Source organism: Schistocerca serialis, chromosome 6 (assembly GCF_023864345.2).
Source record: "Schistocerca serialis cubense isolate TAMUIC-IGC-003099 chromosome 6, iqSchSeri2.2, whole genome shotgun sequence".
NCBI classification, from domain to species: Eukaryota; Metazoa; Arthropoda; class Insecta; order Orthoptera; family Acrididae; genus Schistocerca; species Schistocerca serialis.
Genome location: NC_064643.1, coordinates 146,290,544 through 146,432,416, shown reverse-complemented (window position 1 = coordinate 146,432,416; position 141,873 = coordinate 146,290,544). Strand labels below are relative to the sequence as shown.

Sequence of the window (141,873 nt, the reverse complement as noted above, 5' to 3'; positions counted from 1 at the left end):
AGGAATATGACATCCGTCTGATACCCTTCATCCATGGTTCGCAAGATATCATATGAAAAAAGGGCGAGTTGCGTTTCGCAGGAGCGATGCTTTCTAAAGCCATGCTGATGCATGGACAGCAACTTCTCTGTCTCAAGGAAATTCATTATATTCGAACTGAGAATATGTTCGAGAATCCTGCAACAAACCGATGTTAAGGATATTGGTCTGTAATTTTGAGGATCCGTTCTGCGCTTTTTTCCAGTCGCTTGGGCTTTACGTCACTCTTAATAATAAATAACTGTAGGAGTCATGTCAGCTGGCGCCATACTGAAAACTGTGCCGCAGCGTAGAATTTGAGGCGTTCTATGTGAACGGTATAGCTCACCGTATCACTGCGGAAGGCTACGACGTGCGGCGCCACTTCAGTAGCGTTTGTAATCGTTGGTATGTACCGGCTGCAAGCTGCACCCGCCGCGAAGCGAACACGGGACCGCAGAGAGCGGGTCTAAATGCAGCGTTTCTGGCGCCGGCCGAGCGGCCGGGCTAACGACAGCGTTCCTTACCCCTCGAGGACAATTGCGGCGCACGAGAGGCCGGGCCGTGACGTCGGCGCGCACTCGTGCCGCGGCGCGCTCCTATTGGAGGGCTCATTAGCCCCCTCAGCCGCGCGCCTTGCGCCGGCACGCCCGCCCCGCCGGCTCTGCCCTCTAGGGCCCTCGCGCTCCCCCACTGTTCCTTTAATACCCAAACACAGCGCACCGCATGACCGCGACTAATTTTCTACTCTTAACGAGCAGTCTTTGCTTCCCTTCGCTTACCTCCCTTTCCAGTGGATAATAAAGGTAAACGTCTTACCTCCGTGACGCACTTGGGCGTATCTCTAAATTTCTTATTCCTCTCCTCTTTGGCTTTAGAGCGTTCGGGGATTTTAGTTTATTTCAACCACACCGCACACTGATATGCAGGCGAGGCTCTTTGTAGTAAGGTCAGCATGCTACTCTATCCTGTGCAAGCTTCTTCATCTCGCAGTACGTACTGCAGCCTACATCCTTCTCAATCTGTTTTGTGTATTCACCTCTTGGTCTCCCTCTACGATTTTTACCCTCCATGCTGCCCTCCAATGCTAAATTTGTGATCCCTTGATGCCTCAGAACATGTCCTACCAACCGGTCCCTTCTTCTTGTCAAGTTGTGCCACAAACTCCTCTTCTCCCCAATTCTATTCAATACCTCCTCATTAGATATGTGATCTACCCATCTAATCTTCAGCATTCTTCTGTAGCACCACATTTCGAAAGCTTCTATTCCCTTCTTGTCCGAACTATTTATCGTCCATGTTTCACTTCCATACATGGCTACACTCCATACAAATACTTTCAGAAACGACTTCCTGAAACTTAAATCTATACTCGATGTTAACAAATTTCTCTTCTTCAGAAACGCTTTCCTTGCCATTGCCAGTCTACATTTTATATCCTCTCTACTTCGACCATCATCAGTTATTTTGCTCCCCAAATACCAAAACTCCTTTACTACTTTAAGTGTCTCATTTCCTAATCTAATTCCCTCAGCATCACCCGATATAATTCGACTACATTCCATTATCCTCGTTTTGCTGTTGTTGGTGTTCATCTTATACCCTCCTTTCAAGACACCGTCCATTCTGTTCAACTGCTCTTCCAAGTCCTTTGCTGTCTCTGACAGAATTACAATGTCATCGGCGAACCTCAATGTTTATATTTCTTCTCCATTGATTTTAATACCTACTCCGAATTTTTCTTTTGTTTCCTTCATTGCTTGCTCAATATAGAGATTGAATAACATCGGGGAGAGTCTGCAACCCTGTCTCACTTCCTTCCCAACCACTGCTTCCCTTTCATACCCCTCGACTCTTATAACTGCCATCTGCTTTCTGTCAGCATTACATATAGAAAAAAAAGTTACGTAATTTTTTTGGTTAGTTTGCAGGTACACATGTACAGTTCTAACCATCACTGACACCCCCTCGCTGCAGGACCGTAGCACAGTGCTAGAACATATTGAGTCTTGTACCATAGGAAACAAGGGAGAGGTTGTTGTTTGGTGGCCGGTATCGTCTTTCTACAACACAACTGCACACATGTGTTAACAGGATTCCTTATTTACATGAACAGGAAGCTACTTATTTTTAAGAGAGTCCATGTGTTGTGGCACAAACTCTTCAAATAACAGTACAGATTAGCCTCACTGCTGGTGAAGTGCAAGTCCCGCTATAAACATTACCCGATCGCTTATATACTCTTGTAGCCGATGATGTGAACTGACAGATGCCATCTAGGATAGTGACTAACCTAGTGGTTGCTAGTGGTTGAGAGACTGAGCTAATGACTGGGACTGAGACCGAGACCCTCCGGTCAGTGGCGGCGGCCTAAATACTTGTGGTCGAAAGGGCGTTGGAGGTGTGTTGCTTGCGAGTTTGTCTTTGGCCTCTCTTCTGATACACGCACTTGATCCAGTGCCTGCTATCGATCTTCTCGCTACATCTTTGCTGTCCGGTGTGCTGGCGACAGCTTATGCCAGCACAGAACACACAAAGAAATAAGACAGTAACTGTCAGTGAGCACTAACTAAGCGAGTCTGTCTCTGGCCTCTCTATTGATACGTGCTCTTGATCCAGCGCCTACTATAGATCTTCTCGCTACATCTTTGCCAGCCGGTGTGCTGGCGACACCTTTCGCCAGCACAGAACACACTAAGAAATAAGACAGTAGCTGTCAGTGAGCACTAATTTATGTTCGTGGGGCAGGTTGAAAATTTGAAACTTTATGCTGGAACAGGATTCGAACCTGGGCCTCCTGCTTAATATTGACCACTACGCCAACTGGACACAGTGGTCACCACAGCTGCACGGACTACCCTAGCACGCCTCCCGTCATACTCCAAATTCTCAACTTACACCACACACTATTGATATAATTCCCTGCTCATTAGCCTCATTATTCCTGACATCTCACCAATTCCCGTAAGAGTTCGAGTTTGGTGAGCATCTGTACTGAAAGGATCAATGGCCTTAATCGCCTTAATTAAATCTGTAGTGTCTTTTCTTTTGGACACATACCACATAACAAAGTGGCGCAGCTGGAATGACGGAAAAGTTATCGATATTATATCTTCGCCTGAAGACGCTGAGTGGGAAACTTGTCGAAACGTGGGAACAACGCGATGCCACGACTCGGCTGATAACACGAGAAGATTTCGTCAACCAAAAATTCAATTATGTAATTTTGCTTTTTCGAGGTTATGGTTAAAATCCTATGACTACCCCTACTAGTTCGTCTCCTCCTTCTCCCTCTCTCTCTCTCTCTCGATCTCCTCCCCTCCTTTATCAGTCCACCTCCTCCACTCTCCTCCCTCTGTCCATTTCCTCCAGACCCTCCCTCTGTCCATCTTGTCCTACCCCTGTCTCTACCCATATGCTACTCCTCCCTCCCTCTGTCCATCTCCTCCTCTTTCCTTTCTCTGCCCATTCCCCCCTCCCACTTTCTCTGTCCATTTCCCCTCCCCTCTCCGTCTGTCCATCTACTTCTTCCCCATATTTGTCCTCCTCCTACCCCTTCTCTCTTCAAGTTATCTTCCCCACAGTATTTCTTTCCGGATCGTAACGAATATGAGTACCAAGTTGGTTGAAATAGATCCAGGGATTTGTTCTCATATTTCACCTGTATCTCGAGGAAATTTCGCCCTGCAATTTCATTTTCACACAGCTCAATGTTTATGATGTTCTATATCCTGAACGACGTGTTGTACAGCGATATATTTTTCTAGGTAAACTCAAAGGCATATTGGATACTGTCTTCAAAATGTGTTGCGAACAGAGTTAGCAGTAAAGAAGTAATAAGCTAAAATGTAATGCAAGATCTCAGTATTTATGACATCATATCTCCTAAATTATGTGTCGTGCAATGATATAATTTTGCTGTTACACTCAGTGATATATGTGATTACTAGTGCAAGGATTTTAAGGAGCAAATTGTGGTCAGGAAAGGGAGGGGAGAAGGTTCTGAAAATACTTACAAAAAGGTGCTGATGAAATTGTTTTATTTTGATTTAAACCAGCTAAATTAACTTTCTATACCCCATTTACAGGCTTCTGTTATATTGAGTTCCACACACCATTTCAATGTTTCTGACACTAATTCGCTGCCGCTATAAGTTCTGTAGCTCATTATATACAGAGAAACTCCGCTCGACATCTATAGAAAGCAGTGGAGCATGTCTTGTCAGCGTCCGCAAAGAAAGTTCAGTCAGAGTTGCAAAAGTTTCCACATATGAATTTTTACCAAATTTAATTCGAATTTATCGTATGAAAATCCATCAAGGACGTCCAGATCTCTCATCAACATCTTCTGCTGTTCCTCCTCCCGTACCTTCTTGTTCCAAACTCTGAATCACACCAGGCAAATACTTGTAGCAATACACTACAAAAAGTTCCAAATCTAGGTCTTTCTTGTTGACTAATTGTTGGGCCTGCTTGGGTGATGGCTGCTGCGACCATTGAGCCTAGGGCACATATGAGGTGTTTGATATTATCAAACTTTTCGCGCAAGAAAACTGCGAATCTTAGCCAAGCGTCCCATCTTGTGGTGACAGGAAACTGTGGGAGGTGGAGCCCTCTCATTTTTTATACAAAGCATGACGACTGGGAGCCTTTACCAGAATCTTCTTCAGATCTGTGATGAAATCATTTACATGCAGTAATTCTCCCTGGTACTTTCGCAAGCACAGTGTAGACCATGTGCAGTACATGTCACCTGGCTGAGAGATTAGAGTGCATGTCCTTCAATTGTTGGAAAGCCGAAAGCATATAGCGTGCTTGGTTAGCCACCACAAGCCAGACTTATTCCTATTGTATGTCCCCTGGCCACAAGTTCACATGTGAGTCTTTGAATGATAGCTTTATGGTGCAGGAATTTGTCTTCTCTCAAGTTGATACAGTATAAAAAGCGTAATTTTCAGAAGACAATGAAAAATCAACAGATTCAAAGTATAATTTCGCAGCTAATCAATAGTTTCAGCTTGCGAACCGCCTCTTTTACTTTCTTTAAAACGTTCTCGTAAGTTGGCTGTGTGGAACTTTCAGAGTGCTTTCATCCGGTACTGCCCTTTGTGTGTTCTTCTCAACAAATGATCTGAATGCAGGATTGCTTACCTTGTGAATTGTAGTTCCTGACAGGATTAATGCCATTGCAAGATCCGCACTAAACTCAGCTAGTGACTGCTGCTTCTCAGATCCTGAAGTGTAGGTGTGTATCAGAGTAGTGAGCTTAGGTTTCGAGTTAGGAAGCTCAGTGTTTCTTAAATTTCTTAAAGTGTACACAACTTCTCCTTCTTAAACTTCGGCATGATTTGACTGTGAAAAATCCATTCTGGTAAAACACTGCCGCAGTTAAAGAGACAACGCACAGTCGATAGACAGGAACCGTTAAATGCATGCCAATACTAACGGAATTTAAGCTCTACTGTTACAGCATCGTTGTTTAAATTTTATTTGATTTCACAGCTACAAGTTGAACATTGTTAATGAGGTTGACTATTGTTGCTGAGGTTAACCATTCTCGCTGGTGGTTTCCATAAATATTTTAAATATATTTATTGTTCACTTTTTAACTTCTGGTCAAACAAAATCTTAAAATTCTGTTCAAGAAGAGAAAAAATCTGTCTAAGCTATTAAATTCGCAATCAAAAATGGCCTGGGGGGGGGGGGGGGGTGGGAGTGCTTAAGCATACAAGGTGCGACAATAAAGTAATGAGACGGATTTTCTTTTCAAGATGTGACAACCCTGCAGGCTTGCGACGGCACAATATCTTTGACCTTGGTCTATAAGCTGCTTCTAGTCCAAGCGGCACGTCGATGCAACTCCTCAGTCGTAACTTGTATGACCTGATCGAAGATTACCCGTGAAAATGCAGAAGAACCGATCATCAATCGAGAAACGGTTCGTCTAATAGTAAGTGAAGACCTTGGTATGAGAAAGATTTGTGCAAAAATGGTCCCCAAAAATCTCACACCACAACAGAGAGAAACACGATCTATTAGAGCAAAACGGAAATCAATCCAGAATTGTTGAGTCGTGTTATTGCGGGTGATGAAAGTTGGTTTTTTCAATATGATCCAGAGACAAAACGCCAAAGTTTGCAGTGGTGCTCAAAGGGATCACCCAGACCAAAAAGAAAAGCTCGCATGTCAAAGTCAGAAGTGAAATTCATGCTTGTGTGCTTCTTTGATTCCAAGGGAATTGTTCATAAAGAGTGGGTGCCTCCTGGACAAACAGTTAACCAATATTACTACAAAGAAATTTTAGAAAGACTTCGTGAAGGAATTCTTCGTGTCCGTGCCAACATTGCTGATAATTGGATTCTGCATCACGATAATGTGCCATCCCATACTGCTCTGTCAGTGCAGCAATTTTTAACCTCAAAACAAATTTCAGTACTACCATAGCCATCTTATTCACCAGATATCGCTCCGTGCGACTTTTTTCTATTTCCAAGAGTCAAAGCGGCGGTCAAGGGACACCATTTTCAAACAACACAAGATGTCCAAAAAGCTGTGACGAGGGTCTTCGAGTATATTACATGGCATAAGCGCTGGAAATAGTGTGTGCAATCAGAAGGGAACTACTTTGAAGGAGACAACACAGAACTTGACTAAGACGGTAAGCAACATTTTTTTCACATCAGTGTCATTACTTTGTTGTTGCACCTCTTAGAATAGAATGGAAATATGCAAAGTTTAGTAGTTTCACAGAAAACTGCAACAAACTGGGCTAATTTTGATGCATTTCATGTCCCCAAGTGCATATACTGATCAGCCTGTGTGAATTTTTTTTTTTTTATGTGCTGCAGCTTAAAATCCTTTTCTTTAGTTATTACTGTCTGCAAAATATGTCGTGAATACACTTAGTACTAAAGAAGTAATAAACTAAAACATCATGCTTCATACGGCAGTTTTACTGCATTAACAGCGAAAACTTTTTTTCCGTTTGTCATTTTGTGGAGGTTGTAAGCAGACAAAAGTTTCGTAATGGTTTGAAATCATGCGTAAAGTTTGTTGCAACTCACTAAGCAGTCTCATTCTAAAATACTGGATGAATTACGTATGGATATTCGCGCGTCGTGGGCTACACTGCTCTTTGATCCCCACCCATTTGATAGGTGGGTGGTTGTTTCGTCCAAAGCGATTTTTTCCAGACAGTAAGTGAAATGTGTAGTGTACCAAGTTTAGCTTAAATCGGTCCAGTGGTTCAAGAGGTGGTGTGGAACATACGTACATCCATTTTTATAATATGTCTGGATATCTGCAGTACCGTTGTAACTAGAACGCAAAGAGGAAGCGTGTGCATCGCGCGTGGTCGCAACCACGACCGTGCGGATGGCGGGAAACTCGTCTGTGGAAACACGCGGCGCACAAGCGTGAAGAACTCGTGTCTCGGTTCTACAGCAAGCTGTCCCCGTAACGGCGGCACTCTGCGGAAAGTCTTGCGACGAAACACGCGCCTCAGTTGGGCCCGGCAGGCCCTGCGTGTCAGGTGCTCGGCGTTTTTCCCATCTGTGGCGGAGCGGTGCGGCGCGCCGGCGTCCAATTTGGCGCGAGGCCGCTATTTGGGTGGCGGTGTGCTAAGCTGGGCTTTCAGCGCGGGATTGCCTGCGACACACGTGCCGGGCTGCGGAAGGCGCGCACACGTGTGCTGGAGTGGCTGTCCTACTGGGGACCGGGCGCTATCTCCACCAGTGGCGCCAACATTCCGGCAATTGCGACACTTCTCGGCGCCAACTGTCGCTCCGAACGAATATCGGCCGCTGCTCCGCCTCCTTGTTATTGGCCGCAAAAAGACTGCGTCTGTATGGCCAGTTCGAATAAATAACGAAAGACCGTCGCGAGACTGATGACATTTGACGATTCGTCCACATTATTCGACTGTAAATATCACACTAAAATTAGTTTCTCTTCGAATGCAAGATGGAAATCGCACTAAAATTACCCTATTTCTTTCCGAATATTTGCTAAAAAGCAAATAAAGCGGGCAGAAACATGTTTTATAGCGTTCTCTCTGGAATAACTAGAAACCGGTGTCGAGTTCTGAAATGACAGTCTGCCGCACTACGACCAACACAGAGAAGAGACAAAGCTGCCTGTTTTCGACAGCGCATGCTCTGATGATGTGACGTCCTGCTTGCAGGCACTGAGGGTGCTACGCTGCTCACACCACCAGGCCATTACTTTTCTTCGAAATTACGTGTAAAGTATTGTGTGAGGAGCATGGCGAATTCTGTGCACGATGTGCTAAGGAGGCCCTTTCCAAGTAGAACTTGGAGGAGAAAATGAGAGTTAAAGAGTTTGGTAGACCTCCTCCACATTTAAATCCAACAAACAACGTGACTCACCGATCTGGCTTAGACTGTGTGTAGAAGAAGGCAGATGCCCGTTTCGGGTTCCCAGAGTATTTCGCTTGAGTGGATCGTGGCAAAAGTTAAAATACTCTCTAAAGATTTACGAGAAGAGTACGAGGGATTCTTGAGCAATGCTCTCTGTGTTGGTGCCGTGGTCCAGTAATCAAGTACACTGACTGTCAATTCGCCGGTTTGGAGTCGATCTTTGCTGCTACCATAACTTTTTTATTCCTCATAATGTTAAACTGTTAATTATAAAATTTAAATATATTTAAATATTTCAATTTACACATTTTATAAAATTAATACATTCAGTTCAGTTATGGTTACTTCTGTTATAAGTCAAAAGGCTATACGTCACTGGTTCCCAACCTTTCTTAGATCATTACCCCTGAGTGCAATCAGACATTAGCTAGTACCACCCCGTCCCCTCCCCCTCATATTCACCAAGTTTAGTACCTAACTAAGCTGTAGAATGAAAGACTTTTCTTTTTAAAATGATGTAAGATGAATGACATTTAGTTTGTGTGTGTGTGTGTGTTTGTCGAGAGCGGGGGGAGGGGGGAGGGGTGTTAGAATGAATGACGAAGGAATTCGTGGTGCATCGTAAGTGCTACCCACAACTTCTTCTCAGCTAAGAAAGCTAACTATCCACAGTGAATGTAGATATTTGGTACAAAACGAGGTTCCATTGCATTACTCCTCTCCATTGCGCCATTTGCTTCACCTGCCCACTGCAACCCTATTTAAAATCAAACAAGTTGAGGTACTTGAATTGTAGTTACTGCTTGTGAATCCTGCGATTGCTGGGCTCCTTACTTCTGATCTGGCACAAGTTGGACGACTTCAGGCTGCTAATGCTTTGTGTCTGACCATTCTAATAATAATACTTTGTCCAGTAGTCCGCAGCTCGTGGTCGTGCGGTAGCGTTCTCGCTCCCCGCGCTCGGTTTGCCGGGTTCGATTCCCGGCGGGGTCAGGGATTTTCTCTGCCTCGTGATGACCGGGTGTTGTGTGCTGTCCTTAGGTTAGTTAGGTTTGAAGTAGTTCTAAGTTCTAGGGGACTGATGACCATAGCTGTTAAGTCCCATAGTGCTCAGAGCCATTTGAACCATTTTTTTGTACAGTCTTCTGTGGTTACTGCTGTGTCGTACTGTCACATCGTTCATTTATCTGTTTCGAAGGGAGTAATGAAACAGTCTCTGGACGACTGCAGATACTATCTACACCATGGAGAAGACATTTTCTTGAAATATTTGGCATTTGTTACCAGTATGTCTCACTTTTATCATCTGTAATGTACGGGACAAAGCACGACATGGGTGTGTAATGGATGAACTATATGAGGAACTTGTAACCTCCACCAGATTAATGCTATTAATTGATAAAAAATAATTATTGATAACTTATGTAAACAATATTAGGGTCTTACAAAATTGTGATAGTAGTAATCATCTTTTCAAAATAATTTAGTTTTGTGACAGAAACAGAATCGAAGAGTTTAGTTTTTATCCCTCAGAAAATTTCATTTTACCCGTCAGGTGGTAACTATCCCCAGGTTGTGAACCACTGCTATAGGTGGCGATAAAAGAAGCGAGTATAGAAGTGTAGAAAGAGGGTTGCATCTGTGGGTGTGATGTTTGTAATGCACTTTTTGCTTTCCATGTTTGTTATTCATGAAGTGTGATACGTGTCGTATGGAAGGAGTGAAAGAGCTGTTACATATTAATGCATTAATAAAAAAATATAGCGGAAATCATAAACATACAAACAAAGTACTTGTTAGTGCCTTAGGTAAAGCTAATATCAGAACGATATTAAGTCTCGCCTATCATGACTATATAGTGAAACCCAATCTGTTTATTTTTGTAATACTGCAGCACACTTGTAAAATTTTGTATTAGCCACCGCTCACAGTTGGCGACGTGGGTCTACGGTTATGACGTTGAGACGAAGGTTCAGTCTTCGCAGTGGATTGGGAAAGGTTCTCCAAGATCAAAAACGTTCGTTACCTCAGGTCAAGTGTCAAAGCCATATTTATAATTTTCTTTGGCTTTGTAGGTTTAGTTATTCATGAGTTTGTGCCACAGGGACAAACTGTTAATGTATGGTACTATAATCGGCACGTGTTGGCGACGTCTGCGAGAAAATATGAAAAGGAAACGGTCCGAAATGTGGCGAGACAGTTCATGACCCTTGCGTAACGATAATGCACCCGCACATTGATCCCTGTTGGTGCGTGACTATTTCACAAAAACGAAATCACTGTGCTGCCCCACCCTCCGTACTCTCCATACCTGTATCCTGTGGACTTCTTTTATTTCCAAATTTGAAAACCCGATAGAAAGGACGAAGATTTGCAACGATGGATAAGAGAAAATAAAATTCGTAGACGGCGCTTCGCGCGAACCAGCAAGAGGCGTACCAAGACCGATTCCGGAATTGGAAACGCGTAGGGAGCGGTGTATCAGTTGAGGTGTTTCGGAGGAGACCATGCACAATAAGTAAAATGTAAGCGTAGAAAAATTTTGTGTACGAAGTTCCGGAATTTTTTGGACAGATCTCATATGCAATACATGTGCGTAGAAATGCAGTCTTGTTTCACAGGCTACAGTTACTGGCGTACGGCAAATGGCCGACTCTTTAATAACTTACAGCGCGTTGAATAGGGGTTTTTCGCACACTGAGGGAAGAACGCAGTTACCGCAGCACGGCGACCTTAAATGGTCATGGCTTGCCACTGCTCATGCCGTCGTCCATAAGGACTCCCGAGATTGCCCGTGTTATGCCAGTGAAAGTAAGGTTCGCAGGAGAGCTTCTGTTAAGTTTGGAAGGTAGGAGACGAGGTACTGGCAGAAGTAAAGGTGTGAGGACGGGGCGTGAGTCGTGCTTGGGTAGCTCAGATGCTGCCGGCACAGTAGCTCAGCGTGTTCGGTCAGAGGGCTGTTCGCCCTCTTTAATAAAAAAACTGAGTAAAGGAATCAACGATCAACTTGTGACGTCCGCCCAGTTAAAAAACGCAACGAACAATACCGAACAGAAACAAAAAGAAGATGGTAGAGCACTTGCCTGCGAAAGGCAAAGGTCCCGAGTTCGAGTCTCGATCCAGCACACAGTTTTAATCTGCCAGGAAGTTTCAAAGTAACGACTGATTGTGAACCATATAGATTCGGTGTTGTCGAGACACATACTCGTTACAATATATTCGTTACTCATTGCTTTCGTTATTGAGCATCATTACGTATTTGCAAATTTGTGTTAAGGTCTTATGGAACCAACCTGCTGAGGTCATCGGGCCCTAAGCTTACACACTATTTAATATAACTTAAACTAACTTACGCTAAGGACAACACATACGCCCATGCCCGAGGGAGGACTCGTACCTCCGATGGGGGAGCCGCACGGACCGTGCGCCTCAAACCGCGCGGCTACCTCGAGCGGCTCACCATTACGTTACCGTGGATCAAACAGCGGACTAGTGTTTGTTGACAAATAATGGTGTGACTGGTAACAGAGCGGGAAGTGAAGAATTAGTAGATATGAGGGCACATTTCATTTTGAGATATTAGACATCGCGGTTAAAGATATTTTCTATGACAGATTTGATTTCCATGTTCTGCAGGTAAAGTGCATTCGACGTGATTCTTGTATTATAGCTTGGGTGACGAAAGAAATGCTGTTTCTGGCGGTAGTGGTAATTGTAATGGTAATGTAGATACCTGTTGTAGATATTTCAACTCTGGTGGAAATGGAACTGACATAGGTTGATCGATGTTTCGTTAAGAACCCTTTTTTTTCTAATTTGTTGTTGACTTCCTTGACTGTCGACATCAATAAAATTTTACTTGATTTCCTGGCGCTTCGAAAACTCCCACAGGTTGATTCTTTTCCGTCCCTTGATCGTCTTACTGCATGGTGATAAACTGTACTGAATTACTGTTAATGTGAATTCAATACAGATATTATAACGAATTGTTGTAAACACCTACACCTACATCTGTATGTACACAACTACCCTGCAACCCACATTTAAGTGCTTGGTAAAGGGCACTTTCAACCACCTCCAGTCTCTTTCTCTACCGTTCCATTCTCTAACAGCGCGTGGGGAAAATGAGCACTTCGGTCTTTCTGTACAAGCTCTGATTTGTCTTGTTTTATTAGGATGATCATTCCTCCCTATGCTGGGTGGTGACAGTAAAATGTATTCGCGTTTAGAGGAGAAAGTTAGAGATTGAAATTTCGTGACAAGATCTCGCCGCAACGACAAACGCCTTTGTTTTAATGATTGTCATCCGCAACTCGCTTATCATACCCGTGACAGTATCTCCTATATTTTGCGATAATACAAAACGAGGTGCACATCTTAGGACCTTTTCGATGTCCACAGTCAATCCTATCTAACTAGGATCCCCATACGGCACACCAGCCGCTGTGGCCGAGCGGTTGTAGGGGCTTCAGTCCGGAAACACGCTGCTGCTACGGTCGCAGGTTCGAATCCTGCCTCGGGCATGGATGTGTGTGAAGTCCTTAGGTTAGTTAGGTTTAAGTAGTTCTAAGTCTAGGGGACTGACGACCTCAGATGTTAAGTCCCATAGCGCTTAGAGCCATTTTGAGCCATGCTGCGCAACAGACAACAGAGAACGGACAAGCTTAGAGTCTCTTTAGCAGACCAGTTATATCTTCTAAGTGTTCTGCCAATAAAACGCAATTTGTGGTTTGCCTTCCCTGCAACATTATCTGTGTTATCGTTCCAATTTAACCTGTTCTCAATTGTAATTCTTAGGTATTTAGCTGAAGTAGCAGCGTTTAAATTCGTGTAATGTACCGTGTAATGTAAATTTAAAGGATTTCTTTTTGTACCCAAGTGGATGACCTCACACTTTTCTTTATTCAGAGACAATTGCCACTTTTCGCACCACACAGATACCGTATCTAAGTCACTTTCCAATTGGCTTTGATCTTCTCATGAGTGTGCTAGACGATAAACAACAGTATCATCTGCAAACATTCCAAAGGGCAACATCAGATTGCTTCCTTGAGGAACACAAGGAATCACTTCCGTGTAACTCGGCGATTTTCCGTCGATTAATACTGCAGGGTCTCTTCATGAGCTTCTTGCTGATTTTGCCACACCACACAGCTTCATTTGTTTACCTCAATTGAGGGTGCAAACGGTCCATTACCCTAGATGTAAAGAAGAAAAGGGAAACGATAGTGCAGCTGAGTGTGTGTGTGTGTGTGGTGGCCACAGTATACTATCCATATTTCGTTCTAACATTTCATTAGGTTATTGGTACTTGTTGGAGCCCCATACGCGTGTCTGATACAATTAAGTGCCATATTTCAATGCCTCTATTCTTTCCTCTTCTTGTCCGATGAGTTGAATGTATGAATGAGAGTGTGAAAGGTTTTCAGTGTGTAGATCCGTGGGAGTGTAATAGTCTGCCACTGTGCCAGAAAAGCCAACTGTAAGAAACACGAACCAGGCAGCAAAGAGGTTTCTGTTTCTCTTGGACGAACCTTTTGTATAGGTTGGCACCACAATAGGGGTTCCTCTGTCCACTTCCGTAAGTACGGGGTGCGGTTTGGGCTGGAGTGCGAATGCTCGTGGAGTGTTCAGGGGGTCGTGAGACGGGTGAGACCCACTGGCGCTAAGTGTGCCTTTTCGATGCGAACTTAATGTTGTGTTTAATGTTACTTTTTGAAAGCTAGTCAAAGTAAATGATCCCTTTCATCGGTCATATTTTATTATCGTGTGTAACAAATTTTACTTGCTAATTCGCGAGTGTTAAATGCGATAAAATCCAGGAACGGTGTAGGCTATTGTTCACTTGAACTTTTAATAAAACACGTGGAGCAGTCTTGAGTTTATTGTAATTCAGTTCACTTTGTTTAGTATCCCTTTCGCGAGAGCATGTGTATTGCGTATGGTTTCCGTGAGTTTATGACTGAATTTTGTGCAATTCGTCTCGCTTGATAACTTTCTTTGTGCACGCTTTTGTTTGTGATGACCACGTGGTCGGGATCTAATGAGAAAGTCTACAGTGCCAGGGCTACAGTGATCTTCCGCTTTAGAATATTAGAATTAATTGTGATTCTTATTTATGCTTCATTTTTATAGTAATTCACTTTAATAGAAATTGATTAATTTATCCAGCTTGTTAAAAAGAAGGGAACAGTCCCTCTTGCTACCCACGTGTGCTGTGGTGAAGGTTTTCAGTTCTTTTCTTTCCTGTTACTCTCACAAGTGCGTGTGATGTAAGTGTTCGAGATCAAACCGTCCTTTGATCATTCCCTTTCCATAGATCATAGGCCTTGCAGGGGACTCCGAAATAAAGTTCCAGGTTTAATTAATACGCGGCGTAATAGATTGCAGGCAACAGCAGCCATCACGTTACTCTCTACACATATTCATGTGTGCAATTAATTTTACTGATCTAATAGATGTTCTTTTGCCAGACTTTTTGTTTACGCTCTCACTGCTAAAATTCCACTCCATGCTTCATCCAGCTCTGATGTACGGCACATCCTACTTCATTCCGTTTGCGCGACAGTTGCATTGAAGCCATACTTTATCCCCCTCCCCCCATATTCAGATTAATTGTAAAGATACCCCTTAATTGTAAAGATACCTTTCACTTCTACTGTGACCTTTTTGACAGGAAGTCACAAATCGAGTCACACAACTGAGAGGCACAATCAGGCACAATCAGATTAGAAGTCTCTTGATGGGAACGGTGTCAAAAGTCTTTTGGAAATCTAGAAATATGGAATGAGTTTGAGATGCCTTGTCGATAGTAATCATTACTTCTTGCGAATGAAGAGTTAATTGTGTTTCAGAAAGATATTTTGTGAATCCGTGCTCACTAAGTGTCAGTATATCGTTCTCCTCGTGGCAGTTCATAACATTCGAACACAATATGTGTTCCGAAATCCTAGTAAAGTAGAACTAACCTTTCTACTCACCGCACGTCATAATGTAATTTTATAATCGAACTGAAACGTACGCCGGTCGAACTAAACGATGCTGGAGACACAGTTCCCGCACAGGTCACTCACGCCATCTACTGGACGCGCGTAACGCATCAGGGAGTGAGAAATTGAGGTTTACAGGGAAGGAAAGCATGGCGCTCAACAAAATATTTTCGTTATTCCGTGTTACCGACGACTCCGGAGAACAAGAGTTGGGAGGATTACGAAAGCTACCGAGCCGGCACGAAGCGTGCTGGACATAGGACAGGCTAGTGAGGGAACGGTTCCATTACTCTGAATCTGCTGAGGACAACGAATCGGAGGAATCCGGGACCTGCAGACTCCAGCCGAGTCGGGCACGAACTGCGTGCGGGGAAAAGAACCATACGATAACGATATGTTTCGGGCAGTAACGAAGCGATACGGCGAGTTTCGTGCAAGATTCGTTACTGAGTGACGAATATGTACGATTTGCAGTAGCCGTAGCCCGTAGTGTCTAAGTAAGTTAGTTGCGTTCTTTGGATTAATCTGCTAGGTGCCGGGGTGGAGAAGAGTTTGTACCTCTTTAATTCAGACTAATTTTGCATGAGAACGAGAACATGCACTCGACCCCCTCCTTATCTACCAACTAATTAATTATGCGCACAACGGTAACGGAAGGAAATGATGGTGGCCCCTGCTGGTTGGTAAAATAAGGAGTGTGTTGTGGATTGGCAAGACAGCCAACCCACTATGAGAGGAAGCCGAAAGGCACGCGTTTTAGCTCACGCAGGCTGGCGTGATGTCTGGAACAGGTCAAGGAAATGAGACTAGCAAAAAACGTACGTAGCTGCTGGAATACTTAACTTTAATCCATAATTGGTGAACATCGCTCTTGACGGTACATGCTTTACAGCATCCGTAGTAACTGGTAATGGCACCTTGCTAGGTCGTAGCAAATGGCGTAGCTGAAGGCTATGCTAACTATCGTCTCGGCAAATGAGAGCGTATTTTGTCAGTGAACCATCGCTAGCAAAGTCGGCTGTACAACTGGGGCAAATGCTAGGAAGTCTCTCTAGACCTGCCGTGTGGCGGCGCTCGGTCTGCAATCACTGATAGTGGCGACACGCGGGTCCGACGTATACTACCGGACCGCAGCCGATTTAAAGGCTACCACCTAGCAAGTGTGGTGTCTGGCGGTGACACCACAGAGTACACACTCACAATAATGTAATAAAAATCGTAATCTAATCACAGGGTGTATACGACTCTGGACAACCGGGAGATCCGGGAAAAACCCGGGAATTTTTTCATCCGGGAGAAAACCGGGAAAAACCCGGGAATTGTTTACAATTCCGGGAGTTTTTCATTGTTTTAATTTTCAGTTAAATTTTTGTGATTTTGAGTGGTAAGAACCAATACTCTAACAAAGGACATTACTGTACCCTGCTACTGCAGAATAACACTGCAGCAGCGAAACGTGAACGAGAGAGAGAGAGAGAGAGAGAGAGAGAGAGAGAGAGAGAGAGAGAGAGAAAGAACAAACAAACTGAAGTTGCAAAGGAAATGCGCCGTATACAGCTAACAAACACAGCGCTCATACAAGCGTCTGCAAACAGCAAAATGTGTCAAAGGCTTTTGGAAGACTATGCAATGCTTCATAACAACAAATTGCCTCCGATGAGCGTGGCGTGACAACTGTTTAAATTAGATTCCTTTGAGCAGTTGCGGGCGGGCTCTTGTGCATGCGTAGTTGAGTCGCGTATGAGTAGTACCTTCTCCCGCTTCTTGTTACAGAAGTGTGGCTTGGCGCCACTACCCAATATTTCCCCGATTCGGAAATATAGTAAATCCGGGCCTGATGCACAGGGCAGTCTGAGTTGTGTGGGGAGGTGGGTCGTCTCCACGTGACCTGTGTTTACGTTCAATGATTTTGTCGTTTCCTCTTCTTTTATTGCTCTCACGTTAAATGATAAAACGGATTTTTGTAACCGGGAGATATCAAATGAATTAAAATTACGGATGGCTAAAATATGTCATTAGTTTCAGATTTTATTTCCACCTTTCTGACAATCAAACATGAATCGCCTTGCAGAACAATGAAGTTATCTTTGTCGGTTTGCTAAAGAGATTTGGCTTTTATTAATCTTTTCTGCTGAGGCAGTCAGTTTATATGAAACGAACTGTTTAATTTCACACTGTTGGCTGGTTTCAGCTGTTCGCTGATTTCAAGTGCAGGTAAGACATTATGCCATAATAAAGAACCAAACAGGAGATAATACAACACTGGTACTCCAAGAAAATTTACATCCGAATCTGGACATACGAATGTGCACGTTAAGCCGAAGTATCCTTTGATGTCTTGGTTCTTTTATGACATAATGTTAAGATCTTTTAATGTTTTACACGTACGAACATATGGCCTCCCTGCGTCATCGCGCGGTGACGACTGTTATCTGGCGCTCTCTTGCAACTACTGAAACTAACCTATTTCTAACAGGTAGCGGGAAAATATTGCGAACGGTGATTTGAAAAGCGTTACATACATTAAAAGCAAATTTCCTTTTACGCAAGATGAACTATGTGCGAGAATGTACGATGAATTTCTTAAATAACAAAGCGTTTAACTCTCATTTAAAAATCAACTCTTTGAGGACGGCCATTTAGAAGAATTTCGAGCTCAGAAGATCACTCATTTACGTCGTTGTTAAAAATTTTACTGGCACATTTGTGTGATGTATCTTAAAGTGTCACACGCAGAAAAGATCAACATTATATGTGGAAGCTTAGCTTCTCTTCCAGCTTATTAATCTTGGAGACCAATATTATATGTGAATGCTTTGTATATTAATTTAAACCATTAACTTTTCTTATTTGTGTTTCGCTACTTAAGAGTTATCTTGCTATTGGTTGACTACATCACGTGTCCTATGCTGTCATCAGCTGGCGAGATCACGTGACATGAGTTATGAGTGGCTTACAACAGCGCATCGAAATCTCGATTTCAATGCTTCGGAAAGTAACATGCGGTACTTGGTGGAATTTGAATTTATACCTTCTTAATACGAAAATATGCAGCGTACATAATCAAAGGTGTTTCTAAACGTGTCCCGTCCCCCCCCCCCCCCCCCCCCGAGTTTCGTTTTCTAAAGTGGCGGGAAATTTTACATCAGTATAAAAAAATGGTTCAAATGGTTCTGAGCACTATGCGACTTAACTTCTGAGGTCATCAGTCGCCTAGAACTTAGAACTAATTAAACCTAACTAACCTAAGGACATCACACACATCCATGCCCGAGGCAGGATTCGAACCTGCGACCGTAGCAGTCACGCGGTTCCAGACTGAAGCGCCTTTAACCGCACGGCCACACCGGCCGGCTACATCAGTATATAAACCCATAAACATTCTAAGGATTGATGAGTTTTACAGTGCCAAGGAATAGTATACGGTCACCTAACACGGAAAAAGTGTATTTTCGCCCTGGAGAAAGTGTATTTTTAACCGGGAAATCCGGGAATTTTTTTTCCTTGTCCATGTAGACACTCTGACTCAGAGAAAAAGAGAACTTTATCGTAATAAACAACAGGAAATGGGATTCTGCCTATATCTACAAACTGATATGCTGATTAAATATTACAATGAGATTTATTATGCATCAGAACATAAATGCACATGATTGTCGACACACACAGTCTACTGAAATATTATGAGAATAAGAGTTGGCTGGAGAACAAGGGGGTTCTACTCTCTGTGATGCAATAGATTGACGATAATGACTGGAGGTCCTAATGAATCAACTATTAATCTCCCGACTATATAGCAGTATCGCAATTAGTAGTGAGAGCTCAAATGGGGTCACATGGAGAAACAAGCAAGATGGACTTGTAGGCCAGCCGAAGTGGCCGTGCGGTTAAAGGCGCTGCAGTCTGGAACCGCATGCCGCTACGGTCGCAGGTTCGAATCCTGCCTCGGGCATGGATGTTTGTGATGTCCTTTGGTTAGTTAGGTTTAACTAGTTCTAAGTTCTAGGGGGCTAATGACCTCAGTAGTTGAGTCCCATAGTGCTCAGAGCCATTTGAACCATTTGGACTTGTAGCAAAGCGAGCGCGCGTGGTGCTGAGGGATTCAGTATAAAATTGATAAGGTCCTACAATGCTGGAGCCGCGAAATACTGTACCAGTACTGAAATCTGCAGCACGTCGTCGGGAGGTAGCGTCCTGATGATGTAGGCGCTGACGTCTGCCATGCAGCAACTCTGTGTCAACCCCTGGCCGCGAAGGCTGTCCGAGAATTCTAAGTTCTTCCGAAAATGAGCGACCAAGTCCCAAGACTGTCCGACTTCGAGGAAGATCAGATCCCGAATCTACTGCCCACGCAACGCAAGAGCGAAGCCAACATTACTCTACTCCTTACTCTCCTCGAAAACTGCGAATCAGCATTCAGTTCAGATTCCAAAATTCCCCCCACACTGTCTCAGCACGTCATTCGCGCCAAAAATGCTAGGTGGTAGCTTAAATCGGCCGCGGTCCATTTAGTACATGTTGGACCCGCGTGTCGCCACTGTGTGATCGCAGACCGAGCGCCACCACAAGGCAGCTCGCGAGATGCGGAAGAGCACTCGCCCCAGTTGTACGACGACTTTGCTAGCGACTACACTGACGAAGCCTTTCTCTCATTTGCCGAGAGACAGTTAGAATAGCCTTCAGCTAAGTCCATGGCTACGACCTAGCAAGGCGCCATTAGCCTTACATAGTTTGATAGTTATCGTATGAAATGTCTCATCAAGAATGCTGTATTCCCAACAAGGATAAATAAAAGTTAAGTATTCGAGGAGCTGCATACTTTTCTTATTAGCTTTCACTACTTATCCTGTTCCAGAATTCACGCCCGTCTGCGTTAGATAGCGTGCATTTCGGCCTCCTCTATCTACAAGGTGTTGGCACATTTGCCAACACATCAGTTTAAGTTGACCGATCATGCCTCTACTATTCAACTGAGGGCACTGAACTTACCGTTTGACCGGCTACGAAAACAACCTGCCTAGACCACCGACCATCCGGCGACAGACAGTCGCACACACCAGGGCACAGTCCACAAGTATTCTCAGAATCAAGAGTCAGTCGGTGCCAGGAATCTTCATTCCGGACGCGCCAGAACGGTAAACACATAAACTGCGGCGACTCTCAGATGTCTCGCAGGTCGTTTCGCCCTGCATGCAATAGGCGAAACTCGACCGACGTCAGTCGTTCCGCCACGCGCTTAGCCTATTGTACGAACCCCTCAGAATTCAGAGAATTGCAGCCCCCAACCGGAAACGCAGTGCGCCGCGTCCTCTGATGCTCGCCTCGCGCAGGCCACCCAGGGAAGTAAAACATGTTTAGGAATCAAGTGAAAAGTATTTTTTGAGCTCTTAGTACAAATACTCATTACAATAATCTTATTCGTTCTCTTTTTTACCGTGCAATAACATAGAACATTAATAAAAATGATGAAAATGGAGAGGAGACATGCAAAAGAGGGCATGGAAGCTCTCAAATCCTATGAAACCAGAGGATTATTTGGCAATGTTGACACCGATAAAAATGAATAAAAAGTAAATGCTTGCGGTTCATCTTCGTTGAAAGTTCAGCCACGGTTATCGCTATAAGTGGGTGTGGAGAGCCGAAACCGACAACTGTTCTGAAGCTGAGGCTGTCTGCCACCCGACCTGAACAGCGCGGTGTTAACGCCTTTACATGACGTCCCCTTGGTCATGAACGGAGATCTATATTAGTTTCTTCCGAAGATTATAAAAGATCGAACGTTGAGGTACAGTGTATGGCGTAAAACGAAGCGATCGCTAAGTTACACGCTTTTGAATACAATTTTTGTGGATGAAGTGCACGTGATGACCAATGCTGAGCTTTCACAGAAAACAGTGAGGAAAACTTGTAATGCTATGGGTTTATCCCGAAGCTAAGGTGTTAGCCTATCACATATAAAAAACAATCAGATATTTTAGCAACCTTCTTTTCCAAAATCGAGCGAGGAATTTGTGGTGCCAAAAATCACGCGACATGTGTTTTTCTTTTTTTCATATGAAAAGTTATACTGGAAATGGAAATGAGCGTTTGGCGTCATTAGCCGGGAAGCCCAACAGCAACCGCGACACAGAAACAGTTCGACGCAAGGCGACAAAGTGTAGCGTGTGGAAGAAGAGGCTGACGGGCCGCACTTGTTGCTGGGCTGCTGGGACTGCGCCAGCGCAGCGGGGTGAGGGAGAAGCGGCCGGTTCGCCGCAGAGGCCCACCTTCACCTTTTAATGGCTCCCCGACAGCTGCCGGCAATGTTCTCCGTATAGTAGCAGCGCCTCTAGTGTCGACTTTCAGTTAGTATTCACGGTTCCTTTAGTTCCTCCTGCAGCTCTCGCGACAGCTCGTATTTATGCAAAAAATAACCTTCTCAGTTTTGCGCAATGAATCGCACAGGCGTCTATTCCAGATTACAACTAGCATCTTATACTAAATTAATTGTGTCATGCTAGATGTACAATCTCTACAGAATCTTCCTCTTGAAAAACGTTTCAACATACAATATCCCATTTCTCTATTCAATTTTTTTTTCTTTTTTTTTCCATCGGTTTTCTGACTGGTTCGAGCGGCCGCCACAAATTCTTCTCTTGAGCCAACCTCTTCATCTCAGAGTGTCCTTTGCCCTTACACTCAGCATCCTCAATCATTTGTGGATATATTCCATCTGGCGGCTCTTGACAACAGCCTCCCACTGCAAAAGATTGAGACGAGCTAAGTGAAGAATGCGATACACATGTTTAGTTTACTACCCGATCCAACAGTTACTTCGTACGAAAATATGCAATATTAACCCACTTCATTTTTTCTAATGTCAATTAGACGTCATTGTATTAATTAAAACCATAAGCGATGTCACTATTAATCATTTATGTGAATGATTTATTTGTTTCACACATAAACATGGTAGTATTTCTGGCAATCTTCGTAATTTCCAACAGAAGCTAGAACATTACATGAATCTATACAATATGAAGTTCAGACGCTAATGTTAGTAATATAACTGAAAAAGATATTTTGTATGTAATTAATATGGTAAACAATAATTTACATATTAATATAATTTTTATAAAACTGAAACTAAAATGATTTATGTTTCCTATTTCCGTGTAGAAAAAAATGTTTACTGTTTATTAAGTTCGCCATGTTGCATCACAATACCTTTCTAATTCTTTTTTGTAATAGTAGTAACAGTACTGACCTTTTTCTGAATTGGCAGACGCGTCTAGACCAGTCCATGAGTCACGAAATCACGGTTTGACATGAGTAAAACAAGACCAATGCAGTACACGATGATGATTGTACGCATCTATAAAAAATTGTATTAGTTTTGTGAATGGAGAAGTGTTGTGGATCATTAAATGGAGCATATCAGTTTTGCTTGCTCGTTTTTATTCCGCAGTACCATAAATGTTAAACTGCCATACCCAGAACTTGGATAATGCAGCGAGTAGATGCAAGTAATTACTGTCATCAGATAGCACATATAAGATAAGTAAGTTATTAAATGGTGTTTCATTCTCCTGCCATACTATACTCAATTCGTGGCATGCTTCGTGATTTCGTTGATGCAAACAGAATGCCGACAAGTATTTATTTGAATTATTGGCCGTGGAATGTTACAAGCTCTTTATTTGTTACTTCGCTAGGGTATTGTAGAACATCAGAGGTCGGCGAGCGGGTGCTGAAGCCAATACGCTATTTGCCCTAAGGCTTGGATTTCTGCTGTCGCTGGACTGGAACGAAACGCGACGATGTAGGAACCAAGCAAAACGAAAGGAGCTGAAGTGATATTTAATGTAATTTACTAGCCCCTCCAGTCAGTACTTTTGTAGTCCTAAGTTTCGGTTGGTACGATCCGCTACGTAAAAAAAAGAATTCGGGATGCGATATCTGTAGTGCTTGTAGCTCGTCGTGCCTATAGACTAGTAAACTCTGTGTATACAGGGTGGTCCATTGATCGTGACCGAGCCAAGTATCTCACGAAATAAGCGTCAAACGAAAAAGCTACAAAGAACGAAACTTGTCTAGCTTGAAGGGGGAAACCAGATGGCGCTTATGTTGGCCCGCTAGATGGCGCTGCCATAGGTCAAACGGATATCAACTGCGTTTTTTTAAACAGGAACCCCCATTTTTCATTACATATTCGTGTAGTACGTAAAGAAATATGAATGTTTCAGTTGGACCACTTTTTTCGCTTTGTGATGGATGGCGCTGTAATAGTCACAAACATATCGCTCACAATTTTAGACGAACGGTTGGTAACAGATAGGTTTTTTAAATTAAAATACAGAATGTAGGTATGTTCGAACGTTCTGTTTCGGTTGTTCCATTGTGACACATGACCTTTGTGAACTTATCATTTCTGAGAACGCATGCTGTTACAGCGAGATTGCCTGTAAAAACCACATCAATGCATTAATGCTCAAAATGATGTCCGTCAACCTCAATGCATTTGGCAATACGTGTAACGACATTCCTCGCAAAAGCGAATATTTCGCGTTCCGTAATGTTCGCACATGCATCGACAATGCGCTGACAACAAAAAGAAATCCGGGACGTCAGATCCGGTGAACGTGCGGGCCATGGTGCTTCGACGACCAATCCACCGGTCATGAAATATGCTATTGAATCCCGCTTCAACCGCACGCGAGCGATGTGCCGGACATCCATCATGTTGGAAGTACATCGCCATTCCGTCATGCAGTGAAACATCTTGTAGTAACATCGGTAGAACATTACGTAGGAAATCAGCATACATTGCACCATTTAGATTGCCATCGATAAAATGGCGGCCAATTATCCTTCCTCCCATAATGCCACACCATACATTAACCCACCAAGGTCGGTGATGTTCCACTTGTTGCAACCATCGTGGATTTTCCGTTGCCCAATAGTACATATTATGCCGGTTTACGTTAACGCTGTTGGTGAATGACGCTTCGTCGCTAAATAGAACGCGTGCAAAAAATCTGTCATCGTCCCGTAATTTCTCTTGTGTCCAGTGGCAGAACTGTACACGACGTTCAAAGTCGTTACCATGCAATTCCTGGTGCATAGAAATATGGTACGGGTGCAATCGATGTTGATGTAGCATTCTCAACACTGACGTTTTTCAGATTCCCGATTGTCGCGCAATTTGTCTGCTACTGATGTGCGGATTAGCCGCGACATCAGCTAAAACGCCTACTTGGGCATCATCATTTGTTGCAGGTCGTGGTTGACGTTTCACATGTGGCTGAAGACTTCCTGTTTCCTTAAATAACGTAACTATCCGGCGAACGGTCCGGACACTTGGATGATGTCGTCCAGGATACAGAGCAGCATACATAGTACACGCACGTTGGGCATTTTTATCACAATAGCCGTAAATCAACACCATATCGACCTATTCCGCAGTTGGCAAGCGGTCCATTTTAACGCGGGTAATGTATCACGAAGCAAATACCGTCCGCACTGGCGGAATGTTACGTGATACCACATACTTATACGTTTGTGACTATTACAGCGCCATCTATCACAAAGCGAAAAAAGTGGTCCAACTAAAACATTCATATTTCTTTACTTACTACACGAATATGTAATGAAAAATAGGGGTTTCTATTTTTAAAAACGTTTGGCCTATGGCAGCGCCATCTAGTGGGCCAGCCATAGCGCCATCTGGTTTCTCCCTTCAAACTAGACGAGTTTCGTTCTTTGTAGTTTTTTCGTTTGACGCTTATTTTGTGAGATATTTGACCCGGTCACTATCAATGGACCACCACCGTTTTATGCACAAGTTTATGATATGGCACTCATCATTACCTACATTACTCATGCGTCTGGTGTGAGACCACTGCAGATATTTCTCCCTTTTGTGTTAAGTAGTTTTTGTGATTTGAGCTCTGTTGAAACTCTGAGCAGCGAAAGTCATAAAGTTCTTTGCTGTCACCGTGGTAAACATTTAAGACATGTACAATCGGATTGACTGTACCTGCCACCCGTGTCGATAAAGACCAATTTACAGTAGGTGCTATAATCAGTGAGATATAGATTTTGTTTATGTTCAAGTTTTTCATAAAGTTCATACAATATAGATTTTCTTAGGACAGTGATACATTTAATTTGTTCTGTGCAATATTTTTCATTAGTATAGTTTATTTACCACACATCCTTTAGTAATTCTTCACTTTCATTCAACCTACTTGCAAAATTTGCTAACTGTGTAGAAAACATTGCTGAAAGATAATATTTGGGGGAAAGGGACGGGGGAGGATTCACAACTTTCGGATGGGCACAGGATCATCTTGGTATGGCTCTGATTATACCACTGTAAGAATTTTGTCACTATCTGGTAGAGCTGTACCAGACCTAAATGGTGGGCGAAACGTATGTAGCTAGAATAATAATAATCCTCACACCAATCAGCATGTGAAAGTGTCCTAATGCGATACACGGTTCGAAAAATCCTTAAAGAGGAGTTGTAATTTCGCTCGTGGAAGTGGCATTAAAGCCAGGAAGTGCAGATGATTGCGACTGTCGCATGGAGTATCATGAGGGATCATGCTAGACGGGATAAGAAACTGCCCCCAGTTGTTTTCAAACACAATCTGGATCGAGCTGTGTTTCACATGGGAGGTTTGTGAACCTCATAATTTCCATTTATGAACGAAAGATTTTCTACATGCCTCCGTTGAGAAACTACATCACCCCTAGGTAATGGTTCAAACGGCTTTAAGCACTATGGGTCTTAACATCTGAGGTCATTAGTCCCCTAGACTTAAAACTAATTAAACCTAACTAACCTAAGAACATCACACACATCCATGCCCGAGGCAGGATTTGAACCTGCGACCGTAGCAGCGGCGCCCTAGGTAATGGTGTGGTCCATTGTAACATCAAAACAACTTATTGGTCCGTTCCTTCTTCGCAATACAGTGAGCTCAGACCAGGGGACCGGCTGATGTGGCCGTGCAGTTGTAGGCACTACAGTCTGGAACCGGGCGACCGCTACGGTCGCAGGTTCGAATCCTGCCTCGGGCATGGATGTCCTTAGGTTGATGATGATGATGAGTCCCATACTTCTTTACAGAGCGTAGGGGAGCGACGCGGGAGACCCGCGCTGCCTTACTAGGCAAGGTCCTAGTGGAGGTGGTTTGCCATTGCCTTTGACATCCGGCCGTAATGGGGATGAATGATAATGATGAATACGACACAACAACGGCCAGTCATCTCGAGGCAGGAAAAATCCCTCACCCCACTGGGAATCGAACCCGGGACCCTGTGCTCGGGAAGCGAGAACGCTACCGCGAGACCACAAGCTAGGTTAGTTACGCTTAATTAGTTCTAAGTTCTAGCCGACTGATGACCTCAGAAGTTAAGTCGCATAGTGCTCGCAGCCATTTGAACCATTCAGACCAGGGCCTAGTCGTGTTGGAAGATCAAGTTTGGCCAATTGTGTCCACGTACGACAAAATCTACAACCTCATAGTTATGCTAGTTGATGCCGTGCCACAGATTGCAACAAGTGTAAGCAAATGGCTGGTTGCGTCACCACAGTCCTCAGACTGCTCAGTGCGTGGCCCTGATCTACACTGTGTGCATTCTTATTGTAGGTCTAGACAAAGGAGTATGCTAGATGATTTCGAAGTTCGTACCCTGCATGTTGTCACTAATGTACTACAAGCGTTCTTGCTGAAATCGACTAAGGAGATTGGCAAACGATTGAAGAAACTGGTGAAAAATCCTTGCGCCTATGTGGAAACCAGTATGTAGCATTCCGCTGATCGCAGTAAAACTTGTTTGAGTAAAATAGATCAGTTGTGTAGGTAAACAGGTACTTGCTGTAGTTGTAGAGCCTCGCATGCCAGTCGGTGCCTGTCGCGTTCTCAGCCCCGCGTGTGTGTTCCTTGTTGCCCGCAGGATGGTGGCGGCGCCGGGGCAGAGCCCGCAGCCCACGACGGCGGCGCCGCCGGACCGCGAGCGCCAGCAGGACGCGTGCCGCGGCTTCGACTTCCTGGCGGGGCCGCAGCGGGACATCTGCAGCAGCCGGCGCGGCGTCATGCCCGTGAGTAGCGCCATCTGTGGGGCTTCTGGCCGGGGGCCTGCAAGCTTAGTAACGTGCCGCCAACGTGCTATTACACGCATGGGTTGCCTGCATGCCGGGGCACGGGTTGCGGCGAGGACAACAGCGGGATGCTTCGTCACAATTCCCAAAACCCACAGACTTTGGTCGACACACACAGGCACACGCGCGCGCACACAAACACACACACACACACACACACACACACACACACACACACACACACACAATTGCTCTCCCAATATATTTCATCGCTTCCTAAGCTGAGTTTTCATCTCCGTCCAGTGGTGATCGAAAGTGAATAGTTGTCCACCTTGCAGGTTCGAACAGACATCATACTACAGTAGTAGATAAAATATCGATATATCGATAATACGCCAATAAAATATCGATACGTGCCAGTCCTTTCGCAATACAGATTCGTCGATGTATCTATATAGAAATGGCAATATCGAATGGCGACATTTTTATTTTATATTTTTTTTCGCAATTTTGATAAATATTTGAAGTTGTTATTTTAAAAATGTAGTAGAAGATACTTTTACTTTCTCTGTGTGAAGGAGCCTTACTACTTGTTGTGCTTTCATCACGTCCCGTCTTTCTCTTCGACTGTGTGAATCAAGTATAGATGGCACAAAGAAGAAGTCCGACTGCACTGGGGAGTGGCGGTGTGATTCCAATAACATGATACCAGTGAGAAGAAATAACATTAGCATCTGCCAAACACTTCATGACTACCATAATTATCACATAAACTCGAAGGTACGACAATATATTAGCTGCACTTCCATTATACAATATTAAGCACAGAACGTGGTTGCATCGCTAACTGCTGACAGTCTTGGTCGGTGGTCTGAACCTTTTGCCACTCATATACAGAAGTACCTACACTTTCTGGCCGAGCGGTTCTAGGCGCTTCAGTCTGGATCCACGCGACCGCTACGGTCGTAGGTTCGAATCCTGCCTCGGGCATGGACGTGTGTGATGTCCTTAGGTTATTTAGGTTTAAGTAGTTCTAAGTTCTACGGGACTGATGACCTCCGATGTTAAGTCCCATAGTGCTCAGAGCCATTTGAACCTACACGGTCTACTGCACATATCTTGCGACTTGATCCACTGGCACTGACACATGTTTTCTCCGGATGTGTACTTCTTCAAAGTCAAACTCAGTGACCTGTAAAGCTCTTCGGTCAGATCTTTAAGGCTTATCAGGCATTTTAATGCTGTATAATCTTTTATGACCTTGAAACGCCTAACACATAGGTAGCAATGGAAACATATACCATAAACCAGGCTGAGCATCTCCTTCTCTGCAGCAGAATTTTTTCCGCCTTATATACCTGCCTAGGAGCATGTGGTATTGGGAGTTCTGCCCCATCTGTTTCCCGGCTTAATGTGCTCTCTGAAGCATGGTTGTTGGTATCGCCATGAAAGTATAAGCTGCTTTTGGTAATCTCGGAAATTGAGGACAGGACAAGAGGTCAATTTTTTTTTTGGTAATCAGTCTACTGACTGGTTTGATGCGGCCCGCCACGAATTCCTTTCCTGTGCTTCTTCATCTCAGAGTAGCACTTGCAACCTACGTCCTCAATTATTTGCTTGACGTATTCCAATCTCTGTCTTCCTCTACAGTTTTTGCCCTCTACAGCTCCCTCTAGTACCATGGAAGTCATTCCCTCATGTCTTAGCAGATGTCCTATCATCCTGTCCCTTCTCCTTATCAGTTGTTTTCCACATATTCCTTTCCTCTCCGATTCTGCGTAGAACCTCTTCATTCCTTACCTTATCAGTCCACCTAATTTTCAACATTCGTGTATAGCACCACATCTCAAATGCTTCGATTCTCTTCTGTTCCGGTTTTCCCACAGTCCATGTTTCACTACCATACAATGCTGTACTCCAGACGTACATCCTCAGAAATTTCTTCCTCAAATTAAGGCCGGTATGTGATATTAGTAGACTTCTCTTGGCCAGAAATGCCTTTTTTGCCATAGCGAGTCTGCTTTTGATGTCCTCCTTGCTCCGTCCGTCATTGGTTATTTTACTGCCTAGGTAGCAGAATTCCTTAATTTCATTGACTTCGTGACCATCAATCCTGATGTTAAGTTTCTCGCTGTTCTCATTCCTACTACTTCTCATTACCTTCGTCTTTCTCCGATTTACTCTCAAACCATACTGTGTACTGTTCATTCCGTTCAGCAGATCATTTAATTCTTCTTCACTTTCACTCAGGATAGCAATGTCATCAGCGAATCGTATCATTGATATCCTTTCACCTTGTATTTTAATTCCACTCCTGAACCTTTCTTTTATTTCCATCATTGCTTTCTCGATGTACAGATTGAAGAGTAGGGGCGAAAGGCTACAGCTTTGTCTTACACCCGTCTTCATACGAGCACTTCGTTCTTGATCGTCCACTCTTCTTATTCCCTCTTGGTTGTTGTACGTATTGTATATGACCCGTCTCTCCCTATAGCTTACCCCTACTTTTTTCAGAATCTCGAACAGCTTGCACCATTTTATATTGTCGAACGCTTTTTCCAGGTCGACAAATCCTATGAAAGTGTCTTGATTTTTCTTTAGCCTTGCTTCCATTATTAGCCGTAACGTCAGAATTGCCTCTCTCGTCCTTTACTTTTCCTAAAGCCAAACTGATCGTCACCTAGCGCATTCTCAATTTTCTTTTCCATTCTTCTGTATATTATTCTTGTAAGCAGCTTCGATGCATGAGCTGTTAAGCTGATTGTGCGATAATTCTCGCACTTGTCAGCTCTTGCCGTCTTCGGAATTGTGTGGATGATGCTTTTCCGAAAGGCAGATGGTATATCGCCAGACTCATATATTCTATACACCAACGTGAATTGTCGTTTTGTTGCCACTTCCCCCAATGATTTTAGAAATTCTGATGGAATGTTATCTATCCCTTCTGCCTTATTTGACCGTAAGTCCTCCAAAGCTCTTTTAAATTCCGATTCTAATACTGGATCCCCTATCTCTTCTAAATCGACTCCTGTTTCTTCTTCTATCACATCAGACAAATCTTTACCCTCATAGAGGCTTTCAATGTATTCTTTCCACCTATCTGCTCTCTCCTCTGCATTTAACAGTGGAATTCCCGTTGCACTCTTAATGTTACCACCGTTGCTTTTAATGTCACCAAAGGTTGTTTTGACTTTCCTGTATGCTGAGTCTGTCCTTCCGACAATCATATCTTTTTCGATGTCTACAACCAGCATTTCCCAGGGACTGGTCCTTCAATTATCCTGTCATGGAGTTGCAGGTTTAGAAATTCCTCCATCGTCGATTATAGGTGATGTGGAACCTGGTATGGCTTCCTATACTGCCAACGGTTCGTTCTCAGTGGTAATCCTATGTTACGTTATTGATGTAGCTGGCAGTGGTCTAGCAGGATTAAATAACTCTGTTCTTTTCGTGAAAATGCAACACTTTTCCTCACAACATGACTAAATCAGCTAACTGACCCAGTTTCAAAGACTTTACACTGTTCAGTTCTTCTTTCTCTACCACTTCCAGATTGGCTGTCAGTGTATGACATCATAGCTCCACTACCGTTGATCCAAAATTACCTACACTGGTGGGCATAACCCAGCTACCAGCAACTACTTGCACGTATGACAAACCAAGGCATATAAAGCACTATGCTATGTCCAGTTCTTCATTTTCTGCCAAAGGTTCAACTATACATAACACATTAATTGATAGATCTACTCCTGCATCCACACAGACTAGATGCCTTGCGCCTTGGTACTTTATCCCATGAGTACTTCCGCACTTGCCCGGAAGTCTTCCTTTTCCACTCAGAAGTTCATCCATGCTAAACTGAGAAAACTACCGCCTCCACCTACACCACTGAATATACGATGAAATGCGTTCAACTTCTTCGCACCAAATGCACCTTTACTTGAAACAGATACATGTTACCCTGTATCCAATAAAAATATATGTTCGTCCTCCAACAAACACGGTTAAGTCTGCCGCTGATTCAGCTTTTCTTTTAATACCAGAGTGTTAGCTGTATCCTGCATCCACATTGTGCCTTTGGGAACCAGTGCGGACATAACCATTCAAAATCTCCAAATGTCTTAACACATACGGCACTTAGGTCCCCTATAATTCCGCGTAATGTGACCACGTTGAGAAGAACGGTAACATACGATTTCGGCACTAAAGACCAATTTCTTTTCCCATGTCTTGGTCACTGCATCCATCTGTGCTAACACTGTCGCAGCCGTTACGGTTTCGTTTAAGGCTTTTGGGAATTGTAGTCATGTTGTTGTTGTTGTTGTTGTGGTCTTCAGTCCTGAGACTGGTTTGATGCAGCTCTCCATGCTACCCTATCCTGTGCAAGCTCCTTCATCTCCCAGTACTTACTGCAACCTACATCCTTCTGAATCTGCTTAGAGTATTCATCTCTTGTTCTCCCGCTACGATTTTTACCCTTCACACTACCCTCCAATGCTAAATTTGTGATCCCTTGATGCCTCAGAACATGTCCTACCAACCGGTCCCTCCTTCTTGTCAAGTTGTGCCACAAACTCCTCTTCTCCCCAATTCTATTCAATACCTCCTCATTAGTTATGTGATCTACCCATCTAATCTTCAGCATCATATCTCGCATGAAATTTCAGCTGGAAAACCCCGCAAAAATGCGTCTAGCGCCCTTTTGTTTTGCTTCTTGCGGAATGGCCCTGTTAGCATTGTCGTCATCCGTTAACTCATAACTGATTTTCAGTTTTCTAATTCGATAAAAAAAGCAGTCCGCACACTCTCTGTCTTTGTACTATGTCATTGAGCTGCTCACGATAAAAACTGCCTAAAAAGATTGAACATTAAGCAACTTCTCACGGCACTCAACATATGCCCTAACCCTGTAAACTTTAATCGATCCATACTTACGAGGGAACCTCCACATCGCACCCCCCTCAGATTTAGTTATAAGTTGCACAGTGGATAGGCCTTGAAAAACTGAACACAGATCAATCGAGAAAACAGGAAGAAGTTGTGTGGAACTATGAAAAAAATAAGCAAAATATGCAAACTGAGTAGTCCATGCGCAAGATAGGCAACATCAAGGAAAGGGTGAGCTCAGGACCGCCGTGGTCCCGTGGTTAGCGTGAGCAGCTGCGGAACGAGAGGTCCTTGGTTCAAGTTTTCCTTCAAGTGTAAAGTTTACTTTCTTTATTTTCGCAAAGTTATGATCTGTCCGTTCATTCATTGACGCCTCTGTTCACTGTAATAAGTTTATGTTTTGTCTGTGTTTTGCGACCGCACCGCAAAACTGTGCAATTAGTAGACGAAAGGACGTGCCTCTCCAATGCGAACCGAAAACATTTTATCGCAAGGTCATAGGTCAACCGATTCCTCCACAGGAAAACACGTCTTATAAATTCTGTACGACACTGGTGACGGCATGTGCGTCACATGCAGGAATATGTTGTCGACCCACCTAACTTGTACACATGGCGAATGGGTAAAAAGATTCTTCTACCTTCCCCGATTTAGGTTTTCTTGTGGATGTGATAATCACTCCCAAAAAAGTGATGAAAACTTAAGAGTTCGTCACATAACCTGCAACAAATGAATGCAACAGTTTAGGTGTAGCGTCCCCATACTACGGCGCAGTTAACTCGCATCGGACGGACGGACAGGTAATAATTGTCTGAAAATAAAAAATTGAACTTTTCACTCGAGGTAAGACTTGAACCAAGGACCTCTCGTTCCGCAGCTGCTCACGCTAGCCACTGGACCACGGCACTCCTGATCTCATACTGTCCTTGAAGTTTCCTATCTTGTGCATGGACTGCTCAGTTTGTTTATTTTGCTTATTTTTTCATAGTTCCACACAACTTCTTCCTGTTTTCTCGATTGATCTGTGTTCAGTTTTTCAAGGCCTATCCACTGTGCCAACTTATAACTAAATCTGAGGGGGGTTGGATGGGGAGGTTCTCTTGTTAGTAACCATTCCTCATTCCATCCCTCAGTTTTACAGCTGTTAGTAAATGATCTATAAATGGAAAAATATCTTCCCCTGGCCTCCTTACTGGTGAGATATTACTGTTACGAAGACGTAGAGACACGTTAGGAGACCACTGTTCCCTTCTCTTCTTCCCTGCCAGACTATAAAGCTCCTTAAATAATTCTAAATTATTAGCTTGCCTTTGAGCAACCTAACCCAACATGTCACGTTGAATTGCTTCCTGAGCTAAAACCTATTCACCTGGTGCCATTTTGATTACTATAATTACTACCATAAGTTCCTCCTCCATAGCTGAGTGTTCAGTGCAGCAGAACATCATGTGAGGGGCCAGGGTTCGATTCCTGGCCTGGCCAGAAAGTTTCTCTGATCGGGGACTGGGTATTGTGTTGTCTTAAACAGCATTTCATCTTCATCGACACGCAAGTCGCCGAAGAGGCGTTAACTAAAAAAGACTTGCACCAGGCGACCGGTCTACCTGGTGGGACGCCCTAGCCGCAGGCACACTACCAAAAGGACAAAGTAAGAATATTACTGAGTTCAAAGGAAGAAGAAGTAAATAATCATACACGAACACACAGTTCATTACGTCGACACTAAAGTGTTCTTCTTCTGTTGCTGCAGACATAGAACTACCATTTCAACCTGCAAAAAATGGTTCAAATGGCTCTAAGCACTATGGGACTTTGCGTCTGAGGTCATCAGTCCCCTAGACTTAAAACTACTTAAACCTAACTAACCTAAGGACATCACACACATCCATGCCCGAGGCAGGATTCGAACCTGCGAGCGTAGTAGCAGCGCGGTTCCGGACTGAAGCGCCTAGAACCGTTCGGCCACAGCGGCCGGCTTTCAGCCTGCACCAGTACTTCTGTTGCCACTTGTAGAGGGCATGGATTTTCTCTGGTTGAGGATGGTGGATCAGGATGAGTCTAAACGCACTCAAAAGCGGTGCTATTCGTTTATTACTCCAATAGTTCGTAGTACAAGCTCAAACTCAAATCAGGCAGTGCTGGAAGGCAATCCCTGATTCATGGACCTGGTGGGGAAGTGTTGTGGCAGGTCACCAATGGCTGCTATCTTCAATGTGGCCCAAGAATAGTGCGACCTTGCATAGTAAACATTACTGGTCTGGCAGCTGAATTTTGTCAGGGCTGATATGATAGGCTGATATGGCCTGCTAAGACACATCCACGAATTGCAAGTGACTTGCATAGACATCCAGGGAGCGAAACCTGGACCAGCAGCTGGCTCGCAGCAACTGTCGCTGGCAGGCTCGATAAATGGCTACGAGGACCTCAGTCCGACCCTCAGACCATCACGCGATGGCTCGAACCCCTAGCAGAAAGTTCTAGCAACATGACAGTTGATCAGAGTGGCCTTAGCAGAAGCCGACACTGTGACAGGTGTTGACTCGATAACTCGCCGATACGATGGACAATCAGTGGCCAGTACCCTCTGCACACGATGTTCGGAAATTCCCGTTAGAAACTTGTAGAACCTGTAGAGGGAAATGAATACATAATATGTTGAATAGGAACAGATGTCCAGAAACGTACCATTTCCATTCTACGACAGCTTCGATTCAGATGTCTAACGAGTTCATGTCTGCTGAGGGGAAAAAGAAAAGTTTCGGAGTTGCTTGTCCTGGTACGCAATAGGGTAGACAGGATGATGTGTACTACATCAGACGGTCACCTGATGCCACTTAATGCCTGACTTGCTGCGAGACCTATTCAAGACTACGCGTCTCGAGTTCAAAAACATGGTTCAGTACATGTTTTCCGAATACACAGACATACTTCTTGTGTATGGCAAAGATCGAGGTAGTTGAAAAGACACTGGTCGGCTGTATCACGAACTTTTTCCGCAACGTAGCACGCCATCGCACAAATTTCTTGCCCAAGTTACGCAGTGGCTCTGATAAACAGGTACCTTCACCTTGAAGAGGTGGGACTGCGGTGCTCCACAACAACTCCGCGCGCCCTTATTTGAAGAAAATGTACTACATTACGTTGAAGAGAACCCCGCAACAAATACTCGAACAGCTGCGTGTGCAATGGATGTTATCACAATATCACGTAAGCCACAGATACATCCTATCACTTACAAAGGGTACACACTATGGCTCCAGCCGATTTTCGACAACGTGCTGCGTACTGACGTGGTTCCTGCACCACTGCATCGACGCACGCGTGTTTCCATATCGAGTTCTGTTCACAGATGGATGTAAGATCGCTAGGGACTGTGTTCTGAATTCGCGAAACAGCCATGTTTGGGCAGAAGAAAACCGTCGTGCCACGCACGTGCATGGATTTCAGCACCAGTTTGGTATTAACGCGTGGGCAACTATTCTGGTGGGTCATGCGATTGGGTCATACCTTTTTCCACTCAAGCTAACTGGACCCATGAACTTCATTTGCCTACAAAACGTGTGGAGCCTTGGTTTCAGCATCATGATGTACCACCTCACTTCTCGCTTGCGGTTCAGAGACATCTCAACAGACGATATGGTGGTCCAACCGGCATGGCTGCATGATCACCGGATTTAACTCGTATGGACTACTTCTTGTGGGGTCTTATGAAAAGATTAATTTACGAGACGCCTGTAGAGACAGAGGAAGATCTGCTGGTACGAGGTCTGGCCGCTGCACTAGACATTGAAGAGACATCAGGTGGGACGGAAAGTGTGTGCCAGAACATGCTTCGTAGGAACAAGGCATATAACAACGTTTGTGATCGCCACATCGAGCTGCTGTTGTAATTCATCAGCACTGTTCTGAGTTAAACATATGAATTCAAACCGTTGTAGAATGGAAATTGGCCCGCATCTCGTGGTCGTGCGGTAGCGTTCTCGCTTCCCACGCCCGGGTTCCCGGGTTCGATTCCCGGCGGGGTCAGGGATTTTCTCTGCCTCGTGATGGCTGGGTGTTGTGTGCTGTCCTTAGGTTAGTTAGGTTTAAGTAGTTCTAAGTTCTAGGGGACTGATGACCATAGATGTTAAGTCCCATAGTGCTCAGAGCCATTTGAATGGAAATTATACGTTTCTGGACATGAGTTCCTGTTCAAAATATTATGTACTCTCTCCACTGTACAAGTCCTAGGAGTTTGTAACATGAATTTCCGAACACCCTGTATATGCACCAAACTGAGTTCGCTGTGATATTGCCGCTGGAAATTTTGCGTCTCCCACATGTTGAAGTCTTTCTGGTTTCAGTACTCGATTGGCCACTGATTAGCAGGTGCAGTGCCATGGCAGCATATTACTCCAAGTGGCTTGCTTTACGGCAACGAACTCTGTTGCCTAGGCCCATGTAGTTTGCAAATGGGTTAGTCAAAGTGCGTTTTTCATCTTAAAGACGGAGTCCACACAGCATACTTATCAAGAAGATGTAAAAGAAAGTCACAACACTTGGTCACTGGGAATGTGGAAATAAATACTTCGGTTCATGTTCACGTTACTCTGAATGAATGATCCCAATTCATTGTACGAAAACGGTTCAAAAACGTCACATGACCACCTCCGTCTTGATCACCAACCACTAACTGTGGGTTGAACGTCTTATTGGGCTGCCGGTACACCCGACGCCTTGCGTGATCTGGAAAGAGGCGAAATTGCCAAAGAAATGTTCAAATGTGTGTGAATTCCTATGGGACTTAACTGCTAAGGTCATCAGTCCCTAAGCTTACACACTACTTAACCTAAATTATCCTAATGACAAACAAACACACACACACACACACACACACACACACACACACACACACACACCCATGCCCGAGGGACGACTCGAACCTCCGCTGGGACCAGCCGCACAGTCCATTACTGCAGCGTCTCCAACCGCTCGGCTAATCCCGTGCGGCGCAAAATTGCTATTCGCTGGACCGCATTACATGCCCACAGTCAGTTATTGTCCAGTTTCGCCCACTGAAAACGTGAAGTTTTATGAGCTGTGCTGTTAGGTGGTGTGCTTCTGGTAGGTATCCTGCTCCAGTTGAGTACTATATGCAGGTCTCACCGCAATGTTTGATAGGAAACTTCTTGAGGTTGTTCTGCTTTCACTAACAGAAGCAATTTCTGTTGAAACCATTGTTACTGACACGGCGTGTCACGCATGTCCGATTCCTGTCCGTTAGGATCTTGTCCCGATTGCTGGTCATGAGCAGTCTTACAGTGCTGTGAGAGCTACAGCAACCTTGTAGATACCTTGGTCAGGCCTTGGCGATCCAGCAACAAACTGAGCAACTTCATTCACCGTGCGGTCTTGAGATTGTCCAAACGGGATGACTCCTTTCTGTCATTCTCTTACGTCTTAACTCTGACCCATCTTTATTGCGCTGATTCCGTACAATAAACTGCCATGTACATACCACTTCACTCCCATGACTTTACCAACGTTGGAGGGTCCCATGACTGCCTGTTGCCAGTTGATCGGCGTCTACAGCTCTTCTAAACGATCAGTGTGCTCTTTTAAGGGGCTCATTAATATTTTGACCGGTAAGTGAAAGAAAGCTCCCCACAAACTGGTAACTTAGTGGTTTGTGAGTTGCATACTCCCTACTGATTTATTCATGATCCGATGAGTGAGATTTAAGTTTTGCACTGATAGTGTTCTAACAATATAATTAGCTAAATCAAAGCGCAGATTTATACTGCATAGTACAAGGTGGACATAAAGTCTTTCCCTGATCACAAAAATTTATTTCTAAGGAACTGTGGTATTTAAGACTATGAGAATTGTTGCCACTCGTTAAGTTTTCTGACTACACTTCTGCATGTGCTGTGATGGTATCCGGTTTTGTTTCTCTCTCTCTCTCTCTCTCTCTCTCTCTCTCTCTCTCTTTCTCTCTCTCTCTGTCACTCTCTCATTTGTAACATGTAGTGAATCTTAGGAGTCTCCTGTCGCAATGGCGTCTACGCAGGAGGAAGTGGTGTGTTTTTTGTGGTTTCGTGAAACACGATTGCTTACTATAGTTGATCGACAGCTCCGAAGTGCTTATCATCGCGATGCTCCTGGTGTGAAGAACATCAAAAGATCGTACGAAAAGTTTAAAGCGGCTAGCTTTGTTGGTGAAAAGGCCAGAAGCGGTAGAAGAGGAGAGAGTGACAAAATTGTTGATACCGTGTGACAGCATTTCAGTGCAATCTGTGAAAATCGACCCATTATGTTCTCAGAGAAACAGACGTACCTAAGAGCACTGTGGTGAAGATGTTACAGAAATGGCTGCATTTCCATGCATACAAAGTGCGGCTCTTGCAAGCTTCGCAGCCAGAAGGTAGGCCCAAATGTGCTGAGTCTGCTAGAGACCTGAAGGAGGAATCGATGCATTACAGGAATTGTTTACTGGACATGTTGGAACTTTACCGTGAACCTCAGTTGCAGGAGTTTCAACCACGAGCAGCGTTTCAACAAGATAGTGCCACACAGAGTTATTTGCTCGCCAGTTCTCTGGTGAAACCTTTTTGGACAGATGGATCGGTAGAGACGATGCAACATCATGGTCACCATATTCACCAGACATAGACCTCATGACTTGTTTGTGGGTTTACGTTAAGGATAAGCTGTTTAGTTCGTCATTTCTTGATATGAAAACTCTGACGGCATGAATACGACTTGATGGAGAGGCGGTCCGGCAAGAGATGTTGGCAAACACATGCTAAGAAACTGAGTATCGCCTAGACGTTTTCCGGGCAAAAAATGGAACACAAGTGGAAGTATATTCATAAAAAAACTTTTGAGTTGGGTTACTATTTGCAACAAACGGCGTAACTGTTCAGATGGCTCTGAGCACTATGGGACTTAACTTCTGAGGTCAACAGTCCCCTAGAACTTAGAGCTACTTAAACCTAACTAACGTATGTTGTTGTTGTTTTGATCTTCAGTCCTGAGACTTGTTTGATGCAGCTCTCCATGCTACTCTATCCTGCGCAAGCTTCTTCATCTCCCAGTACTTACTGTAATCTACATCCTTCTGAATCTGCTTGGTGTATTCATCTCTTGGTCTCCCTCCACGCTGCCCTCCAATGCTAAATTTGTGATCCCCTGATGCCTCAGAACATGTCCTACCAACCGGTCCCTTCTTCTTGTCAAGTTGTGCCACAAACTCCTCCCCAATTCTATTCAATACCTCCACATTAGTTATGTGATCTACCCATCTAATCTTCAGCATTCTTCTGTAGCACCACATTTCGAAAGCTTCTGTTCTCTTCTTGTCCAAACTATTTATCGTCCATGTTTCACTTCCACACATCGATACACTCCATACAAATAGTTTCAGAAACGACTTAAATATATAATCGATGTTAACAAATTTCTCTCCTTCAGAAACGCTTTCCTTGCCATTGCGTCTACATTTTATATCCTCTCTACTTCGACCATCATCAGTTATTTTGCTCCCCAAATAGCAAAACTCTTTTACTACTTTAAGTATCTCATTCCCTAATCTAATTCCCTCACCATCACCAGACTTAATTTGACTATATTCCATTATCCTCATTTTGCTTTTGTGGTGTTCATCTTATAGCCTCCTTTAAATACACTGTCTATTCCGTTCAATTAACCTAAGGACATCACAAACCTCCATGCCCGAGGCAGGATTCGAACCTGCGACCGTAGCGGCCGCGCGGTTCCAGACTGTAGCGCCTAGAACCGCTCGGCCAACCCGTCCGGCCGCGTAAGTGTATGTAGTGCAGTTCCTTAGAAACAAATCTTCGTAATCAGGGAAGAGTTAATAGTGTATCTGTACTCTTTTTGGTGTGGTATCACTCCCATGTAAGAATTAAAAAATTGTTCACGTGGCTCTGAGCACTATGGGACGTAACAGCTGTGGTCATCAGTCCCCTAGAACTTAGAACTACTTAAACCTAACTAACCTAAGGACATCACTCACATCCATGCCCGAGGCAGGATTCGAACCTGCGACTGTAAGAATTCACCTTTAGACAGTGTAGCTTTGTAATTGTTTACTTTAAATTCTGATTGCAGTGTTATCTTTTCACGACCTTACGGCGAGTATGCACTATACGATTAATGTGTGCGGCGAAAATGATGTTGTTCCTGGTTGCAGGCAGTCGGCGTGGGCATGAAGACTGCTCTGGAGGAGTGCCAGTTCCAGTTTCGCATGAGCAGGTGGAACTGCTCCACCGTGCCCGGCAGCGGCACGCTTTTCGGCAACGTCATGACCATCAGTAAGTCTTACAATTACCGTACAGTAGACTTTGTGATAATGATGCTGCAGATCTCGCACCCATTCTGTATCCACCACTGAACAGGGAGAGTAGCTCTAAATTTGTTCTGCAACTATGCTCCGGTCACCACCATCGCACCATAATTACATACTCACCTTCAAAGTGTGCTGTATACAAACTAGTTTGATTTCTTGAAAAAGTAATGTATTGTACTGTAGCTTCACACCTTTGTAAAAATAAAGTTTTAACAAAATGTCAGTTTGGTTTGCAGAAAGGTTTTGCAACGGAAAACGCTATATATATTTTAACTAATGAAATATTAAATGCTCTGAGTAACCGGAACTCACCCGTTGGGATTTTTTGTGATCTCTCAAAGGTTTTTGATTATGTAAATGATGGAATACTTCTAGATAAGCTCAAGTACTGTGTTATAAATGAGACAGCGCTCAACTGATTTAAATCATACCTAACTTGAAGAGTGCAGAAAGTTGAAATAAGCAGTTCACGTAATATGCAAAAAACTGGTGATTTCTCAAACTGGGAACAATCAAGAATGAGGTGCCGCAAGGTTCGGTCTTGGGTCCTCTGCTGTTCTTAATATATATTAATGACTTGCCATTCTTTATTCACGAAGATGTAAAGCTGGTACTTTTTGGCGATGATACAAGTATAGCTATCACACCCAACAGACAAGAATTAACTGATGAAATTGTAAACGATGTTTTTCAGAAAATCCGTAAGTGCTTCTCTGCCAATGGGCTCTCATTAAACTTAGACAAAACACAATATATACAGTTCCACACAGTAAATGGAACGACACCATTAATAAATATAGACTTCGATCAGGAATCGGTAGCTAAGGTAGATCATACAAAATTTCTAGGTGTATGCATTGATGAGGGGTTGAGCTGGAAAAAACACACTGAAGATCTGCTGAAACGTTTGAGGTCACCTACTTATGCTATTAGGGTCATTGCAAATTTTAGCGATATACATCTGAGTAAATTAGCTTACCACGCCTATTTTCATTCTCTGCTTTCGTATGGCATCATATTCTGGGGTAACTTATCATTGAGTAAAAGAGTGTTCATTGCACAAAAGTTTGTAATCAGAATAATTGCTGGAGCTCATCCGAGATCATCCTGCAGACACTTATTTAAGGAGCTAGGGATCTTCACTGTAGCCTCACAAAAAAAAAAAAAAAAATATATATATATATATATATATATATATATATATATATTCACTTATGAATTTTTTATTAACAATCCGAACGAATTCAAAAGTAATAGCAGTGTACATGGCTACAACACTACGAGAAAGGATGATGTTCACTACTCAACGTTAAATCTAACTTTGTCTCAGAAGGGGGTAAATTATGCTGCCACCAAAGTCTTTGGTCACTTACCTAACAGCATCAAAAGTCTGACAGGTAGGCATATAGCATTTAAAAGGAAATTAAAAGAATTTCTGAGTGGCAACTCCTTCTACTCATTAGGTGAATTTTTGGATATAGTAAGTGGGTAATTTCCCTCTCCCGCACAAAAAAAAATTATTGTCATGTAAATATTAAGTGTCATGTAATATTTTGTGTAATGTAATATCTTGTATAGACATCTTTTATTAACATGACATGTTCCACATCAGTACTAAGTGTCGTATTCATGATCTATGGAACAAGTACTTAAAAAAAATTCTACTCCCACTGGGCTGCTTGATTAGAGACTAGTCAATAAATAAATTGTGTTATAAAGCACCTTCTTAACTGACACGTGTACAGGTTGGACAAAATAAAACTGTCGCAGAAAACGTTCCAATCACCTTGAACATGCAACCCAACTTACATTGTCCTTACTGGGGAAAACGGTGTAAGTTGGGTTGCCTCTCTTAAAGTGCATGAATTATTTTTGGGGCCTGTTTTATTTTGCCCAACCTGAATTCCTTTTTAAAGTTCTGTCTATTCACCTTCAGGTCTCCTGTCATGGAGTTACAGTCTGCAGACCTTTTTAGCATTCTGTGAAAGAACAAAGTTGTTCAGATGATCATATGTGGCAAGTTAAAAACTTGCTGTGGTGTCACCGCCAAACACCATACTTGCTAGGTGGTAGCCTTTAAATCGGCCGCGGTCCGGTAGTATACGTCGGACCCGCGTGTCGCCACTATCAGTGATTGCAGACCGAGCGGCGCCACACGGCAGGTCTAGAGAGACGTCCTAGCACTCGCCCCAGTTGTACAGCAGACTTTGCTAGCGATGGTTCACTGACAAATTACGCTCTCATTTGCCGAGACGATAGTTAGCATAGCCTTCAGCTACGTCATTTGCTACGACCTAGCAAGGCGCCATTATCATTTGCTATTTATCTTGTGATACATGTACCGTCAGACCGATGTTCACCAATTATGAATTAAAGTTAAGTATTCCAGTAGTTACTTACGTTCTTTGCTACTATAAATTCTCTTACCTGTTCCAGACCTCACGCCAGCCTGCGTGAGCTTAAAAGAGTGCCCTTTCGGCTACCTCACAGTGGCTTGGCTGTCTTGCCAAGTCACAACACTTGCCAAGATTCAAACCCTCATCCCCAACTTTCACGGGCAGTGCGCTACCATCCGATCTCACCTCCCAAAGATTCTCATAGTGTGAGCTCGCCACAAGTTTCTCTCCTTTCACATACAATCATAGCAGCACGCACTCTTCATTGTCACTGTTATCGTTGACTTCCCGAGTGAGAGTGATGCTAGTCTATCCTGTGCGATTTTTTCCATCTCTGCTCAACTACAGCAACGTACATCCATTTGAATCTCTATTCAAACCGTGATCTCCCTCTACAGTTTTAACCCCTCCACATTACCCTCCATTACCGAATTCACAATTGCGCGGTGCCTCAGGACGTGTCCTCCCACCCGAGCCTTTCAGTCAGCCACGTTGTGCCACAAAATTTCATTTCTCCCAATTCGTTTCACTACTTGTTTATTAATTATCCGATCTACCTATCTAATCATCAGCATTCGCCTGTAGCGCCACATTTCAAAAGCTTCTGTTCATTTCTTGTCTCTGCTGTTTGCTGTTCACGTTGCACTGATGCTGGTCCTCGCTACACCGGAGTATATTTAAAATACACTGTCGTCGCTACTTAATATGACGGAAGTCGGTCATCAGAGCGAATGCTTTGGCGATTACCATCTCTGTGTCAGCGCAGACGGCACCTAACTGTCTCCATTTGCACTGGAGGTGTGGGACGTATGAGGAGCTTACTTATGTTTGCAACAGCAAAGCAGAACCCAAAATTTCTGTTGTGGTTGGCAGGAGAGCCAACACCGTGTTACTAGAGGAGGCCGAAAGGCACGCGTTTTAGCTCACGCAGGCTGGCGTGAGGTCTGGAACAGGACAAGGAAATTAGAATTTAGAAAAAACGGACGTAGCTGGTGGAATACTTAACTTTAATCCATTAATGATGAACGTCGGTCTTGACGGAACGTGATTCACAATATCAATAGTAACTGATAATGGCGCCTTGCTAGGTCGTAGCAAATGACGTAGCTGAAGGCTATGCTAAACTATCGTCTCGGCAAACGAGAACGTAAGTAGGCAGTGAACCATCGCTAGCAAAGTCGGCTGTACAACTGGGGCGAGTGCTAGGAATTCTCTCGACCTGCCGTGTGGCAGCGCTCGGTCTGCAATCACTGACAGTGGCGACACGCGGGTCCGACGTATACTAACGGATCGCGGCCGATTTAAAGGCTACCACCTAGCAAGTGTGGTGTCTGGTGTTGACACCACAATTTCTATACAAAAAAAAAAGCCTAATGTGTTCTCGTCCCAGCAGAGAGGTAGCACGTAGAGCTGAAGTCCGCTGCTCTTGCTGTAAGACTGTGGTGGAACTACTAATATAAAAAACAGAAAACTGATCACAGAAATTGAGCGGTAAAAAAACGTGCGCCTACGAGAGTCATACGTTTTATTGCGAATCATCCTAATTATTGACAAATATTAATCCTTGCTCATTGTTAAACATGGTAGAAAATATATAAATGTTTCACAATAAAATTACGTTTCCTAAGCACAGTTTTAGTCTGCCGCGCTCACAGAGATGCGATCTTGGTCGCACAGCATTTCGTAGTATTAGGAGCTTACTTTCCAGCTAAAGGCTATACTGTGTGGTGCGGTAACTAAAAGCTGTATTGTTCGGCCCTTCTGCTAAGAGCTGAACTGTCTGCTGCTAAGAGTTGAACTGTCTGGCATCAATCGCTTTGCTAGGCGGTCAATCGGTACGAAACCGATGGCGCTCGAAGTTCTTGGGCTCTTTCTCATTACTCAAACATTCCTCAAAAATTGACACTAAAACAAAGTTTAGACTCTGTTGTGATAGCTTAGTATTAAGAGGTTCTCCCCTATTATTATAAACAGTGATAATTGTACTTTAGCTATAATTAATAAATGATACTCTGGTCCAAGGCTAATCCTTCCATCTTCTATCACAGCAGCATATCAGATCACTAGAGCACTCTTTTTCAGTTGGTGCAATTTCTTACGATTTCTCACGATATATCCATTTGTAGTAGAGTCTGTTTTTATACCTAACTCTATTTTATGACCTCTGTGTCAGCTAATGCATCGTCGCTCAACTGAGATGTGAAATGTGGGAATAAAGTTTGTGGCTCCCGTAGCCAGAAATGTTGCGCATCCCCTCCTATGTGAGATTTCTAAAATTTGAATGTTCTCATAGATATATGACATTTCAGAAATAAGTTATTCTTAGTGCCTTTTGGATGAGAACGTAAAAAGCAGAGACTTCTCAGTAGTAGTGCTATCATATTAAACTTCGATTCCCAAATGATTCCCACGATTAAATTTTACAAACATTGAATTCAATAAGCAAAATAAGACAACATTAATTTCCAATTCCAAGACAGCTAATCAGTATTTACCAAAGAAACAGATATTACTAGTTAATTAGCTAATATATCACGACATTGTTGATGCTGCAGGCCAAATTACTCACTCAGTTCACCTACTCAATCATTAGTAGATGAAATTATTCCTTATTTAATTACACTTTTAAGTATAATGACAAACATAAAGTACACTACTGACCATTAAAATTACTACACCACGAAGATGACGTGCTACAGACGCGAAATTTAACCGACAGGAAGAAGATTCTGTGATATGCAAATGATTAGCTTTTCAGAGCATTCACACAAGGTTGGCTCCGGTGGCGACACCTACAACGTGCTGACATGAGGAAAGTTTCAGACCGTACCATGACGTTTCCGACTTTGATAAAGGTCGGATTGTAGCCTATCGCGATTGCGGTTTATCTTATTGCGACATTGCTGCTCGCGTTGGTCGAGATCCAATGTCTGTTAGCAGAATATGGAATCGGTGGGTTCAGGAGGGTAATATGGAACGCCGTGATGGATCCCAACGGCCTCGTATCACTAGCAGTCGAGATGACAGGCATCTTATCCGCATGGCTGTAACGGGTCGTGCAGCCACGTCTCAATCCCTGAGTCAACAGATGGGGACGTTTGCAAGACAACAACCATCTGCACGAACAGTTCGACGACGTTTGCAGCAGCACGGACTATCAGCTAGGAGACCATGGCTGCGGTTACCCTTGACGCTGCATCACAGACAGGAGCGCCTGCGTTGGTGTACTCAACGACGAAACTGGGTGCACGAGTGGCAAAACGTCATTTTTTCGGATGAATTCAGGTTCTGTTTACAGTGTTTGGCGACATCGCGGTGAACGCACACTGGAGGCGTGTATTCGTCATAGCCATACTGGCATATCATCCGGCGTGATGGTATGAGGTGCCATTGGTTACACGTCTCGGTCACCTCTTGTTCGCATAGACGGCACTTTGAACATAGGACGTTACATTTCAGATGTGTTACGACCCGTGGCTCTACCCTTCATTCGATCCCTGCGAAGCCCTACATTTCAGCAGGATAATTCACGACCGCATGTTGCAGGTCCTGTACGGGCCTTTCTGGATACAGAAAATGTTCGACTGCTGCCCTGGCCAGCACATTCTCCAGATGTCTCATCAACTGAAAACGTCTGGTCAACGGTGGCCGAGCGACTGGTTCGTCACAATAAGCCAGTCACTACTGTCGAACTGTGGTATCGTGTTGAAGCTGCATGGGCAGCTGTATCTGTACACGCCATCCAAGCTCTGTTTGACTCAATGCCCAGGTGTATGAAGGCCGTTATTACGGCCAGAGGTGGTTGTTCTGTGTACTAATTTCTCAGTATCTATACACCCAAACTGCGTGAAAATGTAATCAAATGTCAATTTTGTCAATATTTGTCCAATGAATACCCGTTTATCATCTGCATTTCTTCTTGGTGTAGCAATTTTAATGGTCAGAAGTGTAATTCATTCAGTGTTATATGAAAGCAATTATCAGAGAATTGCTATTTGTAGCACACAACATGCGATGTGAAGAAATAAGTAACCAATATAAAGCTGGTTTCATTTATAAGCTAGTCCAAAATTACTTAATCTTGATCATAATATTTAGTGACTAATTGAAAATGCCATAAAGGCTGGAATTGTTCATCAGTCAGCCCTGAAATTACGAGGGCGTGCTGGAAAGTAGTGCCTCCGAATTTTTTTGTGAAAACTCTTAAAGTTTTTTATATAAAAGAAACTTTATTAACATTCTACATCTTTGTTCTTCATGTCTACATATTTACTGCTCAACATAGTCATCCTGCAACGAACACATTTCTCCCAACTACAGACTAGTTTGTTGATTTCTCATTGTAGAATGCTTGACTTTGTTGATGGAGCCACAATCTCACCTCTGCTTGCACCGCTTCATCTCTATTAAAGTGTTGTCGACAAAGGTGTTCTTTAAGTTTTGGAAGCAGATAAAAATTAAATGGGCCAATTAGGGACTGTATGGAGTATGGTGGATGGCAGTGAACTCAAGGTGACGGACTGCTACAGATGTCGCAGCGCTCGAATGTGGTCTGGGATTGTCATGCTGAAGGGGAGGATGCTCCATGTGTGGACGAACTCTTCGAATTCGTGTTTTTATTTTTCTGAGGGTTTCACATACCTTGAAGAGTTCATGGTGGTGCCTCTAGGCATCAATTCCAAATTCCACCACACCTTCAACATCTCAGAACGCTGTGGTTATGACTTTGCCTACTGATTGGTTGGTCTTGATCTTTTTTGGTGTCCATGATCCTTTGCAGTGGAACTACATTGATGCTCTCTCGTTTTCGGAGTCAAAATGGTGAACCCAGCTTTAATCGCCTGTCACAATGTTGTGAAGGAACCCATCACCCTCACGCTCAAAACAAAAAAAAAAAAAAAGGTTGACAGATGTCCAACCTCCTCTATTTCATGAGAGGATTGAGTATTCGGGGTACCAGCTGTGCACACAGTTTTCTTTACCGTAGTTCTGCAATGATGGCCTTTATACGCTCTCGTGCTATGCGGCACTTACCTGAGAGGTTTGTCTGTGTCATCCGACGATTTTTTTTTTCCTTTGTAGTTATTTTATCCCCCTCGCCCCTTACTGGTGGCGGATGGGCTGTCAGTAGTACAATTTCGCTCTTCAGCCAAGCAAATTAAAGCAATTTTACAGTGAGAAAAACAAAGAAATTTTGGGGTTCTTTTCTATTTTAAATTAAAATTCAAAGACGGACAGTTAAAAAAAAAAAAAACAGAAATATATATTTTTTTAAAATCACTGAAGACATGTTTTAGATTACGCTCATCTTGCTTAAAGAGAACAATAACGTTAGCATTGTCTCTGATTAACTGTTTAGGAATTTTGCTGTATGTCTGTCACAAATAGAAACTGTCTATACCGTAATGGCGACCCATCGAAAAGTAAGCTTTCATGTGATCTTGTTTGTCACAGGCAATGTCATCGAAAATAAAAATTTAAAGTGGTCAGGCTTGATCTGGTGGTATTACATATTTCTTACTGGAAAATGTAAAGTAGCCAATATCATGTAGGTTTCTAAAAATTTTTTCCAAATATTTATATTTGTGTTGTAGCGATTTGGAAAATATGTAGACGTTTTTAAATTTGAGACCATTTACGTGAATTAGGTGATTAACAATCACATTTGTTTTTCCACAATTGGAAGGACCTGTAATAAAACATCTAATCGTATCAGGAAATAGATCACCGTGCCTACGATCTTGCCTTTGTAGTTCATTTCTGTGTTTAGCAATAGGTTTGATAGGAAGTTGAAGTGCATGTTTCCTGAATTGCATCTTTAACTACACTAAGGACAGTAGTACAATTCTTCGCTCTTCAGCCAAGCGAATTAAAGAAATTTTACAGTGAGAAATAAAAACAAATTTTGGGGTTGTTTTCTATTTTAAATTAAAATTCAAAGACGGACAGTTAAAAAAAAGAACAGAAATATATATATTTTAAAAACACACCGCAGGAAGGTGAAATTCTTCTTATGAAAACACCGAAGCACTACTCTTTCACTTAAAAATTGAAGGACCTGCACTAGGTGAGAGATATTGCTGGAGGAGAGAGTCTGATCCGTAGGACTGAGGGGTGTGGGTAGAAAGATAATGCTCTGTTAGATAGGAAAACTACGGAGATGACAGGTAGACGCTGAGGTGTATAGTGGGAAATACATTCGGTGGGAAAGACAGAGGTTGGGGAGTAGTGCGTCATGTGGGTAGGGCAGCAGTTACAAGAGGAAATGAATGGGGATGGAGATGGAGAGGGAAAGGAGAGCTGGAGCTGGTTTGTTTGAGGTCTGCCTGAGTGCAGTTAAAAACGGACAGGCCAACAGGATGTGGACCAGTGTCAACTTTGATCCACAGCGGCAGAGAGGTGGGTCGCCACGGCGCAAGAGATGACCGTGCGTCAGCCAGGTGTGGCCAATGCGGAGCCGGCAGAGACCAACTGAGTCGTTGCAGCAGGCTCGTAAGGAGGAGCGCCACACACCAGCAGTCTCCTTGACGGCCCAGAGTTTGTTGGGTGAAGGCAGAGTGCGCCATTCTTCACCCCAGGTGCGAAGTACCCTCTGCCGCAAAACTGACCTGAGGTCACTCACTGAAAGCCCAATCTCCAAGGCTGGTGCACCGACAGCCTGTTTGGCCAGCGTATCAACACGTTCATTTCCCGGGTGCCGACATGACCCGGGGTCCACACAAAGACCACAGAGCGGCCGCAACGGGCAAGAGTATGGAGGGACTCCTGGATAGCCATCACCAGACGACAGCAAGGGAAACACTGGTAGATAGCTCGTAAACCGCTCAGGGAGTCACTACAGATAACGAAGGACTCACCTGATCAAAAAGTCAGTAGAAATTTGAAAACTGAATAAATCACGGAATAATGTAGATAGAGAGGTACAAATTGACACACATGCATGGAATGACATGGAGTTTTATTAGAAACAAAAAAATACAAAAGTTCAAAAAATGTCCAACAGATGGCGCTTCATCTGATCAGAATAGCAATAATTAGCATAACAAAGTAAGACAAAGCAAAGATGATGTTCTTTACAGGAAATGCTCATATGTCCACCATTTTCCTCAACAATAGCTGTAGTCAAGGAATAATTTTGTGAACAGCACTGTAAAGCATGTCCGGAGTTATGATGAGGCATTGGCGTCGGATGTTGTCTTTCAGCATCCCTAGAGATGTCGGTCGATCACGATACACTTGCGACTTCAGGTAACCCCAAAGCCAATAATCGCACGGACTGAGGTCTGGGGACCTGGGAGGCCAAGCATGACGAAAGTGGCGGCTGAGCACACGATCATCACCAAACGACGCGCGCAAGAGATCTTTCACGCGTCTAGCAATATGGGGTGGAGCGCCATCCTGCATAAACATCGTACGTTCCAGCAGGTGGGGATGATGCGATTCTGTAACATATCGGCGCACCTCTCACCCGTCACGGTAACAGTTACAAAACCAGAACACGCATTTTCTCGAAGAAAAAAGGCCCGATAACGGTAGATGTGGTTAATCCAACCAATACCGTGACTTCCTCGTCGTGCAATGGAGTTTCCACGACAGTTCTAGGATTTTCGGTTGCCCACATTCTGCAGTTGTGGGTGTTGACAGACCCTCGGAGCGTGAAATGAGCTTCGTCGGTCCTCAACACGTTACTCAACCAATCGTCATCTTCCGCCATCTTTTGAAGCGCCCACACCGCAAATGCCCTACGCTTCACTAAATCGCCAGGTAACAGTTCATGATGCCGATGGATTTTGTACGGATAGCATCGGAGGGTACGCCTCAGTGCCAACCAAACAGTAGTGTATGGAATGCCGGTGCGACGTGCGACTGCATAGACGAATCCGCTACAGTCTCCATTTCTTCCTGAACTGTCTCAGCAGCATTACACCTTGTGCTCGGTCGGACACTACGTGGTCTATCGTCCAAACAACCCGTGGCTTCGAACTTCGAAATCATTCTCGCCACAGCTGCATTTGTCAACGGACCTTTACTCGTTCGAATCCCCTTCCTATGGCGATAGGATCGTAACGCGGAACTAGCACATTCCCCATTCTGATAATAAGGCTTCACTAAAAGCGCCTTTTCAGGTAACGTCAACATGCTGCGACTGCTGGCGCATCTGATTCTCTCTCTCATTACAGCTGCTTTTATACACGAGTGTCATGCGCAGTCACTCCCGTTTTGCTGCGCAGCGCCATCTGTCGGACATTTTGTGAACTTTGTTTTTTTTTTCTAATGAAACCCCATGTCATTCCAAGCATGTGTGTCAATTTTTACCTCTCTATCTACATTATTCCGTGGTTTATTAAGTTTTCAAATTTATACTGACTTTTTGATCACCCGGTACTCTACGGCGCGAGAGATGGCGACCAGCTCGGCAGTGAAAACACTGGAGCCAGCCGGCGAAGAGTGTTGTTCATAATGATCCTATAGAATAAGAGCACATAACCGACACGACCAGCAACCATCGAACCGTCAGCATATACAACGTCAGAGCCTTGAAACGCGGCAAGGATTGAAAGAAAGCGGCGGCGGAGGGCCTCAGGAGGGACTGAGTCCTTCGGGCCCTGTGTCAAATCGAGCAGAAGGTATGGGCGGGGCACACACCACGGGGTAGACGTATATGGGCCCGGAAAACAGGAGTACGTTACATACGGCATGTTACACGCTAGAATTCGAAGTCCTCGAGAGGCGGAGGGTTGAACTTGGGTCAGCGAAGCGGGAAAGTCGACCGTGAAATATGTATATGTGTGCCTCAACCAATATTGAGAACAGAATAAAAAATTTGGAGGCCCTACTGTTCAGTACGTCCTCGCACATTGGAGAACCTTAAAACTAACATTTCTTTAATTGCACAATCTCTTTCTTACAACAAAGTGTCATCCTATAACATTACCACGCCTATTTCTCATTACACTGACGTTGTTTCTTAAAATTAAATGCTTCACATCTATGTTTTTCCGAGACGTGGAGACGAAGGATTCCCTTAACTTGTGCAAGGCGACATCGAGACGTCTGACTCTCACACGTTGCAACCGGAATGGTACTCTTCCTCTCTCTCTCCTCTCGTCACCATCGTATTCATACAGGACAGGTACATATTCACATGATACAAAAAATGTCTTCAATTAACAAGCCTTTATAAGTTACAAAAATCTGAAATAAGTCGCAAAATCATTACCACACCACGTTGTGTGGCAGCTCTCAGGTAGTGTGTTATTTTTATCATTGGTTGTGTAAAACATGACAGTCTTTCATTTGTTTTGTTTTGTTCTGTTCGGACGTACAATGTGAAATCGTGTTGCGCTGAAGAAAGTTGCTCTGTCTTTAATATTACCTGTGTCGTTATTTTGCGCATAGTTCAGTAGTTCAGGTCACAGCTGACGCTAATGGCCATATACCGCTTCTGAGTCTCGCAGGCACAGTATAAAGTCCAAAGAGTCTCTGACCTTGGCACAGGTGGCTTCCATAGAATAGGTAACTAAGCAAATGTTGCTTTGTTATATTGACTTAGTGTATGGAAGTCAGTTGCTCCATAGAAAGACAGTTTAGAGACATAGCAATACTTTTCTGTATTACAATGGAATTGACCAGTACAAACCAAGACTTTTTTCTTCTTTTTTTTTAAACGTAGCTGACAAGTTGCATCGTCACTTCATCCACTTGTCCAAATACATCCTCTTGTCCTAATACCTTTTGGGTATGACCAAATTCTAGTACTCGTCTTCTGCTCTAGAGTGAAGACGGCGTAGCTGAATTAACTGAAATTAAGTTTTGACGGTAGTCTCCCAGACTGCTGCTTCTTCTTCTTGTGCAAGCTTGTAAAAATAGGTTCTGGTAGCAGGTTTAACTTGACGTAGCTGAATTAATAGTCTTGGCCATGATGCCATTTTCCACCTGATGGCTTAACTGTAGATTCTGGTAAACTTTCACAACTGATTACAATATTCGCATATATTAGCAATGATAATAGTTCATAGAGCAACCATCAGCACAAATACGCTTCGTAGCACCCCTGAAAGCCAAGTGCGTCTTCTGCATTGATGCGACAAAGACCTCGTAAAATCTCCAGGTTCTGGCTGGAGTTGTTATTCCGGTTTTTGTTTACACACTTCTGGCACAGGTTAATACCGTTACAAAAACTAGAAAAATGTGAAAGATATAGGTACAGAATAACGCTTACGGTAAGTATTGGTAATTGTTTAAGGGAACATGATGTCTACATTGCAATGACAATGGTATACTTAATTTGATTTGGGCGTGTATTCTACTCTGATCGTCAAACAGGTTTTTTGCAGTTTTGTGTTTTTCTATGAATAGGTTACATCTGTTTTATGTTCCCTATCAGGATGTACAAATAATGAAAGTAATTTTGGTGTGAACAATTTTGTGAATCAGCCATGCTTTTGAATTCAGAATTATGACTTAGTTTCCATATTTTAAATTTGGCAATTTCTCATTTGGTGTATAACTGACAAAAACTAGGAAGCATTTCACTGTCTCTGTCTCCAGAGTTTCCGCATGAGACAAAGTTCCAAAAGAGAATTTAATCAATAATTTAACATCATTGCACAATTCGTAATTTTCGTCTTTTGGTTTGTTACTAAAATTATCACGGCTATTTCTATGATGTTGGTGCTCAGAGGTTTGTTTACATGTAATATGCATTTCGTTTATTTCAAAATTGATGATTTCTAGATAACTGTGTAGTTGTAAATTTGGTCGTAAGCTTACATTGAAGATAATTTTCGATAAGCTGTAAAATCCGTATTATATTTCTTGTCTATAGAACTTATGGCATGTCTACAGATGTTATATATCGAAATATTGTGTGAACAGTTTCAACAGATTGTAAGGATGAACTAGAAAGTTTTACTTATCCATAATATTGTAAGCGCGCAGAAAAAAATTAATAAAACAAAGCTGAAAAGGGGACCGCACCTACTCATCATGACGAATTTCCTCCTATTTATGGTGTATGCTGGTTTGGGCCAGAAATGTTGGTGATAGAAATGGGAGCTCGAGAACGAAGCATGAATCATTTATGTTGTCAAGAGTTCTCAGGCAGCGGTTGGTGCATTGGAAATAGTACAGAACTCTATTCCAAAGGTCTTTGGGTCCGAGTCCCTGCACGGAATTTTTTTATTCTTTAAATTTTTACGTTACTTACAGTGCAGATAAATCGAAATAATGATCAATATAATATATTTATTAATTTTTTCATAAAAGGCATAAAAAGAGAAGGCAAGGGAAAAAGTTTGGACGGAGGATTCAAAAAACGGTGGATAAGTTCTTGGCAAAATATAGGAATGTCGATATTATTTCGTCAGAATGTGGAGAAACAGCCTTGCACAATCTTTTTTTGACTGGTTTCATGGATGTCCTATGTGCAGGAGGACAGATTTAGTATGTCACTGACTTGTGGCGAGCTCAAACATGTCCACAGTTATACGACGAGGATTTTCAAAATGGAGATCGATTGCCGTCGTGCAGTATTAAAGTGATTTTCCTCAAGCGCAGTCCGGTAGTGTACCCCTGCGATGTCTAGTTTTATCGTCAGTTAATGAGTTTTATCAAAAAGTTTCAAAACGGCTCTTATCTCATACAGAGAGAAAAAGAAATCATACCCAGAGAAGACTGCACCAAAAGATTTTCATTGTAGATCACCAACTACCATCGCCAATATTTGACGAAATGACTCATTACACGCTGTGTTCTGCCAAAGTGTGCGATGAGAGAGAACCTTTCGTGACTGTAAACTAAATTTTTCTATAGAAACATTAAAACAACCATGTAATTATAAAATGCGGCGTTTATAACGTGTGCAATATGTCGAGAAAATAATTGCTTCCACTGTTTTACGATGAGTATCACCCCAGAAAGTGTAAACAATCAACTCTAACATAATAAAAGTATCTAATTTTGTATACGAAGTTCTCGTGTACGCCTTTACAGTGTCTTCTTGCAAATTTAGTTGTAATCCCAAACTTCCGTTTGCCTTCCCTTTTTACGCTTTTTATGAAAATGTTAATAAGTACAATATATTGAGAATTATTTTGGTTTGTTTAAACTGTAAGTAACGTAAACATTGAAAATAAAAAACTTACCGCGAGACGGTCGACCTAACAACCATCGAATTACCGTTCTGTACTTATTCCACTGCACCAGTCGCTGCCTGCAGGCTACAGTAACGAAAAAATCTCACGCCTCGCCCGGCATGAAGTTTCGCGTCGAGACGTTATACAGGGTGGTCCATTGATAGTGACCGGGTCAAATATCTCACGAAATAAGCATCAAACGAAAAAACTACTAAGAACGAAACTCGTCTAGTTTGAAGGGGGAAACCAAATGGCGCTATGGGTGGCCCGCTAGATGGCGCTGCCATAGGTCAAACGGATATCAACTGCGTTTTTTTAAATAGGAACCCCCATTTTTATTACATATTTCTGTAGTACGTAAAGAAATATGAATGTTTTAGTTGGACCACTTTTTTCGCTTTGTGATAGATGGCGCTGTAATAGTCACAAACGTATAAGTACGTGATATCACGTAACATTCCGCCAGTGCGGACGTTATTTGCTTCGTGATACATTACCCGCGTTAAAATGGACCGTTTACCAATTGCGGGAAAGGTCGATATCGTGTTTATATATGCCTATTGTGATCAAAATTCCCAACGGGCGTGTGCTATGTATGCTACACGGTATCCTGGACGACATCATCCAAGTGTCCGGACCGTTCGCCAGATAGTTACGTTACTTAAGGAAACAGGAAGTGTTCAGCCACATGTGAAACGTCAACCACGACCTGCAACAAATGATGATGCCCAAGTAGGTGTTTTAGCTGCTGTCGCGGCTAATCCGCATATCAGTAGCAGACAAACTGCGCAAGAATCGGGAATCTCAAAAACATCGGTGTTGAGAATGCTACATCCACATCGATTGCACCCGTGCCATATTTATATGCACCAGGAATTGCATGCTGACGACTCTAAACGTCTTGTACAGTTCTGCCACTGGGAGTAAGAGAAATTACGGGTGGATGACAGATTTTTTGCACGCGTTCCATTTAGCGACGAAGCGTCATTCACCAACAGCGGTAATATGCATTATTGTGCAACGGAAATCCACGATGGCTACGACAAGTGGTTTATGTATGGTGCGCCATTATGGGAGGAAGGATAATTCGCCCCCATTTTATCGATGGCAATCTAAATGGTGCAATGTATTGCTGATTTCCTACGTAGTGTTCTACCGATGTTACTAGAAGATGTTTCACTGCATGACAGAATGGCGATGTACTTGCAACATGATGGATGTCCGGCACATAGCTCACATGCGGTTGAAGCGGTATTGAATAGCATATTTCATGACAGGTGGATTGGTCGCCGAAGCACCATACCATGGCCCGCACGTTCACCGGATATGACGTCCCCAGGTTTCTTTGTGTGGGGAAAGTTGAAGGATATTTGCTATCGTGATCCACCGACAACGCCTGACAACATTCGTCAGCGCATTGTCAATGCATACGCGAACATTACGGAAGGCGAACTACTCGCTTTTGAGAGGAATGTCGTTACACGTATTGCAAAATGCATTGAGATTGACGGACATCATTTTGAGCATTTATTGCATTAATGTGGTATTTACAGGTAATCACGCTGTATCAGCATGGGTTCTCAGAAATGATTAATTCACAAAGGTACATGTATCACGTTGGAACATCCTAAATAAAATGATCAAACGTACCTACGTTCTGTGTTTTAATTTTAAAAACCTACCTGTTACCAACTGTTGGTCTAAAATTGTGAGCCATATGTTTGTGACTATTACAGCGCCATCTATCAAAAAAGCGACAAAAATGGTCCAACTAAAACATTCATATTTCTTTACGTACTACACGAATATGTAAAGCTAGACAAGTATGGTGTGCGTATTGTAAGACCTTCAGTACACACACCATCAGATTATTTGACTTGTCGCTCTAACGAAGTAGGCGAGTGTCAGCAATGTGTCTCGTGGTCTTATCGTGGCGTGTTTATCTTCTGCTGTTAGGTCAGACGATAGAAATGGCACTTGCACGCTTAGAGTAGCAGATTGACGGTGACCAACTTTAAACAGAACTTGATTAATTTTCACACACATTTATTAAAACAATAACAAGCATAAAAATTACTTAACTTTTTTGGATACTATTTACAATTGACAATCTGAAGTTCCTTTGGTATTGGTATGTTGATCTTATTCTCACATACATCTCTGATACTTGACAAAAGTGTCTATACATTTATCTTCATGGCTATGTACAGGAATATGGTAATCTTATTAGGCGCAGACTGAAACTTGACTACAGGCTGGTACAGACAAATGTAGAGTGGTACAGACTAGTGCTGACAAATGCAGACCGACTAATCGGAGGTCTGTACACTCATTATACTACATCGCGCGTTCATGTATCACTGCGCGAGTGTGATCTGCGAGGAGAAAAGGTTCTACGTTAGCAGCAATCTCATTGGCTGCGTTACATATTAATACGCGGATCGGCGGAAGCAGAATTTGGTCCGTCTCTATGGCAGCGCCATCTCGCAGTGCGGAGACGGACGAGCGCTGCGCCTGCACTGTTGTGCTTAGCGGGGCGCGCTCTAATGGGAAAGCTGTGTACGCGCTGACTACGCGGAACTATGTACACAACAACAAGTTTCGTTCTTTGTTGTTTTTTCGTTTGATGCTTATTTCGTGAGATATTTGGCCCGGTCGCGATCAATGGACCACCCTGTAGAATGGTTGTACGGTTTTTCACTTTTGTTAGTTATGTGACGTCTGCTATCTCACAACAGTAAAAACCTGTCACAATTTCGAGTTGCTCATAAATTTATATTTTCTTTTTCTTGTAATCCACTATAAGGTTTGTCTGTACTTCCTGCGTTCCCGGGATTAAACTTGTGACTACCAAGTGATCTAGGAGAGCTTATCCTCAGAGGGAGGCGCACGACAATAAAGTTGTGTTTCTCCTGTACGGTTGTACTGTGCTGCAGTAACGAGCACTTTTTAGTCCGTGGAACGTGATTGCTGTCTTCGTTTGCAGAGAGCCGCGAGAAGGCGTTCGTGTACGCGATATCAGCTGCCGGCGTAGCGTACAGCGTGACGAGGGCGTGCGCCCGCGGAGACCTGAACGAGTGCAACTGCGACAGCAGGGTGCGACAGCGGAAGGCCAAGAGCTGGCAGTGGGGCGGCTGCTCAGAGGTAAGTCCCGGCTCCGGCTGTCTGCGTCCGCTTCCTCTCACCCCAACTAGGACCTCCCAGTGTGCTAACCACTGGACTCCGTGGAGGTTGTGCCACCCATGGAGGTAGAGTAAGGGGAGATGGCACTACAGACTTACGCTGTGCGTTGTTTTGAAGCCAGTGGGCGGGACCTGCCGCCATATTGGATCCCCCAAAACATAAGCAGACGAGTGTTTACAAATGCTTCTTGTTCGTTATTTCTGTCGTATGCACGCGACATTTGTTTTATATAGTAATTGTTAGACTGTTTTACTGAACAACACAGCATAAGGAGCGCAACTTCAAACATTTTTCTGGTCTTAAATGCGTATTCGATACAGTAATACGACACGAAAATATGACGCTTCTGGCCTCAGTACTGTAATTCCTTTTTGTTTATACACTTTGAGTAACCGAGAAGAGAAGTATGTGCTATGAAAAGCGTGCTTTCGTAATCCATTTCTATTCACTTTCATTGTGTTTGTGTCGATAAATGATAAAGCCAGAACTCCAAAAGCAATGATTGACAGTTTAGAGGCACCGATTTGTATTCTTTGCATTTTCAAGGCAAATTCAAATTTTAAATGTTCAAGTTTGCAAGCAACTTACCTTATTTCCTTTGGTGTCCCATAGATGTATGCAGGGATGATATAAACAAGCCAGCTGTCATGTCAACAAAGTGAAAGATTCGTTAAATTACGAAGGAAAAGAACTGAATTTGCGATTGTCAGGCCCACTGTAGTTTACACATCTGCTTTGTTTTTAAATTGTACCTGCCAAGTGACATTCAGTGCGGCAAATAACAGCAATTTACAGGGTAACACGGCAACACAGTCATTAATGTAATGATCTAAATAGCTTGGACTTAGGTAGGGAACTTTCCTTTAACAAATATTAACCCTTTAAGTATTTATAATTTAACCACTGTAACAGGTGCTACACACATTTTACTGGAGATTTAATTAACTAAATGTAGTTACATTATTTTTATATTAAATTACTGCATTTTAAAACATTAGTCCCCATTTGCAGGATATTTCTTGCCAGGATTTTTCAGTTACTTGGGAATAACCAAACAATGAAAACCAAGTGTATTGCTCACCTCCAGAGAGCTCTTCGCTTTGGATTGATAAGAAATCTAAAGTCAAATCACAGAAATAAAACCATACTATATATATATATATATATATATATATATATATATATATATATATATATATCAGAAAATAGCTGTTAAATAAATCCACCTACGAATGAAATGTGATTTGTTTAAACTTTAGACTACAATCAGAACGATTAGTACACCCGTAAGCGACGCAAGCCGACATTTTTTATCAAAACACTTCACGACTAAACGGAATCAAACCACCAGAAGCGAATGTTTTGGGGTAGCTAACATGGCGGATCTTCACTTGGGTCGGCTTCAAATTTGTGACGTCATGACAACTCCTTATTTTTACCTCCATGGTGCCACCAAAGGTGCGGGGTGGGGATAGATGTTAGTGGCGGTCCTGCGCCCATCTTGTACCTCTGTATAAGTAATCTACGAGGGTCACGCCATAAGAAATGCACACTACTTTTGTAAAAATATAGTTTTCATTCTGCATGTGTGAATGTTTTACAGTGTGTAGATACATCCTTCCCGCTTGTTTTCAACCTTAGTTCAACCTGTTCCCCTGAGTGGCGCCGTCACAGCATGCCTTCAAGATGGCTCTGCACTTGACGTTCGTCAGAAACAACCTTCGACCATAGATACTAGTAGACTGGTCTTGCTGTGCGGAAGCTATAGGGCTGGTGTGGCTCCAACATAAACCAAGTGACTGTTGGCAAAACGTGGCGGGATTTGAAATCAGCGGTCTGCCATCCTATGTTTGTATCGTATTTTCCCCACATTTCTCAATTGATTGCCAAACGCTTCCAACAAAAATTACTTTTTTATTTGTGAAAAATTATGCCAGAACTACATTTGACCTGGATTTTTTCACAGTACCATTTATAAAATCTAACAAATACATCGAACGCCACTCTAGTGTGCAGCGGGACGAAATTACTATAAACTATCAATTACAGTAAAATGTCGTTAAAATTCTTTTAAACAGTAAGAGTGGGCTCGTGTCAAAACTTTAAACATTGGATTCGCCGCGTTTTGAGCTCTAGTCACTTATAAAAGAAAATGGGATATGGGAATTCTGTCAACTAAGACCTTAGGATTCAAATGGTTCAAATGGCTCTGAGCACTATGGGACTCAACTGCTGAGGTCATTAGTCCCCTAGAACTTAGAACTAGTTAAACCTAACTAACGTAAGGACATCACACACATCCATGCCCGAGGCAGGATTCGAACCTGCGACCGTAGCGGTCTCGCGGTTCCAGACTGCAGCGCCAGAACCGCGCGGCCACTTCGGCCGGCAGACTTAAGGAGCAGGTCCATTTTAGAGTATCAATTTTAGGTGCACTTTGAAGTTTCAGAAAATAATTTTGGAGCCTAGGTTTAAAAATGACAGACACTGTGAATATAAATTATAAATATACATTGTAAATAATAACTAACCTATCAAAACACTTCTCCACGAAGTGCTTCGAGCAAAGGCGCATATGTGCAGATGGCTTCCAAGTTTTTCCGTTTCAGGGCCTGTATCCAAAGCTGATTACAGCCATGAGCGCAACACGAAACAACCATGTTTTGCCAGCATTCACGTGAGTTCAACCCAGAGATGTTGGAGCCACAAAAATGACGTCAGGGCCAGTCTATTATATTTATGGTCGAAGCAAACAACGTGCTGTCATAGAACTCCTGTGCTGTGAAAACGAGACAGTGAGAAACATCCGCAAGAGGTTGAAAAAGGTGTACGGAGATGCTGCTGTCGATCGCAGTACAGTTCGTCGGTAGGCGAGCAGGTTACGTGATGAAAGCGGGCACGGCAATATTGAGGATTGTACTCGAAGCGGCAGATCTCGTACTGCACACACTCCAGACAGTGTGCAGAGAGTTAACGTATTGGTGACTGCTGACAGACGCATCACAGTGAACGAATTGTCACGCTACATTGGGATAGGGGAAGGAAGTGTTTGCAGAATACTGAAAGTGTTGGCGTTAAAAACGGTTTGTGCCAGGTGGATTCCCAGGATGTTGACAGTGATTCACAAAGAAACAGAAAAACGGTACGCAGCGAAATTTTGGAACATTACGAGAATGGTGGAGATGAATTTCTTGGAAGAATTGTGACAGGTGATGAAACATGGCTCCATCATTTTTCACCAGAGACGAAGAGGCAATCAATGGAGTGGCATCATGCAAATTCACCCAAGAAAAAAAATTCAAAACCACACCTTTTGCTGGAAAATTTGTGGCTACGGTGTTTTTCGATTCCGAAGGACTCTTGCTTGTGGACGTCATGCCAAGTGGAACCACCATAAAATTCTGATGCACATGTGACGACACTGAAGAAACTTCGAGCTCGACTGAGTCGTGTTCGACCACATTGCAAAAGCAGGATGTTTTGCTGTTGCACGACAATGCACGGCCACATTTTCAGTCAAAAAAACCACGGAAGCGATCACAAAACTCGAATGGACAATACTGAAACACCCGCCTTACGGTCCCGACCTGGCTCCCATGTGACTATCATCTCTTTGGGAAACTGAAAGACTCTCTTCGTGGAACAAGGTGTGAAGATGATGACTACCCTGTGCACGCTGCCAAACAGTGGCTCCAACAGGTTTGTCCAGAATTTTACCGTGCGGGTATACAGGTGCTGGTTCCAAGATGGCGTAAGTCAGTTGAGAGGGGTGGAAATTATGTGGAAAAATGAAAATATTCTTCCTAAAAGATGTATCTACACACTGTAAAACTTTCAAACATGTAGAATAAAAGATGGATTAAAAAAAAATAGTGTGCATTTCGTTTGGAGTGACCCTCGTAGTAATGTCATATTTATTCAGCTGTATTGATGCGGAACGAAAGTAAGGCTTGTTTTTATTTGCACTTGATAGAAAGAGCAGAGATTTAGTTAGTATGTTTTTTTTCCCAGGACATCCATCATGGCGAGGCGTTCAGCCGCGAGTTTGTAGATTCTGTAGAGAACCGAGAGACTGGCGAGGGTCTAATGAACATCCACAACAACGAAGCGGGACGAAGGGTAAGTAGCATACGTCGCAGCCTGCTTCACTTGTCATATTGGTGTCAGCTTTTCACCACTGTGCTCATCATTCAGCGTTTTAGCAGCATCCTACACTTTCTCTTTAAAGATTAAAAACAGTCTTGATCGCAACTTTTTATTTTTATTGGAGTGACCGGTTTCGATTCTATTTAAGAACCATCTTCAGATTCCGAAAAAACATATTATCAGCTAGAGGGACCGTTATAATAATAAGTATATATAACAAAATGTAGAACTAATAAATAAATATACCCAGAACGGTGGGTGGACTACGTGGTGCAAGTTGCGCCAACCCTCGACGCTGGAATAACGGCTAATCGGACAAGTGTTTTTATTTCATTTTTTGTGCCTTTATTGAATTGCGATCTCTTCCGCCCCTCCCCGAAGAATCGGACAAGCAGAGAACGGTTATTAAATATACTTGCTCACGCCCACCGTCCTGAGTGTGACATCATTGCTAGCCAATCAGAAAGACGTCTATGGTTAGGTAAGCACAAGAAGTAGATTAAAAAGTGCGTTATAGTTAAATTACATCGTAACATCATTATAAATGATTATTCGTCGTAAAATATAAACTATAAAGGTTACTTGGTTTACGATCAGCTAAAAGTATGCTGCCCTCTAACGTCTATTCTGCGAAAATGCACCTAAGGTTGTTAAATAGACAGGGAGACGCTACTCGCTAAGATACATCGAGGATTGCCGTGGAAACGGCGTCCTAATTCCGATGTGGCAGTCTACAGTGCTGTCAGAGATTACAATAGGCGAGGACCAACGGCCTCTGTCGATATAACGTGTTGAACATAACTAGGAAGTGAATTATATAAACTGTAAAGGTTAAAAATTTAAGATCAGCTAAAAGCACGCTGCCTTCTAATGTCATTTCTGTAAAAGATGTACCAAAGGTTGCTATATCGATACTGAGACGGTACTAGGAAGCACATCGAGAGTTGCCATGGAGCGGCGTCGTATTCCGTTGCGGCAGTCTACAGAGCTTTCAAAGATCGCTATGGATGAAGACCAACGTCCTCCGTCGATATAACATGTTGGAAATAACTTTATGTGATGGTGGTTTTAACAGTCATTACAATGAGTGCGTGAGGAGGCAGTCTTCACATTGGTGCATAGTGAAAGACACAGATATTATAGAGTAGCATAATGTTACTATATGCAGGTTCTATTCTATCTAGTATTGATTACGAAAACGTTAAAAAGTAGAATCATGATGCTATTAGGTAGAATGGTGGTAATATTCGTGTACACTAAGGGAAATAATCCCGTAATGAGAGATAGTTGATCAAATATGTGACATAAACGTTACATTACGTATAACATTTAGGGGATAGAACCTCTAAAACCAGGAGACCATTTACTTATTAGTTCTACATTTTGTTGTATATTCTTACTATTATAACGATCTCTCTATCTGGTAATATGTTTGAACAGACTCTGAAGATGGTTCTTAAATAGAATCGAAACCGGTCACTCTAATTAAAAAAAAAAAAAAAGTTGCGATCAAGACTGTTTTTAATCTTTAAATTTTAATTCTGAAAATCGCTGATAATGTTTTCAAAAGTTTTATATTTTCTCGTCAAATTTGATAGTTGACACCTTTAATTGGGAACTGGAGGGGAACTGCAGCTACAAACATTGTATAAACGTAGGGTATAAGATAGCTATTACATCTTGCATGCACCCGTTGACACGAGGCATACCTCACAGCATATTATTCACACCTGTCGAAAGCCTGTTTTCGGCACTTTTACGTCAGATACAGGTCTTTCTCTTATAATTTTAATTTCCGATAGTATTGTTATATAATTGATCTGAAAATGTAATTTGTTCAATCTTCCAGTTTATACCCGTCATCTGAAAATGTTAAGTACAGGCTGTTTCAGAATTATAAAAGAAACTATCAGCCTCGATTGCGGTAGTGAAACCAACCTTTACCTAGGTTTCAGCCCAAGTAATTGAGCCTTCTTCAGAAGATATACCTGATTCTATAATATATCTACGAGGGCATGGTCTAGAAATAAAACTAAAACAGCCTGAATAGGCGTAGTCGCATTTTAAAAATGCGGTACGTAGGTACTAAGTCAACACTAAGACTTAAGCTCAGGGGTGCGCCTCGTCTCCATGGACGCCGTGCGCTGGGCCTCGGGAGCTCACGAGAAACTCAGTAGGACTGGATAACGCGCTGCATAACAACGTGGCGGGGAACATTGCGCATGTCTGAGACCATGACTGTCAAAGATAAAAGACCAACGCAGTTATATCTTAAAACAAATTACTTACAGAATCGTTGAAATTCTGAAACATAAAGCCTCTGCACCAGGTTTTGAGGCCGCGGTGGTCTAGCGGTTCTAGGCGCGCAGTCCGGAACCGCGCGACTGCTACGGTCGCAGGTTCGAATCCTGCCTCGGGCATGGATGTGTGTGGTGTCCTTAGGTTAGTTAGGTTTAAGTAGTTCTAAGTTCTAGGGGACTGATGACCACAGTAGTTAAGTCCCATAGTGCTCAGAGCCATTTGAACCAACCAACCAGGTTTTGACTGAAATGTAACAAACTCTGCATGGATTTATATGAGTGCGAACACACTACCCAGACTTAGTGCGAACACACTATCCCGACTTACAGTATTAGAATATATCGGCCCTTTCGCAACGAATGTTGAATAACGCAGCCATCGTTATTAATGAAATATGACATTAGACATAAAACAGCGAAACTGTAGTATGTAAACGCCAAAATGCAATAATTTCGGATAACTTGTACACAGATGGTCGAGTAGGTGTTTTTATCAGTTGATGTAGATATACTCCTTATTGCTGACACGCACTGAATGAAGAACGTTGTTAAGATTAACTTTTATCTTATTACTAAAAATAACGCGTGAGTGAACTAACAACGCCACTTTATCGCCATGTAATAGCAATTGACGAGCATAGGTCAAATTACGTTGTACGTGTAAAAAATATGGTAACTGCGTGAACGGACGGACAACGCCCTCTCATCGCCCTTATACTCTATCGACCGACAGAGATCAATTTCACTACGTGCTACAAAAGATAATTATCGCCTCTTATGTTAGAGGCTATTGTTAATCAGATAATATGTAATAAAATGTGCTTGACCCGGTTTTTAAAATATAACTACGCCTATTCAGGCCGTTTTAGTTTTATTTCTAGACCATGCCCTCGTAGACATATTATATAATCAGGTATATCTTCTGAAGAAGGCTCAATTACTTGGGCTGAAACCTAGGTAAAGGTTGGTTTCATTGCCGCAATCGAGGCAATATTAGATTATCACGATTGCTGACTGGGCTGCAATGTTGAAGGTATTAAAATGTTTCAAAATTAACATACCGGTTTCAAGGCGTTGTAGCATTTATTACGTTCAACTTACAATTGTAAATAACACCAAATGAAAGAGCAACTCAAACGGTTTTGTTTGTATACCTGCGCGCAATGGGAAGAGTATCGAATGACAAAGAGTGACTGAAAAATGTGCTGAGCCAGTGCGAGTCTTTCACGCTTAGCACCAAGAAATATCCCCGCGGGAAGTTTATGGGCCTTTATTTTTCGGTGAATCAACTGTAACTGATATTTCTTATCTTGAGGTACTACAGCTATGGCCCGTGCCTCAATGGGAAGAAGCTGAACAACATATCTTTGTTTGGGAGCAAGATGGTGCGCCGCCTCACTGGCATGACTCACTGGTTAAACGACGTTGTATCCGACCAGTGGATTGGGAGCAAGGGGCCGGTTGACACGGCATTTCATGCATGACCTCCACGTTTAGGCGCGATCATGTGTATGTGCCTGCGATACCGACTTTAGAAACAATGTTATTGCAACAATTACTCCTGACACATCGATCAGGGTTTCGGAACAATTTGCCTATCGACTCGATGTGTGATCGGTTGTCACATTGAATAATTGTAAGAAAAACTGTTTGTGTTTCTCTTTCATTTGGTGTATTATTTATAATTGTAAGGGGAGTGTAATACGTGCTACAAAGTCTTAAAACCCGTACATTCATTTTGAAACACCCTGTATTCCTGAGAATGTCCTTGTGTCATAAGTCGTTCCAGGAATTCATTTCTTAGGATTATAACCTACAGTTTTTAAACCCATCATTCTTGAATGGGATCTCATGTTAGACATCACTGCTTTCTACTCCCATTTAACATATTCAATACTGCGACGTGCTTTGAAATCGGAAATTTGTATTAAATCTCTTCCAGGCTTTTCATCCGCTCTGTTTGGCTCCTCTTCAGCCCCGCGCTCCATTACACCGTCTGTTTTATTCTGACGAGAATTCTTTCCAGGCATTATTTCATTCTGTAGTTGCTGATCCACTTAATTGACAACATTCTTCGGTAGTTGGCGCGATGATGTTTGTAGTTTTAGGACGGTTAACTAAAGGGTAATCAACGCCCTTACATAAAATGTTGACAGTCTGATTAAAAAAAGATTAAAATATCATTAAGCTCTAAAACCAAGCAGCAGCTACAGAACGGACATGTTTTGGAATACAGTGTTGACGTAAAGAAGATAATGAAAACAGTGATCCGAAACACGTATAAAAACAACTCAGGATAGCAACCGCTAAAATTCAGTATAACATAACAGGCACAAAAGATCTGAAAGGCTACCAGATTACTCTGGCTGAGTGAGTAGTTAACAGTTGTATAATTCAGCCAGCTTCTCTGTAACGTGCTACATTCTCCCTCCCAGTGATTTGGGAAAAAAGGCAGACAACACTCAAAACATTACAGTCTGTAACACTCACGTCTGTCACTGAAAGTGGTACGCAAGTATGCTCAATGTATTGGCTATCGCCTGGAGTACAAGAGCCATCTTAGAGGAAAGGTTGTTCTCTTCCAATCCCTTTGTCTTTGCTGAGTTGCGGAATTTGTGATAGTAAGTGATGGGACAGAGGCACTAACATTTACAGTACTTATGTTCTTGTCTGATTTTTTAGCACCACTAGCTGAGGATGGTCCGATGGTTTCGGCACTTTCTCTTTCATTACCATTTTTTAAAAGCTGCGTTTTAGTTTCTGTTGTGACGTTCGAGTCGGCGTAAGTACGGTGGGTGTCTGATCACGGGAGGTCGTGGACTTTGCTCCACTTATACCTGCGTGTTTAAATGTCTTTATGAAGAAATCCATATACTGTTTCATTCTTGTGCTATTACAACTGAATTTGCATGAATATGTGGCCCACTTACAACACTAACGTGCCGTGGAATTTCGAGAGGATTTCGAAGTTCGACCGCGTATGTGCCTAATGGACAAGGGTATCGGACTATAATTTCGAATTTGGTGAAATTAACAGAAAAACCAAGCGGGCTTTAACGTTGGGAGTTAACGAAAGTGGTAAAATCATAAATAAATGGAAAAAAATGAACGGTTGCCAGCCCAATTAGGCACATAAATTTGGAAATATGTATCTGAGAAAATTGAATAATCGTTACTTTTGTTGAGATTTCCCTTTGAGTAGCAATAAGGATACAAACTGGCACAGTGCGCTCTGTAATGTGTGTAGCAGTAGTTACCAATAACACACACACCAATAAATTGTGGGGAGCAAATTTGCACCGAGCTCATACACTAAAGACATTACGTAACCAAATACTGAAACGTCACTGCACGAAGTGCAGGACCAATTTTGGACACGAGGGCATTCTATCTTCATCGACATGAAACAACACAAATAAAAATAAATAACAGCTTAAATATACCGTTTAAGCTCCTCTGCATATAGCAGTTTTCCTTCGTAACAGTAATAGTTCAATTTTTTCTTAGTAGGTGGAGAATATGATGGGGACCCATAAACTAGTATAGTTCCACTAGTCAAAGATCTTTGATTATTGCAATAGTAAAGACTAACTCTAAAAGCTAATCATTCACTTAAATTACTTTGCAAGACAATAAAATACAACACTGGGCTTAATTAACTTCAAAAAGGAACCTTTCGTGATGGTTACCAAAACTACACCTTCTTTGAAAATGTGCATAATTTTACTTTTAACGGCACTACGGTAAATATATTCATTAAAGATTTATATGTACTTGAACTTTAATTACCTGTGAAGCCGGCATTCTTTGCAGGAATATTTACACAATCTTGCACTGTACTCCTACAAAACTACATTTTATAATACACTAAGGACACTTCAGCAAAAGCCTATCCAACTTCACTTTTGTGGTATTAGCTTTTAAATAATTAAGATTTTCACTTTCCTATTAATTGATCTTTGAATTTTTGTACTTAAACTTCCTACCTTAACAATTTCACTTGGAGTAGTTCATTAACACAGCCTCCAAATGTTACTCTTCTTTAACTTTTACTACTCCTGTTACTTTAGACAATAATTCTCTTTTAAACACACGAAAGCAAGAATTATTCATTTAAATCAGGATACTTGATTTCAGTATCACTTAGGTGAGGACCGTGCGAAGGTTCGTGATCAAGATTGAAATTACGGTTCTGGACACGAATTTATGTTTTATGTGGTTATTGTTGAAACAACACACAAGTTCAGTGGTCCATGCCCATATACATTACTTAACTGAATGTACGAAGTTTGTGAAGCAGTGGCGAAGATAGGTGGCAGGCGCAATGGCGGCTAACTGTACTCACAGCTCTTGTTGTGCGAATGCTCTATAAATTCTCTTCTTGTCGTCGTATTTTCAACATATTAGAGCCATTCTATTATGTCGTTAATACCAAATAATAGCCAGATCCACACCCGAGCAAATCCCTTCTATTGAAGCTTCCAATTGCTTCTTTTAGCACCGTCGAGGTGTAACGTGCTAAGGCTAGCCACGTACTGCCTGTCGTTCATACAAAGGAGTCGCTCAGTTCGACCGCCAAACCCACCTTTTACATCGCGCCATGTTACTTTTGTTCCGGAGGGACTTCCCTACAGCGTGTACATGTTACAAATACAAGTGCCCCAAGTATGAACTTGCTTTTAACAAACATACTCTGTTTCATAAACAGATTCATATCATAATAATTTAAAATTTCAAAATATACATATGTTTTTTTCATATATACATAACAAAACTCTAATTTTCTTGCCACACATCACGGAGTTTAAACAAGACAGAATACACATTTCACAAATTCCAGATACACAGTTATGTAAAATAAACCCACTCCTAATCGATATAAATGTTACATACTGTTGCCTGAATCTGCATTGTTCGGTGGGCAGATAGAGAGTTCTTTTACGTAGAGATTTGTACCGTCATCACGGTATATATTTCACCTGTAGATCGACGAATCTTAAGAGCTGCATTGAGCTACGCTGACATTGTATGATTTCCTTTGCTGAAAAAGTATAAAATATGTAGTTGTAGTTGAAAGGGTTCCTTAGTCCACTCTTGGCTAGCACTGGGTATAAATAGCTTTCAAACATCAATCTGGATAATAGTAACGATTTCTAGTTTATAGTTTCAAAGTTAACAACAAAAGAATAACCACCACTCACATCACAACAACAAAGAGTAGTCAAGAGTATAAGAGCATTTCATATTGTCAGTACATACGCACAGCATAATGCAAACTGTCACGACACTAGCGCTCCAAACGCTGAGAAAGCTGACTCTTGCATGCGTCGTAATGATCATGTTTGTTCATAATTAATTTCTACGCAATTAACGGATTAGTTACATTTTTACGTTCCGTGCGTTAGTAAGGTACCAAGAGATAAGAATTATCGTGAATTACGTGCAACAACAGCCGAATCACACTGATTCAATGACATAAGGTACAACTCATTCATTATATGAAGAAAAATACTTTCGAATATGTCTATATTTGCAGCTTACTCCGCTGAAAGCAAGAGAATATAAACACATTTCATGCATGAGAAGCATATATTTCTGTTGCTATCTGTCGTTATTATCACAGGCACTTTCCCTGACACTTAAAAATTTTTTATGGCGTCCAAAGATCCGGCCTTTCTTATGTTTCACTCGACTTTCTAACAAACAAGTATTTTTGTAAATGTAATTACTTTTGCTTCAAAAGCAAACGTGTTGAAGATTTTTGCCCATTGTGGCGCAGATTAAGCAACAATTGTGGAAGTGGTTTCTCCTGTATTGGGAGATTTCCTTCCACAACTCGAGTTTTCTGACGTCAAAACCTATCTTTCCTCGAGCGTTTCCCTCCTTCCACTGTCTTGTGTTGATTGCGATTAGGCTGGAATTACACTGTGGTGTCACTGACAGACACCACACTTCCTAGGTGGTAGCTTAAATCGGCCGCGGTCCATTTAGTACATGTCGGACCCGCGTGTCGCCACTGTGTGATCGCAGACCGAGCGCCACCACAAGGCAGGTCTCGAGATCCGGAATAGCACTCGACCCCAGTTGTACGGACGACATTGCTAGCGACAATACGGACGAAGCCTTCCTCTCATTTGCCGAGAGACAGTTAGAATAGCCTTCTGCTAAGTCCATGTCTACGACCTAGCAAGGCGCCATTAGCCTTACCTAGTTTGAGAGTTATCGTATAAATGTCTCAAGAAGAACGTTGTAAACCAACAAAGAATAAAGTTAAGTATATTCCAAAGCTACGTATTTTCTTGACAGCAGTCATAACGTATCCTGTTCCAGACTTGACGCCCGTCGGCGTGTGTGTACGCGTGCCTTTCGGCTCCCTTCTCAGTGTGGCGTAACTAGCTTGTTACGCCACAACATACACTATCATATTTCTCTGTCTCGATGATATAATAGTACACTTTGTCAAATCTGGCCTCTCATCATAAATATGATCAAATCTAAGGCCTCCCCGTAGATTTGATCATAAAAGTCTTTCGTCTTCTGTTCACTGCAATAACTTTAGCAAACACTGGTGGCATAGAAATAGGTCTAAAATTGTCTACATTATCCCTTTCTCCCTTATTATAAAGCGGCTTTACTACTGAATACTTTAATCGATCAGGAAACTTACCATTCCTAAAGGAAAAATTATTATCTGGACGTAATACCTATGGCTTCATACAAGTATGTTTCCTTTTTTTCGCCACTTTTCTTCCAGATACACATTCAATGCAATTGTGGTGCTAGCAGCTGCAGCGCATAATAACAAGTTGTTATCCGCCATCTTGAAATTTGAGGAAAATATGACGACAGTGCAATGTCCCTTTTTAGCGCCACGTCAAAGATCTCTGTCAAAGAAATTTGACTAATATTTGATCATGTTTCTTTGCCACTGGCGTTAGTGTTGTTGGGACAGGCCTGAGTGACGCTGTGGTGTGTGGTTGCAGTCGATCCGGTCGCGCATGGAGCGCGTGTGCAAGTGCCACGGCATGTCGGGCTCGTGCAGCATGCGCGTGTGCTGGCGCAAGCTGCCGCCGTTCCGGCGCGTGGGCGACGCGCTGGCGGCGCGCTACGAGGGAGCCTCGCACGTGCGGCTGGCGCGCAGCGGCCGGCGCCGCCCCGGCAAGAAGCTGCGCGCCGTCAGCAGGGACCTCAAGAAGCCCAACAAGACCGACCTCGTCTACCTCGAGGACTCGCCCGACTACTGCGAGCGCAACGACACGTCAGTACCGCAACGCGCCCCCAGCTCTCTCTCTTTCTAAGCGCACGCCTGCTTCATCATAAATACACTACTAGTCATTAAAATTGCTACACCAAGAAGAAATGCAGATGATAAACGGGTATTCATTGGACAAACATATTATACTAGTACTGACATGTGATTACATTTTCACGGCCGGCCGAAGTGGCCGTGCGGTTAAAGGCGCTGCAGTCTGGAACCGCAAGACCGCTACGGTCGCAGGTTCGAATCCTGCCTCGGGCATGGATGTTTGTGATGTCCTTAGGTTAGTTAGGTTTAACTAGTTCTAAGTTCTAGGGGACTAATGACCGCAGCAGTTGAGTCCCATAGTGCTCAGAGCCATTTGAACCATTTGAACCACATTTTCACGCAATTTGGATGCATAGATCCTGAGAAATCAGTACCCAGTACAACCACCTCTGGCCGTAATAACGGCCTTGATACGCCTGGGCATTGAGTCAAACAGAGCTTGGATGGCGCGTACAGGTACAGCTACCCATGCAGCTTCAACACGATACCACAGTTCATCAAGAGTAGTGACTGGCGTATTGTGACGAGCCAGTTGCTCGGCCACCATTGACCAGACGTTTTCAAGTGGTGGAGAAAGCGCTGGCCAGGGCAGCAGTCCAACATTTTCTGAATCCAGAAAGGCCTGTACAGGACCTGCAACATGTGGTCGTGCATTATCCTGCTGCAATTTAGGGTTTCGCAGGGATTGTATGAGTGGTAGAGCCACGGGTCGTAACACATCTGAAATGTAACGTTCACTGTTCAAAAGTGCCGTCAATGCGAACAAGAGGTGACAAAGCGTGTAACCAGTGGCACCCCATACCATCACGCCGGGTGATACGCCAGTATAGCGATGACGAATACACGCTTCCAATGTGCGGTCACCGCGATGTCACCAAACACCGAAGCGAACATTATGATGCTGTAAACAGAACCTGGATTCATCCGAAAAAATGACGTTTTGCCATTCGTGCATCCGGGTTCGTCGTTGAGTACACCATCGCAGGCAGTCCTCTCTCAGCTGCAGCGTCAAGGGTAACCGCAGCCATGGTCTCCGAGCTGATAGTCCCTGCTGCTGCAAACGTCGTCGAACTGTTCGTGCAGTTGGTTTTTGTCTTGCAAAGGTCTCCATGTGTTGACTCAGGGATCGAGACGTGGCTGCACGATCCGTTACAGCCTTGCGAATAAGATGCCTGTCATCTCGACTGCTAGTGATGAGAGGCCGTTGGGATCCAGCACGGCGTTCCGTCTTACCCTCCTGCTAACAGTCGTTGGATCTCGACCAACGCGAGCAGCAATGTCGATGCGATAAACCGTAATTGCGATACGCTACAATCCGACCTTTATCAGAGTCGGAAACGTGATGGTACGCATTTCTCCTCCTTACACGAGGCATCACAACGACGTTTCAGCAGGCAACGCCGTTCAACTGCTGTTTGTGTATGAGAAATCGGTCGGAAACTTTTCTCATGTCAGCAAGTTGTAGGTGTCTCCACCGGCGCCAACCTTGTTTGAATGCTCTGAAAAGCTAATCATTTGCATATCACAGCATCTCCTTCCTGACGGTTAAATTTCGCGTCCTTAGCACGTCATCTTCGTGATGTAGCAATTTTAATGGCCAGTAGTGTATATGTCCAAGCGATGCTAAATGTTATTTTATTAACTTATAGAAAAATATTATCTTCTCAACAATCCACATATCGTGATCTACACCTTTAATTTTTATGTATTAAATAAGTAAATTTACTCGTGGCACTTTTGTTGTCTTTGCCTGCGATCACTTTCAGAACTCAAATTAATCATCAAATTAACTAATTTAGTACGATTGCATTCTGAATTGCTGTTGTATCCACGTATCACCACAATAAAATAGAAACTGTAAATGGCTGGGGGGGGGGGGGGGGGGTATGAACGAAAACAGTGGCGTATTTAAGTTTACAAAAATAATGACATATTTTTATTAATCCTTTTATAACTACAATCGAGCTGGTAAATCTGACAAAGAAAAAGACAAACATAAATCGGGAAAGGTTATGAACTGTAGATTAAAACTAAAGAAACCGCAAAAAGGTGGTAATTTAAGGAGTTGGGACCTGGATAAACTGACAGAACCAGAGGTTGTAGAGAGTTTCAGGGAGCGTATTAGGGAACGATTGACAAGAATGGGGGAAAGAAATACAGTAGAAGAAGAACGGGTAGCTTTGAGAGATGAAATAGTGAAGGCAGCAGAGGATCAAGTAGGTAATAAGACGAGGGCTAATAGAAATCTTTGGGTAACAGAAGAGATACTGAATTTAATTGATAAAAGGAGAAAATACAAAAATACAGTAAATGAAGCAGGCAAAAAGGAATACAAACGTCTCAAAAATGAGATTGTCAGGAAGTGCAAAATGGCTAAGCAGGGATGGCTAGAGGACAAATGTAAGGATGTAGAGGCGTGTATTACTAGGGGTAAGATAGATATTGCCTACAGGGAAATTAAAGAGACTTTTGGAGAAAAGAAAACCACTTGCGTGAATATCAAGAGCTCAGATGGCAACCCAGTTCTAAGCAAAGAAGGGAAAGCAGATAGGTGGAAGGAGTATATAGAGGGTCTATACAAGGGCAATGTATCTGAGGACAATATTATGGAAATGGAAGAGGATGTAGATGAAGGTGAAATGGGAGATACGATAGTGCGCGAGGAGTTTGACATAGCACTGAAAGACCTAAGTCGAAAAAAGACCCCGGGAGTAGACAACAATCCATTCGAACTACTGATAGCCTTGGGAGAGCCAGTTCTGACAAAACTCTACCATCTGGTGAGCAAGATGTATGAGACAGGCGAAATTCCCTCAGACTTCAAGAAGAATATAATAATTCCAATCCCAAAGAAAGCAGGGGTTGACAGATGTGAAAATTACCGAACTATCAGTTTAATAAGCCACGGCTGCAAAACACTAACACGAATTCTTTGCAGACGAATGGAAAAACTTGTAGAAGCCGACCCCGGGGAAGATCAGTTTGGATTCTGTTGAAATGTTAGAGAACGTGAGGCAATACTGACCCTACGACTCATCTTAGAAAATAGATTAAGGAAAGGCAAACTTACGTTCCTAGCATTTGTAGACGTAGAGAAAGCTTTTGACAATGTCGACTGGAATACTCTCTTTCAAATTCTGAAGGTGGCAGGGGCAAAATACAGGGAGCGAAAGGCTATTTACAATTTGTACAGAAACCAGATGGCAGTTATAAGAGTCGAAGGGCATGAAAGGGAAGCAGTGGTTGAGAAGGGAGTAAGACAGGGTTGTAGCCTATCCCGATGTTTTTCAATCTGTATATTGAGCCAGCAGTAAAGGAAACAAAAGAAAAATTCGGAGTAGGAATTAAAATCGATGGAGAGGAAATAAAAACTTTGAGGTTTGCTGATGACACTGTAATTCTGTCAGACAGCAAAGGACTTGGAAGAGCAGTTGAATGGAATGGACAGTGTCTTGAAAGAAGTATATAAGATACACATCAACAAGAGTAAAATAAGGATAATGGAATGTAATCGAATTAAATCAGGTAATGCTGAGGGAATTAGATTAGGAAATGAGACACTTAAAGCAGTTGATGAGTTTTACTATTTGGTGAACAAAATAACTGATGATGGTCAAGTAGAGAGGATATAAAACGTAGACTGGAAATGGCAAAGGAAGCGTTTCTGAAGAAGAGAAATTTGTTAACTTCAACGGCGGGGTCAGGGATTTTCTCTGCCTCGTGATGACTGGGTGTTGTGTGCTGTCCTGAGGTTAGTTAGGTTTAAGTAGTTCTAAGTTCTAGGGGACTGATGACCATAGATGTTAAGTCCCATAATGCTCAGAGCCATTTGAACAATTTTTTTTTTTTTTGTTAACTTCGAGCATAGATTTAAGTGTCAGGAAGTCGTTTCTGAAAATATTTGTAGGGAGTGTAGCCATGTATGGAAGTGAAACGTGGACGATAAATAGTTTATACAAAAAGAGAATAGAAGCTTTCGAAATGTGGTGCTACAGAAGAATGCTGAAGATTAGATGGGTAGATCACATTACTAATGAGGAGGTATTGAATAGAATTGGGGAGAAGAGAAATTCGTGGCACAACTTGACTATAAAAAGGGATCGGTTGGTAGGACATATTCTGAGGCATCAAGAGATCACCAATTTAGTATTGGAGGGCAGCGTGGAGGGTAAAAATCGTAGAGGGAGACCAAGAAATGAATACACTAAACAGTTTCAGAAGGATGTAGGTTGCAGTAGGTACTGGGAGATGAAGAAGCTTGCACAGGTTAGAGTAGCATGGAGAGCTGTATCAAACCAATCTCTGGACTGAAGACCACAACAACAACAATCAGGAAAGTAATGGTGCTTGACTGGCGAAGCATTCATTGGGGTGGAAACTAACACGTTCTTCCCCTGTATTAATCCCTTTTACAACGCAGTCAGACTTCGTTTACATGAATCCACTGTGAGGCCAAATTCTATTCAAATAGAATCAGCTACGACCAGGAACACCACAAACTATGGTTTACGGAGAACAGGGAGCTGTTAATATCATTTAACAACCCTACGCCGGTTCATCTATACGTTACCCTTTCGCCTTAATTGAGGCGGCAGCAGAAAACTGCACGCTGTGGGCGAGGGGCGGAACCCGGCGGCATCTGTAATCTTCTCACGCGTCCACGAAGACCTACAAACTATATGAACTGGGGTTATGATTATTAGAACGCAGAAAACTTACTATCAGAGCTCTGAAATCCCAGCAGATTTCAGTGTGAGGTGCACCCGTTCGCTGGTCTGGCCAACGAATTTGACTCACAGCCACGTCGGCATGTGTTGGATTTGTCAAACATCAGATGGCCAACTCACCCTCGTGACACACAACATATCCGAGATGATATGCAGTTCGACTGACAGTACAGTTGGAAACTGCCACTGGCTCTTAGTCCACCACAAGTTGCATATCACGACTCTCACGCACTAGGGAAACACCTAAAGCTCTCCACCAGGGGAGGACCAGAAGGTGAAGAAGGCAAACAATCACAATCACTTTCCAGCAAACCTCGTACAGGAGCCGAATTAGCAGATAGAAAACCGCCTCCACATTGTACCAACCAATCGAACTATGCTAGACTCATTTAAAATCGCCTCTCCTGAGGGGAGGCATTAAGCGACTCAAAATTTCTCATGTCTGAGAAAAGAAGATTTTAGGCTAGGGAGGCGTCGTTCTCACGTTAAGCATGTTTCGACAAAAACATGTACCTAGACAGAATCACAGTCCCTCATTCACGAAGAGATCTGATCTTTCCATGCCGACCATTTCCAATTTGTGAAAGAAGTATCCTTTCCTTTGAAGGCTGCATTACTATCCCTGTTCCTCTCCCTCCCTATCCTTGCTCCTTTGTCCCTGCCCCCTCTTTTCCCTCTTAGTGGAATTCTTTATGTCGACCTGGCTATCTGGCTTGGTTTTGGTCTGTACTATTGTTTAGTTTGCTGTTTCCATGTCCTTTTCGGCGTTTTTGGTCCCCTTGGAGATTGACCTCCGTTTCCAAAATTTTCCGTTCAGTGTGAGCTATTTGAGTATGAACTCCTTACCTAGCTTCCATGGTACAGGTTCCTCTCCCCCTCCCCTCCCCTTTCCCTTTGCACCCAGGCCCTCCTCCTGCTAGGTCACCACCACAGTAGCCAGTCCGAGTGGTGGGGCTACCCACTCGTCTGAGCCCCCTGAAACCACAGGGATCACGCTACTAGTACCTGAGTTGTTAACGCCTCGTGTGTGCCCAGGAGTCGATGCTCAGCATTTTGGGGCACCAGAACTCCCGGCAATGGCCGCCATACCAGACGGCCCTTGCTGTGGCTGGATGGCGCCCACGGGGTAGCTCCTGATCGGAGTGGGTGGTACTAGGGCGGGCGCCTTGAGCATGAAGCGACAAAAGCTTCATCATCCTGGCCATTCTGTGGCCGTCTCTAAGAGTGGTAGCATACGTGACACTCCTTCTTCTGATCCTTCGGCCTTCCCCTCCCTGGCTACCCTCTGGGAGAAGGGTCAAGCTCGCTGGCTTGCACTGAAACCTTTCCCTTGGTACCTAGTTTATACCAGGACGGATGGCAGTAGTTTTGCCTCGACCAACCCTTTGTTTTTTGTGGAGACGATAGAAGATAAGTATGGCAAAGTTGATCGATGAGTAAAATGCGGTCTGGTGCTTTGCTCATCAAGACATCTTCTGCTGCCCAATCTGACGCCCTGCGTGCTTGTGACCGTCTTGGTGATGTCCCACTCTCCTTCACGCCCTATCAATCTTTGAACTCAGTACAGGGCATTATTTTCCACCGAGATCCTCTTTTGCAAACTGACGAGGAGCTCCGTGCTAACCTTGAGGGGCGAGGGGTTCGTTTTATCTGCCGTGTGCAGCGTGGCCCTCCATACAATTGCAGCGCTATGGGCGCCTTTATCCTGGCCTTCAAGGGGGATGTCCTCCCAGTGAAGGTCAAGGTAATGGTGTATCAGTGTGATGGAAAAACTTGTATTCCACCACCGATGAGATGTTTTAAATGCTTAAGGTTTGGACACATGTCTTCCTGCTGCACCACTGATCCCCCCTGTGGTGACTGTGGGCGCCTCCTCCATGAGGGGAGTGCCTGTGCTCCCCCGCCAATGTATGTGAACAGCATTCTCCACGCTCACCTACATGCCTGGTGTTTGTGAAAGAAAGGACTCAAGAGTACAAAACCTTAGATCGGCTCACCTACACTGAGGCTCATCAAAAATATGACCAGCTCCATCCTGTGTCTATGACCTCTACTTTTGCTTCAGTTATGTCCATTCCCCCTCCTACCCCGTCCTCTTCCCAGCCCCACCCCATTCACCCCATTCCTTCAGCCTTCTCCTCCTGCCCCCTCTCCCACTCCCCCTCCCCCTCAGTATCCATACTCACCCCTTTGGGTGCTGCTTCCCCTCCCCCACTGGAGAAGTGCTCCCCTCATTCGGCGGCCGCCGGTACTGGAGCTCCCTCCCGGGACTCCTCTCCCCAGCACCCCCCTGAAAGGCGATCTGCTGCTCCACATTGGCAGCGTGATCCGCTGCCGGTGAGTGCAAAGATTGCCCAGTATAATTCTGTGCCTGCCCTCGCTGAAGTCTGCCCCTCCCTTTCTTCTCAAGAGAAGAAGCAGAAACACAGGATCGAGGGTAAGTCCCCTCTGGTACCACCTGAGGTGCAGCCTTCCCCTCTTACAATGAACCAACAGAGTCTGACCCCACCTATATGGAATTACCCCATCCTTATTGGTGACAGACAGCGACTCAGTGGCGTGACCAACTCCAGTCCATTCGCTTCCACTTTGGTCTCTGGCTTGAGAATCCTCCAGTGGAATTGTAATGGATATTCGCATCACCTTCCGGAGTTGCAGCCCCTTCTTTCCTTCTATTCTGCCGCTTGTATTGCGATCCAGGAGACCCATTTTGTCAATTCTTACTCACCCACACTTCGTGGGTTCCACGCTTTCTGTCGGAACTGAATTGGCCCCTTCTTCTGGTGGTGTTTGCACCTTAGTCCGCAAGGACATTGTTAGTAAATGGGTTCCCCTCCATACCACTCTGGAAGCCATTGCTGTCAGTGTCCACCTGGCCACTCCAATTACAATCTCTACCTCCCACCTGACAGGCCACCCACAACCCATGCCGTCACACCCGTCTTCAACAACTACCTTCTCCCTTCTTGTTATTAGGGGACTTTAATACCCTCAACTCTCTTTGGGGTAGTCATACGACTACTGCCCTGGGCAGGACAGTTGAAGCTGTTCTGGCAGGGCTTGACCTCTGTTTACTAAACACAGGCGCTTCCACACACTTATGTGTGGCACACGGCACTTTCTCAACTATTGACCTCACCATCTGCAGTTCCGGCCTTCTTCCCTCCATTCAGTGGGGCGTCCACGATGACTTATTTGACAGCGACCATTACCTGATTGTTTTGACCTTCCTTCAGTGTCTCTCGTCGGGGTTGCAGGAATTTCTGTGCATGGTGTTGTCCTTACCAATCCGGACTTTGTGGCAGAAAATTTCGCTCAACGCTTTGCTCAAGCTTCGGCATCAGCTCAGTATACGCCCAAGTTCCTTCTCTTTGGTCCGAACGACTGCCTTTTTCTTTTGTTTCTCGCTACTCAGAACCATATAATGCCCCATTCAGCAAGTGGGAATTTGCCAGCGCCCTTGCCCTTTGTCCTGACACGGCTCCTGGACCAGATCGGATACATAACCAAATGTTCCAACACTTCTCAGTGACTGACCACTGTCGTATACCGACCCTCTTCAACCGTCTGCGGGGTGAGGGGGTATGTCCTACCCAGTGACAGGAAAGTATTGTTGTTCTGGTGTTGAAGGCAGGGAAGCCGCCTCTTCAGTTGGATAGCTACTGTCCAATTAGCCTTACTAACACCATCTGCAAGCTCCTTGAATGCATGGTGAGTCAGCGGCTGTTTTGGATCCTTGAATCCCATGACCTTTTGTCATCGACTCAAAGTGGTTTTCGCTGTGGCTGCTCTACGGTGGATTACTTGGTCCACCTGGAGTCTGCTTTCCGGTCAGCTTTTGCCCATTGGCAACACCTCCTTGCGCTCTTCTTTGATTTGCATAAAGCCAATGCGACCACCTGGCGCCACAACATCCTAACCACCCATCACGAATGGGGCCTCTGTGGCTCACTGCCAGTTTTTATCCGTAACTCCCTTTCTTGCCGCTCTTTTCAGGTCCAAGTTGGCTCCACCTACAGCTCTCCCCATCAGCAAGAAAATGGGGTTCCACAGGGTTCCATGCTGAGTGTCCCTCCCTTTCTCATTAATGGTCTGGTGACAGCTGTTGGGCCGACAGTGTCCCCCTCTTTGTATACTGACGATTTTTGTATCTACCTCGCCTCCTCCATAATGGGCACTGCAGAACGCCGTCTACAGGGGGCAATCTGTCGGGCGCACGCATGGGCTCTGTCCCATGACCTTCAGTTTTTGGCGGCCAAGACTTGTGCCACGCATTTCTGCTGTCACCGTACAGTCCACCCCCAACTGGAACTGTTCCTTGATGGCCAGCCCCTTGAGGTGGTGGACACCCATTGCTTCTTGGGTCTGGTCTTCGATGCCCGGTTGATGTAGCTATCTCACCTTCGCCAGCTGAAGAGGACGTACTGGTCCCATATTAATGTTCTTAGGTGTCTGTGCAATACCACGGGGGGTGCAGAACGCTCTGTTCTTCCGCATTTGTATCAAGCGTTGGTCCAGTCTTGTTTAGACTATGGAAGTCCTTTCTATGGTTCTGCGTCGCTGACACCGCAGATACTGGACCCCTTCCACCACTATGGGGTCCGAATTGCGACTGGTACCTTCCAGACTAGCCCCATACTTAGCCTTCTTGCAGAGGCGGGGATTCCACCACTGCAAGTTTTGCGCCAGCAACAGCTGATATCCTATGCGCTCCACATTCGCTGCACCCCAAACCACCCTAATTATGGTCTCCTTTATCCTGACAAGGAGATCACCCTGCCACAGCAACAGCCACAATGTGGGCTTACCATGGCTGTCCGCATTCAGTCGCTCTTTTCTGAGCTCCAGCAATTGCCTTTACCGCCTCTCTTCTCCGCTCAGGCATGTACCCCTCCATGGTGCGTCTCTCGGCCGCAGTTCTGTGTTGATCTCTCAGTCGATTCAAAGGATTCTGTCCCTCCAATGGCTCTTCACCACCAATTCTTCTGTCTCCTCAGTTGTTTTCATGGTTCACACGCCGTTGGGTGGCTTGCGGAGTATCAATGTAGATGTAGAAGTGATCTATACTGATGGTTCATGGTTGCTGGCTGCACTGGTTTTGCTTACACCTATGTGCGACGCACGGAACTTCGTTCCTTGCCAGATGTCTGTAGTGTTTTTAGTGCAGAAATGGTAGCCATCTTACGCGCACTGGACCATATCCGCTCCTGCTGTGGACTATCGTTCACTTTCTGTAGTGACTCATTGAGCGGTTTGCACGCTATCGGCCAGTGCTTCCCTCACTACCCATTGGTCATCGCTATCCAGGACTCCCTTTCTCTCCTCGCTCAACGTGGATGCTCGGTGGTTTTCATTTGGACCCCAGGCCATGTTGAGATTCCTGGCAATGAACTTGCCGATCTACTGGCTAAATTAGCTTCTACGAGGCTATCTCTTTCTGTTGACATTCCGGAAATAGACCTTCGCTTGGCATTATGTCATCAGGTTTTGGGCCTTTTGGATGCAGAATTGATCACTTTTTCCTGGCCGAACAAGCTCAGGGCAATTAAGGATTCTGCAACTCAATAGTGGTCCTCCTTCTGGGCCTCACGTAAGGCCTCTGTCGTCCTCTGCCGGCTCCGCAGCGGCCATACTTTTTTGACTCACTGTTATCTCCTCCATTGTGAGGACCCCCTCTCTGTCGTTGTGGATCGAGTTTGACTGTGGCTCACATCTTATTGGATTGCCCCAACTTAGCCACCCTACGACGGACTTTTAACTTTCCAGACACGCTACCCCTGGTGTTGGCTGACAATGCCTCAGTGGCGGGTCTCGTTTTACGTTTTATTCGTGATGGGAGTTTTTATCGCTTTATTTAAGGGAGAGACCTTCCACCTTATCAGTGAATGGAGGGGATGGGATGCCCTCTTGCTCCCCCTTCACACCGACTGGATTGGCTTCAATTGGGCTTGGTGGTTCACCCTGGTCCTCTGCCTTCTCACTCCTTTTGTTGTGGGGTCTGTTATGTCCTGAGCGTCTCTCTTGTCTCCTGTGCTTCTTCCTTCCCGCCCTTGTCATTAGTCACTTTCTTTCCCTCACATCTTCTTCCGCCCTTTTCCTTCCTTCCCTTAGTTCCTCATTTTATGGACATTGTAGTTGCCTCTCTTAATGTGGTATTTTATCGGTTTTAGTTAATCTAAGGTCGGAGGGACTGATGACCGCGTAGTTTTGTCCCTTTTACACCCAACCGAGATCCCTTTGCAGGTAAAATTCACAAGGCTTCTTCCCCGAGTCACTCGCACAGCCGGGTCTCTGGACACAACATTTATGGCCCACATTCCATCTTTCTCTCTGTTCCCCGTACAGGTTCTCGACAGGCTACACATGCAGCTATAAGAATGTTTTGCTCACAATTTCCTCAAGGTAAGAAGTTCATAAGCCACACATACCAAACGTAGTATTGGGGAACACGAAGATAATGACCTAAAATATGAATATGAACCTGAGCGACAGATTAGTTAAAGTGAGAGAGTGGCTTACCACCTTTCAGTAGTCCCATCTGTTTCTCATTATCATCGTCTTCTACTCATTGTGTTTACAATGCGACCGCAGTAGCTTACGATTTGAATTTGCTTATACTGAGTATACGACTAGTAGTCATAGACTTCTAATGACCACCTAGAGAAAAATGAAGTTAATTGATTAAAATTTATTCCAGACAATTGTGGCACGGTGTTAACACCAAACTTCTATTGTGATTAATGTTAAAAGATAGTTCTAGATTGCAGAATTCTCTTTATTGTCCGAAAAACGGCGTGTTGCACCCGGGTAGCCCACCATCGAGTTATCTGGAAGTACAATAAAAATGAACGTAATAAATAAGCGGGCGTGGTCCTATCCTGAGCTACTATAATCAACAGTGAAAGCCAAAAACGTAAATATGTAAGGGGTAAAGGATAGGAAAGTATGTAAAATATCTTAAAATTACTGCCAAAAATCATTCGTCAACTACTTCTAAAAAAGCAAGCAAACGAACTTGAAAAACACCGTAACAGATGACACAAAACCACTAAGTAGACATCGATAGAAGAGTTCTTAGAAAGTGTAATCATTGGTTTAACTCGAACGATGTTGCTCATCAGCCATAACTGTGCAGCATAAGACAAAACTCATCGGCTGTAAACACGACCCTGGAACAAGGTGCCGGTGACCAGTCTGTGCCCAAACATTGTATACACAGTATTGACGGAATCAGAAGCGACTGATGGCGACGGAATTAGAAGCGACTGATGGCGCTTGCAAAGATAACCATCACTAGGAGGCGCCAATTGCTGGTGCAAACCCATCAATGAAAAATCATTATAGTAGAGAGAAAGAAATATTCGTAAGCGAGCTACAAAGATGTTGAATAGGAAATAAATTGCATAAATATTGCTAGAGAATCCTGTACAGTAGCAGAGACATGGAGTTCGAGTATGCAAACAGAGTACAATGAGTTCAATGAAATAGAAAAAGACTGAGAAACAGGAAAAAGAAATGCGGCAGAGGTGTGTAATACAATAAACAGAGCGCAGAAGCTGACAGATAACAAGGAGGCAAAGTAAAAAGAATTATGCAATATAACATCCAAACAGAATGCTTCTAATAAAAATTCAGCGAAATTATGCGCCAGGGCATTAGTTAGAAGGTACCTAAGTGGGAACGCTTGACAGTGAAAAATTTAAAAATTTGTATGCAGAATGACTAAAACTAGAGGACCAGTAATTGTCAAGAGCGTGTAGCCCAAAACACAATTTGTTTGTAGTCCTAGTAAAACAAGACAAAATTGCAAACCTCAGATACTCTATAAAATATAAAAGAATTACAAAGCTAGAACATTTTAAATGTAAAGCCGTAACAAGAACGTACGGTAAAACAGTACCTTCTTGACAAAGTACTAGGCACGGGCAGGGGTTCGGAGGTACATAAGAGAGAGCACATTATCAATAAAATTAAGTAAAATGGCTAAAATAAAGCCGTAACCTTGTGAAGAATATACAGGCCTATATGCTTAATTTATAAGCTGCAATTGCTATAATACTCCGTTGTGAACAGCAGGAACCCTCAAGATAAGACGAAATACAAACCCTAAGTATACTAAAGGCATTATGTAATTGCAAAACCAGGAATTCTTGGCTTTCTAAAATGATGTTTCATCAATAAGGATTGTTTTATGTTTACATCTCTCCATGTTTTTACCTAAACAATGCACCTTGTGCACTCTCAGCTTACTGAATACTGTTCTTACACCAATACACATAGTTGTTTGGGTGGCACGCGATATCCTTTTTATAACGACGCTGGGCTCAGTTGGTCGCAAGAGCTTAAAGCCTCGCCAGCAGAACCGTGGCACAACAGAACCCTCATATGACACAGTTGTTAGGTGCTGCATGCCTTTTCGCTGTTGTCAAACAAGTCTGAATGCTAAAGAGTAAAGTGGCAGACCGAATCTCTGTGAATAACCCGGAGTTTCAAGAGAGTTAGAGGCTTAGTAGAAAAAATGGATTAGTTTTCGACATCTTGCACTTTTTGTACATGACAAAGATCTCTGCCCACTGGGATGCATGACTGTTCACACTCATTTAAAAAGCCCACTACACTGAGGCAACACGTAAATGTTGCAGATGGTTAGGCAATCGAGATTACTTTTTTAGCCGCTTCGTCACCATGGTCGTCTGTTGGAGTATATTACTACAGCCCAATGACAAAGAAGCAAAGCAGGCAGTGGAAACATGTGGATTTAATGCCACCGGTGAAGGAGAAAACCGAAGATGAAGCTGAGTGCTTTTGGGGGCTGCGTTTGTTATTGTGCTAACAGATTATCCTCGTAAGGGCACGGAAGAAACCCAGGCTTGCTCCTCGACAACTCTGTAGCTCATTTTACAAAGGACACAGTCACACATCTTGCTTCTTTGGGCCACCAGAATCTGTTCCACCTCCGTATTCTCCTGACACGGCACACCCATTGACTTCATCCTCTTTCCTCGTCTGGAGAAGCCAATATGTGGCAGGTTATTTCCAGACTGATGGGGTGGTGATTTTCGCTGTGGAACGTTTCCTGAACAACAGATTTGTACAACCAAGGTCTTCGCCAAGTAGTCCATTGTGGGGAAAAATATTTGGCATTGAAGGGTAAATGCGTAGAGAATGTCTAGCGCCATCAGAAAGTTTCATGGCCACAGCTTTGTTTTTTATGTGATAATTAAAACTTTCATGTTATTGGTAAGTATGCAACGACAGAACGATATATGAACTTCTGTTTCTGTTAACATGCGTAGACCTTGATATCTCATAATTTGGAATATTGATTCCTCGTGTTCATAAGTATATTTCGTATCTGCATGTTATTTTTGGGCACTATCTTTTTCCTATTCCTCTTATTTTCTTATTGGCACAGTTTTACTGCCACAGCCTGCACAATGACAATAATGACCGCCAATAAGATTTCAGTTGAACAGGTAATTTTAAAACCTTGCACAGGCACAGCTAAAATAGTTGTACATAATTGGTTGACAATTCATATTGTACAACAGATGTTTAAATATAGAAGTTAAAACTATTAAAATGTAAAACTGAATGAAAAGTCAAATAGTTCCTGCTGCTATATTCATTAATGTCGATTGGTGAGCTGCAGAGTAACAGTTGGTGTGGCTAGGCAAACTTATTAGCCATCCTCAGTTGATAGTAACCAGCGCCATTGCTGATGGTTTTTATCAGTTGAGGAGGGCTGACAACTTTACCTAGTTACGCAAACTGTTACTCTGCTGCATTCTGTAATACCTCCCTATACCGTATGACATAGCATATATATACACCAGAAGATGCAACTTAAAAGTTATAACGAGTTGTGTGGGACTCTAATCGACTTAAATAAATACAGCTGCAGGGACTATTTGACTTTTCATTCAGTTCTACATTTTAATAGTTTTAGCTCCTGTCGTACTGTATGAACTGTCAAACAGTTACTATTTCAGTTGAAACCACGCTAAAAATTATGCCACTAGAGTTCTGACTGTGACGTGTGAAAATGGCAGCTGTGGGAGCCACTGTAGTGTGAGTCGCCACAGCTAGTGGTGTCACTTTAATGTGTATGTGGAGAGCCGGTTTAATGCTGGGGACTGGGGCCAACGGTTGTGTGTGACGTCACTGTGGCGCGATGTTTGTCAGTTGGTTGTGTAGATGTCGTGCTGTTCTATTTGATGGTGCCCTCTGGTGGTGGACGTGAACGTGCTGAGTTTAACGTGTGGTATTGGATTCATTCGAGTTTTGGTTTTCACCGCCCTAACGTAGTTTTGAGTTTTAGTAGTTGGTGCGGCAACGTGGCTTGCGGAAGTGTTTCCAGTGAGTCACTGAGGTTTTTTTTTTGTGGTCTGATTAGTGTGGTGTTTGTTGTGTAGAAATAAGTCTAATTTTTTGTTGCTTTTTACGTATCTATGGATACGAAAATGAAGTTCACGAGTGGGAGTTTTAGGAAATATAAGGGGCGTTCAAAAAGAAACGAACCAGAGGCATAATTACAGAAACCAGTACCTGTATTTCAGAAGTATTGACCCTGGCTGTTGAGACACTTGCCCCATTGTGACACAAGGCGGCGAATGGCTGTCTCATAAAATTCACAGGGCTGCGATGTTAAACAGTTCCGAACGTACAGCTGGACGTCGTCTTCCGAAGTGAATCATTTGCCTCTCAGAATCTTTTTAAGGGAACTAAAAATGGCGTTATCACAGGGAGAGAGGTCCGGACTGTATGGAGTGTAGCCGAGAACCTCCAATTTGAATTTCTGCAGCAGTGCCGCGACGGTGTCGGCCGTGTGAGGCTCTGCATTGTCGTGGAGCAGAACCACCCCACGGGTGAGGTCGCCTTGTTTTGATTTGATCGCTTGGTGAAGGGTGGTCTAGGTTTGCGAGTAACGCTAGCATTCACTGTTGGCCCATGCTGCAGGAAGTGAATCAGAAGGGGGCATCTTGGTCAAAGAACAACGTTAGCATAACCTTTCCTGCACTCGTGTGGGCGATTGATGTATGGTGCTGCTACCTCTGCATAGTCACGTGATATACGCGTGCCCTCTGATGACGGGCTGTGAACTTCGACGTTCTGGTCGGAACCACACTTAATTACACACGACACGATATTACCTTCCCGTCACAGGTTTGTGCATTCAAGACTCAGATTTGTTTCTCATTGAACGTACCTTATAATTTTTGTTGTGTGTGTGTGTGTGTGTGTGTGTGTGTGTGTGTGTGTGTGTGTGCGTGTGCGCGCGCGCATTGCCAGAGGCTTTTGTTGGTAGGTAATTTTTGTTTTGGTTTTATACTATAGTAATTGTGATGTTTTGTCTGTTGTACTTTTATGGTAAGTCGATTGTATTTTAATTCATATAGTGAATATGGGATGTTTGGATTTTTGAGTTTTTGGGGTTTTGGTTTCACTTTTCTGAGTTGTAGGTGTTAGCTTTTGGTATCGAGAGCTTCCGTTGAGCTATATAGCTCAAGGGAAATATGCGATTCCACTTTTTAGTTTTGTAGGTCTTGGTTTTTTGGTATCGATGGTTGCTCCTGAACTGTATACGTCAATGGAAATGTCCGATTCCTTTGGGTTTGTTGGTGTAGCGGAATATTGTAATTTAAATTTTTTTTTGTTTTACTTGTTTGAGGATTGTGCGGCGATTTTTTTATTCTTGTATATTTAGCTTGTATCCAGCCTAAACACCCAATTTTTCGCGGTTGCCCCGTTAGTTCCATAGATTTTTGGACTGAGACGTTATTGTGTCAAGAATGAAATTTTCACTCTACAGCGGAGTGTGCGCTGATATGAAACTTCCTGGCGGATTAAAACTGTGTGTCGGACCGAGACTCGAACTCGGGACCTTTGCCTTTCGCGGCAAGTGCTCTACCGACTGAGCTACAAGTTTGGAAGGTAGGAGACGAGGTACTGGCGGAATTAAAGCTGTGAGGACGGGGCGTGAGTCGTGCTTGGGTAGCTCAGTTGGTAGAGCACTTGCCCGCGAAAGGCAAAGGTCCCGAGTTCGAGTCTCGGTCCGGCACACAGTTTTAATCTGCCAGGAAGTTTCGTAATTGTGTCACTTTTATTTTTGTTCGCGTTTGTTGGCGTGTGTACGTAGTGATGTCATTGTCGCCGTATTGGTGACGTCAGGAGTGAAAGCGGACGGGTGGTATCGGACGCTTCTGTAATGGCGGGGCCTGGCTGTGTGTTTGCAGTATGGGCATCCTGGGGACGCGCGGGCGCATCTGCAACCGGACGAGCATGGGCCTGGACGGCTGCCGGCTGCTGTGCTGTGGGCGGGGCTACCAGACGCGCGTGCGCGACGTCGAGGAGAAGTGCAACTGCCGCTTCGTGTGGTGCTGCAACGTAGTGTGCGAGATGTGCCGCTACAAGAAGGAGGAGCACATCTGCAACTGAGCCCGCGGGGGCCGCCGGAGCCTCGCACTGCTCTCCTCTCCCACTACGGACACTCTACTTCATTATTTATTTCTGTATTAAAGCTTTCTCATTCGTAAACTGGATGTTATGTGTCATAATACAAGCGAGTCACGATGTTTTCTATATAGTAAACGTGGACTAAAAGTACAATCTCCTAATGTGGAATATGTGTTACGTTTTTAAATATATGTAAATTATTACTATTTAGTAATTATAAATGAGCTAGTGTTTTATCCTGTGACAAGATGTATTTATTAGTAAATATATTTGTAAATGAGTGTAATACACTGGTGTTTCTCACTCACAATAATCCGTATTTACACAATGCACTACAGTTTCTCTTACCTCCTGACACCCATATCTCATTACTCTATACTTACAGCTATCAGCAGTGTTTTCCATTCCACCTATTATGAGCTTATTGATGACGAAATAAATGTCGGGTGAACAGCCTGGTATGAGTGTGCATAGGACACAATATTTCGGCAATCGACCACGTTGCCAGCATCAGGTGCGCTGATGTACTGACCGGCGGTGGGCCGGCGCCATGTATATATAGGACAATCCCCTTCCCGCTCCTCCTTCAGGCGCTTCCTATAAGTCGGTGCGGTCCGCGCACCGCTCGCTCCAGGTGCAGCGTCCGTTCTCCCGCCGTCTGGGCGCTGCGTCCTAGGTCTTCTCGTTCAGGAGCGTCTGCCGGTACCGCTCTCGTTATTCTTCCCTCCTCCCCCGAAGTCGGTACACTCTGGGAAATATCCTTTTTCTTCTTAATCCGGGTGATCGCAGGTTCCCACTCCTTGCTAAGGATGTAACCGCCTTTGATGACACAATCCCTGTGGTGCCACCACCAGACACCACACTTGCTAGGTGGTAGCCTTTAAATCGGCCACGGTCCTTTAGTATACGTCGGACCCGCGTGTCGCCACTGTCAGTGATTGCAGACCGAGCGCCGCCACACGGCAGGTCTAGACAGACGTCCTAGCACTCGCCCCAGTTGTACAGCCGACTTTGCTAGGAAAGGTTCACTGACAAATACGCTCTCATTCGCCGAGACGATAGTTAGCATAGCCTTCAGCTACGTCATTTGCTACGACCTAGCAAGGCGCCATTACCAGTTTATATTGAGATTATTAATGTATCATCAAGAGCGATGTTCTCCAATTATGGATTAAAGTTAAGTATTACATCAACTACGTACTTTATTTGCTTCTCTAAATTCCCTTAACTGTTCCAGACCTCACGCCAGTCTGCGTGAGCTTAACGCGTGCCTTTCGGCATCCTCGCGTAGTGACTTGGTTGTCTTGCCAAGTCACAACAGTCCCAGTATTTGGAAGTCTGTGTCAGGACTTTGGTTTGTCGTAATCCATGCTGTGGAGTTCCGACAGGCAATGCTCAGCGATTGCCGACGTACTGGACTGTTGCAGTCTAGTCTGCCGTTGATGTTCTCGGCATTGGTCCTCAATGGTACGAATGGTCTGCCCTATGTATACACTACCGCACTGGCGAGGTATCTGATAAACCCCTGATTTACGTACACCAAGTTTGTCCTTGACACTACCAAGAAGCCTCTTGGTTTTGCTTGGAGGACAGAAGATGAATTTCACTTGGTGTTTATGTAAAACCGAGAGCCTTCTTGGTAGTGTCAAGGACAACCTTGATGTATGTAAATCAGGGGTTTATCAGATACCTCGCCAGTGCGGTAGTGTATACCTAGGGCAGACCATTCGTACCATTGAGGACCGATGCCGAGATCATCAACGGCACACTAGACTGCAACAGCCCAGTAGGTCGGCAATCGCTGAGCATTGCCTGTCGGAACTCCACAGCATGGATTAATGACCAAACCAAAGTCTTGACACAGACTTCCAAATACTGGGACTGTGCCATCAAAGAAGCCTTAGAGATCAGAGTAAGCGAGCCACAACTACATCGTGACAGCGGTTACATCCTTAGCAAGGCGTGGGAACCCGCGATCACCCGGATTAAGAAGAAAGAAATTATTTCACAGAGTGTACCGACTTGGGGGGAGGAGGAGGGAAGAATAACGAGAGCGGTGCTGGCAGACCCTCCTGAACGAGAAGACGTAGGACGCAGCCCCCAGACGGCGGGAGAACGGACGCTGTACTGGACCGCGCGCGGGGCGCGGACCACACCGACTCATAGGAAGCGCCTGAAGGAGGAGGGGGAGGGCGATTGTCCTATATATACATGGCGCCGGCCCAACGCCGGTCAGTACATCAGCGCACCTGATGATGGCAACGTGGTCGATTGCCGAAATATTGTGTCCTATGCACACTCATACCAGGCTGTTCACCCGACATTTATTTCGTCAAAAAATACGCCTGGAGAAATTGAAGAATCGCATCAGCTTATTAATGGATCACAGTAATACTTCTACAGTGGCTTAACATAAGAGAAGAGAGAAATTGATTTATTTAGTATGTATCACACATCTCGTTACAACCATAAGTTACAAAACATGAAACACAAACGTTCAATACGTACTACATTACATAACTGGAGATGATTGATGGAAGTTAATAACAACAGAGACAAATTTATACACGAATTCCAAAGCTTTGTTAAACATTTGCATTGTTCAAAACAGAAAACAGTTAATAATGAAAATAATGAGAATCTAACTAACGATAGTTGATTCTTTTAATATATTTTGAGCAGTTAAATATAACAATTGGATGAACAGCAACATAATACAGAAAAGCCAAAATATCCTTGTCTGTTTCTAGTAAATTAAATATAGATTTCAAAATTAAGCTTCCAGTGTTTGTTCAAAAATGTTCACCGAGCGAGGTGGCGCAGTGGTTAGCACACTGGACTCGCATTCGGGAGGACGACGGTTCAATCCCGTCTCCAGCCATCCTGATTTAGGTTTTCCGTGATTTCCCTAAATCGTTTCAGGCAAATGCCGGGATGGTTCCTCTGAAAGGGCACGGCCGATTTCCTTCCCCATCCTTCCCTAACCCGAGCTTGTGCTCCGTCTCTAATGACCTCGTTGTCGACGGGACGTTAAAAAAACACTAACCTAACCTAACCTTCAAAAATGTTCAAATGTGTGTGAAATCTTATGGGACTTAACTGCTAAGGTCATCAGTCCCTAAGCTTACACAATACTTAACATAAATTATCCTAAGGACAAACACACACACCTATGCCCGAGGGAGGACTCGAACCTCCGCCGGGACCAGCCGCGCAGTCCATGACTGCAGCGCCTTAGACCTCCATTTTTTGCAGAGTGGAAAGTTTACAGTCAGTGTGTATCACAAGAATGACTTGTGGTGGTGAGAGACGGACTTTTAATGGGTGAACCATTCGAAAAGAGACGGCTGCTGGCAGGGTATTGGATTGATGCGTGAAGGGGAAGACACGAAAACGGACAAATGGATCAGGGAACAACTGAGGCTGAATACATAATTAAGATGATAATGAAAATGAAATGACAGCTGGTGGCTTGTAGTAATGTGAATAAAGATGGGTAGATGGCATTAGAAGAAATTCAGGAACAACAAGGATGTGTAACAAAAACATGGAAAACTTTAGGGTCATCTTATCCAGCACTGCATCTCAACAGTTGACATGGTCGTTATTACTAAAGGAGCAAAGCAGTCACAAAGTCCCGGTTGCATACTGCCTGTGTAATTGCTTCCAGTGGCAACAAAAATTTGGTTTTCAACATTTCAAAGAACTATCAATCGAAATTAAAAATGTAAAATGCTTCGTTATCGAGTTACAGAGAGATATAATCTCTCGTTATCCAACAAGAAATTGTAGTTAGAAACTGTATATAGGGTGTTACTGTTAGGAGCATACATGCACAAATTTTTATTGGCGAATGAGAACGGTGTACTGAACAGCATTACATCAGTATTTACGTCATTTACAGACAAATAATTACAGGTATTAGGACTAGTAAGTTTTTAGGTTGGTTAGTATCTCCAAGTACATATCGCAAGAGCAACCCATTAATGCAAATTTCCCTAGGGGAGCACGTCAGATTTTGAAGTGTTGACATGTGATGCAAAATGGTTAATCTGTCATGAGGCATAGTACACTTAGTGGTGCAGCTACGACTGTGAAGGAGATTTAACGTAGTAAATTATGAGATGTATTTGCAGAAAGACTGTTAGAAGCAGAGAAAAAACAGCTAATACACTTAATTGGGTACGTGTTAAGGTACCAATGATCACAATATCTGCACTTATATCCCTAACATCCTGTGTATTGCTCACAATGTACAAATTAGCCAGTATTTGAGAATGTGAGTAGGTAACGACTCCCAATATACTTCACATATAATTCCAGATTTTCTCGCTGTCACCCACCCACAAGTTAATGAAAATATATTAATCAGTTACTATATTTTCGCTGTTCATGCAGCAAAACTTGAGTATCAAGCAGGAAATTTTAATTTATTGCTCCTTTACTACTATTCACGATACATTTTGTAGATAGTGTTCACATATGATACTGTATGTATCTGCAAAATTGTGTCATTGTCCAACATATAGTTCGGGAGATGTGTTGTCATCGACATTGGTATGGGTGAAAAATTAGTTTTTCTCAAAGCAGAGCGCACATTACCCAGACTGTACTCTTGCATTGTTTGATAATGAGAGCTCTTATCGACTTCCAAAAAACTTTAATTTTAGACCTTTTCTAAATTATTTCATTAGTCCATATGAAACTCATGAAATAAATGTAAATACGGTCCTGGATCTTCAACGATAAAGGATTTACATGTTTAACTCCAAATATTTAACACATTTTTATTTATTTTTAGGAAGGAGGGTATAGAGGGGAGGGCAGAGTGGGCAGGGGTCGTAACCTGAAGCCTAGCCAGAGTGTCCCCCTCGCTGAAGGGTATTCGGAATGGTGAGAGGGAAATCAATAGCCGGAAAATTCTTTTTTAACATTTTTAATTAATTTATTTTTTATTTGTATTTCCATTACATCACACCTAAAATACGTGTAACTAGAGCCGCATCTTGCACTGAGCAGACAAAACAAATAATCCCGGGATTTACCTACACTGAGGTAATATATGTGGGGAACCGGAAAACGTGCTTCGTAGACGACGCAGAAGGGTGCGCCGCCAGTCTCCTTACGCTTCATCATACAGGTATGTCTTCAAACATGTCGTACGTTATTCAGCCGGTAGTTGTTCGTGTTTTTTGTCAGATCAGTCGATGGGTTCTTCCCCTACCTGTTAATGATCCAGCTGCGTGGACGGTCGTATAGGGCACTCCCTAAGTGATTAGAACAATATTTCCTATATTTTGGGTTCTGGACAATCTTACAATGACGTTCTTGTAGATGGTTACAAAAGTCCAATACATCTTTCGGTTCATCGTGAAGTAAATATTTCACCGCGTGCCACGGACCCACGTGACTGTGTTGGTTTTAGTGTGCGGGAAATACAGTTCATTCGGAAAAAGTAGAAGCTGAGGTGCGATATGTTCCGGGGCACCCGGAAAAAGTTCGACAAAATTTGTCACACCAAGCACCATACGGCTTCTGCCGCGCCAAATCTGAGACGTTGTTCGTCTGTGTCTTGCACTCCGCATTCCGCACATAGAGGCGAGTCCGCCATATTTATCTTGTGGACGCGCGATCGGGTGATCTGTCGGCAGCTAAGGGTTTCGATGTAATTACCATTTCATTCTAGAGAAGCTGCACGGTCATCATTGGTATCTGTTCTTTCGGGAACAGATACCATCTTCATATATGTAAAGGCTACCCGGCCATTGACCTCCTTCGGTGCGAATGCGCACACTTTGCCCGAACTCTTACGGGACTCGTCAGCATAGTCTGGCATGAGTAATAAGTGAATCGGCAAATAACACTACGAATTTTGGTTGTGGACAATTGGGAATGTGGGTCTCACGGGAAGCGTGCAAGGGATAAGTCGCTGCAGTCGCACTCTCCTCTGTGCCCTCGGTGGCTCAGATGGATACAGCGTCTGACATTTAAGTAGGAGATCCTGGGTTCGAGTCCCGGTCGGGACACACAGCTGTCCCCATTGATGTATATCAGTAACACCTGTCGGCAGCTAAGGATTTCGATTTAATTATCATTTCATTCTAGAGAAGCTGCACGGTCATCGTTGGAATCTGTTCTTTCGGGAACAGATACCATCTTCATATGATCTGTTTACCGTTGGCTGTGATGTTAGATGCTGATAAGACGTCAGTATCCAGTGTAACTGCGTGTATCGTCCTCCATACCAACTTCCAACTAAGATGGGGGTTCTTGCCCTCCACGATGTTTGGTGGACGCGTTGTATCTCCCGCGCCGTCGCCTGTTTAGTCAGTGGCTCTGCGATACGGACATAATTGTGTTCATTGTAAAAGTGACCGAAGTAGTAGAAACGTGGGGGTATGTCTTGCTTTGTCAGCGGGGACGTTAGGTAGTGTGGAGTTAAGGACTCCAGCAGCAAACCCATCAAACTTTCAGAGAGAGGTGGAGCCACGGCTTCATGTGTGAGCTGACAAACAGGGCTACTGCTCTGCTGGGAACATGGATTAGGCCAAGACCTCCCCCGTCTGGCTGAAGGGTTCAGTGGTTCATAATTGACTTTGAAGAGCATGCCTGTGCTGACGTAGGCTGCTAATGCCACTAATATGCGTCGAGCCATCAGTAACGATATCGGAAGTGTATGGGCGATGCGTGGAAGGCTCTGAGCACTATGGGACTTAACATCTATGGTCATCAGTCCCCTAGAACTTAGAACTACTTAAACCTAACTAACCTAAGGACAGCACACAACACCCAGTCATCACGAGGCAGGGAAAATCCCTGACCCCGCCGGGAATCGAACCCGGGCGTGGGAAGCGAGAACACTACCGCACGACCACGAGCTGCGGACTCGTGGAAGTATGCTAGGTAAATATTGACGTGTGGTCTTTTAAGGATGTCGAGGGTCCCACCCGAATTTCTTGTAATAAGCGGCGGTTATTAAGGGCCGCAGTACATCTACATCTACATCTATACTCCGCGAGCCACCTTACGGTGTGTGGCGGAGGGTACTTATTGTACCACTATCTGATCCCCCCTTCCCTGTTCCATTCACGAATTGTGCGTGGGAAGAACGACTGCTTGTAAGTCTCCGTATTTGCTCTAATTTCTCGGATCTTTTCGTTGTGATCATTACGCGAGATATATGTGGGCGGTAGTAATATGTTGCCCATCTCATCCCGGAATGTGCTCTCTCGTAATTTCGATAATAAACCTCTCCGTATTGCGTAACGCCTTTCTTGAAGTGTCCGCCACTGGAGCTTGTTCAGCATCTCCGTAACGCTCTCGCGCTGACTAAATGTCCCCATGACGAATCGCGCTGCTTTTCGCTGGATCATGTCTATCTCTTCTATTAATCCAACCTGGTAAGGGTCCCATACTGATGAGCAATACTCAAGAATCGGACGAACAAGCGTTTTGTAAGCTACTTCTTTCGTCGATGAGTCACATTTTCTTAGAATTCTTCCTATGAATCTCAACCTGGCGCCTGCTTTTCCCACTGTTTTATGTGATCATTCCACTTCAGATCGCTCCGGATAGTAACTCCTAAGTATTTTACGGTCGTTACCGCTTCCAATGATTTACCAGCTATGGCATAATCGTACTGGAATGGATTTCTGCCCCTATGTATGCGCATTATATTACATTTATCTACGTTTAGGGAAAGCTGCCAGCTGTCGCACCATGCATTAATCCTCTGCAGGTCCTCCTGGAGTACGTACGAGTCTTCTGATGTTGCTACTTTCTTGTAGACAACCGTGTCATCTGCAAATAGCCTCACGGAGCTACCGATGTTGTCAACTAAGTCATTTATGTATATTGTAAACAATAAAGGTCCTATCACGCTTCCCTGCGGTACTCCCGAAATTACCTCTACATCTGCAGATTTTGAACCGTTAAGAATGACATGTTGTGTTCTTTCTTCTAGGAAATCCTGAATCCAATCACAAACCTGGTCCGATATTCCGTAAGCTCGTATTTTTTTCACTAAACGTAAGTGCGGAACCGTATCAAATGCCTTCCTGAAGTCCAGGAATACGGCATCAATCTGCTCGCCAGTGTCTACGGCACTGTGAATTTCTTGGGCAAATAGGGCGAGCTGAGTTTCACATGATCTCTGTTTGCGGAATCCATGTTGGTTATGATGAAGGAGATTTGTATTATCTAAGAACGTCATAATACGAGAACACAAAACATGTTCCATTATTCTACAACAGATTGACGTAAGCGAAATAGGCCTATAATTATTCGCATCTGATTTATGACCCTTCTTGAAAATGGGAACGACCTGCGCTTTCTTCCAGTCGCTAGGTACTTTACGTTCTTCCAGCGATCTACGATAAATTGCTGATAGAAAGGGGGCAAGTTCTTTAGCATAATCACTGTAGAATCTTAAGGGTATCTCGTCTGGTCCGGATGCTTTTCCGCTACTAAGTGATAGCAGTTGTTTTTCAATTCCGATATCGTTTATTTCAATATTTTCCATTTTGGCGTCCGTGCGACGGCTGAAGTCAGGGACCGTGTTACGATTTTCCGCAGTGAAACAGTTACGGAACACTGAATTCAGTATTTCTGCCTTTCTTCGGTCGTCCTCTGTTTCGGTGCCATCGTGGTCAACGAGTGACTGAATAGGGGATTTAGATCCGCTTACCGATTTTGCATATGACCAAAACTTTTTAGGGTTCTTGCTTAGATTGTTTGCCAATGTTTTATGTTCGAATTCGTTGAATGCTTCTCTCATTGCTCTCTTTACACTCTTTTTCGCTTCGTTCAGCTTTTCCTTATCAGCTATGATTCGACTACTCTTAAACCTATGATGAAGCTTTCTTTGTTTCCGTAGTACCTTTCGTACATGATTGTTATACCACGGTGGATCTTTCCCCTCGCTTTGGACCTTAGTCGGTACGAACTTATCTAAGGCGTACTGGACGATGTTTCTGAATTTTTTCCATTTTTGTTCCACATCCTCTTCCTCAGAAATGAACGTTTGATGGTGGTCACTCAGATATTCTGCGATTTGTGCCCTATCACTCTTGTTAAGCAAATATATTTTCCTTCCTTTCTTGGCATTTCTTATTACACTTGTAGTCATTGATGCAACCACTGACTTGTGATCACTGATACCCTCTTCTACATTCACGGAGTCGAAAAGTTCCGGTCTATTTGTTGCTATGAGGTCTAAAACGTTAGCTTGACGAGTTGGTTCCCTAACTATCTGCTCGAAGTAATTCTCGGACAAGGCAGTCAGGATAATGTCACAAGAGTCTCTGTCCCTGGCTCCAGTTCTGATTGTGTGACTACCCCATTCTATACCTGGTAGATTGAAGTCTCCTCCTATTACAATAGTATGATCACGAAACTTCTTCACGACGTTCTGCAGGTTCTCTCTGAGGAGCTCAACTACTACGGTTGCTGATGCAGGTGGTCTATAGAAGCATCCGACTATCATATCTGACCCACCTTTGATACTTAACTTAACCCAGATTATTTCACATTCGCATTCGCTAATAACTTCACTGGATATTATTGAATTCTTTACTGCTATAAATACTCCTCCACCATTGGCGTTTATCCTATCCTTGCGGTATATATTCCATTCTGTGTCTAGGATCTCGTTACTGTTCACTTCCGGTTTTAACCAACTTTCCGTTCCTAATACTATATGCGCACTATTTCCTTCAATAAGAGATACTAATTCAGGAACCTTGCCCTGGATACTCCTGCAGTTTACCAATATTACGTTAACTTTTCCTGTTTTTGGTCTCTGAGGACGAACGTTCTTTATCAACGATGATAATGTCCTCTCTGGTAAGCCGTCAGGTATTTTATCGTTTCGCCCAAGGGCGTCGTGAAACTCTACTCCTAGAGATTTGATAGTACCACTAAGCTATAGGGCGTCGACACACGCTGAGATCAACCCGTCTCATGGCGACCACTTTGATGACGATGAGACAGCTGCCTGAAGGCACACCGTACGTGGCAATATATTCTAGTGCGCTGGTTACACCGTCACTGTTGCGGAGCACGAGAACCAGGTTGTCTGCGTATGCTGTACAGCGAAATGTGACGACATGTACGGTTAGTCCACTGAGGCGTTGACGGAGTAGCGGTTCCAGTGCCAGAGCGTAGTTTAAGATCGACAGGGGCCAGGCTTGACGCACCGATCTGACAACTGGGAGGGACTGCGCGAGAAGCCCGTTAACGAGCACCTCGGAGGTCGCTCCTCAGAGGAGGCGCATTACAACGTCTATGAATTGTTGTGTGTGCTGTATGTGTTGGAGAATGGACGTCAGGTACACGTGATCCACTCGATGCAAAGCGTGGCTAAAATGTAGTGATGCCAAAGTTCCTGGGATGCGGTGTGCCCTCACTAGGGCTATTATGTCATGGTATCGACACAGTGCTATGTGTATATTATTGATACCTGATATGGTGAGATGACGTGAGGCATGGTGGGTCGTAAAGGGTTGCTGATAGTCCGGTGAGTATCATCATGTCGCAGCTGACGAGAGTGAGCGGGCGCTAATCCCTGTCGGTTTGTGAACCGGTATAATCATTCCTTGGACGAAGGCTGCGGAAGCGGCACCGTGGGGGACATGAAAAGCTCCCGACAGATTTCCACCAATTTCGGGGGCAGTAAGTACTGGGAAGTTCTGTGAAACTCCACAGAGAGCCCGTCAGGGCCAGAAGACTCGTTCGACGCGCCTTTACCCATGGCATCGATATAAGTCGTGTGAAAAGTGCCATAAAGCAATCATGAGACTCCTGCCACCATGGTCGGGTCGGAACATTGGACAGAATAAAGTCGTGCATTATGGTCGAAGAAGGTTGCGCCAATACCGCGTTGTTTGGTTAGGCGGCAGCCGTCCGCAGTGCTGATGGCCTGGTGGATCGTTTCGTCGTTAATCTGTCATGTGTTCGCGCTCGGACGATCGTCCCTTCGAGGAGTCGGTGCATATGATCTCTGCGCCTTCGCACGGTATACTGTCATGTATCATTCTAGTGTGGGTGGCAACGAGGCACATTCGCAAAGGACAGAGAAACAAAAATCGGAGGTGCGCCACCTCCAAGCAGCGATCTCAGTCCCTACATAATCAAAGTTCTCCGTAGGGCCGGCTCCGAGCAGTTTAACCACTAACTGATCGACGTAGGATTCTTTGGGAGGCGACGGACGCCCGAACTCCACGTGTCCTCGATGTCGCCCCGACAGACCGGAGAAGCGATATGAGCGAGATTTAATTTCCATGGATGTCGGCTGTGCCACATCTGTTAGCGACGAAGGGTGACAGCACATATATAGGCCCCGTGGTCAGAAAAGGCTACTGGCCACACCTCCGCGTCGCTCACTGTTGCTGCGAGAGAATGGGAGACGTAAATCCTAACCGCGCGGGGTAGCTGTGCGATCTAAGGCGCGTTGTCACGGTTCGCGCGGCCGTCCCGTCGGGAGTTCGAGTCCTCCCTCGGGCATGAGTGTATGTGTTGTCATTGCTGTAAGTTAGTTTAAGTTACATTAAGTAGCGTGAAAGTTTAGGGACCGATGACCTCAACAGTTTGGTCCCATAGGACTTACACAAATTTCCAATATCCGTAAACCCTATCAGTGCTACTAGGCGAGTGACTCGTGACATGAGTGAAACCTGGTCGATTTCCTTGGACATGTTCCCATATATCTATCAGCTCGAGATCGCTGATGAGTGTCCCAAGTCCGGGGCACGGTGAATGACGTGGCAGCTGATCTCTATGTGCCTGGATGTAATTAAAATTGCTTCCTAACCCCAAGTCGACGTGCCTGTCCTGAAAAAAAAATAGTGCTATTCCTTCCGCGAAGAAGAGCGATCGGTCGTGACGGCGATTCGTTCTGGGACGGGCGTACACATTAATAAACTGGACGCCTAGCACCGTTATAGCCATTCCTGTAGCGTCGAGGAGACACCGTACTTCGTCCACCTCGAGGCCCTCCCTGAGGAGAACTGCGACACCACTGCTGGCGAGGCGCGGTACGCATGAGCCATTTAACCGTACCCGGGAAACCATTGACGAAGAACTCTTGGAGAAAGAGATTGTCAATAACTGCTGCAATGAGCTTCCAGCGGCAACTTCATACGTGTCCGAATGATGTTAACGTTGTTGGTCGCTAAGCGATAGGTCTGTAGGTCGTCTCCTGCAGTGGAGACCGCTGTCAGCGTCGCAGAAGATGTTGGGGCTTGTCATCTGCAGACCGCGTCCGTGTCGTCATCTGCTGCTACTCGGGAGTGGCCGAGATATGTGAAAGACACCCCTCTCCTCACCCACCACAGCGGACGTACAATCTTCTTCAATGTCGTCGCACCGAAGGTCTGTAAGTTAACCTTGGCTGCGGTAGGACACTTGTGAGCTGGGTTACCAAGGATGAATCCATAGCTATCCTTGGCTGTTAACCGGTGGCAGGCGCTTTCCTTGCGATCTGTTTGCCCTAGAGAGCAGAAACGGCTGTGTCGAAGTCAGGGAAACAACAGGTAAGGGCTACTCTGTGCGATCCATGTTTCCCGTCTTGTGGGCCGTCCGGTCATCACCAACCAGAGAAACATCCGCAGGAGGCAATCGTCTGACGGTGTACGACGTCGCTTTTTATGTTTCCTCGGTGATCTCTGTTTTCAGTCGGTGATTTCCGTGGCCAAAAGAGAGTGTGGTTCTTGCACTGCATCCCCCAGGGTGAAAATCAGAAGTCGGTACAACCCTTGTGTCAAGTTCCGTTCTCTCGTCCGAATCTCCCTGTGGAGTCGATAGGCAACCGCCTTCAATCTCTGCCGACCCTGTAATGGTATCGGTCAATCCTGGACGTGCTACGGGTGTGCAGACTTGCGTTCTCTGTATTCCAAGTGGTCTTCTGTCTGCCAAGACAGTCGATTGCGTTACCACTGCGTAACTGAGGCGAAGGGCCATTATCGTAGGGAGTGGTGTTGTAACTAACGGGATTTGTGTAACGTAACATTGAACACACGCGTACGAACGTACATGACTCTTGGCGGTAGCCAGAACAAGTACGAGGCTGTCCATTGTACATCACGACTGCTTGACATCCACCTATGACTAGGTAGGACGGCATATGTTTTGTTAACTCCATTTTAACTGGTCGCACGCCATTGAGAACCGGGTATGTCTCGAAGGTGTTCAATGTCCCAGCTATGTGGCTAATTATCGTCCCATATGGTCGGAAAGATGTCGTGACTGCGTCCGGTGGCATTTCAAGCGGGAGTTCGAAGACTCACAGTGTGCGTAATCCCAGTCCTGCGTGGTCAGCGGTAACTGCTCCGATGAGACCATCAGAGTGTTTGAACTTGAAAGTGTACACATCTGTTCACAACAGCGTGACATATAGCGTCAACGACCACCTTGACGTAGACGATGCTACTTGTGATGGATAGGTGCTATGCCCACTTCATCACTGATGAAGCGTTCGATTTCAAAGGCTCGTCGTCTTGCGTGGTCGAACTGGAAGCTGATCTTGATCGTAGCTTTTATGGAGGAATGGGCCATAGCTACTCAGTGTCAACGGACGCGAGTATTGGCTGCGGCGAGGAAGTAAACAAACTACGCGCGCTCACGATTCTGCTGACGGGACGCAAACAAGGTGTCCTCGCCGCTCATCCACCGAAATCAGACTGAAACTTAATTTTAAACCTTTTCTAATCTACTTCATTAGTCTATATGAAACTAATCACATAGATATAAGTAGGATTTTACATCTTCAACAATAAAGCTTTTACATGTTTAACGTCCAACATTCAACACATTAAATAATTTGTAAAATAATCATACATTTGAAGGTGTTTTATATGTGACACTTCGATTCTTTAAATAATCGGGAGTGGTAGTGGGAGGGGGCGCTATTGGTGCTTACATGTTTCTTTCCTACCTTTGTGAGTTTATACTCTAGAGTGAAAAGATCTGTTACATTCATTTTATCGACTTGTTCTGTCTGTTGTGTACAGGCAGTGACGTGTGAGCCTCGGTGAAGTCCCTATGTACAGTGCAAGGAAACAACAATAGGGGCGCCACAGGCGGCAGCGACAGTCGTCGACCTCCAGAAGAATTCTGCAGTAAAGGGAGCGCTCCTTCTTCCACCACAATTCGGCTCACTAAGTGCTGTCAGCGAAGGGCTAACAGTCGAGATATGAAAGACCCACAGGTAGATCCGAGGAGGGAACACATCGCAACTCATGGAAAATGTTTGGCGTTGTTAAAGGCTGTCTATCGCTGCAGGTGATAAGGGAAAAGGGGCCACAAATATCATGAAAGATCTAAATTACACGACCTGCAACAGTATCGATGACGATCCGTACTTCGAATAGTGACGTTAAACTCCCCCCCCCCCCTTCCTCCTATGAGGTATGGGCTATACAAGCACCTGATTTCAGCCTCTCCATTCTCCAGTTCCAACCTTAACAACAGAGATCTGACTCTAGTGTTGGACGAGTCTTCACCTGGCTCTCTGTTGTGAAGCAATTAATCTGTTTTTCATTATGACCTATACGAATAGCATGTCCTAAATTTCTGAAATTGGTTATCCAAAACTGAAAAGTAATGTTACGTGATGTACTGAGAGGTGAGAATATTACCAAAACCTAACATTAGTAAATCATGATTGCAATGAATACTAATTATCTTTATAAAGAGGAAGTGACTGGTCAAAGCTGACCTGGGGGGAAGATTTGCTTGGGTTTTCAAGATATGTAGGACCACACAGGACAATGAGCCGATCCGACTTATCTTAGAATATAGGCTGCAGGAAGGCATACCACATTTTAAGTATTTGTAAATTTAGAAAATGTATTTGACGATGTTGACTGGAATACGCTCTGAAATTCTGATGGTAGATGGGATAAAATACAGGTCTCAAAGATTATTAACAATTTTCACAGAAGCCAAATACGAGTTACAAAAGTCGAGGACATGAAAGGGAGAGTTGTGGAGAAAGGGAGAGAGACAGGGGTGTAACCTATCCCTGATGCTACCCCATCTGTACATTGTCCAAGCAGTAAAGAAAACTGGGAAAAAAATTAGAATGGAAGGAAATTGATGTTCAGAGAGAAGACGTAAAATCTTTAAGATTTGCCTATAAATTGTAATTCAGTCAGAGATGGCAGGTAGGGAGTAAGATTTTCTGTAAGTTCACTTGATGGCTCAGGTGACACCTCCCAAGTAGATGGCGTTGTGCACATTTCTGGTTGCTCGTAGGAAGCTTCAGATGTTTTTGGGTAATACCACCGGCGTTATTTTGATTGCATTGGTACCTGTGCTGATCAGTCAATACTCCTGTCGGCATATGACGTCACAACCTCCAATCTGGTGGGGAATGACGGTAAGTACACCGGCACTAGGATGGCCCGAGGTCGGAACTTAAGTTTATGGGATACTTTACTTCCCGCAGGTCGTTCCACTGCGGAGAATAAAAACCATTACTGCTTTAATAGATGCGCATTCGGAGGAGTCGTAGCAAAAATCTGCGCTTCATACAGACATTTAGCCACGAAAACAGCTCGTCACAGACCGCACACTGTGCGACAGCCTCTGCAGGAGAGTGGCTGTCATCGATGCCTGCTGGCCGACAGGTTCGCATACAATCAGGTGAACTTACGGTGGACCCTGATGCTTGTGATGTGGGTTCTACAATCAGTGCTGCCTACTGGGCAGACGTTGTGGGAGCCAGAAAATGTTACACCCTGTGGCGAGGGCTTTCAGTAAAACTCCATGTTTCGTTGCAACAAGTCAAAATTGGTAATATAAACTACCCTTTCCGAACATATAGCAAGGTTACTTTCGAAAAGCTATTAGTTTACCGAAAGCAAACCAGTCCATTTTTACCCTTCTCTTTTTTGGTCAAATGTTTGAGAAGAGCGAATAGAAGACTTCCTAGAAATTACACAATGCGTTTTTGTCCGAATTTTCATTTCCAAACAAAGAGTGGCAAATGGACAAATGTTGTCTCTAATTGACTACAGTGGGATTAAGTTTTGGAAAGAAAGATAATTGGTTAAAAATAATAAGGATAAGTAAGAAAAACTTAATTAGTGATTTGAGGGAATTTTTTGTCCGAGGTTTCATAGCCAAACGGAGGGTGGGTGCTGGACAAATGGATATCAAATTGACCAGGGTGAGGAAAAAAACAAACAAACAAAGAAAAAACTTTCGCTGCTAGAAAGTTATTAGGGTAGTTAAGAAAAACTTACTTATTGATTTGAGGGAAAGCTGAAATATTTCACTAACAGCTGCTACTGTCTATGTAAATCAAATATCAAAAAGTTCAAGTCCTAAATAATTTGCACAAGGAAAGTTATATTGGGGTAGAAATTGTGGCATTCTTTCCTTCAAATTGAAAAATACAATAAATATAAAATCACAGCATAAAAGGAAATTTCTCTGCGGTTTCTTCATCAATGTACTCTTAACAACAACATAATATCGATGAATATTTAAATTTATCATATTTCACGCTTTCTGAGGAAAAACTAGAAAATTAGAAAAATTGAGAAAAAATGATTTGCCGAAAACTAAGAAATTAAATAATTACAGAAACATTTGAAGCATCTCATTTGATGCACACGATTTCGACTATCATTCAAAAACGCGTCAAATGTTTCTCTTTTTTTTTTTTTGTTTTTTTTTTTTAATACATCCAGCAGTCGTCTTCAACTGCCCTAAATACAAAAGGTCATAGGTTTTCGGCTAAGTTTCTACTTTGTAGTATTTTCTTTTCGTATATTTTAATTCTAAATTATTTTACTATTATTGCCACTGATTTTCGAACCTGTTTAGAACTAACTGTATTGAGTTCTTCCATTAGTCGTTGAAGTTTATCTGTACTAGAGGAAACTAGTACAATGTTGTCAGTGAAGCATAGCTGGTTCACGTATGCACGACTAAGACGAATTTCTTTTTTATCTCCACATCGTAACGATCTGAATAACTCATCTAGAGAGTTGCTGAGTGATAATATGAGATTTCCTTTCCTCTCTTATTTTCCAGCCATCAACTCCTCACGATCCTAATAAAGTCTAAGGGAAGCTACAGAACTAAAGTATTTATGTTTCAGTAGTTGACATGTGGCCTCTAACGGAAAATAGTGTGTTCTGATGATGTCTCCACTGGCAAAATGTGGCGTTACCGGTTTTTGTGTGTTGTTTATTAACTGGCTCGGCCTCGGCATTATCGAATATGTGAGTTCATTTGACCTCTTTACAAGGCAACGAGTGATGCTGGGATATTACAGACAAACTAACTATTGCACAAAAGCCTCGCCACTGGGCTCTATCGTCCAGAAAACAATGAAAGAAAGTTCAGATAACTTAAGGGAATGCAGCTGTGTGACGCCGTCGACAAACGGAGATATGTCGACAGGTGACCACTCTGTCATTTCCAAAGCAAAACTGCGACAAGTAAGGGTTGTACACTAATGGCCATTAAAATTGCTGCACCAAGAAGAAATGCAGATGATAAACGGGTCTTCATTGGATGAATATATTATACTAGAACTTACATCTGATTACATTTTCACGCAATTTGGGTGCATAGATCCTGAGAAATCAGTAGCCAGAACAACCACCTCTGGCCGTAATAAGGGCCTTGACACGCCTGGACATAGAGTCAAACAGAGCTTGGATAGCGCAGCGTGTACAGGTACAGCTGCCCATGCATCTTCAACACGATACCACAGTTCATCAAGAGTAGTGACTGGCGTATTGTGACGAGCCAGTTGTTCGGCCACCATTGACCAGACGTTTTCAATTGGTGAGAGATCTGGAGAATGTGCTGGCCAGGGCAGCAGTCGAACATTTTCTGTATCCAGAAAGGCCACTACAGGACCTGCAACATGCGCTCGTGAATTATCCTGCTGAAATGTAGGGTTTCGCAAGGATCGAATGAAGGGTAACAGATCTGAAATGTAACATCCACTGTTCAAAGTGCTGTCAATGCGAACAAGAGGTGACCGAGACGTGTAACCAATGGCACCTCATACCATCACGCCGGGTGATACGTCAGTATGGCGATGACGAATACACGCTTCCAATGTGCGTTCACCGCGATATCGCCAAACACGGATGCGACCATCGTGATGATATAAGTAGAACCTGAATTAATCCGAAAAAATGACGTTTTGCCATTAGTGCACCCAGGTTCGTGCACGCAGGCGCTCCAGTCCGTGATGCAGCGTCAAGGCTAACCGCAGCCGTGGTCTCCGAGCCGATAGTCCATGCTGCTGCAAACGTCGTCGAACTGGTTGTTGTCTTGCAAACGTCCCCATCTGTTGACTCAGGGGTCGAGACGTGGCTGCACGATCCGTTACAGCCATGCGGATAAGATGCATGTCATCTCGACTGCTAGTGATACGAGGCCATAGAGATCCAGCACGGCGTTCCGTATTACCCTCCTGAACCCACCGATCTCGACAAACGCGAGCAGCAATGTCGCGATACAATAAACCGCAATTGCGATACGCTACAATCCGACCTATATCAAAGTCGGAAACGTGATGGTACGCGTTTCTCCTCCTTACACGAGGAATCACAACAACGTTTCACCAGGTAACGCCGGTCAACTGCTGTTTGTGTATGAGAAATCGGTCGGAAACTTTCCTCATGTCAGCTCGTTGTTGGTGTCGCCACCGGTGCCAACCTTGTGTGAGTGCTCTGAAAATCTAATCATTTGCATATCTCAGCATCTTCTTCCTGTCGGTTAAATTTCGCGTCTGTAGCACGTCATCTTCGTGGTGTAGCAATTTTAATGGCCAGTAGTGTACTTGCACTGCGTGTACCATTACCTCCTTTCTTTGTAATTGTTGTGGTGTTGAATTAATTTAGTTACTTCATATCAGTTAGTGCAGATTGCTACGTGTGGTCTGAAACATGCGCGCAAGCGTCAGTCACAACGTACAGCGATGATAATGTAACGCAGCAGTTTAAATTCCGAATATGTTTTTGGGACGCCACGTATATTTTGAGCGCGAGTAAATGCGTCTTAAATATACGTAGCGTGACTTAACCTCAGTGCGCAGGCAAAAAGTTATTTATTATTAATGGAAGTGTTACGCTCCTTTTCAATGAATAACAACGTAACGTAACCTGCAACTAACGCAGCGATAATATAGAGCATGAAATGATTTCTTTTCCCAGCAGATTAATCTAATGTTACACAGAAAGAAAGAATGGTGCAAACATCTGCGCATTATTGAAATAACTGCAAAGAATTGCTTTAATTTTATCTCTTTAAGAATTGAGTTAACTTTTAATCCTTTGAATTAAAATGAAAATATTCTAAACCAGAGGTGAAGCCTCACCTAAGCCTTGCAGTGTTAAATCTCTGAGTAAGTTTCGTAAGCAAAAACATTAACTAACTTTAATACTGAAAACTGACTGTAAAAATTCATTAAAGCACTTAGAATTATTTTCCTTTGCGAGTGAAGCTCGCAAACACTGAAATATTCTTTAGTCCATGTAATGGCGGACCTGGCGCCACCGAAACAGTCGAAGCTAGATGGAGAATCGACAGCAATATTATTAATATCTTTAAATAAATTTCACGTCGAAGGATCGGTATTTTTGAAAGGAAACATAAGATACTTTCCATTAACAATATATTGTAATCTTAAAGCTCATACAGACTGCTAGCTATACAAACATCGATTCACAGGAGAGAGAGAGAGAGAGAGAGAGAGAGAGAGAGAGAGAGAGAGAGAGCAGGCGAAAAACAGAGAACAAACAGGGGGGAGCAACATAGGTCTTGTGTATATATATTGCACCTGAAGTTCCATGCTTTCATGGAACGTATTGAATTGTCGTATTCTTTATCTTTGCAATTAATGGAAAATATTTACAATATTTGTCACAAAATATTATTAGACTCGACAAAATGATTCATAATATTAGAGGCATTACTTTGTTGTTTTGCATTACATTCATATCAGTTGAATAAAGCGCGTCATACGTTAGATAGGCTTCCAGGTGACGCCACATGGTACAGTCTTGCCTTGAAAATGACAGGGTAGTCACCTGTCGACATATTTACGTTTGTCGACGATGTCATTCAGCTGCATTCCTCGAAGTTATTTGAACATTGTACATGCCGAGAGAAACTCAGGTCTCACAATGAAAGTAAGTTCGGAAGGCTTTCATGTTCAAGTCCTAACAGCGAAATAGTACCCCAGTTTACGTGGTATTATGGCAATCGAGCCATCAGGCACATTAAAACAATATCTGGCAGTTAACAATAGTACATTTATTCCTTTAAGAGCACAGCATACCACTTCACTACATTTATATTCAATTATAATAGCAAAATTGCTGAAAAGCCAATTCCATCCAATGAATAATTTAAATCATAACAAATAAATCTATATATAGCTAAGTCTGTTTATGCGTCCATGGAACTTAATGCTTAGTACGAGTTGTGGCGCTCGTGGGACACGTCCGACGTGTCTCAAGATTCCTCTCAGTGTGATCTCCTATAAGCTGGCGTTCCGATTAAGTCCAACTTATTCAGTTTCGAAATCAGTCAATACGCTGACGAGTCCCACCTAAAGCCAGGCCTCCTTCCCTTGTACTTAACTATCATTTATATTAACTTTTACACGAAACGTATGTTTCCTTTCATTAAGCGTCTGTATTTGTCTTTTTTTGTTACTGAAATTAGATCGCACACTGTGGGTATTAGACTTTTATTATGAACTCGCGATTTTCCTGCCAACGATTTTTCCCGTGATTACGTGTGTCTGAAAATTTCTCCTGTCGAAGGGTCACCGCTGGGAGGATTATCTTGCGTGCTCCCCCCCTGACTCGTTCCCGGCATCTCGGCACCACAGCCGTTTGCCCACGTATGCACACACATTATCTGGTTACTTTACAAGGTTCTGGATTAGTCCCCCATTCGAATGTCCAGAACGGGTCTGGAAAAGGGAAGATGATCGTTGGAAAAATACTGAATAACCAGCTAAAGGGTAACGTACTACCAGTCGGAGTGTGGAATGTCAGAAGCATAACCGTGGTAGGAAAACTAAAAAGTCCGAAATAGGAAGTGCAGAGGATCAACCTAGATGCACAGTAGGTGTCAGTGAACTGAAATTGAAGAAAGATAAGGCTTTCTTATCAGACGAATATAGCGTAATACCAGTAATAGTAGAAATTGGTATAGTGGGAGTTGGATTCGTTATGAATCGCAAGGTAGAGTCAAACTGTGAGTCACTGTCAACAGTGCAATGATAGGATTAATCTCATCGAAATCGACAACAACCCAACGCCAATAACAATAGCTCAGGTCACGTCTCTATCAGATGATGGAAGAGATAGAGGACGTACATAAGAGCATTGAGCAATTCAGAACGTAAAGGAAGATGAAAATCTAATAATCACAGGGTATGAGAATGCTATAGGAAGGGAAAGAATAGAACAAAGAGGTAAGCTAGAACACGGGTTCGTTAGTAGGAATGAGGGAGGAGTAAGACTACTCGAGTTCTGCAATAAATTTCAGCAGCTAAGAGCAAATACACTGCTCAGGAAACACAAGAACAGAAGGCGTACTTGGAAAAGGCCTAGGGACAAGAGAAAGTACAAACTGAGTTACATCGTGGATAGATACAGATTCCAAAATCCGATACTGGACTGTAAAGCGTACTCAGGAGCATATACAGACTCACAGTTTCAAATGGTTCAAATGGCTCTGAGCACTATGGGACTTAACATCTATGGTCATCAGTCCCCTAGAACTTAGAACTACGTAAACCTAACTAACCTAAGGACAGCACACAACACCCAGCCATCACGAGGCAGAGAAAATCCCTGACCCCGCCGGGAATCGAACCCGGGAACCCGGGCGTGGGAAGCGAGAACGCTACCGCACGACCACGAGATGCGGGCACTCACAGTTTAGTAACGACGAAGGGTTGGCTGAATTTAAGAAAATCTTAAGGAACAATCAGTGTGTAAGGAAGTAGGATACTGAAGTACTGAGGAATCATGATTTGCTTTCGAAGTTCTCTGAAGCTGTAGGTACTTTGATAATGCATATCATAGCAGTTAATTCACTTGAGAAGAACGGAGTTGCCACGCCGCATCACAGCAGCTGCTCTTAAGGTGACTGCTGACATGTTGGGCCTAGTGTGGGCAGACTTGGACTACCGATTAGATGTGTGCCGTGTGATGATGGGTGCACAAACTGAACATTTACAAACATTGTAAAGAGAAAATCTTTGAGGATTTGTGTTTCACACACAGTATCATTTGTTACTTTGTTATTGGCCGTTTATGTAAACCAATTTTTGAAATCTTTCATGGACTTTATAATCACCCTGTAACTGCGAGGAAACCTCGGGTGACAGACAAAATACATCAGTTGATCGACGAAAGAGGTAAACAAAAAATTGTATAGGAATAATTGTCATTTAAGAATGAAATCAGTAGGTAGTACAGGGAACCAAAAGCGAAACGACTCCAGCAAAAATATGAGGAAATCGGGGAGGAAGTGGTCATTGGAAAAGCAGATTCAGCTCATAGAAATGTAGAAATAGCGTTCGATGAAACTAAAAGCAATGGCGTGATTGAACATTAAAAGTGCAAAATGAATTCCACTGTTAAATGCAAAAGAGAGAACGGATTGTTGAAAGGAATGTTGTAAGGGCCTCTGCGAGGGAAGAATCTGTCTGCTGATATGGCAGAAGACGAAATGAATTTCGATTTCGCAGACACAGGGGAACAATCTTCGAGGTTCAACATTAAGCGTGCAATGAGAATTCTAGTGTCAAGCACAAGGGAAAGAGCATAGGTGGAAAGAGTGCACGGAAGACTAACACAAGGGGAGAGTTGTCTGATGACATGACTGAGGAGGAGATGGCAGTCGATATGGAAGACATAGGACATCCAGAATTAGTGTGTAATAGATCTTTGGAAGACTTGCCGTAAAATAAGGCAGAAAGGATATATAACATTCCTTTGGAATTTCTGAAATAATTGGGGGAGGTGGCAACCAAGTGACTATTCAAGTTGATGAACCTGGAGGCAGATCATCAGACGTTCGGAAAAGTATCATCCACACAGTCCCGAATATAGCAAATGAAGATAAGTGTAGTATTGTACAGTCACTTTAACACCTTATGCAAGCAAGTTGCTGACAAGATTAATGTACAGAAGAATGGAATAAAAAACTGAGGATCTGTTACATGAAGAACAGATTGGTGTTCGGAAAAGTAAATGCACCAGAGAAGCATTCTATCGTTGTATTTAATAATGAAAGCAAGATGTAACAAAAATAAAGTCGTACTGAGATGAATTGCCCCCTGAAAAAAGCATTCGACTATGTGAAATGGTACAAGGTATTCGAAATTATGAGAGATAGGCGTAATCTATAGAGAAAAACGGAATATAATATGTACAAGAACCAGGAGGGAAAAATAAAAATGGAAGATCAAGAACGAAGTACTCGGATTAACAGTGTGTCAGACACGAAAGTAGTCTTCAACTCTTACTGTTCAGTCGGTACATCGAAGAAGCAATAGCGAAAATAGAAAGAAAGTTTACCGGTGGAATTAAAATTTGGGGTGAAAGGATATCAATGATAGAATTCGCTGATGACATTGCTATCGTCAGAGGAAGTGGAGCAGAATTACATGACCACTTAAATGGAATGAGCAATCTAATGAGTACGGAATATGAATTGAGAGTAAACCGAAGAAAGACGAAAGTAAGGACGAGTAATTGAAATGAGAGTTGCGAGAAACTTACCATAGAAATTGGAGACCACGAAGTACAGGGTGGAATTTTCAACCTTGGAAGCAAAATAACACATGATGTACGAAGCAAGGAGGACATAAAAAGCAGATTGGCATAGGCAATGGAAGTCTGACAGTATTAAACATCAGTGTTAATCTGAGGAAGAAATTTTTGAGAATATAGTAAACCATGGTCTGTGAGACAACCAAAAAAGGAAAGACTCGAAGCGTTAGAGATGTGATGCTACAGAAGAATGATGAAAATTATGTGGACTGGTGGACTTTAGAATGTGACAGCCTCCCGCAGAATCGGCGAGAAATGGAATATGTTGGAAACACTGAGTAGAAGGAATGACAGGATGATAAAAAGTGTATTTAGACGTCAAATAATAACTTTCGTGCTACTAGAGCCGTAGAGAGCAAAAACTGTAAGAGGAGAAAGAGATTGGAATGTTTCCAAAAATAATTGAGGACTTCTGAGATTGAGAGGTTGACGTAGCACAGAAAGTCGTGGCGCACCATATCAAACCAGTCAGACGACTGACGTGCCTTCGCTACAGTCTGGAACCGCACGACCGCTACGGTCGCAGGTTCGAATCCTGCCTCGGGCATGGATGTGTGTGATGTCCTTAGGTTAGTTAGGTTTAAGTAGTTCTAAGTTCTAGGGGACTTATGACCACAGCAGTTGAGTCCCATAGTGCTCAGAGCCATTTGAACCATTTTTTGACGTGCCTTCCCCCCTCCACTCCGACCCCTAAAGAAAAAAATAACGTGGACTGAATCAGTGCCTTCTTTCTCAAGGAGCGTTAACACATATTTAGTTGAAAGTGACTCTAATGGCCGGCCAGAGTGGCCGAGCGGTTCTAGGCGCTTGAGTCTGGAACCGCGCGACCGCTACGGTCGCAGGTTCGAATCCTGCCTCGGGCATGGATGTGTGTGACGTCCTTAGGTTAGTTAAGTTTAAGTAGTTCTAAGTTCTAGGGGACTGACGACCTGAGATGTTAAGTCCCATAGTGCTCAGACCCATTTGAACCATTTTTAACTCTAATGGACGCTCAGATTCTATGAACCACATACAAAGTAGTGATTGACACTCGTTGCATGGTTCCATAATTTCGTTCACGACTATCATCGGTCCGTTGTGTTATACCTAATTCTTACTAAACTCTAGATTTCTCCTACACATACTTAAAATCCAACAAATTATGTATGCATCCGGTGGTAAATGTGAGTAGTCGCCTGCTGGTTTTTCAGTTCTCTTACGTCTTTCATATATATTCACTTGCGAAATAAAACAATTACAACATTCTTCCACGATTGAGGAATCATCTTACTCCGCAGGCGTTCTCTATTTAATATCACGAGTTCCTTTTGTACTGTTTATCCTCTAATTTCGGCCATTTCTACTGACTGGCAAACCTCTGTCTCCAGGCTCCTTTCTTCATACTTCGAATACATATATACATCTCATCTCTCAGCACCTGAAGACTGTCATTATTTTCATTATCATATATTTGTTTCTCTGATACGTCTCTTGAACTGCATAAACATTTAAAGAAAACTCGTAATGCGTGATCGATACCCCAAAGATTTCCACAAACAATTCTTTTTAGTTGACGCCCAAATCACTCAGTTCACACTTTCTTCCTACTCCACATTGTGCAGCAAGTCATTTGTACTGCGTTACAGTTTGAAATGTACTGTAGTACAAAAGGCTTGATTTTTAAATTACAGTTTATAGTTAGGGCATATTTATGATTCAATTCATAGAATTTTCTTTATTCTGCTGTCAAACTTGAAACTTTTACCCAACTGAGCCATGAAGCTCTCCATGTTGGAATTAATGCATGCTAACATTCATCTTCTAACTGTAACAAGGTGCACATTATCAGGTGAAACGGGCAATAGACTATTACATCTTTAACTTCCTGGAGATGCCTTAAGAACTAAAGAATTAAATATAAAGACACACTTGAGTGTTCTACTGAGACATGTCACAGCACAGATCAAACATCAACAAAAAAAACTTCTGTGTTATGACACAGTTGTTGACGCTTATCGTCTGGAAAAAAAAAAATGGTTCAAATGCCTCTGAGCACTATGGGACTTAACATCTGAGGTCATCAGTCCCCTAGAACTTAGAACTACTTAAACCTAACTAACCTAAAGACATCACACACATCTACGCCCGAGGCAGGATTCGCACCTGTGACCGTAGCGGTCGCGCGGTTGCAGACTGTAGCGCCTAGAACCGCTCGGCCACTACGGCCACTACGGCCAGCGTCTGGAAAACAAATTGATACGTATACAGTTAGGTTCACAGCAGACAACTAAATTCTTAATCAAAAAAACCTCATATGATGCATATACAGAGAAGTAAAAAAAGGTTTTCGGATCCGGAAAGTCGAGATAAGTTGACACACTCTAAATACAATTCTGTGTGTGCAACATATTGGCATAGAGATGGTTTACAATTCCTGCTGACACAAAAACTTCTATGAGTTAACTAAAATCCTCTGTATTGTCTGCTTTACATTTAGTATTTTCTCTCTCTCTCTCTCTCTCTCTCTCTCTCTCTCTCTCTCTCTCTCTCTCTTTTTACGGTGACATACAGACAGGACTGATGATAATGTACTTTCCAACTTTCCATTCCGTCACTCGATACTATTCTACAGCACTATTTTCTGGGACAGTGTAGCTACAGAGAGGTATCTATTTTCCTGACTCGTACTGTAAAAATGTTTTAGGATCCAATTTAGAGGCAAAGGATGCATTGTGAAACCCACAATCACAATAATTAAATGATGTCTACATCTATTTTGCGGCCCTGTCTGCTGTCCAGAACGAAATTTTATGTTCTGATACGTAAGTCTTTAGCAGACAACCAGCAGTCAATAATAATAATTTCACGTATGCTTTTTATAAAATTATTTTCAATAGGGTAGCGTGTGGTATCTGATGGTTCCTGTTTTTATGAATGAAAGTTCCCTTGCAGCCTGTTGTTTTTTTGGAGCTTCGCAACCAAATCCGGTTATTTCGTGCGCAAGCAGTGTTGACGTTCCCAGAGGGGTATTTCGTCGGCTACAGCCCCACCATCATCGGGCGTAGCGTAAAGAGAACGCGCAGTCCGCCCGAGACGATCCAAATATTTAGGAGCGGTCCAGGCCGTCACAGACCCGGGAACAGGGAGACGCCTCAAATATTTGTGGCTGCTCGCGCGTCACAATGTATCAGCCGGCGCGACGTTTACTGCCCAAATATTTACACTTCGGAATTTCATCTTGCACTTCATTTCTGCCCTGGCCCCATCATTAAAATGCTATAAACGGGTGATTTCCTGCCACTCTGTGTTTTCTAGGGGCTGGCTGCTTTCCTTCGTAGTTTACGGCCTATCAGCGCCCGGGTCTGGCGCCGTCTGCATGGGATTCGGGGCAGTGGGTCACACGTCGGCTGTTGAGTTTTTCACAGGCACTGATAATTCTCACTGATTCCTGTATAGGTGGTCCTACAAATTTAGAATGATTTGTACTAGCCTTGCCGCAATTACGAAAATCAGAGGTAAATTGTCGTGGAACAAAGGAGAAGGAGAAACGTTACTGTACTTTATAGTGAGAACAGTTTTCTTCTAGATAGCGGTTTTGTTTGGTTTAGATATTTGCGACAACTCTCTATGATGAAGAACGATCTGTATATTTATAGACATATAAAATTTTTTCAGTACAAATACACAATGAAGGGCGAAAGGAACTGATACACCTAATATCGTGTAGGGCCCCTGCGAGCACGCAGAAGTGCCGCAACACGACGTGGCATGGACTCGACTAATGTCTGAAGTAGCTCAGGAGGAAATTAACACCATGAATCCTGCAGGGCTGTCCATAAATCCGTAAGAGTACGAGGGGCTGCAGATCTCTTCTAAACAGCACGTTGCAAGGCATCATAGATATGTTCAATAATGCTCGTGTCCGGGGAGTTTGGAGGCCAGCGGAGGTTTTTAAACTCACAAGAGTGTTCCTGGAGCCACTCTGTAGCGATTCCGGACGTGTGGGGTGTCGAATTGCCCTGATGGAATTGCGTCCGTCTGTATACACAATGGACATGAATGGATGCAGGTGATCAGACACGATGCCTACGTACGTGTGACCTGTCAGAGTCGTATCTAGACGTATCAGGGGTGCCGTATCATTCCAACTGCACACGCCTCACACCACAACAGAGCCTCCAACAGCTTGAACGGCCTCCTGTTGACATGCAGGGTCCATGGATTCATGAGATTTTTTCCATACCCGTATACATCTATCTCCTAGATACAAACTGAAACGAGACTCGTCCGACCAGACAATATCTTTCCAGTCGACAACAGTCCGATGTCGGTGTTGACGGGCTTAGGCGAGATGTAAAGCTTTGTGTCGTGCAGTGTTCAAGGGTACGCGAATGGGCCTTAGGCTCCGAAAGCCCATATCGATGATGTTTCGTTGAATGTTTCGCACGCTGACACTTGTTGATGTCCCAGCACTGAAATCTGTAGCAGTTTGCGGAAGGGCTGCACTTCTGTCATGTTTAACAGTTTCCTTTAGTCGTCTGTAAGTGCCACGAGATAAATTTTACCTACTGTGCTACGAGAGGAAATTATGCCTCTAACAGTTATAAACATTATCTATCCGACATATGGAAAAACAGTGAAATAAAACAAAACGATGATAAATATTAATTATTTATATAATATTTTATAATGTAATTGGACATATCGATGTGTATCATACAAAGACAAAGATAATTGTAAATTCCTTTTATGATCTGCGTTTGTCTTCCTTTGTTTTTACCTTTTTTTGGTTGGCTTTTGTAGGTTGCGGACGCAAGACGTATATCAAATTGAGGTCTGTTAAGAAATTGTAATTATTTGTTAATTATTACTTGAGAATAGAGTTCATTATTATTATAAATATGAGTGAATAATTATTTGTAACTTTAATTCCTCTCTCAGTAAGCATTATCTGCGTTAATTATTTCTTTCCGCTGCAAGGAATGCAGCCATTGATGATAGCGATTTGTATCGCGTTTTTATCTGTGTTTCTTATGAAAGTATCAAAGGTTTGCTTGATGAAAATTACTCTAAATAGTGCACAATATAAAAGTAAAGTTTAATCGGCATTAATTCAAATACTTATCCTGTTAAAAACAATAGAAAGTCTCTGAGAATTCTTGACTACAAAGCACGAAGAATAAGGGAGAGGGGAGTTCAGATGGCTAAGACTTGTTTACCTGAACAGATGAAATTACCTTACCCAAGAAGGAAAGAGAAAAAGAAGACGTGGAACACAGTATATACGGTTAGGTGGTTCCAGTAACCGCTCCTCGTCGTCTCTGAGCAACGGAAAACAGCAATCAGCAGATCTCGCTGTCATTCCATCTATAACCGTCAGTTGGCGTGAATGTGACAGTTTCACGCCATGTTTAGTTTGATATATCATTCTGTCTTCTAAACCACTCACTTTTCAGTATGTACAACATTCACAATTATCAAGCTGAAACAAATGAAAAACAGCTGTCTACTTAAGGAATGGGCACTAGTCTCAAAGAGCCCACGTCTTCCTAAAGGCGGACCTTTACTAGTTAAAAACATTCCTCGCGATGTATCCAAAGATGGACAACAAACATTTGCCTTAAGCTCACTGTCCTGTAGTTTCACTTGTGCACACTCATCTCTGGAAGTGTATGCCCACGAACTGATTTCCGTTGTCTGTTAGCTTTATTCATTATCGACACGACGTGAACGAACATTGTCTGGGCGGTGGAAGATGGACTTCTGTGTAATGCCACCGAGTTTATTACTTCCCACAAGACACGCAAGATCCTGCACTCATTTCTGGTGTCCCTGGCGGGGTGCACGAGGCAAAAGTAGGAGCACTTTCTCATTTTCACTTCATATCTCTCTATATAATTGGCCGAGCGGTTCTAGGCGCTCCAGTCTGGAACCGCGCGACCGCTACGGTCGCAGGTTCGAATCCTGCCTCGGGCATGGATGTGTGTGTTGTCGTTAGGTTAGTTAGGTTTAAGTAGTTCTAAGTTGTAGGGGACTGATGACCTCAGATGTTAAGTCCCATAGCGCTCAGGGCCTTTAGCCATCTGTATATAAAGGAAATATCCTGACTGACTGACTCATCATTGCTCATCCGCTAAGGATACAAACTTTAAATTTGGTGAGGGTGTTGATATTATACTGTATTAAGAAGGGATGTTTCTTGAAAGTACGTCATTATTGTTGCAATTTTGAACCTAAAACTACGAAAACTGGTATTTAGTTTTTTGTCCAGAAATAAAAAAAATACGTTTCAGCATTTTTGTAAATTCAGCCTGAAACGTCCCCTTTGAACAATTATACAGGACTGTGCTTAACCTGACACACAATATTTTTAGCGCAACGCAATCTGACTTTCAAAATTCCCTACTAAAGAATGGCCCTGACAAACATTAAACTATACCTTTCACAAATCACTTACCTCACAAAAATCTTCGCTGCTCAAGCTACTGCAATACAGCGAGCGCCACTACTGCCAGCTAAATAAAAGATTCAAACTACTGAAGGCACTAACTACTGATAGGGGTAGTTAGCAAATGAAAGATATTAATAGAGAGCAAACAATGTATTTACCTTAATATCATCACAAGTCATAATATATATCAGTTCATGACAAATTACAAAACTCCGCCATCTCTCTCCCCACATCCACCACTGCTGGCGGCTCACCTCCAACTGCGCAATGCTACGCGCTGTTCACAGCCAGCTGCCGCTGCCCAACACTACAATGGCAGACAACAATGCAAACTAGCCACAGACTGCACACAGCACAGCCAGTGATTTTCATATTGAGCGCTACGTAACGTTGCCAATAAGAAAACATAAACAGCCTACTTACATAGCCCCCATGCTCCCCACAAAAAATTTTACAAAATTTTTTTTGGGCAGTGGCCAATAATGATTTGATAAAATTTTTCATAATTACAATAACAAAGAAATCAAATGCACACACTTATTGATACAATGTTGGTCAAAAGCTAAAAATTTCTCACAGTCCATAAAGACAGTCCTGATCATTCATTACGGTAATCACAGGTTTTTTTTCACAAAGTCTCATTAGTAAAAGAAATTGCACACAGAAGTAGTGGATTTCCATGCTCTTGAAGAAGTAGTGTTGTCCTTCCAACGGAAAGACAGTGCTGGCTCTTGACATGCTGACAGGTAATGGGCCACAATGGAGCAAACCCACAGCAGAGTCATTCGAAGTTTTGAAGAGTATTGGTAGGTAAGTCATCACAGAGCAGACCCACTGTAGTCCTGGTAGAGATTACGGTATTGGTGGGCCACCAGAGGTGCAGACCCACTGCAGTCCTTGTAGAAATAATGGTATTGATGGATCATCAAAGATGTAGACCCACTGTAGTCCTTGAAGAGATGGCCAGCAGCCATCTGTTGTGACTGTGCAGGTGCACAATCACCATTGAAGAGTCTTGCGGATAATATAGCAAGTCCATAAACAACCACTTGTGCACTCACAAAGTTTTTGAAATTGTCCTTAGAACCAGCAATGCTGTTATCCAGTCCCTTGCTGAGTTATTAACACACGTGCAAACACTAACAGTCCCTACTTCTCACATATTGTCCACATACTATGACCAACAGAAACGTGTGCAGTGAAATGTAACTAACAAGTTAATAATGTCATGAACTGGTGACAATTACAATTTTATAACATAAGAATACAATTACAAAGGTACAAAATACATCATTAAAAACATAATAATACAGATAACATTTGTAGTACAGGCTTTACAAAAGAATAGAAATAAACATATACATCAGTGTTACAAAAATAGTGACATAAGTACATACATAAAATAATGAGAATAGTTTTCGAAACATTAATTTCACACATGAACATTGAAACAGAACAGAATTGTAAACAACTTTACAAAGAAAATAACATATTATTAATGCAACTTATATTTGAGGATAACAGTATTCCTCCTCATAGTGAATATAGCTTAGTATTAGAAGAGAAAAAAATTCTATGAAACAGTACACAGAGACAGGAAGAAAACAAATACTCAAGGGTACACAAACACATAGTGGGATAACACCAATAGGAAAGGACAGGGTTCGTTTTCAGTGTAACATTTGGTACTGCAGTCCAACCCAAAACTTCATATATCTTTCCTCTTATTTCATCCTTTGTTTCCACCAAAAAAAATTCTATCTAAGCATGCTTTCTGTATTTATATGTTCACACATTTCTTACCTCAACATTTATTTCCAAGAAAATCCTACCTAAACCTGTTTTCTCAATGCATTTCTTCCAATTCATCGCAACTCATTCTCTTAGAGGCTACCCCCTCTTAAGCTAACTTAAATCTACTGAGCTCAGATGCTAAACTAAGGGACGAGGCAATGCAGCATCACATAACAAATCAACACAAACAGCAATGCAAAAAATGCAAATTGGCAAAGCTAGCAGCATAAATGAGCAAAAGTCAAATTCAATAACACTATGCCTGGCAAACAGCAGCAACTTATACCTAAACATGACATAGCGCAAGCAGAAAAAATATTACACTAAACAACAATGCAGATAAGGGAAATGTATATTCACATCTTAATGTCTATGTAATTAAAGTGGTGCACCACAAGAAGTTATTCTACCAAAAAGTTACCAATTACTTGAAAAGAAAATTATGAATGCAGTTACTAGTTCCTTCTTATTGTTCTTTCCTTTCCAAGTGCTCCTTTTTTAAAGAATGTGGATCATAAAATAATTATTTAATAGATCTGTTGACAGAAAGTGTTCACATTAGCAAATGCATTTTATTTTATAAAAGCAATGCTGCAACACAGCTGGAAAACAGATGTCAAATGAAATAAGCAACTATGAAAAGCAAAGCATAAAAATATCATTCAATAGTCATGTGGCATTTCGTAAGTTAGTAGAAATTCTCTCAACTCTCATAGAAAGACGCTTGTCATAATCAGGTGTGCAGATGTAAAAATATTTCTTGTCATTTTATTAGGCATTTCAGTAAATATCGTAAATTAAGAGCTAGTGTAATCATATGTTTTCAAGTTCGACCGTGTCGTTTTTTGCGATGCTTTCTCTAAAGGAATGACAATGGCCAGGATAATGGCCTTCCCTTTCTTTTTTTTTCTTTCTTCCTGTGCTCTGAAAGGCACGCGCTAATGACTTTTTCTCCAGGCGTCTGACACAGCTGGGTGCCCGCGACACATTACGTGCAGGTGGTCACTTAACTTTCGTACGGAAATATTTACGACAGCAATTTTCGCTAAAGTGACAGTCTCACATAAAAATACTTCACAGGTCAAGAATTAGCGTTGCAAATCTGTAGAAACAAAATCCTATGAATATAACAGTGTCCAAAAAATGTTCAGTGGCATTGTGATACATTCACACATGATTCACACATGTCATAACTCTTAAAGTACGATTCTTGGTTTCCAACATCCTTTTTCACAAGTCAAGAGTCCCTACCCACTATTCATTACTCCTTACCTTATTACACATATACGTATCCATCGACACTCGTCAATATTTCGTCATTATAAATATGAAGCATAATCAAATAACTCATATAGTAGCCTCAGCCTATTAATCGTAAACATACCTCAGCAGCATAATACACATCGTCGTCGTAAAAATAACATCATAACACCTCAGTCAAATCTCAAAATCGTCGTAGCTTCCTCCAATAATTAAAAAAAATTCTCTGCTCATGTCAAAAGTGTCATCTGCCTCAAACGTACTTTAAAAATCATAATCCCTTTACCAAATACATCATTCAAAGCTCTCATAGTATCACAATGGTTTCTGAAAAAATATGAACAGTTTCACAAAGTACAGACAAAATACAGTTTCATAAGTGTGAAGTTATCCAGCTGTGTAATTACGTAAACATCTGTCACTGACGTAGAAAAAAAATGTTTATCTCTCAGTTAAATGATCAGATAGCTGTGTAATTTGTGTGTTAGAGAAATATGGTACCGATGTGTAAAGTTGTATAAGCAAATACCATATTAGCTAGGGTTCCTTGTGGTTGCCACACACATGGTACACAAAGTAAGCGTGTACCCCCCTGAGGATAAATGTAATTATGCCCTCAGGTGTTACAAATTACAGCAATGGAATGAAATGTATCACGGAAAACTTTCTTTGTAATTAAAAAATCTTTAAAAATAAATGTTTCAAGTACAAAATTAATCACTCAAATACGTGTACTGTAGCGCTAAATGTGCGTCTTGTTGCAACATAATCTGTGTGGAAGTGTCGTAGTTATCGTCCTCCGAAAGCTAAGTTCTGCAGAAGCCAATGTACTTACCTCATGATAAACAAAAGTGAAATGTTTTGCGTATAGGTATCATACTTATTACGCTTATTGCCGTGATGAAGAAAGTACTGTGCTGTAACGTATTGTTGTGCTACAGAAAAGGCTGTCTCCTTGTAGCTATACCATAAAAGTTACTACTAAAATATGTTTTACTTTCCAGAATAATACAGAAAAACTGTGCAGATATAAAACAGAAACACCGCAAAATCAACATTGTACATTGTCACTCATTAGTAGCGTCGTGATAAAAATCGTGTAGCTATCACATAAACTAACCACTGTGTCGTCTGGTATCTCACAGAAAGTACTTTAAACCCAGAATGTATTTTCAAGTAAACCAAAATGTTGCATTAAAATCTCATTAGCAGTACCAGTATGTGTCCTAAGTATGTAACCCTGATAGTCGTTACGTAATCGTGCAACTAACAAGCAAGAATGTACAAATACAACACTGTGTCGTCTGTTCACTATAACAATGCATTCGTAATTTCTGTTTTAAAAATGTTCCCTAGGTTCTAGACTGGATATTTAACTTCAAACATTGTTGCATGTTAACAGTTTCTAAGATTGAAAAAGAGTACTAGTAACGTGAAGTGAAAAGTTTTATGGCAATGACAAAGTTAAAAAGCAGATTATCTTTCGATAAACGGTTTTACATGTGAAATGTGGTGCAAGCCTTTACTCTTCCTACTATGCAAAGCTCGAGCTTCAACGGAATTATCATGTCGTATACATCGGTAAAGAATACTGGAATTTTTCTCAAGGTTAACTATGTTATTTTTCTCCCAGCCAGCCGGCGCAGGTGGCTGCCTGCGGTGCGAGTCATTGTCTGTTTCTTTGTTGGCGCGCGCCGTTATTGGGATTAGGAGACCGAACTTCTACAAATTCGCCTTGCCGAGAGGGCCCAGCTCTGTTTAAAGCTCGCCAGTTCTGATGGAATTCAGGTCTGTCGTTATGTCGGTAGTTTACATAGTTTCTTGTTTGTCGGTCATGTGGTGGAGAATTTCTCCCTGAATCGTAACTCTGCGCCGAACTGTTGCGTCTGAAATTATTCTGCCTCCCTTGATAATAATTGTTTTGGTTACCATATTGTCTATTTCTATGGTTATCTCTGTCATATTCATTACTACGGAAATGCGATCTTTCTCTGTAACTATTACTCTGCCAACGGTTGTCATACGGGTGGTGTCTGTTTTGGTCACGATATGTGTTGTGAGAATAGCCTTGTCGTGTCCAGTTATTATTTCTTTCATCGTAGAATTGTGACAGATGTGACCTGTAATTGTTGTGCTCCTGTTTCCGCGTTCCCCGATTGTCAGTGTCAATTTCCAATTCTTGTAACAGACCCTGAAATGCTTCAATGTCATCTTTGCAACGTCCTGCTAAAATAATATGTCGTAAATGTTCAGGCAATTTGAGTAAGCAAATGCGGATGAGTTCTGAGGGGCTGTATGGGTTTGAAAGATATTGATTCTTATGCAACATGTCTTCAAAATATTTGACAAGACTGGAAAATTCAGATTGTTCAAAGTGTTTTATCATCATGATGCTATGTTTTACACGGTCTTGTGTAGCTTGAGACCAATATGCTGAGAGGAAGGCATGGTAAAACTCTCCTTCACTGTGGCAATCGTGAATTACCGATCGCATTCTTACAGCTGGTTCATTCTCTAAGTAGCCACACATAAATTCTAATCTGTGTTCCAACGACCAGTTGGGAGGAAAACAATGAGAGAATTGATGGAGCCATGCTTGTGGATGAATGTCGTTGCCAGAATTCTTAAATGTTTTGAATTTACGTGTAGTAATGAACAGCTTATAGTCAAAATCATCATGTCGGCGAGTCGCATATCGGTCATTGTTAGGTCGTGTCGGCCGTTCCATCTCAAAATTCGGTGCACATTCCCAATTTATTTCATTACTTCCGAAATGCCCTGTGTTATTATTTTGCAGCTTTTCCGTGTTTCTAAGTCCCTCTTCCCGTGTTGGAGCGCGAGTGTTCTCTGAAATACGTAATTCTTGTATTACCTGTGTCAGCTGATCTTGTACTTCCCGGATTTCTCTTTGGTGTTGTGTATTAATTCGATTCTGATTTTGTTTGAATTTCCTAATTTGTTCATACTCTTCTGTGTCAGTGAAGGCTACAGGTGTTGTGTCATTCAGATCATCATCTACCTTTGTAGATAAGTTAGTGAACTGATCTGAAAGTTCGGCTACTTTATCCGATAGTGTACTTATTTCCTCAGTGTGTTTTTCTGAACCAAGTTTCAGAGTGTCCATTTGTGTTGAAATCGTATCTACTGTGTCTTTTAAGTTTTCTTGACTTTTTGCAAGTTGCGTAACCGAATCGGTAGATGCAACTGCGTCAATTTTAGCTTGCAAGGTGTTGTGATTTTCATGAACAATAGTTTGCAGTTCTTTTATGGCTGCTTCGTGATTCTGTAATGCATTTTCATGACGCGAAAAAATAGGTTGAAAATGCTCACAAATTTGAGTTTTTACGTCATTACAGACTTTTTGACATTTCGATTCAATGTTATGTAACTCAGCAGTTAAATCCTCACGTGTTTGTTCGAGAGTTTGTTCCAATGAGTCTAACTTTTTGAGATTTTGTTCCACTGTGTCTAACTGTTGCTGTGTTTGTCTCTGGTGTTGTTCCATTGTGTCTAACTTTTTAAGATTTTGTTCCACTGTGTCTAACTTTTGAAGCTTTTGCTGTGTCTGTCCCATTTGTTGTATTAATTGTAATAACAATGCATTGGTGTCTGAAACATGTTCCTCAGTGCTTTTCGGCAGTGAATTTACACCGGAAACATTCACATTTTGACAAGCAGAAAATGTGTCTTGACTCATTCGAGAAAACGGTGAGGATCCAAAACCTGAATCTACAGTATTTGCGAGATCGTGTCGTGTCATTTCGGCTTCCTGAGGCGAGCTATTGCCGACCGGTCGATCGATAATGCGTCCCTCTTCACTAATTGTTTCACTGTCCACGCCATTGTTTGACGCCCGCTCCATTTCCCTGTGCACAGTTACCAAATTACTACTTTGAACATTAGTAAATTCATTACTCGGCGGCGCTGATAAGCTACGCTCGTCATCACTATTATTTCTCAGTTTAGTTTGGAGCCTAGTGTTACGTTTTTCACACGCCATTATTGTCACAGTATTTCACACGACAACACAGAAAAACACAATTTGAAGATCAAAAATAAGAGAACACATTAACATAGCACTGAAAATAATATCTAGTTAATTGCAAGCGCAGCTGCGAAATACTTGGTGCAAATCTACATGCATGCCACAACTGTTTTACTATACAACAATGAAAGACTGCAACTACAAAGGAAATTCTCTCTACAATTACGCGCTAGCAATAAACAAAAGCTACACTAAATACACAAACTACAAGAAAAAATCAGAAGATTCCAGTGAGGTCGCCATATGAAACGTCCCCTTTGAACAATTATACAGGACTGTGCTTAACCTGACACACAATATTTTTAGCGCAACGCAATCTGACTTTCAAAATTCCCTACTAAAGAATGGCCCTGACAAACATTAAACTATACCTTTCACAAATCACTTACCTCACAAAAATCTTCGCTGCTCAAGCTACTGCAATACAGCGAGCGCCACTACTGCCAGCTAAATAAAAGATTCAAACTACTGAAGGCACTAACTACTGATAGGGGTAGTTAGCAAATGAAAGATATTAATAGAGAGCAAACAATGTATTTACCTTAATATCATCACAAGTCATAATATATATCAGTTCATGACAAATTACAAAACTCCGCCATCTCTCTCCCCACATCCACCACTGCTGGCGGCTCACCTCCAACTGCGCAATGCTACGCGCTGTTCACAGCCAGCTGCCGCTGCCCAACACTACAATGGCAGACAACAATGCAAACTAGCCACAGACTGCACACAGCACAGCCAGTGATTTTCATATTGAGCGCTACGTAACGTTGCCAATAAGAAAACATAAACAGCCTACTTACAAGCCCATAAAGTGGCGAAACAGTGGGTAAAAGTTTTTTAGGGGAGTACGTATGGCGGAATTGGTCAAAAAGTGACACATTCGGATTATTATCTCTTATTAATATTTTATCTCTCCTGAATAATTTGATGCATTATTTGCCGAAAAATTCCAATTCGAAGTGCAGTTTTTATCATTTCAAAGTTAATAGTGCGTGTGTAAAATTATCCGGGTGTTCTGCACTGACTTGCCTAAGTATCTCTATCTCCTGAACTATTCAATCTAGAAGGCTGTGGTTTTCAGCTATTTATTCCTTGAAATCATGTTAATGTTCGTGTTAAGAGGTTGGATGCACTGTGTAAACAGAAATGGCGGTATAGCACATGAATTTTGTTTATTTACTTCGTGGTTGTCGTGTTTCACAACTTTTGAACAGAAAACATAGTGGTTTGGTGTGTTATTATACGCTCTTATATCTCTTTTCAACAAGACGAAAGGAAAGGGTTGTTTTAAGAAGCGGCGTTGCCATGGAAATCAGCATATCACAAAATCTGAATCCAGTGTTGATCCTGAAATAGATTCTTTACAGACCTGTGGTAAGGACACGTCTACTAGTGCTTCGAAGAGGAAACTTGGAGACCATGAGGATTTATTTATTGGCAAAGATCAAAATAGTGTAGGTTATATTCTTTTAGATTTGAATGTGTTACGACAAGTTTTGCAAGATGCTGTGTCATGTAAGGTTTGTGGTGGGCAAATTAGTATCTCTGAGGACTCATCTGCAAGGACTGGACTGGCTAGCAAACTTGATATTCAGTGCGAAGTTTGCAGGCTCTCGACATCATTTTGGACTTCTGAAAAGTGCAAGAATGACTTGTTTGAGAGCAATGTTAGATTCCTGTATGGAATGAGGTGCATTGGGAAAGGATTTACTGCACCCAAACCCACCAACCAGATCAAGTAAGTACACAGAAGCAATTGGTGAATGTGTCAAATCTGTTGCTGTTGCTTCTATGAAAGCTGCTGCTAAAGAAGCAGTAGAATTAAATAACACAACAGGCTTATCTGTGGCAGTTGATGGCACATGGCAGAAGAGAGGTCACACATCAAAGAATGCAGTTGCAACTATCACTAGTGTTGACACAGGTAAAGTTTCAGACATTGAAGTGCTAACTAAATACTGTCATCAGTGTAAATCAGTTGATGAACCAAGTGAAAGCTATAAAACAAATTGTGCTAAGAATTTTGAGGGAACTAGTGGGGGTATAGAGGCTACTGCAGTTGTTACTGTGTTCAGACGTTCACAACAGGAGAGAGCTGTGTGTTACACTGAGTACTTGGGGGATGGTGATGGAAAAGCTTACAAATCAGTAGTGTAAAGCCAACCTTATGGTAATAAGCAGATTGTTAAGATTGAATGTGGGCCACGTTCAAAAACGGATGGGAACACGTCTCCGAAAATTGAAGCAGACAAAAGGAAAAGAGAAGTTATCAGATGGAAAGACTCTAAATGGTAAATGAATACCTACAGACAAAAACATTGATGAACTCCAGCATTATTATGGAATGGCAATAAGAAACAATACACATGACCTACAAGGGATGAAACGAGCAGTGTGGGCTACATTCTTCCACAAACCTTCCACTGATGATACACCTATACATCGTCTTTGTCCACCTGGTGCTGATTCATGGTGTAAGTACCGCAAAGCTCAGGCAGCGGGTAGCGAGGAACAATTTATGCACAAAAATAGCATACCATCTGCAGTGATGGAAGCTATTAAACCGACATATAGAGAATTAGCTCATCCTGACCTTCTTTTCAAACGTCTCCATGGCCGAACACAAAATCCGAATGAGGCTTTCAATAATGTAATTTGGACTCGCATACCAAAAAATGTCTTTGTAGGAAGGAAAACTCTATGCTTGGGTGTTTGTGATGCTGTGATAACGTTTAATGATGGTATAAAGGGAAGAACTGGGGTACTAGAGGAACTTGGTATCACTCCAGGTGCCAACACACTGCAAGCCTTTCAGCGAATGAATCGACTTAGGATCACGAAAGCCCAGCGTGCAACAGAGGAAATGACTAAAGAAGCAAGAGGCAGGAAAAGAAGGAAGCTTCTAGGTCTGCAGGATAGTCACGAACAGGATCCAGATAATGCTGATTATGGGCCTGGCTGTTTTTAGAAGCTGGCATGCCTCCATGTGTAAGTTAATATCAAATAAAATGTTTGAGCTTGATTTGCCGGAAATGACATTTTTAAAATTATTTGACCCATTATCTCAGGAACTATTACAGATACATATCTCTCATTTTACTCTATGTTACCACTTAGTATACTGCAGCTACCGAACCTCCCAAAACATCTCTACCTCTAACGGTTTTTGACTTACGGAAGAAAAAGTGGACTTTTAAAAGAAAATATTGAACAACATTTTTAAAAAATCATAACTAGCTAATTATTTCTCTGTACATTTTGATTCTGATTCAGTAATCAGAAAAGGAGTAATACTATACATACCAAAAATTTCAGATCTCTATCTCTTACAGATTCTGAGATAATGGGTCATCAATATTGCAAATTTAACACTGTGGGTATAGGACATACGTACTCCACTTAAATAAATCGTTATTAAAGAACGACTATAAATTTTTAAAGCTTATCTATGAATACTAATATTTGACATCTCGGTTAGAAATTAACAAATAGGTGTTTCAGTGTTTTTGGAACGTGCACCTCTACTGGGGTGAAAAAATAGATTAAAAGTTTTATGAAAATATTTCATTATGAAAGCATTTTCAGAGCTACTTCTACGATAGTTTATATTTGGCTTCTCGGTTTGAAATAAAGAAATACGTGATTCAGTATTTTCTGTAAATTCAGCCCCTAAGTGGGTGAAATAGGTGATGAAAGTTTTTATGAAAATATTTCTTTGCGTTAAAACATTTTAAAGCTAAATCTACGAAAACAGGTATTTAATATCAACACTAGAACTGAAAAGGCAGGATTAATATAATCCTCCGACTACAGCTACCAACATCTCATTTTAGTCAGAAGTACATTCGGAAAAATCTATGTTTCTATGGACTTAATTAGCGTGAAAAGTTTATAAGGCGTTGCTATTTGTGAACTCAGTCGAAGAAAACTATTGAACAGTCACAACGACAAATCGGTGTTATGAGGATTGCATTAAAAAAAAACAGCTCTTTAATATAATAATTTTTCAGTAGGCCTAATATATGTTTGTAACATTATTTTTGCTGTGATTACTACGCAAACGCGAGCGAGGGAGCGGACGTTAAGCTGTTCACTAATAAAGAGAAGCGTTTGTATTCTCTAAGATTCTCCTTTATGCTGATAATAATGGGAAATAAAACACATACCAACGGACTTGAAAACATCCAATGTAAATTAAATAAAATGTGAAGATATTCTTTAGTGCATAGCCCGTCTGTTAAGTGACACATTGGAGTTTGTAGTATAACACCACCATTAGCACCCCGACAAAAAGTTATTCACATCCAGGGTTGGGTTGGGGATGGGTTATTTGGGGGAGGAGACCAAACAGCGAGGTCATCGGTCTCATCAGATTAGAGAAGAATGGGGAAGGAATTCGGCCGTGCCCTTTGAAAGGAACCTTCCAGGCATTTGCCTGGAGCGATTTAGGAAAATCACGAAAAACCTAAATCAGGACGGCCGGACGCGGGATTGAACCGTCGTCCGCCCGAATGCGAGTCCAGTGTGCTAACCACTGCGCCACCTCGTTTTTTTTTTTATAAAACCTTTATTAAAAAAAACAATGTTACACATTGCAAATACATTCTAAGTTAAACATACATGTAGTTATTTAAACAAAGCGGTTTGATCATTTCAATTGCGCTGACATTAAGGAAAGACAACAGAAGATTGTGTTACTGACTAAATCACCAGAAGAATTAAATTAAACATAAATACTTGAGAATGGCGGAAAGGAGATATATAATAAAGTTGACTAGCCTTCCAACTACACTTTCTGGACATTAAGTGAATCTAAGTATTTGAAGTGATCAGATCTATATAATCAGTCTTTTCACTGCAAAAATGAACAGCGCAATGTGCCAGCCATTGAATATGGTTTTAACCAATCGATAAGGAGATTTCTATAAAAACTGTCTATTTCCAAATTTCTAGTATAAGCCAATAATGCACCTTTCATGTTTTGTGTTTGGCACTATTAGACACACAATCTCAATGTCACATAAGTTCTGTACATTAGCTTATAAATTTCAAAAAACTACTCTCTGAAATAGAGAAAGCACACATCATAAATATACTGTAAAATCTTAAAAATAGTATCCTTAAGGTAACTACAATACATCACTGTCAACACAGTCTTCTTTTTTATATTAACCAATGCCCATTCCTTCAAATACAATTTTTAGCATATTACCGAACTTTTTCTTGTGATTCGAATAGCTTCTAATTTTGTGGAACTCACACAGCATGTGTACCTTGAACTCTATGATGCTATCGGATCCTAATTTGTTAAGGACGTAGTTAACAAAATTTCCCAGCAACCAGTACACAGCGTTATTTTTTGCTTCTGGGAAATAGCGTGCTTCAGGCCTGTGTATCAATGACAGCGATATATACTCAGGGGATGTTCTTGTAATCAGAGCTATTTGCTCCCGGATCCACTTCCAACTATTCATGTGACCACTGCAAGTATATCTATGAATTACTGTGTCAACTAGATGGCATTGTTGACATAAATTTGTTTCACAGAGGCCGATTGCGTGCAGTCTTTCATTGGTGCTAACTATGTTGTTAACTGTCTTGTACCATGACGTTTTTATATTAGACGTGAGCACATTAGAACTAATGTTTTTCCAAATCTCAGTCCACTCAATGTTTGGAAACTGTCGTTCTATTTTGTTTCTTCCTTCGCTTTTCTTTCGTTCCCGCATTATGGCTCTCGATGTTAAGTGTCGGGACTGCCTGAGTTCGACACTGACATAACTAAACTCAACATAGAAAATCCTCACGTGCTGTAAGCGACTGTTGATATTCTGCACGTCAATCGGGGGAAGCAGGCTTGGAGGTTTAATGATCTCGAAAAGTTGGCTGGTTATGCTTTCTCGCGAGTCTCTTATTAAATTCACTTGCCTTTTGATAAAAAGAGCAGAGGCTTTATCCGTTATATCAGTTAATCCTAGTCCACCATTTTTAGGATCTAAAGTGGCTACTTTAGCAGGTACTCTGAACACTTCACCTCTCCACAAAAATTTTGTGATTTTGGACATTATTCTCCTCGCTATCATTCTCGGTATTGGAAACAGCTGGGCAGTATAATAAGCCTTAGCAAGGATGCATGAGTTGATATACTGTGTTCTTTGAACTTGGTTCATATATCGAGTTAAATTCTCTACAATGGCTCCTTGCACTTTATCTGCTGCTACTTTCCAATTTAAAGCAGTCATTTTCATAGGGCATGCTGTCAGGGTGATCCCAAGTGTTTTATGTTGTCGGACTAATTTTGCCCACTCGACGTTGATATTATCAAAACCTCTGAGATTTAACATCTTACTTTTTTTCCGTTTGCATTGGCTCCAGATGCTCTACAGTACGAATCAATCACTGTTGCTAGCGTGGGTACCACGTCATTATTCCTTATAATGACCCCTATATCGTCAGCATAGGCTCTTATAACTGTTTTGTTTCCTGATAATGTTAAGCCTTTTAATGTAACATGGACATGTCGGAGGAAAGGTTCCAGCGAAATTGCGAAAAGCGACATGGACAGAGGACTTCCTTGAGGAACACCTCGTTGTATTTGCATCGGCCTGGATTGTTGACAATTCACCGCTATTTTAGCATTTATTCCAGTTGCTATGTTCTTAATCAACTGTATCACCCTATCGTTGAAACCTATTTTCTTCAATGTGTGTAGAAGATATTCATGGTTTACTACATCGAACGCCTTATAAAAATCTAAAAACAATAAAGCACACTTTATGTTTGTTACAGAAGTTATTGCAATGATATCCCTGAATTCCGCTAGATTTTGAAAAATGGTTCTGCCTTGCGCACAATTCTGATGTTTACTAATAATTTTATCTGTAAGGCATGAAATTCTCTTGTTTATTATTCTAGCTATTAATTTATAATCAGAATTCAGCAGTGAAATTGGACGAAAATTATTTAAGTCTTTGTTTCCATTATTTTTTGGCACCAGAACAATTTTACTCTCCTTAAACTCAGCCGGAATCATTTTACCCTGAATAACCTCATTTACAATGTCCGTGATTTTCGCACCTACTATTGGCGGATGTAAAACTCTGCTGGCAGACCATCCGGTCCTGGGGATTTTTTTGGTGGCGAGGCGCACAGAGTCTCATACACGTCTTCTTCACTGGCAACCTCGAGAAAATTTTCGTTGTCATCTTCTGTCAGCTGTGGGGCTAGGATGTCAAGGAATTCTTCCAAGGAAGCATCACCACTTTGATGTACAGAATATAGCTCGCAATAATAGCGATAAATCTCGTCCATGATATCCTGCTGGGTTCTGAGAATCGTGCCGTTTTTTGTTCGAATTTCTTCAATAAAAGTCCTTCTCCCGTTTTTCGTATGCTTCACTAAATGATATAGGGAAGCAGTTTCATCTGCTGACACCGAATTTGCCTTCGATTTTATTTTCAACCCTTCCATTTGACTTCTCTTGATATTAAGTAACTTGGCTTTGACTTTTTTTATGTCTGCTATCCGAAGTGAGGAACCTGCTGAGACTTGATCATATAGATCTCTCAAAACGGAATAGTAATACTCTATAGTGCATTTCATTTCCCTTGCGCTCTGGGCACTGTATTGAATAAGAACTTTCCTCAACTTTGGCTTTGCCATTTTAACCCACCAGTCAATACCAGTGGCATATCTACTACGGGCTCGCAGGCATATTGCCCATGTTTCTTTAATCAGATCTTCTAAATCATGATTAACTAACAAGGAAGTGTTCAAATTCCACTGGTTCTTGAATCGGCGGACCGGCTGTCTTGTTAGATTTATGCAAGCTAAGACACTTGAATTGTCTGAAAAGTACGTAGGAATGGTTTCTACTTTTGTCACGGAAGTTACAAGATTTTTAGAAATATATAGTCTATCAATCCTGCTACGCGATGTTGCCGTGACATAAGTGAACTCAACAGTGGAGGGGTATTTGATTTCCCATATATCCTTTAACTCTAAACCAGTAACTAGTTGTTTTAGTTCACCTGAGAAATTAAAATTAGGTAACTGATCTTTTCGATTTAAAACACAATTAAAATCACCTCCAAGTAATAACTGTCTTGGAGATTTCCTTAAAAAGTATATCAAGTCATCTTTGAAGAAACGTGCCCTGTCAGCTCGATGAGAACTTCCTGAAGGGGCGTACAAGTTGATGATAGTCACATCATAGATATTTAGTCCTATTCCCCTTCCGGATTCCAGTCGTTCCACCTCGCTTACTGTAATCCCTTCCCTTACCAAAATAGCTGTTCCAACACTTGTTTCGGGAGACACATTTATGTAACTGACAAAACCGGGAATTACCAAATCCGAAATTAGAACTTCTTGTAACAGGGCAATATCAGTCGCAGATTCGTACAAAAATTCCTTAAGGGCCGATAATTTCAAACCAGTCGTGATTTTATTTATGTTTATAGTGGTGACAGAATAAGATTGCGTCATTGTGCTGTCACTATGTAGTTGTTTTGTTGAACTAATTTAGTTTACTGTGGTTCAGGGTTCAGTTAAGCTGTAACAGTTTTCTCGGAAGGCTGAACATGGAATAACACTTCAATCAGTTTATTAGTTACTGTCCCGTTTTTTTCTACTTCTGATGTTTTCTCTTGTACCGCAAGCAGACTGATTTCCTGGTAAACTTTCTGATTTTTCCTCCAGTGATTCGTGTACGACCGTTTCGGACTGAACATTCTTTGGGCTTGGGTCGCCCCTACTGGATTTTCCCTTCCCTTGGTTACGAGCTACATTCTCATTTGGTTGCGTCGGTATTTTACTTCGCGGTTTATCTGGAGCAGCAGCAGACGCTTTAGCAATTTCGGTTGCCGGCGCCTGCCCTGAGGTGTTGACCGTGATTTCAGTTTGGCCACCACTTCCTCGTTCTTTATTAATTTCACTCACTTTCTGATCTAGGGAAACAAATGGAGACTGCAGTTTTGCATCCTCTCCCTGAATTTGTTTATTAACAGATAGATTCTGATCTTTGCAATCGGCTACTGCACCTGTTGTTTCTTGCAAATTAATGCTGCTTACACCCCTTCCATTTTCTGGTACCGTATGTGTATTATCTATCTGTTCATTAGTTTCCATTCGCATTTTGCCTTCAGGTTCCTCAGCCTTCTCATCGCACTGTTTTTGCTTGCGAAGTGAGGGAGTGGGACAAGACTGCTCGTCCTCTGAACAACTATCAGTTATCTCCAGAGGTCGTTTTTTCGGTTGCATTTCAGTTTCACGAGTAGTGGCAACGGGGTTTCCTTTTGTTGTTAACGGGGGAAATTGACTGTTATCGTGAAGGGAGACATCAGCTTGTCCCGCTTCGTTAACATCCTCAACCAGTTGTTCCGGGCTATTCTTTGGTAACAGATCATTTAAGGTAAGCTTCTGACGCTGTATCAAATTACTTTTAAGCACAACAGTTCGCCGCGGACATTCCTGTCTGAAGTGGCCGGTTTCGTTACATATATGACATGTAGCTTCCTGACCTGTATAAACAATTTGTGCCTTATACCCACAAACAGTTATGTGAGACGGAATATTCGTCTTAACGTCCATCTCTACACAGCGGACCCCGTTAAAACACTGCAGTTTAAAGCGAGGCGACCATCTTTCATTTGCAATTGATTTAACGTCTCCATAGTTTAAAAGAGCTTCCTTAATCTTATCATTTTCAATTTCAATGGGGAGATTCAAGACACGGACGGTTTTGTAATGAATGTCCGCTCTATAGATGGAAACCTTACTTTTATAACCATTCCTATGCACAAAATCTACTTCATAGCCCCACTTATGTCCGCAGCTCGTGGTCGTGCGGTAGCGTACTCGCTTCCCGCGCCCGGGTTCCCGGGTTCGATTCCCGGCGGGGTCAGGGATTTTCTCTGCCTCGTGATGACTGGGTGTTGTGTCCTGTCCTTAGGTTAGTTAGGTTTAAGTAGTTCTAAGTTCTAGGGGACTGATGACCATAGATGTTAAGTCCCATAGTGCTCAGAGCCATTTGAACCATTTGAGCCCCACTTTCGTAACACTTTATCAACAGTCGAAGCACTGATTAACTTGACAAAAACACAGTATTTTTCCTGATCCAGTTACCAGGTATGAACGGTTTCAGAATTTAGACCAATTACCTGTGTAATCCAGTCATCTATTTCCAGGGATGTCGGTTGAACAGGACGGGATTCTTTGTCAAAAGCAAATACCAGAGTATTCTTCCTGAGGTTTGTAGCCATGGTTAATCCAGCGAAGCAATTTCGGTTAAACAACCGAAATTCCAAGTAGCAGCAGCAAGACCAGAAAGAGCGATCAGATCACAAGGAACAGGAACGAACACGGAGATTAACGGACGGACGGCACTCGGCGAAGCACACGTACAGCGATGTAAACACTGAAGTGCAGCGCAACAGTTAACAGCGGCCACTCGCGAGCGCGGCTGAAACGGAACTGACGCTCGGTCACATCCAGGAAATATCGCGCCAGTACCCTATAATATCATTTCTAGCCTTGATAATGACTTCAGTTCAGCGAGTATCAGAGACCAGGAGTTTCACAGATGTGTCGTAGCCAGCAGAAGCCACTCATTGATAATCAGATCCCGTAGAGCCACGAAATTGCATGGATATTAAATGCTGCGCTTCATCCGCTGTTCCAGATAGTTCCAGACGTTTTGTATGCGATTACGATAGGGTGATGTAGCGTGCCAGTCGAGATGTGATGCGTGCACGTGTGTTCGTCAAGCCAGGGCCGTATGCGTGCCGCCCTTTGATCACGGCTGTTGACATCTTGGAAGACGGAAGTGTTTACAGCACACTCATTATGAAGGTGTAGAAGAAAGGTCAGCACAAACTTGGTCACCGAAAATGCTGAAATAAAAATTGTGGTCCATGTTCACGGCAGTCTGAATTAGTGGGCCAAAGTCTAAATACGGAAAACACAACCAAACCATCAAAGAACCACTTCGACCTGGACGCCACCTTCAGACACTGAGGGTTAGATGACTCCTTATCCCATCAGGGCACTCGGCACCTTGCTTAATTTGAAAAAGAGACAAAATCGCGACACGCCGCACCACGCTACACACTTCCAGTTTCTGTGTTGTGTGGCCCAATGAAGACTTGCCGATTTATGAGACGATGTGAGTAATGGCCTTTTTACGGGGTACCCAACTCCAAATACCCTTTTCATGCCTTTCCCTTCGCAACGTACGTTCGGAAACTGAGACGGAGCTGCATTCACTGACAGCAGCAGTTCCTGTCGAGTCTGAATCCGACTGTCGTTGACAAGACATGATAACCGTTTCTGGTCCCCATCGGTCAGCGTCTTTTACGATCACTGTTCCTAGGCCGTACTACATGGATACGAGTGGAAGACCGTTCTTTGGACATCGGCGTTGGTATTTCCACAAATTGGACAACTTTATTCCTTGTAACAATATTATGAAAACATTATGTAAAGGGAAGTTGCTGCTCACCATATAGCGGAGATGCTGAGTTGCAGATAGGCACTACAGAAAGACTGTCACAAATTAGCTTTCTGCCAGTATGGCCTTCGTCAAAAATAGACGGCACACACACACACACACACACACACAAACACACACACACACACACACACACACACACACACACACACACACACACACACTCATTAGCACAAACGCAACACACCCACACGACTGCAGTCTCTGGCAACTGTGTGTGGCTTCAGTTCCCAGAGACTGCAGTCATGTGTGTGAGTTGCGTTTGTGCTAATGAGTGTGTGTGTGTGTGTGTGTGTGTGTGTGTGTGTGTGTGTGTGTGTGTGTGTGTGTGTGTGTGTGTGTGTTTGTCTGTCAGTCATCTATTTCTGAAGAAACGCCATACCGGTCGAAAGCTGGTTTATGACAGTCGTTTTGTTGTGCCTATCTGCGACTCAGCATCTCCGCTATATAATGAGTAGCAACTTTCCTTTACATAATATTGTTACATTCCATTCTGGATTTTCCATTAGTTTAACTCCATTCATTGTGTAGTCATGTGTATGTCCAAACACGATATCTCCTTTCTGCCATCCATATGAGAGCCAAAAAGAATCTGTTAAACTTCGGTTACACGATAAATCAATCAAATCTAAAGGCCGTAAGTTCAATTAAACGCCTAGGAGTTACAATCACGGACACATAGAAAATGTTGTGGGGGAGGCGAACCAAAGACTGCGATTTATTGGGAGAACACTTGCAAGATTGTTCTTGGGCGATTGACTCACTACCTTGCTCCTAAGTGAGCCAACCGCTCAGCAATTACAATCTAAAATGGCGTAGGGGCTATGAGAGGTGGCAGAAGCCCCCTCTCGTATTTCTATCTTAGTCTGAGTAATTCGATCTTCCTCTCTAATTGCATGCGGTGAAAAGTCGCTATTCCTTAACACGCGAACTTCCCACGCAGCATCTCTCGTCACCCGGGTGGTCCAGTGACAGGCGGGTTCTGCTGATCTTGAAAGGGTAAGCCGACAGGTGTGAGGGAGTCGAGTGAATGCTTTCCAGACGTCGACATTGTCAATAGCGGCGGAGACACGCCCGCAGGGGCCTGAAGGAGCGGCTGGGCTAGAGATTCCGTTACTTCGCAGAAGCTTAGCGAAAACACTTTCTGGCGGGCTACCAGTGAGGCATGGGAATGACTTGTGTTCCCATGCAATCTTGGCGGGCAAATTCCCGCGTTTTACTGCAAAATCGTAACAGTGAATGGCTTACTCAGGGCATAGCTCCGTGACGTAGCAAAATCGGCGCAGAAATTGGCGCCAAGAATCTCCATTGGTGGAATGGTAGTGCTTCGGCAATAGAGTGGAATTTTCCGCCGGTTTTCGAGTTGCTGACTGGAACGTTTAACCACGACCACTGTCGTGGGGGCGGGAATGTTCTGTGTTCGGTTTGTACGGGTGCTCTTGTGGTAGTCGGCTCTCGCCTTTCGGTCGGACTAGGTTACGAGACTGAGCTCTCGCTGCTCTGGACAGGCTGCCTTCCGTTGGCTGTCTAATATACTTTTATTTAATTGTAACTGTTTGATGAAGTTGCTGAAGTTTCGACTTCAACGTAACTTTCCGAGTACAGTTGGCAATTGAGCGTTCTGCGTACAAGAGGCCTATGTTGTCTCTTGAGCAGTTTTGGCTAAAGTTGACTGTATCGGAGTTACTGTGTGACTTTGCTTGTTAAAATCAATCTCTGTATCATCAGTGATTGTGTGGCGAGCCTTCTTCATCTCCCTCAGAGGCGCATTTGTATTGCTAGCAAGTCTTTAGTCTGGAACAACCAGACCAGGATAATTTGTTTCGGGCTATACTCGCGACATTACCATCACCACGACGGGACGTCGAAGCAACCAGCCATCGCGTCCGGTACGTCAGATCGTGTCCGCGCAGCTAAGAAGACAGCTTGGTAATGTACGTTCGCAGCACCGGCAAAGCAGGCAATTTTGCTAGGTGATAATCAGAGCTCAGCAGAGCGCGCCTGTTTGTCTTTTCTAACTTTGATCTGTCTTGGGTGTTCATTCTCTTTGTTCTCACTAATGTAGTAGCAATTAATGTTGGGTTGGCTGTGTGTCTCTCTTAAGATTTGAGTTGCAAGGAATTGGCTCCCCATACCACTTCGTCATAAATGTCACAATCTAGTTTAGGGACAACTTCACCTTCACAGCATTTATTTGAGTATCCAATTTGAGCCAATTTGATGTATTGCAAATGTTTCATGTGTTTTTGTTAATTATTTTGAGTTTAGTCATAATAAATCATATTATTATTTTGGACAGAACTTTCATTCTGTTAATCGGTAGAGCAACCCTATCATTTCTCACTACGTTAATGAAACTTTCCTTTATTTAACTTATTTATCAAATTAAATTATTGCAGGTGCCAAACTCTTTTCTACTCCACTTGCAGGGTCGATTACAGTCAGTTCGCAATTCTTCTTAATCCATGTGCAACAGCTAAAGTCGGAGATAGAATAGGGGGGGCTTAGAGCATCATTTACATATGAAGATTCTAGAAGAATTTAGTGTTAAATACACTGCTAGCCCCGGCACCTCGCATTATATCGATAAATGTGTTATCAAATTGTTGTTACTATTAAAGTATGCATGCTTAACTGCGGAATGAAATATGATTGCCTTTCAAATATTTTCCATACATCCAAACTCTACGCAACGTTTGAACATTACAATAAAAAATATTAAATTGAAAACTCAAAAATTACGAAACTAATGTTTACTCCATAAGCCGCCTGCAACAATCGTCCACTCGTGAACTGATCGAGTTGCTGGTTTGAAAATAAGGACGTTGCCTTGTGCTATCTCATTTATGTTCCAATTGTACAATGAGATGAAATAGCTGTGACAATTCCTTATGTGAATAGAAAAGCCATAATGTATTCGGAGAAACAGGCAACGGCTTTTCTCACGACTCTCACATGTTGCAACAGTAGTTGGGTTTTTTAACAGATCACATCGTTGACTTCGACAACTTGCAAGCGAAATGTCACACGCCAACGCAACCTAGACCTTGAACAACACAACCGATCAGTCTGTCAAGTTAATATTTATTCTAAAAATGAAAAACAACTTCTCATTATTCGATGTGATAGTGAATAATCTGCGAAGAATATCGTATGGTTTCTCTTTAGGCGATCAAAATTGGATCTTCTCTTATTCGGACCTTATTAGTTACCTAGACCTGTCCTCCCATTTGTTATACTAAAGAGATGAATTGACAAACATTGCACCAAAGAGAGAGAGCGCCCTGGCTGGCACTGTCTCGTTTCTAGACTCATATAGTCAAATAGATGACTCGATGCTTGCGATTGCAGTATGCACAATATCCCCGGAAGTGTAGCTGCAGAACATCTTCCGCATCGCATCTACTCCAAGTTACCTAGCTGCCTCACTGCAAATCTCCTCTATGAATTCCGATTCTAGAAGGTACGATGTGCGATATTCGTCTCTTCACGAGAGCGTGTCGCCTCTCATAGCTTCAGAAAGAGCTTGGCGCAGAAAGTAGCATGCGGCTCACCTTTCCACTTCCTCAACACGACCCGAAGTTCTTGTGTATCATATGCTGTCGCGAGGGCATGACCACAGACGCACCACGTG

The 141,873-nt window shown here is 42.9% G+C and overlaps 1 protein-coding gene across 1 annotated transcript; it reads left to right on the top strand.

The window, feature by feature from the left end:
- Window positions 1-27,332: 27,332 nt before the first annotated feature.
- Window positions 27,333-89,603, top strand: LOC126484697 (protein Wnt-1-like). Its single transcript, XM_050108293.1, has 6 exons — window positions 27,333-27,476; window positions 40,558-40,678; window positions 58,233-58,390; window positions 62,441-62,548; window positions 71,859-72,133; window positions 89,145-89,603. Exons 1-6 carry the CDS (start codon window positions 27,333-27,335, stop codon window positions 89,344-89,346), a joined length of 1,008 nt encoding a protein of 335 aa, XP_049964250.1. The 3' UTR covers window positions 89,347-89,603.
- Window positions 89,604-141,873: the final 52,270 nt, after the last annotated feature.

Coding starts and splice junctions, on each gene's coding strand:
- LOC126484697 (XM_050108293.1), top strand. CDS start 27,333: ATGGTGGCGGCGCCGGGGCAGAGCCCGCAGCCCACGACGGCGGCGCCG. Junction 27,477..40,557: donor GCCGGCGCGGCGTCATGCCC/GTGAGTAGCGCC, acceptor TCCTGGTTGCAG/GCAGTCGGCGTGGGCATGAA. Junction 58,391..62,440: donor AGTGGGGCGGCTGCTCAGAG/GTAAGTCCCGGC, acceptor TTTTTTTCCCAG/GACATCCATCATGGCGAGGC.